Below are 144,179 nucleotides of genomic sequence, written 5' to 3' on the forward strand. Positions count from 1 at the left end.
AAGCCTAGCAGTAAAAGAAGCATTAAATATTAAAAATTAGTACAAAAATGACGTAGTTAATAGGGCATACTCAACACAAAAGCTAGAAAGAATCAACACAATATCAACTGGTCATAACTCGGATGAAAACTTCACAACATGAAGTCTACATGTCTACTATAGGACTAAAGAATATACCTAGATGAATCCAAGATAAGCCCAAATTCACCCGTAAAGGAAAGTGCAAGGTATAGACTCTTGGTAGTCAACCCACAAGACTATGTAACCAATAGCTCTATCATGCATAGTATTGACTAAATACTACTACATCCCCACTAACATAACCAGTGCTCAATAATGGGTGTAGAACTAGGTGCCAATATATGCTTCCACATACCACATGTCATGCACACCCACAAGCATACATCAATACAAAGATCTGCGTATTGAGTTCTATCATAACTCTAGAGATGAAGGGCAGAGTCAACCATAATGAATCCTAGCACTAAAAGAAGCATTATGTAGGAAAGATTAGTACAAAAATGAGGTAGTTGAGAGGGTATACACACAACAAAAGTTAGAAAGAACTAGCACACTATGAATGGTCATAACTCGAACAAAAACTACACAATGTGAAGTCTACATGTCTGCTAATACTGCTAAAGAATATACCTAGATGAACCCACAATAAGCTCGACTTCACCCTTAAAGAAAAGTGCAAGGTATAGACTCATGGTAGTCAACCCACAATACAATATAATTTTCAGCTCCAACATGCATAATATCTACTAAATACTATGACAAAATAAGTGCCCAATAGTGGATTGAGAACTAGGTACCAATATATGCTTCCACACATGACACCCCCCCCTTGGACCCCCAAAAGAATTATAATTGTCGAGTTGTTGTATAGGACAACCCTTTGGTAATAAATAGGCATTGCCCTTCTTGCTCTAATGATATGAGCCTTCTATGTGTCTTCGTGTGTGGTAGTATGTGTTTTAATAATCCAAAGATAACAACAAGTGCGGTTGGAGCTAGAATGTCCACATCATTCCTCGCTTGGTTGAAGGCAAAAATTGAGCTAAACAAAGACAAATTGGATATAAAATTAAACAATCATGTGCTTGCCTTATAGACTGCGATCTCTTTTGATCGTCGATGCTATTTACTATGAAGATAGGAATGGTATCCTTGATTCGTCTGATCTACGGGCCAAAACGAGCAATTGCTCTGAATGTTGATTATGCACTAGACTCAGGTGTCTTGGGCTTGTTACGAATAGTTGCTCTCAGCTTGCTATGTAGAACTATGATCCTCAACTCCTTGCACTTTTGAGCCATGTCTTGGGCAGCAAGCATGGCCACATATAGAGAAGACTCATCTCTGTCAGCTTTCACATTCATTCAACCGGTAAGATGAGCCAATGTCTTGGTCTTGATCTTGTTACGAATAGTTGCTCTCAGCTTGCTATGTAGAACTATTATCCTCAACTCCTTGCACTTTTGAGCTAGGCATCAAGCATGGCTGCATATAGAGAAGACTCGTCTTTGTCAGCTTTCACCTTCATTCAATTGGTAACACAAACTAGCATCTCCCTTCCCAAATAGATCAAAGCCATATGCACAAAGGTGTCATTGAATGAGGCAAATATATGCGTAACTCCAAAGACACACACATCGTTGTGGGTACCATGTCCACTATCAGTAACATTCTCCTCCTTCAACTCCGTAGTCTTCCATTCCCCTCCTTCATCTCCTAGATCTTTCGCTTGCCATACATGGTTGCATGAAGGAGCTCAAAAACGATAGCCTTCGGGAAACCTCTCTCTCTCTCTCTCTCTCTCTCTCTCTCTCTCTCTCTCTCTCTCTCTCTCTCTCTCTCTCTCTCTCTCTCTCTCTCTCTCTCTCTCTCTCTCTCTCTCTCTCATAGAGAAGATTTGAACTTGGAACCAACAACCTTTGGGGAAGCTCTGTGTGTGTGTGTGCATGCAGGCCTTCCGAAAGTGGGAAGGTATCATACTTGCATGTGATTCGTGTTGGCCACTCGTATTCCCACTCAAAAAGAAAGAGAAGAATAGGGTGTACCTGGGCAAGCACACAAGTAGCATAATAGTAGCCTTTCGTGCCCTAGGTTAGCGATGACCTAGGTAGAGGGACGAGCAACACAACCACAACGAGAGTGATGCAAGTTCCTCCCGACTCCTGAATCCTCATTGTGAGTCACCACTTAGTCGACTTTGCTATGCCCTTTGTTGTAGAAAATAGTCCACTCCCCTCTAATGCACAATCGTTTTCCTCATGCTCTCCCAAGGTTTCACACGATTTTTTCAGGTCCATGTGTAGAAGGGGAGAAGATCTACATGTTAATTCTTGGGATTCTTGCTTTGATCAATGGTGGTTTGATAGTTGTTTTTTAGGAACTAATTTGATCTAAAATCTTTTAAAGGGCCAAACCCTATCAAGCAATGTGTGGGTTCTCTCTCTCTCTCTCTCTCTCTCTCTCTCTCTCTCTCTCTCTCTCTCTCTCTCTCTCTCTCTCTCTCTCTCTCTCTCTCCCTCCCATGGCTAAGGTTCTTGATTCAAATGATACTTGATATTTTATAGCATTGTGGATGCTTTAGGATAATGAGATTAATTGTAATCATCTCATACCAAGCCAAATGTAGTCATCTGAACAACTATAGTATCTAAATAAAACTTCAAGCATTTTAAGAGCTCCTAGGTTTACACTTTGTAGTGAATCAAAAGTTCTCACCAACTTCTCCTCTCTCTCTCTCTCTCTCTCTCTCTCTCTCTCTCTCTCTCTCTCTCTCTCAAATGGTGGAAGGTGACATGCTATCTCCTTTAGCCTCGCAGCCAGAGTGGCCATTTACATGAAATCCACCTTGATATAGCTCAAAAAGAACTAAGGGCTTGGTGCCACGATAACGATCATCCATTAGAGTCTCAAAAAGAGACAGAGAGAGAGTCTATAGTGCTAAGGCTAGGCCAAAGGCATTATTCTACCCCTACAGCTACCTGTGGTGACCCTAGCAGCCCATTGCAACATTGACAATTCAAGCCCCTTCCCCCAAGTCTCCATTGCTTGGTTTTTCTCCTCCTCCTCCTCCTCCTCTCTCTCTCTCTCTCTCTCTCAGAGTGTGTGCACGTGCCCGCAAACCCTGAAAAATGGTTGCCTTTTTTAAAATGGTAGAGGAGGAGTTTAACTGTTGCTTTTGTTATGGCTATAGTTTTGTGCAGGCGGCTAGAGAGAGAGAGAGAGAGAGAGAGAGAGAGAGAGAGAGAGAGAGAGAGAGATTGTGGGGTGGTCATTGGTGGCTCAAAAGTAACTTTGCCTAATATCGCACCACCATTGTGGAAGACAAACGATGAGCTCTTATTATTTTGATAGCCTTTTTGCCGTCGTAGGCGGCCATTCCACCGAAAGCAAAAAGAGTCTCACTCGTGGTCACAAAAGGATATCACGTAGATCCATTTTGTGTTTTGTTGCAATTTGCGACTTGCGAGATTGTAAGTGCAAAGTGACCAATCAAATAGGTATATCATGAATTTTGGCTTTCTTAAGACAATAGCAAAAAACTTCCTCCTTGGTACATTGATTAGCCTTTTTTTTTCCCTTTTAGCTCACATTCACACACCCAAGTCCCTCATATTTCAATAATAAGCGTAGTAGTTAGAGCACATGGTTTGCTTTAGGGAGGTCGTGGGTTCAAAAGAGTGGGGTGGTGCATGATCTGCGATTACGTTTAGCCCCGAATTCACAAAGTTTCTTGAATACACGTGTCTCATAAGGCCCTCCTTGCAGCCTTTTACAAAATTGGATCAGGTTTACAAAGTAAAAAATTGTATTAGCCCACCCCCTACCTGTGGGCCTTTTATCTACGTTTTCTAATAAAGGTTTACCTAGGTCCCTCTTCTTCACCACCAGCTCGCACGCCCCGCCTACCTGGCGGGCCTGGCTCGCTCTTACCACCTCACTTTGTATGTGTTTGTGTGTGTGTGCATCTTTATACATCTCTCCATGACACACACACACACACACACGATCGACACTTTCTGTCTTTGGCCCCTTTAGACTACTCCTAGTACATTTAACCCCTTTTGCGCAGAGAGAGAGAGAGAGAGAGAGAGAGAGAGAGAGAGAGAGATTACATAAAAGCACATGAGAGAGATTACATAAATGCACGTGACTAAAGCACATTACATAAAAAAATAGTTTACATTATTGCATAGCACTCTTAGTCATGCTATTTCAACAGGACCAAGATATTGAGCTGGAGCTCTACAAACTTCTCTTAAATCTATTTTTTGAACCCAGCTCAAGTAAATCTTGTACTGATGAATCAACCCAAGCTCTTGCTTTAAGAGCATGAGCCTAATGTTGGGAAAGAAATAGGGATCAAGCAACTTGATGTAAATCGTGTCCAACTCTTCATCTACATATGACCCCGAAACAGTGTAGTTTTTCTCAATCACTTCCCATGCCCATTGCCATCCCCGTTCAATAGGTAACAAATTTTCTTCAAAGGCATCAACAATAAATTTTTTTACACTTGGGAAAATATTCACAATTTCGTGGGCCATTTAATTGGTTGCAAGAAAAGAAGACAACATTAGTACTCAAAGCTTAACATGAGAGAGAGAGAGAGAGAGAGAGAGAGAGAGATGATCAACATGGCCACTTAAACACTTAAAAAAGTATAAGCGCAATACGAACACTTCAATTAGTAATTGTTATGCCAAAAAGTGTCAAGAGGTTCATTAGGTCAAAGTCTTTATAACATTCCAATTTTTTTGTTTACAACGACTCATATTCTACTCTATAATTGGACGGTTGAGGATCGCTCCAATATACCCCATTGATAAACTTCACAATTAATTTCAAAATTTCAAACTCTTCATTCGAAATGTAAAATTTATGATTGTGATATATCTTTCGAAACTAAATATCACAACCACAAACATTAACATAATAAATATCAACCATATTTAGTTCTTGTAGGACTCTCATCAAAATTTCAAACTCTTCATTCGAAATGTAAAATTTATGATTGTGATATATCTTTCGAAACTAAATATCACAACCACAAACATTAACATAATAAAATTTATGATTGTGATATATCTTTCGAAACTAAATATCACAACCACAAACATTAACATAATAAATATCAACCATATTTAGTTCTTGTAGGACTCTCATCAATTTTATTTTGCTCAATATTTGTGACACTTTGCATAGTGAAATGCTTAACCGTCCACAATTTCCATACCACCCATCAGCATATGAATACACCCAATGATGCCACCAACACCATATACCATATCCTTGACAAATGTACTCTTCCTTAACTTTCAAATATATATTCCTTAACTTTCAAATATATATTCATCCTTATATGTATTGAAAGAATAGCCAATACATCATGACCCATGTTAACCTACATTAGCAATTCTCAAATCTCTCTCTCTCTCTCTCACACACACACATTAACCTGATAAAAACCCACTTCAATAAGCCAACAATAACTAAAAAATATATGCTACTTAACATGGATAGACAATGGATCAAAGTGTTCGATCATCTAGAGAAGTTGAGCCTACGACACACTCTACTTGGAACTCTCAAGATCCAAGGTCTGACATGTCAAACACTGCGACCGAGGCGTTGAGGTGATTCACCCAAAGAATAGATTCTAAGCATCCATTCATTCACTCAATAGGACCGCATGAAAAGTTGCAATTGAGAGGCCGTTGCATACCTAACTCGCGTATAGTGATTTGCATATCATCTATATCAAACTCTATGTGATAATAACCTACAATACTTCTAAAATAGCGTGCTTCATATAATGCCAAGACAGAATGTCTGCAATAATATTGAAGCTTGCAATGAAAATAACAACCAACCATTTATACATAAAAAGTAACAACACATTTAACGTCATATGGATTCAATTTCAAGCTATACGCACCGAAGGATCTCAAAATCCTCGATAATACGAACAATATCCTCGGCATGTGCAGGACCCCTCCACAATGGAGGATCTAGAAAAAATGTAACATGTGTAAACATACAAAATAAAGGCCACGAAGTTCTCATTCATGGTAAAAGTAAGTAACAAAGATAAGATTTTACAATTACATACCTCTAATATAAGTAGGTACATCATTGAGGGTGCACGAAACCATAATGTATCGTGCCATTCATTATCTGCTCTAACAGCACACATTTGGAAGTTTAAGAAAAACAAAGATGAAATAGAATAAAGAAGACTTTGACGATCATGCCGTAGAGAACCATGTCCTTTTTTTTATTTTAGTGAAGGATTAGAGAGAGAGAGAGAGAGAGAGAGAGAGAGAGAGAGAGAGGAATGAAAGCAATTCAAAAGACTTTGAAATTTCACAACTTCACAAAGAGACAATACAAAACAATTATTCAAAGTGTAGCCTTCGAGAGACCACATTAGGGATTCTATAAGTCCAAGGACCTATGTTATATACATTTTGCAAGATACGGGGTTGTGTTTCAACTTGAGTAAATATCCTCAATCGATATGGTGTAGTGCGGTCTCCAGCAACCCCCACCTGCTGTGCATTGACTGGCCTCTCGTCACTCACAAACCAAATATTAACTTGAATTTGACGATGCTCGTGGTCCGAAGAAAAGGCAACATGGTAGTATCCAAGAACTTCCATAGACATATCTCTACCTAAGTATAGCATTTCATAAACACCTACGATGATAAAACCTCGATGGAAGTGATCTCTGCAAAGGCATACATGAATTATATAGAGCAATAAAAGCTTAAAACTACCAAATATACCATATGTAAAAAATAAAAACTCTTATAATATAATATGAGTTGTATCAAAGATCACCAAAAACATAGCAGGAACTCTTCCCCTCCATTGCGGTGGATCTTCAACAGAGTAAGTCAATGTATAAGCCAATCTTCTCGAGAAAATAATAGGTCAAGTTAATAAACTAATTCAAAAACGAGATAAATACCTTAAATGAATTCTGTGATGTGACCGACTACATAGGAGGCACTGCGTCAAGGATCCATCTGTGGGGTGGGCAATACTTTGATATAAGAGATATGAATAAAATTTAACATCAAGTGTGTCTGACTTTAAGTGAGAGCCACAATGTCAATTTGAACTTATTGTTATGAGCTCGCTAGTTGTAATATTTCCTTGAATACAATGTTTGGAGTGTAGTAACACTCCGCTTGAGTGTTTTCAGTATTGACAACAATCCTCATAGAAGCTGCACTTCGTACACGTGACATTGCAACATACAACTGTCCATGAGAGAAGATCGATGATGCAAGATATAGACCAAGAATTCCAAGTGTTTACCCTTGTGCTTTGTTGATAGTCATCCCAAAAGCAAGCCTGATTGGAACCCGACGACGCTTCATTTGAAATGGAAGCCCCTGATGGTTTCCAATAATAAAGTCAATCCTTGGAAGAAAAACTCTCTCTCTAATATTCGATCCTGTAACTATCTCTGCCTCAATTACCTTATAATGAAATTGCTTGCATATCAATCTGGTTCTGTTGCATAATCCACGTCTTGGATCCAAATTTTGCAGCAACATGATAGGAGCATTTTCTTTCAATACTAAAGCATGAGGTGGAAAACCACCACCAAGAGTAAGGCTATTTAGATATTCAATTGTGTACAAATGTGTGTTTTCCTCTGACATACAAATTGAATCTGCACTCAGATACTCTTTGCAATCTCCATGCATTCTTTGCAATGCATAGTCATTAAATAAATCCACCTCTTTATTCCGCAAAGCAAGTATTGCTCGATCTCTGAAAAAAGTTGCAGAATCTTGCAAATGACACAAATCTCCACATATAAAGCTTAGAAGATCTGCCAAACTATTTCGTGGAAGCATCATTTGTGAAGGTATTTTGACTCTATCTAATTCTCCTCCATCATCCATAACCCCATTGCCAATATCAAGCACCCAACAGGAAAAATTTTGTTGAAGTGAATTTGAAATGCAATCAAGTATACGCATATTTCTGGTAAGCCTCAGTATCTTCGTATATTTCCATATGTGAGAATGACACAACGAAGCATTTACAATGTCTGTACGACTACCTTTTGGTACAACAGGTAGTATTTGTCAAAAGTCACCTCCAAGCAAAATGACTTTTCCACCAAACAAAGTATCTCGCTGCATAATATCTCTTAAAGTTCTGTCCACTGCTTCAAATGCATAGCGATGTGTCATGGGAGCTTCATCCCATATAAGTAAAGCTGCATTCTTTAGAAGTTCTGCAAGTTGACTAGTTACCTTTATATTGCAAGTTGCTTCAGAGTGAAGCTTCAAAGGTATCTTAAACCTAGAATGAGCAGTTCTTCCATTACTCAAAAGCAAAGCTGCAATACCCGAGGATGCACATGCAAGAGTAACTCTACAACTTCCTCGCACTCATGAAAGAAGTGCATTATATAAGTAAGTTTTTCATGAGCCACCAGGACCATCTAGGAAAAATACCTTCCCTGAATGTGTGTCAACAGCTTGTAGCACTTGGTGGTAAGCATCTCGCTATCCTCATTTAAGGAAGTCTCCATACAATCTGCTATACTACACTGTTCATCAACGTTGAACATTGTTTCTTCAGCCATAACACCGTTTTCACTTAAGGATACCATTGTTGAGTCTATTGCAAGCAACATATAATCGCAAAGCCTCTTGCCATGTTGTTGCCAAAAGCATTCTATATGAAGCAAAGCTTGATTTTTTGCCACATCAAATCGCATGCTTGCATCTGAAATACGTATCCTTAGGGCATAAACATAGTCCTCACAAAATTCAGTATGAAACCTGTCCCAAAGAGCAACCGGATGAAGTGGCTCACAAAAGACTAATATGATGGCAAACAGTTGTCTCAACTGCATTCCATTTTGAAAAAAAGATGCCTCTTGGAGGCAAAGTGACCATTCTTCATCATCTTGCAATAATACTCTAGCTATACATGCCTCCTTTGTATGTATCGTAAATGTGACCATCATACATCCGCAAGTCTTCAAAAGACTTACATCCCTTTCAAATATTGAGAAGCATTCATAGGTAATAAACCTCACCAACAGTAGGGACAATATTATACATTCTTCCAATAGAAAACCTTGTTGTCATGGAGACCATGCCTTTCAACTTTTATTCCATACCCAACCATTTGGAAAGTCAGTATATGTGAAGCTATTTGCTTCTGGATAGTTTTGATTTGCAACAAACCATTCTGTCGAGGTAGTTTTTTTATTTTGCTCATTATCCAGCAAACGTAATACATCATCACCATCTTGAAATGTAACCATATTTTACAATGGAAGGTGTACTTGCAATCATTGAATAGTTGGCCTTTCACTATGCATGTCGAAGCCAAATATTCTCCACATAGCCTCAGATGCAGAAACATAATGTGCATTGAGATAACTCTTGATCTCATTAGTAGTTCCTTCACAATCTTGAAGAACAATAGTGGCTCGATCATGTCCCTTGTAGACATACTTATAAAGAGACGGCAATGATAGTTGAGCAGATCTCCACATTAATATGGGCTTAGTATCTTAGTGATAAGAGAGGGCTATAAGGTACAACCCAACAATTATCTAAATTGTAATTTTTAGACGGAACAAACCTTCCATCATCTTGTCTCATATACACAGGATATCCACTTTTGTTTACATTTGTACACGTAGAAAATGTTCGTGAAAACTTGAATCTACACTTTCCATCAACAATACATGGAGAACTTGGGTTCAAAGGACCACATGCCCATGAACATTACAACGACTCAATACGTCAAATAATTATGGAAACACATTCTTGTCAGGGAGCTCTGCACAAACCAACTTGTCATAGTGTAATGTATCTATGGGTTTATATTCGGATGCAAGTATCAACAATATATGAGCATGAGGAAGACCTCTCTTCTGAAACTCAATCACTGAAACATGTCCAATCACCTCCCCAAATACGGCTTGCTTGATAAGTAAATGCATCATATCTTGGAATTTCCATAGTATCCCACTTTCAATCTCCAATGCAGAGCATAAAGTTTCAACCACATCCGAGACATTGGTTTGCATTGTCTCCATCCTATTGTTGCAGGAGGCTTTGATCTCTAGCAAGGTTTCAATAATTTGCTTCTTAGAATTCCACTCGACATTTTGAGCTGCTCTCTTTGCCGCATGCACATTTCGAATACGAAGTGATGAAAGTATCTCCCGTTCATTAGCAGATGCACTATTCCTCCCGACATTTTGAGCTGCTCTCTTTGCTGCACGCACATTGTGAATATTAGGAAGAGATAACAGTATCTCCTCTTCACCCGCTGATGCACTTCAAGCTATCCTAGAAGATATCAAGCCGTTGGTTGCAATAGCCAATGGAATGGCATAACTAATCTCCATTTTACTGTACTCAAAAAACTACAGTGGTTCCAAAGAGAAATATGACAACCAAAGAGAAGGTCTGAATGCTTGTAAAGTAAAAAATAACCGTCATAGAATATTCTATTTTAGAATTAAAAAATATACATCATCTCTATCTAGATGTGAAAAACAACAAAGGATTGCATGAGAAGTGGAAAACAAACCAAAATGCTCATGAATCACTTTTGTTCAGTAGATAAAAGTTTTGCTCAATACATGCTCAACCCCATCTACATTTGAAAATGGGAAAAGAGCGTTTAGCACTGGGACGCTTGAAAATAGGCTCCTTATGATTCTCTATCTTATCAAGTCCTACAATGCTCTTTAGCGCATTAATTTTGCTATAAACTTCAGATACAGAACAACGACCCAATTCAGAATCAAGGTAGAGGGCATTTGAGTATCCCATCTTTACACGAATTTGCAAAAGGCGTAGGTTGCGAAACCATTGTCTGGGATCATTCTGGATTCTGACAAACACCTGGTGAAAGGGTGTTCCGTCTCGAGTCATGGAAGTGCGGTCATAGGTTCTCCAAGCTTCTTCTATAGTAACACCCGGAAAGAAACCTTGAACAATGCTTTGGAAGAAGTCAACTTTGTTTTTCGGAGAGTAGTGAATCATTATATGATCCATTACTATCTCCATCGCTTCCAATCCATGACCAAAACATTCAGCGGATACCCTAGGTGCCATAAAGTTCCTAAGAAAAAAAAAAAAGACATTGTAAGTGTAGTTGCTCTAGGATTTCATCCACAAAACTTGACTTTACAATATGTCTCTTTAAATAAGTCTGTTTCTAGGTCTATTTCTCATCCCTCCCTCTCCCTCTCTCTCTCTCTCTCTCTCTTTCTCTCTCTCTCTCTCTCACTCTATATCTAAAATTTATAGGGTTCGGAAGCAGTACTGGATCTTTCAATCACACGTGTTATTCTCTCTATCCAGCCCTTTTTGAAATCTATAATGATTTCATGTGATCTTCTATCCATGAGGTCACCTTTTGGTGATCAAACTAAGGATTATTTTGAATTGTAATGCATATGTAATTGCATCGAGAGAGAAGCCCTCAGTTCGCATCATATGGAAAACAGATCAGTCCTTGCCTCTTTGGGACATCATCTCTTCCCACAATTATCAAACTTGGCATAATGTATAGAATAATCAGGTGTTTTATCTTATTATTAAGAATAAGATAATGATTATCCAAATCCCCTCTTGAATTTCATACATCAGGGCACTTATAATATCCTTGGGATCTTTTGAAACTATTCATATGAGAGTGACAAACTGGTTATGTTAATTGTCACTGGAATAGCATAGCTAGATTTGGAGTGCCTATCATTAGATAGATCTTTCAATACATCCATAGACACGACCCTAAAAACCTCTTCCTTATTAGAGTGAAGACAAAGATACCATCTTGGTTCAGTATTATGGCTCTCTTGGGATTGCCTTTTGAGTACCATGCCTTGATTTTCAAGACTATGCATGAATCTCTAAGGTCTATTGGAATTGCTCTAGGAATTTACATCAAGCCCGAGATCTTTGGAAACCCTCTCTATGACATTAAAATCTACATCTTTGGATGAAATTGTTACTCACATTTAACTCTCCCTATGTCTCTCCCTCCCTCTCTCTCTCTCTCTCTGTGTGTGTGTGTGTGTGTGTGTGTGTGTGTGTGTGTGCTTAGTTCACGCCTACCAGTTTAGGATGACGTCATAGTACTTTTATCTTATCATTTTGTCATTTCATTTTGTTACTCTAACGTTGTATCAGATTCAACACATTGTAACCCTCTGGTATCATAGGTCATTTTAGCCTTTTAAAGACATTAACATAACATTTCATTTCATTTTATTTCTCTCTCGGTCAAGCACAGGAGCTATGGAGATCCAGACGGCTATGTAGCTATGGGGCTACATAGCAGAGAGTACAACAGAGGATTTGAGCCATACTCTTCTCTGATATCTAGAGTGAAAATGAGGATGGATTCTAGTTGTAGTAGTAGTATTTTTGTTCTAGTCTTTTAGCACCCAGACATGGTATCAAATTCACAGTTTTGTAACAGTTTGGACTCATAGTTGATTTTGGCCTTTTGAAGACGTTAATATAACATCTCGTTTCATTCGACTGCTCTCTCTCTCTCTGTCTCTCTCTCTCTCTTCACATTTTTTGTAACAGTTTGGTCTCATAGGTTATTTTGGCCTTTTGACCTAATCTACCTAGGTTTAGGTCAAAACATTCACAATTTTGTAACAAATTGGTCTCATAGATCATTTTGGCCTTTTGAAGACATTAATATTACATTTCATTTCATTTTATTTCTCTCTCGGTCAAGCACAGGAGCTATGGAGATCCAGACGGCTATGTAGCTATGGGGCTACATAGTAGAGAGTACAACAAAGGTTTTGAGCCATACTCTCTTGGTATCTAGAGTGCAAATGAGGATGGATTCTAGTAGTAGTATTTGTTCTAGTCTTTTAGCACCCAGACATGGTATTAGATTCACAGTTTTGTAACAGTTTGGACTCATAGTTGATTTTGGCCTTTTGAAGACGTTAATATAACATTTCATTTCATTCGATTTCGTTCTCTCTCTCTCTCTCTCTCTCTCTTCACATTTTTTATAACAGTTTGGTCTCATAGGTTATTTTGGCCTTTTGACCTAATCTACCTAGGTTTAGGTCAAAACATTCACAATTTTGTAACAAATTGGTCCCATAGATCATTTTGGCCTTTTGAAGACATTAATATAACATTTCATTTCATTTTATTTCTCTCTTGGTCAAGCACATGCGCTATGGAGATCCAGACGGCTATGTCGCTATGGGGCTACATAGCAGAGAGTACAACAAAGGATTTGAGCCATACTCTCTCGATATCTAGAGTGCAAATGAGGATGGATTCTAGTAGTAGTAGTAGTATTTTTGTTCTAGTCTTTTAGCACCCAGACATGGTATCAGATTCACAGTTTTGTAACAATTTGGACTCATAGTTGATTTTGGCCTTTTGAAGACGTTAATATAAGATCTCATTTCATTCGACTTCGTTCTCTCTCTCTCTCTCTCTCTCTCTCTCTCTCTCTCTCTATCTTCACATTTTTTGTAACAGTTTGGTCTCATAGGTTATTTTGGCCTTTTGACCTAATTTACCTAAGTTTAGGTCAAAACATTCACAATTTTGAAACAAATTGGTCTCATAGATCATTTTGGCCTTTTGAAAACATTAGTTTCATTTCATTTCTTTCTCTCTATCTTCAGAATTATGTAACAGTTTGGTCTCATAGGACTTCTAGTCATGTCCACTATCAGTAACATTCTCCTCCTTCAACTCCGTAGTCTTTCATTCCCCTCCTTCATCTCCTAGATCTTTCGCTTGCCATACATGGTTGCATGAAGGAGCTCAAAAACGATAGCCTTTGGGAAACCTCTCTCTCTCTCTCTCTCCCCCCCCCCCCCCCCCCCCCCACCACACACCTGAGCCTACATGTAGCATTCTTGCATGGAGGAGCTTTGAACTTGGAAGCAACAACCTTTGGGAAAGCTCTCCCTCTCTCTCATAGAGAATATTTGAACTTGGAAGCAACAAACTTTGGGGAAGCTGTGTGTGCATGCAGGGATTTTGAAAGTGGGAAGGTATCATACTTGCATGTGATTCGTGTTGGCCACTCTTATTCCTACTCAAAAAGAAAGACAAGAATAGGGTGTACCTGGGCAAGCACACAAGTAGCATAATAGTAGCCTTTCGTGCCCCAAGCTAGTGATGACCTAGGTAGGGGGACGAGCAACACAACCACAACGAGAGTGATGCAGGTTCCTCCCGACTCCTGAATCCTCATTGTGAGTCACCACTTAGTCGACTTTGCTATGCCCTCTGTTGTAGAAAATAGTCCACTCCCCTCTAATGCACAATCGTTTTCCTCATGCTCTCCCAAGGTTTCACACGATTTTTCAGGTCCATGTGTAGAAGGGGAGAAGATCTACATCTTAAGTCTTGGGATTCTTGCTTTGATCAATGGTGGCTTGATAGTTGTTTTTTAGGAACTAATTTAATCTAAAATCTTTTAAAGGGCCAAACCCTATTAGGCAATGTGTGGGTTCTCTCTCTCTCTCTCTCTCTCTCTCTCTCTCTCTCTCTCTCTCTCTCTCTCTCTCCCCCCCCCCCCCCCCGGCTAAGCTTCTTAATTCAAATGATACTCGATATTTTATAGCATTGTGGATGCTTTAGGATAATGAGATTAACTTTAATCATGTCATACCAAGCCAAATGTAGTCATCTGAACAACTATAGTATCTAAATAAAACTTCAAGCATTTTAAGAGCTAGGTTTACACTTTGTAGCGAATCAATAGTTCTCACCAACTTCTCCTCTCTCTCTCTCTCTCTCTCTCTCTCTCTCTCTCTCTCTCTCTCAAATGGTGGAAGGTGACATGCTATCTCCTCTAGCCTCACAGCCAGAGTGGCCATTTACATGGAATCCACCTTGATATAGCTCAAAAAGAACTAAGGGCTTGGTGCCACGGTAATGATCATCCATTAGAGTCTCAGAAAGAGAGAGAGAGAGAGTCTATAGTGCTAAGGCTAGGCCAAAGGCATTATTCTACCCCTACAGCTACCTGTGGTGACCCTAGCAGCCCATTGTAACATTGACAATTCAAGCCCCTTCCCCCAAATCTCCATTGCTTGGTTTTTCTCCTCCTCCTCCTCCTCTCTCTATCTCTCTCTCTCTGCCCGCCTGCACATAACTATAGCCATAACAAAAGCAACATTTAAACTCCTCCTCTACCATTTTAAAAAGGCAACCATTTTTCAGGGTTTGCGCGCGCGTGCACACACTGAGAGAGAGAGAGAGAGAGAGAGAGAGAGAGAGAGAGAGAGAGAGAGAGAGAGAGAGGGGTGGTCATTGGTGGCCGAAAAGTAACTTTGCCTGATATCGCACCACCATTGTGGAAGACAAACGATGAGCTTTAATTATTTTGATAGCCTTTTTGCCGTCGTAGGCGGCCATTCCGTCGAACGAAGGCGGAAAGAGTCTCACTCGTGGTCACAAAAAGATATCACATAGATCCATTTTGTGTTTTGTTGCAATTTGCGACTTGCGAGATTGTAAGTGCAAAGTGACCAATCAACTAGGTATATCATGAATTTTGGCTTTCTTAAGACGTTAGCAAAAAATTCCTCCTTGGTACATTGATTAGCCTTTTTTTTTTTTTCCCCTTTTAGCCCACATTGACACACCCAAGTCCCTCATATTTCAATAATAAGCGTAGTGGTTAGAGCACATGGGTTGCACTGGGGAGGTTGTGGGTTCAAATCAAAAGAGTGGGGTGGCGCATGATTGCCATTACGTTTAGCCCCGAAGTCACAAAGTTTCCTGAAGACACGGCCCTCCTTGCCCTCCTTGCAGCCTTTAAATTTGTATTAGCCCGCTCCCTTCCTGCGGGTCTTCACCATACATCAAATTAAGGCTATGAAGCTACAAATTTCAAATTGGATCTCTCTCTCTCTCTCTCTCTTTCTCTGTGTTTGATTCCCGCCAATCTCGAGAATAGCAAGCCTCCCGCGACTTTGCTGAAGTTCTGCTACGATCAAGCCTTGCAGCAGTGGAACTAAACCCTAAGATACTCAGTGAAGTTCACAAACTCACAAGACTTCCCTCAGTGCTTCTTATTTTCACAACTCGAAACCCTAGTTTCAGCAGTGATCCATCCAACGAAAGTGGTTGGATTTAGTTGCTAGCAGGTTGCATTATCAGTTTATTGCTTCACTCGAATCGCTGTCGGCTGGTACCCACATTCATCACATATATGAGCAAGCCAGCGCAGGTTGCACCTTACAGAGTGCAACTATTCAAGGTGCAGCTATGGCTGATGATGTTATGTCACACATTTCCTCGAATTCCAATCAGTCAGATCCTACTCTTCCTCTGAAGCTTGCAAAGCTTGAGGCTCGGATGGCAGGGAAGCCCTCTTCTTCAGGACCCGGGCAAGTAGGTCGACAAGCAACACAGTCATTACCAGGAACCACGATGGCTTTAATGGAGCACTCGGTTACTGTTGCATCCTCTGATGAGGACGATGATGTGAGTTACTTCAATCTCAAGTACCTCTTGAGGGTTTCCTTTTCTATTTCAGAATAGAATAAACTGGTCTGATTGTATTACATGGTAGCAATTTAAGGATGTTAATTGCCACCACATGCTCTTGTATGCAAAAGGCAAATAGTCCCTTTTAAAGTGTGCGAACGTGTCAGTATTTGTGCTCCTCTGCATTATCGACCTTAGGCACAGCCTACATCAGAATGATTTATGTATTCAAGTAAACTCAGGTCATCTTGTGGCGTGGCATGGGAATTCAAGCAAAATTGAGAATCACTGTTGCATGGTATCTCTACAAATAGATTTCCCTTAGAGTAGATATGTTAATTAGGTTTTTATCACACCGCTTGCCCTGGACAACTGACGGGGAACTTAGCTTCATTTGTTTACAAAGAACCATTTGATCTGAGGATCCTCCAGAAGGGCCATCCTTTAACTGCATACTTGGACTCCTTTACTAATGTCTTCATTGTTGGCTCCATCTCTCTCTTTGTTGTTGGGTCTCCTTAATTGCAAGTAGAACAAGATGCAGGGTTTTGGGGGTTATGAAGCATCGTGAGAGTATGGGAGTGCATTATCTTTTGGCTTGCAGGTCAAAGAGGAATGCTATGAGAGGTGAATTTTATTAGCTCATGTTTGTTATTATTCTCATCATCTTGAGTTTTGCTTGCTTGATTATCTCCACCTCCTGCCATTCTTCAGTTGGGCACCCATGCAAATGTATTTGGCATTGTCTTCTTGGAGGTTCTCCTGTCCTAATAAATTCTTGTATTGTATTGTCATTTGTTTGCATATATACTGGAGTTGATACCTGAGTCTTCTTGCAGATGCCAACATTTTCTAGCGCCTCTGATTTAGCCTTTGCTTGAACAATTGGAATTCAAGTTACTGAGTTCTTGTTTTTGCATCCTTTAGCTCTTGCCAGACTTCTCTCTCTCTCTCTCTCTCTCTCTCTCTCTCTCTCTCTCTCTCTCTCTCTCTCTCTCTCTCTCTCTCTCTCTCTCTTGCCTCCTTTAGTGAGTTGGATGCCAATGATACGAGATTGGCCGGGTGTTCGAAGGATGAGGAGCATAGTGGGTACGTGGGAAATCTGACATACGCGGGACTGCACATGGACTGGCCATCTTGAATGGCCTTTAGAGATTTCCAACATCGAGTGGGTTTACTTGTTTTCCTCATAGACATGGGGCTAGTACAATGGATTATGTTTTGGCTTAACCCAGTTTTATACTCTATTCAGGACCTTTACAGTCGAGCATTAGCTCCAAAAACTCTCAGCGCGTTTTGCAAAAATCCGTGCAAGTGCCACGTTAGCACAACCAGCGTAAAATGCAGAATTCTGTAATGTCTGCCACATCAGCACAGCTAGTGTGACTTGCGGAAATTTGTTTCTACAGTTGTCACGTCATCAGCTCTCTACGCAAGAGATTGAGTGTGTGTGTGTGTGTGTGGTCCTTTATTTTAATGCCTTTAGGTCCTCTGGGTCCCATCGGACGGGCATAAGTTGGTGGGAACTCTTCTTTTAAAATAGGCCACTCGACGAGAGTTTGCAAGTTGGTAAAATTTCTTGTGCTGCTTCTACTTTTGCTGCTGCTTCTTAGGGTTTACGCCCCTCGGCCGGGAATTGTAGGTTGGCTCCGTTCTTCAGTGGCTTGCCACATCAGCTATTTGTGACAGACCCTTGATGGACCACCATGGCAGATTTGGTAGCACTGATGGATTGAGATGTATGGAGAGGCCTTTAGTCTCTATGATCTCTCGATGATTCGGGCTAAGGCCTCGGTGCCACATGAGATTTGTAAGGTGCAGCGGAATCAATGTTGTATTTTCTCAAGATTAGTGATCTTTATTGCTCAAGGTTCCTTTTTGTCACGTGACACATCCCAACCCTATGTGTCCGTGGACAAGCTACACCATAGCAGGGTTCCCGTCAGCCAAGTCAAGTCTAGATTAGCAGTGATCTGGCACTTTTGTGAGTCTATTCGTAGACCGTGCATGTCCAGTCACTTAGATTCGAAGTTCAAAGGGTTTCAGACAACATTTGAGGAATGGAGACCAAGAGCAGCTCACCTGTGTGCATGTCTCCCTCGACGTTAATGAAGGCAACATTCATGGTCAAGAACAAGAGGATAACACAGGTGGAAAAGGAGATGAAAGAGTGGAAAACAAAGATGGAAGGATGGTGGAAAGAAAAGGCCAACCTCATCCAAATGGTCTTCAACGAGGGCAAGCAATGGAAAAAGGAGAAAGAAGACTTTCAGGCTGAAGTCCAAGCGCTCTGGGAAGAAGTCTCAGCCTTGAAGGGAGAGATTGCGGAAACTAGAGCGGGGAGTGGACATGAAGAAGGAAAAATCCACACCTCGATGATAGAGAAACTCAAAGTCATCAAAGAACAAGTGTGGAAGATCAAAGAAGAAGAGAAGCAACATGAGGCGAAGACGTCATCGTGGGTAGATGTAATCATGAATGTCACGTGACATCCAACCCTATGTGTCCGTGGACAAGCGACAACATGACAAGGGTTCAATCAGTCCAATCAGTCTAGATTTAGAAGTGATCTGGCACTTTTGTGAGTCTATTCGTAGACCATGCATGTCTAGTCACTTAGCATAGATGCATATCCTCTGGTTGCACACAACATGATCATCAGTATTCCCTTCAGAATCCATCAGATTCAGTTAGGAGAATTTTTCAGTGCATTTAGCGTATTTTCCCTATTTTTGGTATTTTCACTTATTATTTTTAAGTGACTTTCCAACAAAAGTAGGTAGGGCAATTTTGCTAAGTTAATATATAAGCAAACCAAAGTTCACACTTTCTGGTAGAAGAGGCAGCAGGAGCTTCCCGCTCAAGAGGCAACTTCTCCGCAGTACCCCCCCTTATGACCCATCGCCATCCACCTCCCATGCCTGGCGTTTCCTCCCACAGTCCCTAGATCCAGCATCGCCAACAACCAACCTTGCTTGGCGTTTTTACCACATGCAGATCAGCCCCATCATAGCAAGCCACTTTAGCGTTTCTTATCAAGCACTAACGCTAGACCTTGCTGCCCATCCCAACGTTTTTTCCAGCAGATCATCAGCGATTTCAGCTCTCTAGACCAGTGTTTTTCAACAGGTGTTCCTCATCATTGGCAGCGTTTTCAGCAGGTGCAGATCTGCCCTAAAACGCAGCACAACAAGTACAAAGCATCAGCGTTCTCATATGCAGCATGAACCCCGAAGGAAGCGATCATTTTCAGCCATGAAACCCGCATGAAACAGCCATTTCCAGCCACCAAGAAGACCACCGAATTCAAAGATCACAGATTTCAGCCTTAGCCGTCGTCATTGTCGTCGTCATTGGCATAGACCAAGTTGCATAATCCATTGCATACGCATTGTACACCTTTGTGCAATCAAAGAATAGACCACTTTTGCCGACGAGAGTGGGGCCTTCGGAGGAGGGTTTTACAACCTCTCGGGTGTCGTATCTCTTCTCTCTCCTTCTCTCAGTCTCATTCACTTGCACGCACAATATCCACTCACTTTGTTCGTGATCATAGCACTCTCCATAAGACGGAAAGCTCTCTCTTTCCCTAAGAACTAAAAGGAACCTTGAGCAATAAAGATCACTAATCTTGAGGAAAACAACATTCATTCCGCTGCACCTAACATTGGTATCAGAGCTTTGGAAGTGTTCTACATTACTCAAGGGAAGAACCACAAGAATTTTTTTGCTTGTTGCGATCGCACGAACCCAAGTTTACTTGAGCATGGCGATTCCTAATCGTGTTTTGTTGAAGAGTGACAGGAATCCCAAGAAAGAAGGGCTTGTCCAACCTCCCCTTGTGTCTCTTTTCACTCATTGAGAGTGGACCGTGCACTTAGCGGCCGGCCAATCGATGTGAGGTGGGAAAAAGCAACCTTGGTGTGAGCGCAAGGCCGCCAAGGGGTGCGCCCGCGCAGAAAAGAGTAGAACTCGGGTGAAGAGAAGATCCTTCTCCAACGCGATTTGCAAGCGAAAGAAAACCTCAAGAACCCTAGATTCTCACGAATCAAGGACCTCAAGAACCTCAAGAACCCAAGTTCCTTGTGAACTTAAGAACCCAAGACCCCCCAAGAACCCAAGTTCCTCGTGAACTTAAGAACCCAAGACCCCCAAGAACCAACAAGAACCTACGACTTTAGAATGATCATCACTCGAAGCGGAATGGATACTTCGCTTGGAAGTGATGAGCATGAGAGAGGCAAAGAAGACTTTTCTCCACTAGGAGGTTTTTTTGACCCTTCCCCATCTATGACACCGATTGCACTAACTCCTATGGAGGCTTTCGACAAGAGGATGATGGACGAGAAGTTAGAACGCGAAGCACGAAAAGCAGAAAGAAAAGCCTACGAAGAAGACATGGCAGTCATTGAGCGTAAGTACCAAGAAAGAAGCGCAGCCATAGAAGCAAAATTTTATCGCGAAAACAAAGCACAAATGCAAGAGTTATTGCGACTCTTTTCGTAAGCTCAGGCACAGATGCAACAGAATCGGGAAAAGGAGACTCTCTCAGTCTCTTCTTCTCCAAAGCATGATACATAGGATTTGCATGATTGTGTGAAGCATGATGATAATTTGATTGAACATGATAAGCATGATGATTTGAATGACAAGCATGATGATTTGGATGACAAAGATAAGCATGATGAGTTGAATGATATTGATAAGCATGATGATTTGAATGATAAAGACAAGCATGATGATCAAGATGTGATTTCTCACAAGTATGATGATTTGCATAATCAAGATGTGATTGTTCACAAGGCTGATGTGTTAGTGGATGCTTTTCCTAGCGAACCTAACCTCGCAGATCCGATCAATCACGAAGATCCGATCTTGGCTTTCAAGTCGAGGTCTAAAGAACCCCCATAGGACGATTCGATCATTCAGGACGAATCGATCTTGGCTCTCGAGCCTTGGTCCAAAGAACCATCACAGGAAGTATTATGTGTTCGCATGATTGATATGCATGCATTGTTCCAATGTTTCCTTCGTGAAGGTTTCTTGTATTTTAGTCAGCATCGTTATGTGATCCCTTTTCCTAGGCATGACATATTGTATGTTGAGCACGTTTCTCTCATGGATGAGCACGAATGTATGCGGATTGTTCATGAAAAGTGACAAGTTTGTATGTCAGGAAGTCACATTCCATGTCTCTTCTTTGGCATGACACAGTTTCCGAAAGAGCACATGATAGTATGAGCATCAAGCATGGGCATTTCCATTGTGATTTGCCACAGTTGATTGATTTTGATCAAACAGAAAAGATTCGACCTCATTGTTTGCATGTGTTTGATGAACGGGTTGTCGCTCCGTCTCTATGTTCATCTACATTGCATGCACAATCTTTAGAGAAGACAAGATTTTTTTCCTTCACTTTACATGGAATGGGTATGTTCATGGTTTTGTGTTGGAGATGGTTTCAGGAATTTTCAGCCATGGAGATTCTTGAAGACGAAAGGAGCACGACTCTAGACGAAGTTGAAGCAAGAAAGGAGATTCAGAAGACTTTGTGTTACTTTCGGCGCGGCCCATAGAAGCAAGCGTTGCAGACCTTTATGAAGTTCAAGTACCGCTCGACCCACACATCAGAGTGGGCTGGCGAAGAGTCCCTTCCAGGATTCCGGATGATGTTGGCGATCTCCCTCGACGCCATACAGTTTGGTATCAGTACCTCACTTTGAAAAGGAGGGGATGTCACGTGACACATCCCAACCCTATGTGTCCGTGGACAAGCTACACCATAGCAGGGTTCCCGTCAGCCAAGTCAAGTCTAGATTAGCAGTGATTTGGCACTTTTGTGAGTCTATTCGTAGACCATGCATGTCCAGTCACTTAGCATAGATGCATATCCTCCGGTTGCACACAACATGATCATCGAAATTCCCATCAGAATCCATTCGCATCAGTTAGGGGAATTTTCCAGTGCATTTAGCCTATTTTCCTATTTATTGGGATTTTCACTTATTATTTTTAAGTGAACCAACAAAAGTAGGTAGGGCAATTTTGCTAAGTTAATATATAAGCAAACCAAAGTTCACACCTTCTGGCAGAAGAGGCAGCAGGAGCTTCCCGCTCAAGAGGCAACTTCTCAGCAGTACCCCCCCTTATGACCCATCGCCATCCACCTCCCATGCCTGGCGTTTCCTCCCACAGTCCCTAGATCCAGCATCGCCAACAACCAACCTTGCCTGGCGTTTTTACCACATGTAGATCAGCCCCATCATAGCAAGCCACTTCAACGTTTCTTATCAAGCACTAACGCTAGACCTTGCTGCCCATCCCAACGTTTTTTCCAACAGATCATCAGTGATTTCAGCCCTCTAGACTAGTGTTTTTCAGCAGGTGTTCCTCATCATTGGTAGCGTTTTCAGTAGGTGCAGATCTGCCCTAAAACGCAGCACAGCAGGTACAAAGCATCAGCGTTTTCATCTGCAGCATGAACCTCGAAGGAAGCGATCATTTTCAGCCATGAAACCCGCATGAAACAGCCATTTCCAGCCACCAAGAAGACCACCGAATTCAGCCTTAGAAGATCACAGATTTCAGCCTTAGCCGTCGTCATTGTCGTCGTCATTGGCATAGACCAAGTTGCATAATCCATTGCATACGCATTGTACACCTTTGTGCAATCAAAGAATAGACCACTCTCGTCGACGAGAGTGGGGCCTTCGGAGGAGGGTTTTACAACCTCTCGGGTGTTGTATCTCTTCTCTCTCCTTCTCTCAGTCTCATTCACTTGCACGCACAATATCCACTCACTTTGTTCGTGATCATAGCACTCTCCATAAGACGGAAAGCTCTCTCTTTCCCTAAGAACTAAAAGGAACCTTGAGCAATAAAGATCACTAATCTTGAGGAAAACAACATTCATTCCGCTGCACCTAACACTTTTAGTTCTTAGGGAAGGAGAGAGCCTTCCGTCTTATGGAGAGTGCTATGATCACGAACAAAGTGAGTGGATATTGTGCGTGCAAGTGAATGAGTCTGAGAGAAGGATAGAGAAGAGATACGACACCCGAGAGGTTGTAAAACCCTCCTCCGAAGGCCCCATTCTCGTCGGCGAGAGTAGTCTAACTTTGATTGCACAAAGGTGTACAATGTGTATGCAATGGACTGATGCAATGGGCCTATGCCGACGACGACGACGGTGATGACGACGACGACTCAATGGCTGAAATCTGAGATCTTCTAATCGCTGAATTTCGGGACTGTTTCGGTGGCTGAAAATGACTGTTTTGGCTGCGTTTTTATGGCTGAAAATGGGGGAACATCTGCAACCATCTTGGGATGTATCTATGTCATAGGCTGAAAATTGTGTGCATCTGCGGCGGTTAGGGGCTGAAACCAAAAACGCTGATGTGGCTGAGGTTTGCTGGCGTTTTTGCAAGAAAAACGCTGGCTGAAGGTGTAGCGTTTTTGCAATGAAGACGCTGGGCTGAATGGTATTCTGGGAAAAACGCCAGGCAATGCAACCTGATGGCGATGTTGAATGTTGTGGGGGAAACGCCAGGGATGGAGATGCTGGCAATGGGAATCTGCTGGGAATGCCCGCGAAGAACGCTGGGGATGTTGAGGGGGGGTTACTGCTGAGAAGTTGCCTGTTGAGCGGGAAGCTCCTGTTGCCTCTTCTGCTAGAAAGTGCTAACTTGGGTTTGCTTATATATTAACTTAGCAAAATTGCCCTACCTACTTTTGTTGGAAAGTCACTTAAAAATAATAAGTGAAAATAATCAAAAATAGGAAAATAGGCTAAATGCACTGGAGAATTCCCCTGACTGATGCTAATGGATTTTGATGGGAATTCTGATGATCATGCTGTGTGCAACCGGAGGATATGCATCTATGCTAAGTGACTGGGCATGCACGGTCTACGCACAAAAGTGCCATATCACTGTTAATCTAAACTGACTTGACTGACAGGAACCCTGCTATAGTGTAGCTTGTCCACGGACACATAGGGTTGGGATGTGTCACGTGACAAGATTATTTGAGTCGAGCTAGTTGCCCCCCCTCTCGTGGTCGAGGCACTCTCTAGATGAGTATCCTTCATGCATAGTTTATGGGACCTCCCCAAGGTCAGATATGCTCGACTAGCCCTCGAGTCATCCCGATAGCTAGTGCTACAGAGGGATACATCATGCTGGTATGGGGATGATATCATGGTTTCAGTCACATGGTTTCAGCATGGATAGACTACCTCTGTTCGAGTACTCCTTGGATGCACCCTCCCTATCTCTCACACGGATAGAGATCACTAGACTCATACGTCAAGATTTGATTCAGCTTGATACCGAGAGCACATGGATACAACCGACATAGGAGTTGGGCATGGAGATAGCTTTCTATAGAGAGCATCTTCTCCAACTAACAGAGGATTGGCCTATATGGACACTCATTTATCCTATGGGATACGATGTGCTATTGGTCAGATGTGCACATCATTGCATCAGCTAGAGATTGAGATTGGAAGCTTTAGGAGAGTACCAACAGAGGCTAGGATATGCCAGAATATGCCAGAGATTGAGTTACATCACATTTTCATTGTCCGGTATACCATGATACGAGGCGGCTTTCAGTGTCTATTCAAAGAGGGCTTTCGACCGTTCGCTAGAGTCATGAGATATCAAGATCAAAGATGCCTCGGGTTGTTTTTGCTAGAGCTGCGCACTGGCGCAGACACAGGGAGAGTCTCTTGAGGTGATCAGGCAGTGGGAGACATTCATAGGGGAGATCACTGACTTCTTTAGAGCAAAGAGTCGGTAGCCAGACGAGCATGCTTAACAGCAGAATGCAGCGTCCACCCTTACCAGAGGTATATTAGTTGGCAGAGCCATTGAGCTTGGGCGAGCTAGATGCCCATGTCTACGAGAGCGACCACGACATTGACAGAGGCTCCATCAAAGGATCATGACTATTCTAGCACGGCATGGGAGATGCCCAATACGACTATTTATAGAGGCAGACTTTGACGAAGCAGCGACCGATGCAATACTTTCTCGGACAACTGTCACAGGAAACAAGCACCACGTGCCAACGGAAAAGAACAAACTGAACAACTTTAAGCACTTTAAATAACAACTGAATTGAAAGAGAGAGACGACACACGGGACGAGGAGTGATGGAGTTCCATCCCGAGATAGCACTGGACGCAAAATGTGGCGCCTCTTTCGGTATTTCTTTTTATGGCTTGAACTAAGTACAATGCCCATACTCCATCCTCTGCACCTCCACCCAGAAGAGTGCTAGAGAATGATCCCTTGGCTCAAGTTTAAAGGTCCTTGGCCTATGAAAAGCAGTTTACATGAAAAGCATCAAACTCTAAAACATCTGGTCCAATAGGGACTATCTGTACAGTTTGCCACTTTAGCATGTCAACGAAAGTTATGGAGCTCCGAACATTTGCCACGCTAGCAAACCAGCGCAAATTGTGGCAGTCTGTACAGTTGTCACGCCATCATCTTTGAGTGTGTATCGGCTTTACTTCTATCGACTTGGGCCCGCATTGGATGGGGTCCCATAAGTTGGTAAAGACTTCTTTTGCTGCTTCTTAGGGTTCAGGCTCCTTGGCCAGGATCTGCAAGCCGGCTTTATTCTTCAATGGCTTGACATGTCAGCAGTTTGTGACAACAACGCCCGATGCCGAGCATCCTCGGGCATTGATGATGATGATGATGATGTTTTTAGTCTTTCACTTTACTTCATTTTATTTTTGTACTTTGACATTGGATTAGATCCACCAAGACTCTTATCAGTTTGGTCTCATAGGTCATTTTGGCCTTTTGCAGACGTTTAATATAACATTTCATTTCTCTTCAGAAATTAGGACGTGGACTGAAGTTTGATTGCCTCTCTCTGTTCGTGCATGCTGGACAGCAGTGAGCTGGGATGTGCAGATCTTTGAGGGTTCGCGCAGGCTGGGCTGCACGCGATTAGGGTTCGCGCAGGACAACAGGGCGACCCGTGGCCTGCATGCTGTGGGTGCGCGTTGCCGACTTAGGCTAGTACAAGCCTCGGCCCTCAACCTCGGGAGAAGAAGGCTCAGGTGGCTGCCCATTGCAATCCTAAACCGCCGAGGGATCGGGAGAAGAAGCGTCAACGTTGTGTACATTGTAGTGGATTGAAGCGTGGGGGCTCGTTTTGGAGAGCTTTAGGAGCCAAACCTTGGCATCATTGCAAGACACAAGTGGGATTGAAGTGGTGGTGCAATTTCTTTGTAAGATTGAATCCGAACAAAAGCGGATTCGAAGTTCAAAGGGTTTCAGACAGCATTTGAGGAATGGAGACCAAGAGCAGCTCACCTGTGTGCAAGTCTCCCTCGACATTAATGAAAGGCAACATTCATGGTCACGAACAAGAGGATAACATAGGTGGAAAAGGAGATGAAAGAGTGGAAAACAAAAATGGAAGGATGGTGGAAAGAAAAGGCCAACCTCATCCAAATGGTCTTCAACGAGGGCAAGCAATGGAAAAAGGAGAAAGAAGACTTTCAGGCTGAAGTCCAAGCGCTCTGGGAAGAAGTCTCAGCCTTGAAGGGAGAGCTTGCGGAAACTAGAGCGGGGAGTGGACATGAAGAAGGAAAAATCCACACCTCGATGATAGAGAAACTCAAAGTCATCAAAGAACAAGTGTGGAAGATCAAAGAAGAAGAGAAGCAACATGAGGCGAAGACGTCATCGTGGGTAGATGTAATCATGAATGTCACGTGACACATCCAACCCTATGTGTCCGTGGACAAGCTACAACATGACGGGTTCAATCAGTCCAATCAGTCTAGATTTAGAAGTGATCTGGCACTTTTGTGAGTCTATTCGTAGACCGTGCATGTCCAGTCACTTAGCATAGATGCATATCCTCTGGTTGCACACAACATGATCATCAGTATTCCCTTCAGAATCCATCAGATTCAGTTAGGAGAATTTTTCAGTGCATTTAGCCTATTTTCCCTATTTTTGGTATTTTCACTTATTATTTTTAAGTGACTTTCCAACAAAAGTAGGTAGGGCAATTTTGCTAAGTTTGTATATAAGCAAACTCAAGTTAGCACTAAATGGCAGAAGAGGCAGCAGGAGCACATGCTCAACAGGCACCTTCTCAGCAGAACCCCGCAAGAACCCCTTGGCGTTTTGATCTCCCCATCCTCGCCACACCCGCAACACCTTGGCGTTTTCCTCTCCCTGCATCATTGCCATATTCAGCACCCTGGCGTTTTCCTCCCATGATCGCCAGCCCCCAGATCATCATCAGATTCACTAACGCTAGCAGAAGGCACTTCAACGGTTTTGGATTTCAGGCCCAGATCAACCTAGCGTTTTTGCTAGCAACAGGAAGGCATCATCGATTTCATTTCTCAACCTTTACCGCAGTAGAACAACAACGTTTTCAGCCTATGGTACAGCAGTAGAAACAGCCCCATTGGTTGCAGAGGATCCCCCATTTTCAGCCATAAAAACGCAGCCAAAACAGTCATTTTCAGCCACCAAAACAGTCCCGAAATTCAGCAGATAGAAGAACACAGTTTTCAGCCCTAAAGTCGTCGTCGTCATCACTGTGGTCGTCATCGGCATAGTCCCGATTGCATCAGTCCATTGCATCGTCATTGTACCAGATTGTGCAATTATAAGTAGACCACTCTCGCCGACGAGAGTGGGGCCTTCGGAGGAGGGTTTTACAATGTCTCTGGTGTTGTATCTCTCTTCTCTCTCTATCTCTGAGTCTCATTCACTTGCACGCACAGTGTTCATTCACTTTGTTTGTGATCATAGCATTCTCTCATTAAGAACGGAAGACTCTACCTTCCATAAGAACAAAAGGAACCTTGAGCATAGTTCGGAGCACTCATCTTGAGCAAAGCGCAAACAATCATTCCGCTGCACCTAACATTGGTATCAGAGCTTTGGCAGTGTTCTGTATCACTCAAGGAAAGAACCACAAGAATCTTTTTGCTTGTTGAGGTCGCACGAACCCAAGTTCGCTTGGGCGTGCCGATTCCTAATCATGTTTTGTTGAAGAGTGAAAGGAATCCCAAGAAAGAAGGGCTTGTCCAACCTCCCCTTGTGTCTCTTTTCACTCATTGAGAGCGGACCGTGCACTTAGCGGCCGGCCAATCAACGTGAGGTGGGAAAAAGCAACCTTGGTGTGAGCGCAAGGCCGCCAAGGGGTGCGCCCGTAGAAAGGAGTAGAACTCGAGTGAAGAGAAGATCCTTCTCCAACGCGGTTTGCAAGCGAAAGAAAACCTCAAGAACCTCAAGAACCTTGAGACCCTCAAGAACCCAAGAACCAAGACCCACAAGAACCCAAGTTTCTCGTGAACTTAAGAACCCAAGACCACAAGAACCCACAAGAACCCACGACTTCAGAATGGTCATCACTCGAAGCGGAATGGATACTTCGCTTGGAGGTGATGAGCATGAGAGAGGCGAAGAAGAATTTTCCCCACCAGGAGGTTTTTCCGACCCTCCCCCTTCCCCATCTACATCAAGGATTGCACTAACTCCTATGGAGGCTTTCGACAAGAGAATGATGGATAAGAAGTTAGAAGACAAAGCAAGAGATGCCGAACGAGAAGCAAAAAGAAAAGCCTACGAAGAAGACATGGTAGCCATAGAGCGCTAGTACCAAGAAAGAATGGAAGCCATAGCGCGTGAGAGCGAGCAAGCACGCTTGGAAGCCAAAGCAAGAGAAGCAGAATTTGATCGAGAGAACAAAGCAAGACAAGCAGAATTGGATCGCGAGAACAAAGCCCTCAAAGAAAAGAGCGACCACCACAACAAAGAGTTTTGGCGACTCTATTCTCAAGTTCAGGCATAGATGCAAGAGATTTGTGGAAAGGAGATTGTCTCAGTCTCATGCACACATGATTTGCATGATTGTGTGAAGCATGATGATGATTTGATTGACAATGACTTGCATGATGTTTTGATTGACAATGAGAAACACAATGATTTGGATGACAAAGATAAGCATGATGATTTGAATGATATTGCTAAGCATGATGTTTTGGATGCCAATGATAAGCATGATCAAGATGTGATTTCTCACAAGCATGATGAGTTGCATGAAGATGATGTGATTGTTCACAAGGATGATGTGTTAGTGGATGCTTTTTCTAGCGAAGCTAACCTCGTTGTAGAATCGATCAATCACGAAGAACCGATCTTGGCTTTCCAGTCGAGATCCAAAGAACCCCCACAAGACGATTCGATCATTCAGGAAGAATCGATCTTGGCTCTCGGGCCTAGGTCCAAAGAACCCTCACAGGAAGTATTATGTGTTCGCATAATTGATACGCACGCATTGTTCGAGTGTTTCATTCGTGATCATTTCCTGTATTTTAGTCAGCGTCTTTATGTGATCCCTTTTACTAGGTATGACATATTGTACGTTGAGCGCGTTCCACTCATGGATGAGCACGAATATATGCGGATTTTTCATGAAAAGCTGAAAAGTATGCATTCAAGGAAGTCACATTTCATGTCTCTTCCTTGGCATGATACATTTGTAGAAAGAGCACATGAAAGTATGAGCACCAAGCATGGGCATTTCCGTTGTGAATTGCCACAGTTGATTGCTCTAGATCAAAAGAGAAAGATTTGATCTCATTGTTTGCGTGTGTGTGGTGAACTGTTTAGCACTCCGTCTCTTTGTTCATCTACATTGCATGCACAGTCTTTGAGGAAGACAAGATTTTTTCCACTCACTTTACATGGAATAGGTATGTTCATGTTTTTGTGTTGGAAATGGTTTCAGGAATTTTCAGCCATGGAGATTCTTGAAGAAGAAAGAAGCATGCCTAAAGACGAAGTTGAAGCATTGAAGGAGCCACATGAGACTTTGTGTCGCTTTCGGCACAGCCCAAAGAAGCAAGCTTTGCAGACCTTTATGAAGTTCAAGTACCGCACGACCCACACATTAGAGTGGGCCGGCGAAGAGTCCCTTCCAGGATTCCGGATGCTATTGGCGATCTCCCTCGATGCCATACAGTTCGGTACCAATACCTCACTTTGAAAAGGAGGGGATGTCACATGACACATCCAACCCTATGTGTCCGTGGACAAGCTACAGCATGATAAGGGTTGAGTCAGTCCAGTCAGTCTAGATTTAGAAGTGATCTGGCACTTTTGTGAGTCTATTCGTAGACCGTGCATGTCCAGTCACTTAGCATAGATGCATATCCTCTGGTTGCACACAACATGATCATCAGTATTCCCTTCAGAATCCATCAGCTTCAGTTAGGGGAATTTTCTAGCCTATTTTCCCTATTTTTGGTATTTTCACTTATTATTTTTAAGTGACTTTCCAACAAAAGTAGGTAGGGCAATTTTGCTAAGTTTGTATATAAGCAAACCCAAGTTAGCACTAAATGGTAGAAGAGGCAGCGGGAGCACATGCTCAACAGACACCTTCTCAGCAGAACCCCGCAAGAACCCCTTGGCATTTTGATCTCCCCATCCTCGCCACACCCGTAGCACCTTGGCGTTTTCCTCTCCCTGCATCATCGCCATATTCAACACCCTTGTGTTTTCCTCCCATGATCGCCAGCCCCCAGATCGTCGTCAGATTCACTAACGCTAGCAGAAGGCACTTCAGCGTTTTTGGATTTCAGGCCCAGATCAGCCTAGCGTTTTTGCTAGCAATAGGAAGGCATCAGCGATCTCATTTCTTAGCCTCTACCGCAGTAGAACAACAGCGTTTTCAGCCTATGGTACAGCAGTAGAAACAACCCCATTGGTTGCAGAGGATCCCCCATTCTCAGACGTAAAAACGCAACCAAAACAGTCATTTTCAGCCACCAAAACAGTCCCGAAATTTAGTAGATAGAAGAACACAGTTTTCAGCCCTAAAGTCGTTGTCGTCATCACCGTTGTCGTCACCGGCATGGTCCCGATTGCATCAGTCCATTGCATCGTCATTGTACTAGATTGTGCAATCATAAGTAGACCGCTCTCGTCGACGAGAGTGGGGCCTTCGAAGGAGGGTTTTACGTCTCTGGTGTCGTATCTCTCTTCTCTCTCTATCTCTCAGTCTCATTCACTTGCACGCACAGTGTTCATTCACTTTGTTTGTGATCATAGCATTCTCTCATTAAGAACGGAAGGCTCTACCTTCCATAAGAACAAAAGGAACCTTGAGCATAGTTCGGAGCACTCATCTTGAGCAAAGCGCAAACAATCATTCCGCTGCACCTAACAACGAAAACACAAAAGAAGGTGAATGAGGCCAAGAAATGGATAGAAGTCGCAAAGAAAGCGAAAGGAAAAGAACCAACAGCTATCCCCACTCCCACAATCATCAACATGACCCTAGAGGAAGAGCAAAGGAGGAAGACTAGAGCTTTATGTGTCCAAATGACCGGTCTAAGAGACTTTGATGATGTGGAGGGGGAAGCCAAAGAACTTCTAATTATGATGGGTAGTGAGGCCACTTACACAAAGGCATGGAGAATGGGGAAGAAGAGAGAAGGAAACGGGGAGACTTCCAAGGAGAGGGCATTGATCCTTCACTTCCTCTCCATGGAAGCAAAGAAGGATTTCTTGAAGAAGAGACCTATACTAAAGAAGACAAGGATATTCCTTGGGGAAGACCTCACACTCTCACAACTTGCTCATATGCAAGAAGTTATGCCTAAAATAAGGATAGCCCGAGAGAGAGGGAAATTGGCCTTCTATGGAGATGGACGAGTGGTTATTATGGTGGACCAACATATTCATTGAGGAGAGCAGCAGACACTAGACTAACTAGAGCACATGCAGCATTGGGTGGATTGGAGAGGATGTGCTCACAGATTCAGTTTCAGGAGCCTCGAACGAAGCTCTGGCTTTTTGACACTTTGGTGGCTTCCGCATTGCTCTATAGAGTTCAGATATGGGGGCCTTCATTGGACCATCACAGGAGGTCGGGTCGCAGTGATGGATGGGGAGACTGGAGAAGCCTCTAGTCTCTATGATCTTGCGGCTTATTAGAGCCAAGGCTTCAGTACCACATGACATTATTCGAGCAGAGCTAGCTGCCTTCCGACTAGTGGTTGAGGCGCTTACCAGACCAGTCTCCTTTATACGCCGCTTGTGGGCACTGGGACCTCCCCAAAGACAGATATGCCCGCCTAGCACTTGAGTCCTCTTGACAATCAGCTTTGTAGGGAGACACAGCATGCTGGTATGGGGAGATGACATCATGGTTTAGCATGGACAGATTGCCTCCCTTCCAGTACTCATTGGATGCACCCTCCTTGACTGTACATAGTCCGAGATCACCAGGCTACATTCTAATCTACATGCTAGTGCTGTTCGTTGCCTACCGAAGCGTATAACACCCGCAAAACACCTTGTACAAGCCATTTTTGCAAAGAGGGTTACGGTTGAGAAAGTCTAACTTGTGAACTCGTTTGGCCAGTTGTTTTGCAAATAGGCTCACAAAATTGCTGATACAGAATCCTCTAAGCTCTATAAACATTGTTTGGCTCTGCAGTAAACTTAGCATGTTTACGTGACGCACAGCAAGTCTGAACGTGACAATGAGAGAACCAATAAATATCTAATACTGGTAGTACCAACTACCTTTGCAGAGTCAGCTCGATATGGAATTAGAGAAAGTCTTACAGTCTAGGATTATGTGAGTGGGTGTACAACACAATTGTACACACAATTTTCTATGTATATATACAAAATTACTGCCAAGTCCTCATAAAGGAATAACACACTGTACAAGAGCACTAGATTACCTAGGGTTTAGTAAAGTTATTCCAAGCTCGCCTACTCGGTGGGGCATAGCATGGCAGAACAAGCCAGGGAAGTGATGTGTACCTCACTTAGAGGAATACAGCCATGAAAAAGTCCCACTTTTAAATTTGCTCCTGGAAATTACGTTAGCCAATCAGGGGGTGAAACTCTTTGGCTGGATTCAAATGGATACGTCCAGACCTGCAACCTTTCTGGACGCTTCCTGAAAGTTCCTTTCCTCCTGGCCTAATGAACCAAGAATCTTGTCTGACCTTTGCCTTGAATTAAGAGGCCAAAGCTACCATTGATTTTTTTTTTTTGTAAAGTAAAAAATGCATTAGTCTTTGGTGCATGGGTGGATGCCAACCATTGTATAACACACTTGTTTGCAACTAATATAATTATCATATGCAATGAGGGTTGTGCAGTGGTGACAATTGACTAATGGATCCATACATGCATGCACAAAGGTTTGACTGGAATTCACCAAGCTTTCCTAGAGTAACCTGAGCTGTGAAGTTGTCTACATGCACAAGAGCTAACTGTGCATATGACCTCTTCTCACAAAAAATGAGCTTGCTTTTTGGTTTTTCTGATCAATACACCCTTTTTCATAAATGGATTTTTGGGGCCATGGATATGGAAACAGGGACTGAACCTGGCCTTGTGGCTCATACTTACACATTCAAACCAACCAGCCTATTTTTGCTGATCAATACATAGTTTGACGTCCATCACAGATGAATCAGGGCCTAACAACCTCCTCACAGCAATTGAAGGTGCATCTGGATTCTGTCTGTTGTTTATACGATCTTAGCTCCTAACCTTCCTCTCCTGCAGACACTCCTGTTATGATCTGGTCCGAACTGCACTGTACGTTTTGCTGTATTTATGATGCCTCAGCAGGGTCTTGAATCCGTGGCCTTTTCTATGGGCTTGGGGGACAGATTTCTAATTCTTCAGACAAGCTGCTGGGGGATTGAGTGGCGCTACTCGCCACTTGATTGGTTTACCTCCCACTCGTGCCATCAACCACCTTGAGGGTCTTATCCTTGATGTGTAGATTTGTTTCTTTTACAGCCCGTTAAGAGTCAGGCTCTTTATTGTCCTTTGGGACCACATTATACAGTAAAGATAGCCCCATTTCAGTCCCAAAAAAAAGAAAAAACTTATATGCAGCTGCATTACAGTGCATTTTTTCTCAATTAAACGTCAGACTCGGCATCACAGTCTAGACACTCATCAGTAAACAGAATGAACAACAATTAAAGATCCAAGCAGATGGTGATAATAAGATACTATGAGATGCATATAACGCTCATTCTTCGTCCAAGCCCATCATCCCTTGCTGTTGTGTGCTAAGCTACTTTAGACCATGTGGCACATTAGTCTTAATCATCTGAAGAACACTCTTGGCCCTTCCATTTCAAGGTGTAATTTTGGGGAAGGCTGGAGTAACTCTCTGCATGTGCTAATGTACTTTGACCAGGCACACTTTTAGACTGAAACTTAGCTTTTTGGATACTTTCCTTTTTTTGCATTTAGGGTGGGGATGGATTTCTCATTCTGCGAAATCCTCTCAAAAGAAAGAACGATGCAGATGGAGAAAACATCATAAATAATCAGGTAATGATCTTTTTTGGTGCATCTTCTGTGCAACGATGGATTAAAAGCTCCCTTTTTGTAAGAATATATTGATTGGGTGATTTGTGATTTTAGGTCTATACAGATGGTATGAATATGTTTGAGGATGATTTAGGACAGCAGAAGAAGGAAAACAAGGATGAACAAAGGAAGAAAAGAGCGAATGCTCGGGGCAGAGGCAATGGAAGCAGAAACAAAAACACAAAGGCGACTGATCAGACTTCACCTCCTAAAAGGAGTTTTATTAATGGTCATGCAGATAGCTTACCTTTAAATGTAGGGTAACACTTTGCAATGAATTCCCAAAAAAGTGCCCTTGTAGTTGAAACCTCGCTTTTAGAGTAAATTCCTACTTAGAGCAACATAATATTTCAAATTTGCAACTTGATGGTATCGCTGTTTACTTTGTTTAGTAATCTGCTTTCTCTCCAACTCCAGGACCAGCAGCTAGAAACGCTAAAGGCTAGGTCTAGCTCTTTGGAAGATGAGCTTTCAAGAGTACGGCAAGAATTTTCAGAATGTCAACATAGTAATCAGCAACTGCAGAAGGTACTTTTTTGTCTTTTACTATTGTCAGTGGTTGCTATACCTATTTTACTTCTGGAATACTTTTGTTGACAAAAATTGCACAGCAATTTGGGGTTTTTGGATAGCATGCTGGTCTTCTTTGCAATAAAATGGTGCAAGGTTCTAACTCTCTTTCTTATAGGAGCTTAATGAGTTCAAGGAGCAAGAGCAAGTAAAACAGCAGAAGGTAATTGCATGTGGATACTTTTGAGGACTGAGACACTCTCTGGTTGCGTAGGGTTTTAATGGTTGCTTAAATTGCTATTAATGCAGCGAATGAAGGTGATGTCAGACCTGTTGATTACAGTAGCCAAGAGTGAACGCGAAGAAGCCAGAATCAGGATGCGACAAGATCTTATAAGGCTTGGCAATGTTAGTGTTGTAAGGTACCTACTCAAACTCATTTCCATTATGCTAACCAAAGTGACGAGATGGGGAAACATTGAGAGAGCTAGACTGCCCATGTATCTGAAGATACAGGAATGGGGTATGGGAGGCATGTCAATGGGATACACTAATAAGAGTACATAATCAGTGTTATGCAGCCATAACAAAGGAGCTTTTGGGTTGACAGGAACTCTCTTCTTCCTTGTGTTGTTATAGATCATAAGAATATATACGACAGAGAGATAGAGCTTGACGAGAGATTTTGGGTGAGTGTAATCTCCCTTGAGAGGGCCTAAAACTAACAAAAAGTTGCCAAAAAATTCCAATTTTTTTGGCAATGCACTTATTATTAGCCTTGGTTCACATGCATGTGTGACAGGTTTCAGGGTTAGGGTTTTTGCGTCTAGACAGGAGACGCAATTGATCAGCGATGACTGCGTATTTTTGGCCAGGCACAATCTCTCTCCCTAGAAGGGTGGTCCATGCCAATCTCTGAGTCATAGCAAGAATCTTCCTAAACGCGCACTGACTTTATGTCTCTAGATTGTTCCTTCTGTCTGTAGAGAATGGTGATTTTCTTTCTCCAGACTTGAATTTTACTGGTTTCTTTCTATAGAATAAATTTACTGGTCTCTCTCTAACATTGGGGGACTGTCGCTCTCTTGGCAGAAACTTCTCCTTTTAGAATATGCAGTTTTTCTCTCCCTAAATCTATGGCAGAATTTCTCTCTTTAAAACATAGCTGATTTTCTCTAATTGGAAAGCTGTTCTGTTCCTTTCGCTTGTTTTTCATTCTTGAAAGAACTTGCTTGCTTTTCTCCAAAGAGTACTTGCTTTTGCTTTTCCTCAACAAGCACTTGCTATTTTCCTTTTCCTAAAAAGCATGCTATCAAAGGGGAAACCTATAGAAGAATCTCTAGAGTAGGCACTTTGACACATCCACACACAGAATTTTCTTGGAGTGCGAGTTCGAAGGTTGACGGCTCAAGAGAGTCTACTTGGATTACGCGTCTGAAGGTTGAAGGCTCAAGAGAACTTGTAGATTCTTGCCGTTCGTTGTTCTCAAACTCAATCAATAAAGAAATACCCAATTAGGGGTTCTAACAAATGCGGTTCAGGACCATTGACTCTCTTGTGCAAGAGCATCCATGCTCCACCACCTTCTCGGTTACATCCCCAAACATTCAGAGGGGCGCTTGAACTCTACCCGGCCAAGTGTGAAGGTGGCCCTATGGAAATATGACCCTAGGCTAGTTATCTTTTGTGATCACCACACTTGGACTCTAGGCCATTAGCAACTCTACCTGCACACCCGTATCATTGTGGGCTTGGTGGTATGGGACACCAGCCCTTGTGGTAGGGGCTAGCCCGTTGGTTGCTGGCTCCTAGGCTCGGGGTTGACCCCGTATTGGCTGGCTGGTAGGTGAGCTTCATGTCCGCTCTCTATGCTCGTTATGCGTGAGTATGGCTTGTGTCATGTCATGTGTGCAAGATGGATCCGGCAAGGGGCTAACATTGGTATTAAAGCTTCTTCCTTCTCGTGTATACGATGTGTCAATGTGCAAAAATCCATTAGAGCTCATGAGGCTGTGGCTCTCTACACCCTTGCATAGGGCGGTAGGGGATGTTACTAGCAAGAGAGGAGGACAAAGGGGGGCACAGGCAAGCCAATGGTGGGAGTTCCATGGTAAGTCTTTTATTTCTCCTTGTCTAGCACATGGATTTTCGTGTGTGGATGTCGATGCTAGTGGTCTTGTCACATGGATGCTAGGTGGGTCTTTTGTGTTTCTCCCTCTCCATATTGATTTGTGCATGAGGATACCTTGAGGAGACGGCCACTCCAAGGACAATGTATTACCTCCGTGTTGACATCCGGTGAGAGGATTTTAACTTTTTGGCGTGTATTTTGTAGGTGGTATGAGAGAGACGAAAATGTTTCATAATCCGATGTGCTTGCAAAGTCTACTGCTCTCTGTTGTGCACGAAGCGCTGCCGCGGAATTGTTATCCTTCCTTGTGCTCACTGCAAATGTAGTCCTTGGGGTATTGGTGCACAACTCAAGGCTAGAAGCCTTTGGCATGTGCTCTATGTGCAGCAACATGTGCAATTGCAACATGCGCAGGCCAACGCCGGAATGTAGCTGGCTTCGCAGCACGTAGCACTTGGGCATCCAGTACTAAGCAGAGGTGGTATCGTTCGGTTCGACCAATAGCGGCAGAGTTCATGAGGCAGCTTATCAATTTTTTTTTTGTACATTTACTGTTAGACTTACACCACTGTGCTGCTTCACAGGTCTAGGGAATACATGTACGGCTAGTATGTCTCCGGGCAGGCCACCCATAGTCTAGGTTGTACCTTGTCCGGCCCGCCCGAGTTTGGGCCGACTGCCCACTTTTGTACGGGCGCCCACATATATTTCCATATATCATTTTTCTGTTGGGTCGTGGGGATTTTTATCAGGCTTTGCCCTACCTCCCCTTGGGCACCTATTTATGGGGCCAGGGGGTACCCACTTCCACACATATACTGATTGTACTGAGGGTCTTTGCTCATGATAGTCATGGGGGGTTGATCGCCCCCTCTTCATCATATCTCTGGCGTTTGTGGTCTACTCTCTCTCTCTCTCTCTCTCACTTTACTGGGGAGAGCTAGAGAGAGAGTCCCAGAGACAAATTACAGATTTCTTTTCACTAGATATGGGACAGCCAGAGGAGCAGCCATCACTGCAGAGCTCCGCCCACACTCATTCGACCACCACCGGCACTCTCAGCTACGGAGATCTAGATGGCCACGATTGAGGAGAGGGCTACACAGCATCGACGGAGACTACAAGAGAGGATTCGAGCCATACTCTCTCGACATCCAGAGTGAAGATGAGGATGGATTCTAGTAGTAGTAGTAGTATTTTTGTTCTAGTCTTTTGTACCCAGACATGGTATCAGATTCACAATTTTGTAACAGTTTGGTCTCATAGGTCATTTTGGCCTTTTGAAGACATTAATATAACATTTCATTTCATCTCTTTCTCTCTCTCTCTCTCTCTCTCTCTCTCTCTCTCTCTCTCTCTCACGCTTCCGCACACGCGCACTCTCACATGGTATCAGCAGCTTCGGCTTTCCATGGCCTGGTACTAGCAATTCTACATCTCTGCATCAGGTATCCCTCCCAAGACGAAGCAGATCTGCCAACGTTTTTTGCTTGTGGATCACATCAGCCAGCGATCATTCTACATGCCACCTCATGGGCTGCTTTTCATCACCGAAAAGGACCCTGGAGCAGCGTTTTTGCATCACCCTCATGGTGATCACCCTCTTGGCTGCCAGCGCCAGCCTCTACAGGCTTTTCCATCGCCAAAACCCCCTTCTTCCCATCTGCATTTTCAGGTAGGGTCTGCGTTTTTCAGCAGCCATGCACTTGCGTTTTTTGGAAAGTCCAGCAGCCTGCGTTTTTCACCCAGGCGAAGGGGGGATGCTGGGCCTTGCTCTACAGATCTTGCCTTTGCCCCACCGGCTTGGCATGTGATACCTTGCTAGGGCAAATCCTCTCCGTTTCCACCAGATTTCAGCCATATACCACTGCTGTTTTCTCTGTTTTCAGCCCTCCGACGGCTGTGCACACAAAGATAAATGTTAGGTGCAACGAAATGAATGTTTGCGCTTTGCTCAAGATGAGTGCTCCGAATTGTGCTCAAGGTTCCCTTTGTTCTTATGGAAGGTAGAGCCTTCCGTTCTTAATGAGAGAGTGCTATGATCACAACAAAGTGAATGGACACTGTGCGTGCAAGTGTATGAGACTGAGAGATAGAGAGAGAAGAGAGATACGACACCAGAGACGTAAAACCCTCCTTCGAAGGCCCCACTCTCGTAGGCGAGAGTGGTTTACTTATGATTGCACAAACTGGTACAAATGGAATGCATGGGACTGATGCAAGTCTAGGCTATGTCGACGATGACGACGGTGATGACGAAGTCGACCTAAGGGTTGAAATCTGCAATCTTTCTATTGTTATCCAAAAACGCGACTAGTCCAAAAACGCTGATTTGGGGGCTGTTTTTGGTGGGTCTTTGACGCTGAAAATCTGCAGGTTTAGGGCTGAAAATTGATGGTCTTTCCGGGGCTGAATCTGCTACTCTTCGAGGGCTGAATCTGCAACTACTTCATTGCTGAAAATTGTTGCATTCTTGTGGGTGGTATGTGCTGAAAACGCCAGTCATGGGCTCCCAAAAACGCTAGGTATGTTGATGACAAAAACGCCAGGTGCTGTGGGATGTTGCGGGAAGATCTGATGCAAAAACGCTATCTACTGGGACTTGTTGCAATGGTGCTGATGCAAAACGCCAGGCTGGTGTAGTTCCAAAAACGCTAGTGGAAGGGGTTTGATGGCGATGATCTTCTTGCTTGGAGGAGAAAACGCCACCAAGGGGTCTTGCTGAGAAGTTGCCTATTGAGCAATGGTTCTCCTGCTGCTTCTTCTGCCAATTAGTGCTAGTTTAGGTTTGCTTATATACAAACTTACTAAATTTGCCCTACCTACTTTCCAACAAAAGTCACTTAAAAATAATAAGTGAAAAATGTCAAAAATAGGTAAAATAGGCTAAATACATTGGAAAATTCCCCTGAAGGATTCTGATGGGAATGCTTATGATCATGCCGTGTGCAACCAGAGGATATGCATCTACACTAAGTGACTGGGCATGCACGGTCTACGAATAGAGTCACAAAAGTGCCAGATCACTTCTAATCTAGATTGACTGGATTGATTGAACCCTTGTCGTGTTGTGGCTTGTCCATGGACACATAGGGTTGGATGTGTCACGTGACATCCCCTTCTTTTCAAAGTAAGGTACTGATACCGAACTGTATGGCGTCGAGGGAGATCGCCAATAGCATTCGAAATCTTGGAAGGGACTCTTCGCCGGCCCACTCTGATGTGTGGGTCGTGTGGTACTTGAACTTCATAAAGGTCTGCAACGCTTGCTTCTTTGGGCCGCGCCAAAAGCGACAGAAAGTCTCTTGTGGCTCCTTCGATGCTTCAACTTCGTTGAGAGTCATGCTTCTTTCTTCTTCAAGAATCTCCATGGCTGAAAATTCCTGAAACCACTTCCAACACAAAAACATGAACATACCTATTCCATGTAAAGGGAGTGGTAAAAATCTTGTCTTCCTTAAAGATTGTGCATTCAATGTAGATGGACAAAGAGACGGAGTGTCGAACCGTTCACCACACACACGCAAACAATGAGATCGAATCTTTCTCGTATGATCTAGAGCAATCAACTGTGGCAATTCACAATGGAAATGCCCATGCTTGGTGCTCATACTTTCATGTGCTCTTTCTACAACTGTGTCATGCCAAGGAAGAGACATGGAATGTGACGTCCTTGAATGCATACTTTTCGGCTTTTCATGAACAATCCGCTTACATTCGTGCTCATTCATGAGTGAAACGTGCTCAACGTACAATATGTCATGTCTAATAAAAGGGATCACATAAAGACGCTGACTAAAATACAGGAAACGATTACGAATGAAACACTCAAACAAATGCGTGCGTATCAATCATGCGAACACATAATACTTCTTGTGAGGGTTCTTTGGACCTAGGCTCGAGAGCCAAGATCGATTCTTCTTGAGGGGGTTTTTTGGACCTAGGCTCGAGAGCCAAGAGCGATCCTTCGTGATTGATCGAATCTGCAACGAGGTTAGCTTCGCTAGAAAAAGCATCAACTAACACATCATCCTTGTGAACAATCACATCATCTTCATGCAACTTATCATGCTTGTGAGAAATCACATCTTGATCATGCTCATCATTATCATCCAAATCATCATGCAAATCATTGTCATTCAAAGCATCATGCTTATCATCATCAATCAAATCATCATGCCTCTCATAATCATGCAAATCTTGTGTGTCATGCTTTGGAGAAGAAGAGACTGAGAGAGTCTCCGTCTCCTGAATCTCTTGCATCTGTGCCGGCACTTGAGAAAAGAGTCGCAAGAACTGTTGCATGTGTCGGTCACGCTGTTCTTGTCTTGCCTTTCTTTCTGCTTCTCTTTCTGCTTTTGTCTTTTACGTGTCTGCGTTTCATTTTTGCCATTCTTTTTGCATTTCTTGCTTCGCGTTCTAAATTCTATGCCAGAAACATCATCTCCAACTCCTCCATAGGAGTTAGTGCAATCATTGTCGTAGATGGGGAAGGTTCCGAAAAACCTTTTGGTGGGGAAAATTCTTCTTCGCCTCTCTCATGCTCATCACCTCCAAGCGAAGTATCCATTTCGCTTTTAGTGATGACCATTCTGAAGTCGTGGGTTCTTGGGGGTTCTTGTGGTCTTGGGTTTTTAAGCTCACAAGGAACTTGGACTCTTGGGGTTCTTGAGGTTTTCTTTCGCTTGCAATCTGTGTTTGAGAAGGATCTTCTCTTCACCCGAGTTCTACTTCTTTCTGCGAGCGCACCCCTTGGTGGCCTTGCGCTTATACCAAGGTTGCTTTTTCCCACCTCACGTCGATTGGCCGGCCGCTAAGTGCACGGTCCACTCTCAATGAGTGAGAAGAGACACAAGGGGAGGCTGGACAAGTCCTTCTTTCCTGGGATTCCTGTCACTCTTCAAAAACACGATTAGGAATCGACACGCCCAAGTGAACTTGGGTTCGTGCGACCTCAACAAGCAAAAAAAAAATCTGTGGTTCTTTCCTTGAGTGATACAGAACACTGCCAAAGCTCTGATACCAATGTTAGGTGCAGCGGAATGAATGTTTGCACTTTGCTCAAGATGAGTGCTCCGAACTGTACTCAAGGTTCCCTTTGTTCTTATGGAAGGTAGAGCCTTCCGTTTTTAATGAGAGAGTGTTATGATCACAACAAAGTGAATGGACACTGTGTGTGCAAGTGTATGAGACTGAGAGATAGAGAGGGAAGAGAGATACGACACCAGAGACGTTGTAAAACCCTCTTCCGAGGGCCCCACTCTCGTCGGCGAGAGTGGTCTACTTATGATTGCACAAACTGGTACAAATGGAATGCATGGGACTGATGCAAGTCTAGGCTATGTCGACGGTGATGACGAAGTCGACCTAAGGGCTGAAATCTGCAATCTTTCTACTGCTATCCAAAAACGCTATGGGCTGAATCTGCGACTAGTCCGAAAACGTTGATTTGGGGGCTGTTTTTGGTGGGTCTTTGACGCTGAAAATCTGCAGGTTTAGGGATGAAAACAGGGGTTCTTAATGCTGAAAATTGATGGTCTTTCCGGGGCTGAATCTGCTACTCTTCGAGGGCTGCATCTGCAACTACTTCATTGCTGAAAATCGCTGCATTGCTGTGGGTGGTATATGTTGAAAACGCCAGTCATGGGCTCCCAAAAACGCTAGGTATGTTGATGACAAAAACGCAAGGTGCTGTGGGATGTTGCGGGGAGATGTGATGCAAAAACGCTATCTGCTGAGACTTGTTGGCGATGGTGCTGATGCAAAACGCCAGGCTGGTGTAGTTCCAAAAACGCTAGTGGAAGGGGTTTGATGGCGATGATCTTCTTGCTTGGAGGAGAAAACGCCACCAAGGGGTCTTGCCGAGAAGTTGCCTGTTGAGCAATGGTGCTCCTGTTGCCTCTTCTGCCAATTAGTGCTAGTCTAGGTTTGCTTATATACAAACTTATTCAATTTGCCCTATCTACTTTCCAACAAAAGTCACTTAAAAATAATAAGTGAAAAATGTCAAAAATAGGTAAAATAGGCTAAATGCACTTGAAAATTCCCTTGAAGGATTCTTATGGGAATGCTTATGATCATGTTGTGTGCAACCAGAGGATATGCATGTACACTAAGTGATTGGGCATGCACGGTCTATGAATAGACTCACAAAAGTGCCAGATCACTTCTAAGACTGACTGGACTCACTGAACCCTTGTCGTGCTGTAGCTTGTCCACAGACACATAGGGTTGGATGTGTCACGTGATAATAAACCCTCCCGTGTACCCTCTGCACCGCTCCGGACCATGCTTGGAGCGTACGAACATGCTAAAAATCGCTCGGCAGCAGCGTTTTCATCACCTCGCAGTTGCGTTTTTTGGGTGGACAGCAGCCACATGGCTTGTGTTTTTCACAGAGGATGAAGTTACCTCCTGCCAGGACACCATTCGGTGGTGGTCCATGCGGTCTCTCTGTGACTGCTGCCGTACAAGGTATCTTCGACGTCGGCTTGATCATCTATGGGCGTACGATCCTTGGAAGATCCATTCATTCTAGCCATCATTCGGCGGTTGCACACTCCAGAGTGGGTGGTGAGTTGTGGTTTGCAATGGACACACCTATGCACTCATTAGAGGAGTTCACACGAGATATGGCCATGCTCATGGCATATGGGATTCTGACATTCCAAGAGAGAACGCCACCATCTTGGGTGGACAGACACTTACCACTTGACCTCGACACGTCAGATCACTTGCTTACATAGGAGCATTTACATGGACTTAGAGAGAGGATCTTGGATCTCTTCTTGGACAGGTTCATTGCTTGGATCTACAGACTGGAGTGGGACTTCAATGCTTTGGACTCTCTTAGAGAGTTTACCTGTGAGATGCGGGAGATCAGGCATCATTTTGTACCTACATCCGGAGTCACTCGGAGCTTGGCTTGGATGGTAGTGCAGTTGCTATTCTACACTCCTGACCATTTGGATTGCTACCTTCAGAGTTGCTTACACTCACCCTTGGTAACCTTACAACAAACGTATCCTTTGACTTGGGCTGTAGGCCACTCCCAGCTCATTCACATTGAGAGCCACACCGAGATGCGGTTTGGTGGCGTTGTTAGCGCGGATTCTGTTTTGGTTGACACCGAAGGATTGGAGGTAGGAGATATAGGCAAGACGGCACATACAGATTGGTCTGGCCTTTCCTCTTCTTAGAGGATCTTCACAGCGCAGATTGCTCAGTCTGGCTTTCTGGCTTTCCTTCTTCATGGAGGATGATCACGGTGCAGACAGCTTGGTCTGATCAGACTTCTTCTCAGAGGCCCTTCACAACGCGGACTATAGAGTTTGGCTTTCTCCTCATCTTGGATTACCCTACCTACTGACATGACACCATCCGGTGGTGGTCCGTGCGGTCTATCGATGATTGCTGCAGCTTACGGTAGCTTCTACAATGCAGACTGTTGAGTCTGGCTTTCCTTGATTCGGAGGACGTTTATGGTGTAGATTGCTACATCTGGCCTTTTTGGAGTTTTACACAGCTTGGCCACCTGGCCACATTGGGTTGCGGGTTCATGCATTGACGGCTTTCGATCATTCTCATGACGGTTCTTGGGCTTCTCCATTTTCTCCAGACTATTTGACTACAAACACCACAAATCCTATTGGGCAGGACACTTGCAGGTCTATTGGCACTTCTTTCACGACAAGGAGTTGTTTTCACACTTAGTTCGGGACCTTCACGTAGTACCTTCTCATTGCATTAGCGGAGTACAGCAGTGCGCTACACTGCTCGTGACGGCATCTTTCCATGGAGATTTCTTGGCGGTCGGGACACCCCAGACTGCTGCTATAGTCGCAGAGTTCGTTGGAGTATTGTCCTTCAATGGACATCGTAGCAGACATCTTTAGCATCTGCCTCACATCTTCGGCTTTATGCGGTTTGTTAAGCATCGGGTGCTGAGAGGGGGTGTTAAACTTACACCACTCTGTTGCTTCAAACTTCTAGGGCATACATGTATGGCTAGTATGTCTTCGGGCAGGCCACCCATAGTCTAGGTTGTACTTGGTCCGACCGCCCGAGTTTGGGGCTGGCCGCCCACTTTTGTTCGGGCGCCCACATACATTTCCATATATCATTTTTTTCTTGGGCCGTGGGGATTTTTAGCAGGCTTTGCTCTACCTCCCCTTGGGCACCTATTTATGGGGCCAGGGGGGTACCCACTTCCACACATATACTGATTGTACCGAGGGTCTTTTGCTCATGGTAGTCATGGGGGGCTGATCGCCTCCTCTTCACCATACCTCTGGCGTTTGTAATACAAAATTTGCGAAGGGTCACATTTTTTAATAAAGTGTGAACACCTCATTTGAAAAAAAGACAGTCTCTTAAGGTTGGCTGGCGAGGGGTGTGAATCTTGCCAATTCACACATTTTGGAATACCAAAAATACACCCCGCTTTGGGCAATTTCTTGGGAAACCTCTGTTCCTACTTCATGTGGTTTCCCCTCAAGGTAGTTCGCTTCCCTAGCCCGTCTATTTACGCACGCCAATGTGCAAGGGTGTGACATTTTCATGTCACTGCAAGTCCTCTTGTGCGCAACGTATTCTCTCTCTCTCTCTCTCTCTCTCTCTCTCTCTCTCCCCTCTTGGTCGCCCACGTCTAGATGCATCCTCCCCGTCTCTCACACGGACAGAGATCACCAGACTCATACGCCAAGATCTGATTCAACTAGATACCAAGAGCACATGGATACAGCCGACACAAGAGTGGAGCACGAAGATGGCCTTCTACAGAGAGCATCTTCTCCAACTCACGGGGGACGGTTTTGTGACTAGGCCTGCATACATGGATACATACTTATCTTATGGGATACGATGCGCTATTGGGCAGATACACACATCCTCACATCAGCTCCAGATCGAGACTGGCCAATCTCGAGGGGTATCAGTAGGGGCTAGGATATGTCACCTATGTCGCTTAGAGCCAGAGACAGAGCTGCACTACACATGTCATTGCCCGACATACTATGAGATACGAGGCCGCTTCCATCGTCTGTTTAGAGAGGGTTTTGGACCATTTTCTAGAGTCACGAGATACAAGGATCAGAGATGTCTCGGATTGTTCCTACTAGAGCTACGCAGACTTAGGGAGAGATTGCTGAGGACATCAGGGGAGAGACAGTCTCAGAGATAGATCACAGATTTCTTTACACCAGCCAGGGAGAGCCAGAGGAGTAGTCATCACAGTAGATCTCAGAGCCCACCCACACTATAGGTACGTTGATTGATCGAGCCATTGAGCTAGGCAGATCCAGACGCCCATGACTTCGAGGGGTCTCCCACCATCGACAAAGGCTGTAGCAAAAGATCCAGATCACTCTAGCTCGACATGCAAGACGCCCAACCAGAGTTGTAAGGTGTAGCGGAAGTGAAAGTTGAACTTTGCTCAAGATGAGTGCTCCGAACTGTGCTCAAGGTTTCCTTTTACTTATGGAAGGGAGAGCCTTCCGTTCCTTTAGTGAGAGTGTGCAAATGATCACAAACAAAGTGGATAAACATTGTGAATGAAGGTGCTGAGACTGAGAGAGAGAGAGAGAGAGAGAAGAATACGACACCAGAATGTTGTCAAACCCTCCTCCGAAGGCCTTACTCTCTATGGCGAGAGCGGTCTACTATTGATTGCACAATTCTCTACAATGCAATGGACTTGCCCACGATGTCGACGTCGATGAGGACGACGACGAGACGGGCTGAAATCTAAAAACGCTAAGGGCTGAAATATACAAATCTTGTATCTGCTGAATTCTGACTCTAGGTTGATGACGACGATGCAACGACGACGCGCTGAATACGCAAATGCTGAAATCTGCGTTTACCGGGCTGAATCTGCAAACTTCGGTGGATCTGACTGTGCGGCGAGGGTGTGTTGCGAGAAGGTGAGATCTGCGAGGTTTGGGGGTTCTATAGCGGAATCACAAGGCTGAAAACTGAAAACGTTGGCTGAATGGACTGATCTAACGCCATGGATTTGCAAAACGCCGAGGCAGATCTGCAATGCAAAAAACACTGGCTGTTTTGATGCTTGATGCAAAAACACTATGCTGGATGTTGGACTCCGCTACCGCCGGGGCTGATCTGCAATGCAAAAACGCCAAGGTTGGTTTGATGAAAAACGCTAGTCTGTCTGTTGGTTGAAAACACTAGGTTTACCGCTGGGAAAGGGCTTGTTGAGAAGGTGCCTGTTGAACTCTTGTTCTTGCTGTCTCTTCTGCCAAAAATGCTAGCGCTAGGGTTTCTTATATACTTGTTGTTCTAAATTGCCCTACCCAGTTCCCAACAAAAGTCACTTAAAAATAATAAGTGAAAAATGGCAAAAATAGGGAAAATATGTTTTTTTTTGCATTGTAAAATGCTCCTGATGGAATCTGAAGGTAATGTTGATGATCATGTTGTGTGCAACCAGAGGATATGCATCTACTCTAAGTGCCTGGGCATGCACGCTCTGCGAATAGACTCACAAAGGTGCCAGAACACTTCCTAGGCTAGATTGATTGAACTGGACTGAACCCTTGTCATGAAGTAGCTTTGTCCACGTACACATAGGGTTAGATGTGCACGTGACAAGAGTATTGACCATGAAGGATGTTGATGAGACTCGACAGCGACCGATAAGAGATTTCATTTGAACCCACCACCCCCCCTCCCTCTATCTCGTTTCAGTTACGGATCAGCTTCAGATTCATTTCCTTAGTGTTTTAGTGTTTTCAGTCTTAGTTCTTTGTACTTTCCGTACTCAGACATGGTATCAGATTCACCAATTGTAACTTTTTGGTCTCATAGGTCATTTTGGCCTTTTGAAGACGTTAATATAACATTTCATTTCATTTCATCGGAGACGAGTGCCACCTTTCAGCGGCCTCTCTATACTGGATCTACCCATCTGGGATATCCTGGGATAGAGGACAAGGAGATAGAAGTTGATGGTCAGATTTGGATGGGATCAGTCATGTATTTGTACATACTACATATTCTCAGTTTTAGCTTAGTTTTAGCTTTGTAGACTCAAACATCACTATGATGTTGAGTAGATCTTTTTTCTGTTTCAGTAGACGAGAGATGTATTACCAGATGTATAGTTTCTTGTCTCATGGGCCATTTTGGCTCTTTCGAGACGTTAATATATCTTTCTTTCTTTCTTTCTTTCTCTCTCTCTCTCTCTCTCTCTCTCTCTCTCTCTCTCTCTCTCTCTCTCTCGTTATATACGCTTGTTTACTATTATTATCTCTACACCATGGCATCACACGTTGCTACTCCGCATGAGCATGGTGCTACTAGCATGAAGCAACCAATGGAGGATTAGTTCTTTCTTCTTGCCGACTTCACATACTTGGAGTCTCGAAGGCTCCTTTCTATCTTGCTTCACGCCCAGGTCTTGTTTTCGCCCGTGATCAAGAGTCCCTCATCTCTTTGAACTTCTCGTGGTCCCTTTTTTTTAGGACGTCACGGAGCTTAAAGTTACTTCCCTTGGCTCAAGATTGATGAAATGGACGCCCTACTCCAACTAGTGCATGGTGGACACTTAGCTGACGATTTGGACACATTTTTAATCTATCTATGGCCTTTTTTTGGCACCAATGGTATAATTGAATGTTGTTCACGTTGGAGATGGACCAGAAGATCTTGGACGCTTACTCACAGAATTTCCATGACCTCGACAAACGTTTTGGAGGATATGCAAGCTCTCTTGGAAATAATATATGTATTTGGATTGCAACCCATATACCCACTTGAGGTATCGCACATTCCCATGGAAATACAGATCCGACCATACTTTGGTTGTCATGAGGGGTGGCCGAATGATTGGGGATCCTCCTCACTGTGTCACCGCTTTGCCAACATCTTTAGGCAACTTCAACAATTGCAAGTTAGTCAACAAAACAATAGCGAACGAAGTTGTCAAACATATCGGCCACTTCCGTAACGCACAAGGATTGTCTAGAGCGAAAGACACATGTTTCTACAACAATGACTACTTCAATGAATCTCTTCAATACTCCAGGTACTTTGTCTTTTGATAGAGAGATTTTTAATGTTATTTTATGCATGTAAGTGCCCGAGTGGTTGTTTAAGTAATACCATGTTTAGCCCGCATGGCCAATTGTAATGGTGTTACTTGACAATGGCTCTTCTCATAAATTGATTCCTTCTCATGTGGTACATTTTAAGCTCTAGATGAGGCGTGTGCATTGCCTTTAGGTGGTCTGCTAGGTAGAGCATTACTTTGGGATCGATAGACTATAGGTTGGCCCATTGCTCGATCTCCGACATTAGCACTATTTTGAAGTCATATCAACTTTCCCATTATGGGCTGACCATTTTCTTTGTGAACATTTGATGGTGTGTCTCATGTGATTGAGGGATTCCTTTCTTGTGTGACCACTATATCTGGTATGTTTTCATTAGGGGGTTTCCACCTTTTTGTGGATCAACTCTTGCTCTTAAGCTGAAGCTTTTGCTTGGCAGCCATCTCGGTTCTTGGCAACCTTATGGGTTTGGTCTGACAAAGGACGACAAGATAGCTGGGCAGATCTTACAAGCCGCTATTTGTTGCTCTTGATGGATGACCTCTTGGATTGAATTTTAGGTGTGCAACATTTCAGCAAGATCGTTCTTCGGTCTGGATACCATCAAACACGGATATGCCCTCATGTTGTTCCGAAAAGCGGGTTTCATACATGGGTATGGACATTATCAATTTTTGTGAAAGGTTAGGGTGGATCAAGCAATTTAGCATTCATTGCTAATACATGTGATTAGAGAGGGATGAACTAGGAGATTAATTCAATGCAACAAATGTAGCTTGATTAATCAACACACACAAATCATTTACAAGCCTCTTGTATAGGCAGCACATGTGACCTTTACACATTTCCAAGGGACAGTTGACTCTTCTCCAAAAGGACACGATGCTAACTTGGTCTTTGATCTTTCACATGGCCTATAGGGCATCACATGGGACACATGGCTTATCACACGGTTTCATATGGGTTATGCTTACATGGCTGACACATTCAATACGGGAAGTTCTTATGGTGCAACAAACCCAGCACCTCAACAACCCTCCCCGTGTGGGTTTTGTTGCACAATAGGTTGATAATGATAAGTAGCTTTCACACAAACTGTCTCCTCTCAAAACACACAAAGAGTGAGGTACACAAATTGTCTCCCCCTCCTTACACAAAGATTGTAGACACACAATCCTCCCCTAGAACACAACTAGGTAGAAGGAACACAAAGTGTCACAAATTGTTGACGTGTCAAAGCCTTGAAGAATGGAGCCAACTTGCAGATCCTGGCTGAGGGGCCTAAACCCTAAGAAGAACAAGTAACAGAAGAAGAAGTCCTACCAACTTATGGGGACCCCGTCCGATGGGGCCCCAGTGACATAAAGGAAGTAAAAAAAAGCAAGACCCACACACGCACTCACGCAAAAAAGAAAATTGATGACGTGGTAGCTGTATGGATGCTCCGCGTTTTCCGCTGACTGTTGACATGGCAGTTGTACGAAATTCCGCAAAACGCGTTGGCAGCTTTTTGGCATTGCTTTTGGACCAAAAGCTTTTCAGTTTTGAAGGCTTTTCACTGTAATTGCTTTTCAGGCCAAGGGCCTTCAAATATGAGGTTAGGGCTTATTCTCTGGCATGCTTCCTGGAGAAGGTGCAGAGTCTGGAGTACCGGCTTGTATTGTGTTGATGCAATATAAAGAAATCCCGAAGGGAGCGCCAAGGTTTGGCGCCAATACTCTCTGGGGTGGAATTCCGCCACTCCGTGTCTCGTGTCGTCTCTCTCTCTCTCTCTCTCTCTCTCTCTCTCTCTCTCTCTCTCTCTCTCTCTCAAGTCAGTTGTTATTGAAGTGCTAAAAGTCTGTTTAGTCTGTTCTTTTCTATTGGCACGTGGTGCCCGTCTTGTGACACAAAACCTCCTCTACACACAAACTAGGGTTAAGAAGCACACTCCTCCCCTGCATATAGACATCCCAGGAGCGGGCTACTGTTATGTGCAACGGAAGTGATTGATGGTGAATGCTCAAGATGAGTGCTCGATGTGAACCCAATGTTCCTTTTACTTCATAAGACAATTCCTTTTACTTCATGAGAGGTGCACTATACTAGATAGAAGAGAGTTATACTGTGAGTGGAGGTTGTGTGTGTGTGTGTGTGTGTGAGAGAGAGAGAGAGAGAGAGAGAGAGAGAGAGAGAGAGAGAGAGAGAGAGAGAGAGAGAGAGAGAGAGAGAGAGATTGATTTATCGTCCACGTAGGTCATATATGACCCATGGGACCATCACAAAAGACATTACATCGACTTGTTGCTTCTGAGTGAAGCCATCGGATACATATCAGTTAAGGATTGAGGGTCCAATCATTGGGATAAGGGAAAAAAAAGGAAACAAGATCTAGGGAGGGTTGGACAGAGCCTTTTTGGGGGCTCGAAATTTTTGAATGATGGCTTTACCACCTCGATAGACTGCCCATTTACCTTGCTTGCGGGCTTCGTGCATCTTCTTGAGCTCGCTCTTTTTCATCTTCAATTGAGTTGTGGTCAGCTCCTCGTTGATCCAAATCTTTGTCTCTTTGAGGAGTCGGGCTTGTCGTAGTAATTGCATCTTATCCTCTCTATCTTTGAAAGTAAGAAGACAGTGTTCGGGTGGCACTTGCCTGTGTGTATCGTTGATCCAAGAAACCTTTTCAAGCTTGATGTTAATTGGTTGAAGGATGTCGTTGAGCTTGGTGATCGCTTCCTCGAGAGTGTCCTCGATTGTACACCATGGCGAGGGGAGCCCACCAATGCGAACCTTGAGGGCATTTTCTTCTTGAAGTCTTTGTTCGTGAAGCTTTGGTGTCACGCAGGTTTGGACTTTGGCAAAGGCGATCGATTGGGCTTGAGTAACCTTTGATTCGACTTCCTTTGCTTTGTCGGTGGCAAGCTCGACCATGGAGTCAAAGCGTGCCTCAAGCTTGCCAAGGCGAGCTTTGAGGTCACGGTTCTCCTCCATTACCTGGTCGAGGGTTGCTTGGAGTTGTGCAATCTGTGTGAGCTTGCTCGGGGTTGCAACGATTGTTACGAAGCTTGGTCGACTCCTCGCGGGCTTAGGAGTGTTCATTCTGGGAGAGGGTCGGCTACCGTGGGAACAAACCCTAGGTAGAGAGTTTGTTGGAATAGGCTTAGTGCTCTCAAAACAAAAGCCAGAGGCTCGGGCAACCGAGATTGTTTCTTGAAGCCAAGACCTTCGTGCAGCCGAGATTCGTGCAGGGCAAGAACTTTGTCGGGGCTGTGAAACTGTCGACTTGCAGCAAGCGAGGCCAGGGCGGGCTCGAGTTTGTCGGTGCAGGCGAGGCCAGGGCGGCAAGTGCAACTGGGGCAGGGCTGGGTTGTTAACGCCCCCCAACAGGGCAGCCCCTCGCCAGGGGGAGACTAGGCTTTATTAACATCTACGCGAGAGAGAGAGAGAGAGAGAGAGAGAGAGAGAGAGAGAGAGAGAGAGAGAGAGAGAGAGAGAGAGAGAGAGAGAGAGAGAGAGAGAGAGAGAGAGAGAGAGAGAGAGAGAGAGGGGAAAAGGGGAGGGCATGGATTCTCTCTCTCTCTCTCTCTCTCTCTCTCTCTGTGCGTCCGTTCATGGAAGCTTTGGCATGAAGGGGTGAGCAGCATGCAAGGTCGTGGAGCTTATTTGTGCATGGAATTGCATGCGCTTGCATGGCTCTTGCATGGAAGCCGAAGAAGAAATACCATGTGCTGCTGTCCCAAGTCGGGGAAGAAGCCGAAGCTTCTGGTCCGCGTGCAGTCCCTCTAAGCTTGGAAGGAGACCAATTTCAAGTTGCTCAAAAACGCGCCGGCTTGGGCTTGATAGAAGCGCCTAGGCGAGCTAGGGAATTCCCGTTGCTGCAGTGCATCCGGAATCTACTCATAGCACGAGCTCTCATCGAATTCTCCATCACGCAAGTTGCCGATTGTCTGCACAGGTCAATTACTGTTGTTTTCCACACATTGGCCAATTTCAAAACATTATTTGGCCATTTAAATTGTTTAAGGGCATGTGCCCACACCGGCCTATGCTCGTTCAAGACAAGCTACCAGGGAAAATCTCTCTTGGAGGGAGTTAATTTCGGCAAGTACAAGGCCTTGGCACAGCGCAGGTGGCAGGTCACTACAACAAGTCGGAGAAAAATTGCAGAAACAATAATGTCCATGAATTTGCATGCCTTGAAGAAGTTCGACATGTGATACCACGCTCTCATCGATTCAAGGACCGCGGAATGGGGTAACAAGGTTACGAGAAGGTCGTGGTTTTAAGGATTTTCCACGACCGCAAGCATGCAAGGGCATGCAAGACCGCCCTAACTGTGGCATGCCAAGATGATGATGTGGATAATATTCGTCTCTGACCTTCAAAGACAAGGTATGACTATTTGTTGCACTTTTCTTGTTTGATTCATTCTCTGTGTGCAGCTGTTAAATGTATGCTCAAGCACGGCTCACTTGGTCTTCAACCTGTTGTTTTGATCATTGAGCAAGGCTCATTAAGTGCATACACCACTGTGGTGTTGCGTACACCACTTCAGAGTTAACCCTTGTGACTTTTTATCATGCATGGCATGTATATACTTACAAGGGCAATGTCCGAAGCAAGGCTTTCATTTTTGTCCTGCTAGCATTTGGAGTATGCTAGGAGCATATTCATTTGGGAAATTTTTACAATTGTATGGTATGACCATTTCATGGCACATCAGGCAAAAGTGCTCGGCATGGCCGACCATTTATCACAGCCTGCAAAACAGATAGGAGTCTCTTTGTTTTCAGTACTCAAGTTACGCAGGTATGCATTTAAGTATTTTTCTACTTTTCAATAAAAGGTACCATTGGACAAGGTCCATTATCTGTGCATGGTCGACACTGTTGACTCTGTTCGCTATGACATCTGTCGTCAATAGCATTTATTGGCAATGAGGCCGGACATAATTATCTGAAGCATGGCTTCTCTTGAGTACCTTGATAGAGCACGCTCGTCAAAGGTTACATTTTGCTTCAAAGGCAAGGCCAGGGGCCCATTTTTCAGTATCTCAAGGAGATAGGCATGGCTAATTTCAATTGTAATCGTTCGACAAGGTCGATTCTTTCCGTCATGTTATCTGCATCTCACCAGCAACATCAGTTGGCTATCAGCAAGGCTTCAATTTATGTGACGTAGGGCTTCAATTTACGCATCTTGCATTGAGATTCCCCACGTTCGGCATATGCTATGAGCATACAAACTTGGGAAGGATTTGGCAATATGTTTGTAGGTTATTTCACTACGTGACAGAAGGGCGTATATGATACAAGGGACATATATGTACATTCGACAGCTCCCACCCGTGTAGCAGATATGGCTATGAGCCATTTTCACACGAGTTTTTGTTTCTTCCACGGAATCTCTGGCCAACTGGTTACAACAGCGACCAGGTTAGCCAATTTTATGTTCTTTTTATTTTTCCATGTTTACACCTTTGATTGGAAACTACTGTTTTTGTGCAAAGCAAAGTGCTTTGACGATTTTCATGAAGCAAGGCTTCTCCCTTGTGCCAAGGAACTGCCAATGACTTGTCATCAAGGGCCGTGGCACACAAGTTTGAAAAAACTGGCAAAATAAGGAATATCACCTCACAGAATTCCTATCAGTTTAGATTGTGCAAGGCATTTATGGTTTGGGCTCTCACGTTGAGGCCATCACTTTTGGCAAGGGCTTAAGATTATGTATGCACGGCATGCTAGCTAGGTGGAATCACTTCTACCACCTCAGGAAACACGCTTCCGCTATAACACCAGACCCTTTGTCAAGGACAAGATACGTTCTGGATTGTTTTTGGGTTGCTGTAAAAAACAACAACACTTAAAAGAACTTAAAACTTGGACTTAATTCAAAGGCAAAGTGCTATCATTAAGTCACACTGGTGTAGTCACAACCACATACATGGTAGGTGGGTTAGTCTGTGACTTGTTTGTGTTTTTCTGTTACCTCCCTCGATGAGAGAGTTGTAGCAGAAACCTGTTGCATGCTTATAGGATAAGCTGCACGTTAGGCCTAAGTGCACAAGAGCATGGCAATCAACTATACAGGTCATAGTCGTTTAAGGAACGTTCCTCAGCCCAGCATGCTCTTCTTCTCTCTCGCTCTCTCTTTAAGGGAATCATGAAAATCTTCTATGAAGCTTTTGATACGTGTTTTGCTCGTGAGTCAGTCTGAGCCAAGGTGCTCTAACTCTCAGCTAGCACGTGGCTAAGATGCTACTCAAATTAGTCTTCATCGGTTCGTCGAACACTAATTTGCACAAGGGCTATGAGCCACACAGGCTAAGAGCCATTGTCAGGCCAAGGGTAAGACCCAACTATTGGCATTCTTTGGGTGATTGTTTCAAGAGTGAACAGATCTACCCAGGGAAGTATACATCGACGATAAGGGACAAGCAAGGGTCTTGTCATTCAGGATGTTTACAATGTCATTTTTGCACTACATGTTTTCAGTGCGACACTCAACTTGAGTTTTTGATAAATCTTCAACTCACAGTAGCTGATCTCTATAAGAAAGTAAAGATGCAGTAATCAGTTGAGACAGCATGGCTGTGCACAAGAGCTAGGCAGTTCACTTGTGTGGATTTCTTGCTCTCTCTATAACACTATGGAGTGTCTATGGACATCTTGTTTGGGGTACGACTCGAAGGGTGCTTGCTAAATCACCCCATAAGCATTAAGGATCACAGTTTGATCTCTCACAATTAAACTTTCAAGGAAAGAATTCCGCAATCTACCACACGGTAGCGGACGAATTCAACTTTTCGAGTTGATTCCAATCATTATGTACATGGTTAACTATGTTGGTTACCGTTGCCTGTTAGTTGAGCAGTTTCTTTAGAGGGTCTTACCAAGGGGTTTGACTACGTAGATGTTAACCAAAGGGGTTGGATTGCGTAGGCAACACCCACGGTTTCCAGTGCAAGTCGTATAAATACGCTTGAATATTTCAAAGCCATGCCAAGGGCATGTTGGAACAGAGTATTTTGGACCGTAGCGTCCATTGTACCTTAAGCTGTTACGAACCTAGTTGTAGGGTTCGATTTGGCACATGTTGTCACATGGGATACAGCATGGTCTAGGAACTCAAGGAGTTCAGTTTAGCTCGTGTGGAGCATGATAATGAGGGTCCCTCTCACTCTTGTCGCTGAGTGTTTGCAGTTACCTCCACACACAAGTACCAGCTCGTACTTGATGGATGTCGCTTTTCTTGATATCCTTGTTTGAGACATATTCCACATGTGGAGAATATGAGTCTCTTGGACTGACACTGGCGCCAACTTTTTACCATGTGTCGCGACGAAGTCCCTAGGTGCGGGTGTATCCATTGGTTCGACCATTTTAAGCCCACAATATCAGGAGCAATTTCAGTGGCCAGAAATTGTCGGATACTAAGTACAAACTTGTTACGATTACAAGTGCTGTGAAACCACCTTCACGGAGGGTCGTTTCTACATATAGCTAAGTATGCTATGTACGTGAGAATGTCTCATGGTTGGTACCTAGGTGTGACTAGGTTGTCACATTCTGTTATGGTCAAACTTTTGTTGCAAAATATGCTATATTCATGAGAATGTCTCATGGTTGGTGCCTAGGTGTGATCGGGTTGTCACATTCTCTTATGGTCCAAATTTGTTGCAAGACTTTCACGTACGAACCGTGTAAAGTCTCGTCATGGAATTGCGGTTCGGATATGTTTGTGTTAAATGCATGCACACTAGGTGTTATGGGCCCTAGTGTTTAACACAAATTTATTCGGAGCGGCATGCAAATTCATGGACATTATTGTTTCTGTAATTTTTTGCACTGCCAGTGCAATCTCTCGTGCAGATTTAGTATGCGTTTACACCCTGCCGTACAAGGTGATGGCTGAGTATCGGTGTTCGTGATTGGTTGTTTGAAACTCCAATTTGCTTTCAACCTCGTATCAGAGCTCAGGGGGAGGGGAGAGCCATGGAGGAGGGGAAAAGACTCTCTCTCTCTCTCTCTCTTTGCGTCCGTTCATGGAAGCTTTGGCATGAAGGGGTGAGCAGCATGCAAGGTCGTGGAGCTTATTTGTGCATGGAATTGCATGTTCTTGCATGGCTCTTGCATGGAAGCCGAAGAAGAAACATCATGTGCTGCTGTCCCAAGTCGGGGAAGAAGCCGAAGCTTCTGGTCCGCGTGCAATCCCTCTAAGCTAGGAAGGAGACCAATTTCGAGCTGCTCAAAAACGCGCCGGCTTGGGCTTGATAGAAGCGCCTTGGCGAGCTAGGGAATTCCCGTTGCTGCAATGCATCCAGAATCTACTCATAGCACGAGCTCTCATCGAATTCTCCATCGCGCAAGTTGCCGATTGTCTGCACAGGTCAATTACTGTTGTTTTTCACACCTTGGCCAATTTCAAAACATTATTTGGCCATTTAAATTGTTTAAGGGCATGTGCCCACACCGGCCTATGCTCGTTCAAGACAAGCTACCAGGGAAAATATCTCTTGGAGGGAGTTAATCTCGGCAAGTACAAGGCCTTGGCACAGCGCAGGTGGCAGGTCACTACAGCAAGTCGGAGAAAAATTGCATAGATTTTCAACACAAACAAATAATCATGGCCATGGTTCTCAGAGCTTGAGCGAGATCTGCCCGCCATGATGGTGCCATAATCTCGACAAGCACGAGTGTGGTCGACGATGAATTGAAGAAGTTCGACATGTGATACCACGCTCTCACCGATTCAAGGACCGTGGAATGGGTTAGCAAGGCTACGAGAAGGTCGTGGTTTTAAGGACTTTCCACGACCGCGAGCATGCCCAGACCGCCCTAACTGTGGCATGCCAAGATGATGATGTGGATAATATTCGTCTCTGACCTTCAAAGACAAGGTATGACTATTTGTTACACTTTTCTTATTTAATTTATTCTCAGTATGCAGCTGTCAATTGTATGTTGGAGCACTGCTCACTTGGTCTTCAACCTGTTGTTCTGATCATTGAGCAAGGCTCCTTAAGTGCATACACCACTGTGGTGTTGAGTACACCACTCCAGAGTTAACCCTTGCAACTTTTTATCATGCATGGCATGTATATACTTACAAGGGCAATGTCCGAAGCAAGGATTTCATTTTTGTCCTGCTAGCATTTGGAGTATGCTAGGAGCATATTCATTGGGGAAATTTTTACAATTGTATGGTATGACCATTTCATGGGGGGTGCATAGGACGACTTCTAGTTACAGTACGGCAAGTGTAGGCAAGGCCTATAGTTTGTCATACAAATTTCTTTCTCGCCTATCTTTCATTGGCACATCAGGCAAAAGTGCTCGGCATGGCCGACCATTTATCATAGCCTGCAAAACAGATAGGAGTCTCTTTGCTTTCAGTAATCAAGTTACGCAGGTATGCATATAAGTATTTTTCTACTTTTCAATAAAAGGTACAATTGGACAAGGTCCATTATTTGTGCATGAGCAACACAATTGACTCTTTTTGCTATGACATCTGTCGTCAATAGCGTTTATTGGCCATGAGGCCAGACATAATTATCTGAAGCATGGCTTCTCCTGAGTACCTTGATAGCGCACGCTCATTGCAGGTTACATTTTCTTTCGAAGGCAAGGCCAAGGGCCAATTTTTCAGTATCTCAAGGAGATAGACATGGCCTATTACTGGCCTTGTTGAACGCAACAAGTTTTTCGGCATGGCCGACTCCTTGTCACTGTTTCTACAAACCGACATAGGATGCTTGCCACACAATACTGGTTACAGCAACAACTACCATGTTAGCCACGTTTAAGTTTTCTTGTTTTTTTTTCCATGTTTACACTTTACTTGGCAATTACTGTCATTGTGCAAAGCAAAGTGCTTTGGCAATTTTACATGAAGCATGGCTTCTCCCTTGTGCCAAGGAACTGCCCAATGACTTGCCATCAAGGGCATTGGCATGCGAGTTTGGGGAACTGCCAAAATAGGGAATGTCAGCTCACAGAATCCCTACCAGTTTATTCTGTGCAAGGCACTTATGGTTTTGGTTCTCACGCTTGAGACCGTTATAGTAGCCAAGGGCTTACGTTTTTGCATGCAAGGCATGCTCAGCAGGTGGCATGGATTCCACCACTTTATGCATTATGCTTCCACTATCACACTCGCAACTCTGTCAAGGGCAAACTAAGTGATGGATTGTTGAACCTGATGGTTGGTTGCTGTCAACACCCAACAGCACCAAAAGAAAACTTACTTCACGGGCAATGTGCCAATGCTAAGTCATTTTCATACAATCACGACCGTGCAAGGCAGATAGATCAAGATGTGGTTGTGTTTTTCTGTTACCTCTCTCAATGAGAGAGTCATCGCAGAAACTTGTTGCACGCTTATAGGATACGTTGCTCGTTAGGCATAAGATGCACACGAGCATGGCAATCAACTATACACGTCATAGTCGTTCAAGGAGAGTTTCGCAGCCCAGCATGCTCTTCTTCTCTCTCGTTCTCTCTCTTTAAGGGAATAATGAAAATCTTCTAAGAAGCTTTTGACACGTGTTTTGCTCGTGAGTCAGCCTGAGCCAAGGTGCTCTAACTCTCAGCTAGCACGTGGCTAAGATGCTACTCAAATTGGTCTTCATTGGTTCGTCCATTGAACACTAATTTGCACAAGGGCTATGAGCCACACAGGCTAAGAGCCATTGATAGGCCAAGGATAAGACCCAACTATTGGCATTCTTTGGGTGATTGTTTTCAAGAGTGAACAGATCTACCAGGGAAGTATACATCGACGTTAATGGACAAGCAAGGTTCTTGTCATTCAGGATGTTTACAGTGTCATTTCTGCACTACATGTTTTCAGTTCGACACTCAAGTTGAGTTTTTGATAAATCTTCAACTCACAGTAGCTGATCTCTATAAGAAAGTAAAGATGCAGTAATCAGTTGAGACAGCATGGCTGTGCACAAGAGCTAGGCAGTTCACTTGTGTGGATTTCTTGCTCTCTCTATAGCACTACGGAGTGTCTATGAACGGACGCAGAGAGAGAGAGAGAGAGAGAGAGAGAGAGAGAGAGAGAGAGAGAGAGAGAGAGAGAGAGAGAGAGAGAGAGAGAGAGAGAGAGAGAGAGAGAGAGGGATTGCCTTCTTCTTCGATCGAGAGAGAGAGAGAGAGTCTTTTCCCCTCCTCCATGGCTCTCCCCTCTCCCCGAGCTCTGATACCAGTGTAAGACCAGCGGGTAGACAGACATGCGAATAACCTCCCAACCATCCTATATATAGGTCCCTGGTCCTCTTCCATATATAGACCCCTTTACTGTATGTGTGTCCGGCACATTGCCCGGGCCGCGCCCGTCTAGTCCTACCCTAGGCATGACATTACTCCCCTCTTGGAGAAGCGTTTTCGTCCTCGAAAACACAAGTGGTGGTATCTGCATAAGAACACTAATGTTTTCCACCGTGGCATCCCTCATGGATCCAACGGTTCGTTGAATCGGAACCTGGTTCATTGGGAGGTTCAATGAAATTAAGAGTAACATCTTGATTTTCTACATTGTTGTCCTTGTGCAACCGTCTCCTCGGCTCATCTTTCCATGAAAGTACTATGTTGACATATTCATCAGCAGCAACCAAGTCCTTGACTTGCGGTGGTTTCTTGCCAATAGTCAACCTCATCCAAACTGATGATTAAGGTTGATAACTGGAGAATAACAGGCAGAGACTAGAACTAGCCGTAACATGCCTTTCATCATATGAAGCAAACTCCAAACCAGAAAGGTAACCGATCTAGTTGTTTTACTTCTTGCTAACGTATGCACTTAGCATATCCTTTAGCGTGCTTTACTAACGTATGCACTTTGCATATCCTTTAGTACTAAATAGAATGCTTGGAAGCTACCCATCCTACGCGGGATGAATAGCAACAGTAAGAGTGAGATGCTTTCCCCCAACCACTTACAGACAGTCGCCCACGACTGACGACAAACTATGACTCAATCATTGAGTATCCAGCCATATACTCGATATGGAATGGAGACAACCAACTAGGTTGAAAGCAGATTGGAGTTTCACGCAGCCAATCACAAACACCCATACTCAGCCATCACCTTGTATGGCAGGGTGTAAACTCATACTAAATCTGCAAGAGAGATTGCACTGGCAGTGCAAAAAATTGCAGAAACAATAATGTCCATGAATTTGCATGCCGCTCCGAATAAATTTGTGTTAAACACTAGGGCCCATAACACCTAGTGTGCATGCATTTAACACACACATATCCGAACCGCAATTCCATGACGAGACTTTCCACGGTACGTACGTGAAAGTTTTGCAACAAATTTGGACCATAATAGAATGGGACAACCCGATCGCACCTAGGTACCAACCATGAGACATTCTCATGAATATAGCATATTTTGCAACAAAAGTTGGACCATAACAGAATGTGACAACCCAGTCACACCTAGGTACCAACCATGAGACATTCTCATGTACATAGCCGACTTAGCTATATGTAGAAACGACCCTCCGTTAAGGTGGTGTCACAACACTTGTAATCGTAACAAGTTTGTTTTTAGTACTCGACAATTTCTGGCCACTGAAATTGCTCCTGATACTGTGTGCTTAAAATGGTCGAACCAATGGATGCGACCAGCACCTAGGGACTTCGTCGCGACTGGTAAAAAGGTGGCGCTATTACCTCTCCCTTTTCCTCCTCTCCCTCTTGCCCTTACTCCCCCCCCTCCACCTTCTGGTCCTCCCCCTCCCTCAGCTGCTCATACTTATGTCCCACGCAGTTTTCTCAGCTCTTGCCCTCTATCCTGGGGCACTCATCGGGCTGAAATGTGCGGTGACTCAGAAGGGCCATTGTTAGTGCAGCTCTACCTTATGCATCACAAGCCAGGTTGTGTTCCCTCTTTAATAGGCAGCCGCTCTCAACCTACCCATTCTTTTTTCCTTCCATTCCACGCAGCTTAGGAATGGTCCGAGGATCAAGTTCTACATTTTGTGCATGCACAAACTATGGCTCAGCTTCATTTATGGTTGTCTACTTCCGCTCCGGATGTATTGTCTCCACACTTCCCTTCATGTATTGGTGCTATGGAATGGAGTGATGTTTATTCTTGCTATTCATTGCCTATGGTCATTCATGTATCCTCAGATGTGGTGCTTCCTATGTCTATGCGCATTTGGGGTGTCAAAGCTGCAGCATCGGTAATGCAATGTAAACAAGCTGAGGTCCGCAGTTGGTGCAATGAGACACCATATTTTAGAGAGGGATTGCGGGTTGCTTTCCTACCGCTCGAAGCTCACCCCTTGGATGGCCCAACTGCCTCCAAGAAGATGCGCAGTTAGTCAGATGCTCTACCAATTCTTTCATGCAGACTATGGATTTACATGTAGTTTCTTGGAATGCTAATGGTTTACAGACTTCTCGGGTAAGAGGTTCCGGTAAGCTTTTACTTCGCAGAGATTTACACGCTCATGTAGTAGGCACTGTGGATATATTACTAGTACAAGAGCATAAGATTGCCACTCCCTTTGGTAATCTCATGCCCTCGGGCGCTCACACTTTTTGGGAGCCTGCTTTGGGCCTTCATGGACAGAGTTGCGGTGTATGCATCTCAGTGGGGCCACGTTACTTGGCCTCAGTTCAGCAGCATGGCACCCTTGTGGTTGGCAGAGCAGTCTATGTTTCTATTCGGATTCGGGACTCCATCATTGGTTTTATGTCAGTCTATGCACCCACTACTCCTCGGGAGAGGGCTACTTTTTGGTCCTCCTTGGCTGCTGTTCTACCTGCTGTAGACTCTTGGGTTGTTGGAGGCGACTTCAACGACGTCGAGAGCGACTCTGATTGGTGATCCATCACACCTCCAGTTCTATCATCCATTTCTCCCGATGAGCAGCCAGCTTGGGATCGATTTCTTCTAGCTATTCAAGGTGTTGACGCCTGACACATACCCTCTTTTGGTCACCACCCTGCTACACTTCATTACTCGTGGGGGTTTCAGAGGCAGCAGGGGAGATTATTAGAGCGACTTGATCGTTTTTACATTGGCCCTTGGGCAGCAGCTCTAGGTGGATTTACTACTATTTGGAGAGGGACCAGCCTCTCAGATCATTTACCCATCTCATTGTTTATCTCCTTCACTAGATCCTCTGCACAGAGAAGAGGCTGCCGCATTCGTGACAGTGTTCTCACCACTGAAGTTTTGCAGCAGCAGATTCGTGACTTATGGTCCACGGGTGCTTCTTATTGTGGTCCCCCTAGAGAGTTCCTTGCTCATTGCATTACTCAGTCTAGTATTTACTGCCGTGATCAGATTGCTATTATTCATCGTCAGTTGAGAGTATGTGAGTCTGATCTTCACATTCCTCTTGGTTCCACACAGCACTTGTTTGAGGAGTGGCCTCAGGATGCTTATCTCATTGCTAGACAGACAGAGCTCACAGAGGAGATTCGTTGCATATAGGAGGCTAGGTCTGAGTTCACTCATCATGCTTCAATATCTCATTGGATAGCTAAAGCTGATCGAATGAATAAAGCCTTCTTCGCTGCGCATAAAGAGCGCCCACCTAGCACCACCCTTCGGACTTTGTGCGATGCTCAAGGGGACACTACATATGCATCCTGATGTTATTCTTGATATGTTTGCAGATTATTTTGAGGCATTGTTCACTGCTGATGTATGCACTATTGAGGTTTTACTTACCCGTGAGCAGATCTGGCATCACACTCGACATTGTTGTACAGACACTATGGCAAAGATCTTTGTTGGCACCCTTCACACTTGCAGAGCTTCATGCTGCTATCGAGAGTCTAGATCCATCCTCCTGTCCAGGAGAGGATGCCCTCACTAGAGCTTTCTTTTTGACTTATTGGGATGTATTGCATATACCACTACTTCGCGGTTGTCAGGACATCTTTGCATTAGGATATATGCATCTCGATCTTTGTTCAGGTCTCATATCTCTTATTCCGAAAGGGGGTGACACCACTCAGTTCCGCCAGTGGAGACCTATTACCCTACTCCCTTCGGTCTATAAGATATTAGCGTTACTGATCAGTCATCGCTTGCGATCGTTCTTACCAGATGTTATTCATACTTCTCAGTCATGCTTTGTCATGGATCGATGCATACTGGATAATATCTTCACTTTTTATGAGGCAGCAGAGTGGGCCATATCATCTTCTGAACCTCTCGCTTTTTTCATCCTTGACTTCGAGAAAGCATACGATCGTGTTGAGTGGGACTTTCTCGAAGGATCATTAGTCAGGATGGGTTTCCCTGCGAGATGGATCTCCGGCATTTCCGCTCTCTTTAGGACATCCAGCAGTGCTATTACTATTGGTGGTCGTGTCAGTCGTAGTTTTGAGCTTTCTCGATCTGTCCGTCAGGGATGTCCTTTAGCAGCATATCTGTATCTGTTTGTAGGAGAGACTATGTCCAACTTTCTTCGTGCTCAGAGTCATGTATTTCGTGGCTTGACCATGCCAGTACCTTCAGCTTCAGACCTTCTCGATCAGGAGTTTGCTGATGACACTATGCTGATGTTGCGCTATTTGCTAGTAGCTCTTGATGCCATGCGGGAGGCCCTGGAGGTTTTTTGCATTGCCAGTGGTGCACGCATTAACTGGCATAAATCCTATGGGTTATTGGTTGGTAGTGATGACATACCTACTTGGGGGGTAGCTGATGGTTTCACATGGCTGCAGCCGGGTCAGACATGCAGATATCTGGGCTTTCAGGTTGGATTTGACGTTTCCTCACAGCAGCAGTTTGCACCCGTACTACAGTCTATTTGCAGGAAGCTATGTCATTGGTCTTCACGTCATCTGTCGTTGGCTGGCCGTGCATTGGTCGCCAACCAGGTCATTCTGGCTACAATATGGTATACGGCCTCTTGTTGGATGCTACATTCTGGTGTGATAGCTCAGCTCCGCCGACTAGTGCGGAACTTTTTATGGAGTGGCACAGATGGGACTACTGATACTCGTGCTCGAGTTCGCTAGTCCACGATTATTCGTCCTAGGTCAGAGGGAGGCCTTGGCATTATTGATCCAGAATTACAGAGCTGCACCCTTCTTACCAAGCTTATTGTTCGGGGTCTTTTTCCCGGCCAAGAACCTTGGAAGATGCTTCTTCAAGCTCTTTGCACAGCGACTCCACGCCTTGGCACTAGAGATGGTCGTACTTGGCATACAGGGTATCGTTTTCTCTTTACGGATACCCCCTTGTTCACCAGCACTCTCTCACCCTTCATCCGATCGCTCCTTCAGATTTGGGTTTTCATGCGACGGGCTATCACACGCTCACCTCCTTCATGTCGTGAGGAGATTGAGACCCAGCCTCTCATTTGGAATGATGCAGTTCTTGATTCTTCGGTTAATCCACCCCGTCAGCTTGGAGAGAGGACTCACATTGATTGGGCTGCTTGGGACACTGGCCCTGCTGCCTCTATGTGGTTGTTTCATGAGACACGTATGCTGGATGCAGATTTTGTGGCAGAACATTATGACATTGGTCGCAGGGTGATAGACAGATTGCTTGAGATTGATTCCGCCGTTCCTTCACAGTGGGACGCAGTCATGCGCGGCACGGTTCAGATGCCTCCACATAGTGGCTGGGAAGGTCTCTTTGCTCATAGCACTCTCTTATTAGTTCGTGTAGACACCATGCTGTTCACAGTTGATACTGACTACTCTCAGGGGATTCATGCTAGATTGATATATGATACCACCTCTCCGCACCTTGTCTACCCCGGCGCTCGATGGGAGGCCATACGAGTAGTTGTCTCCCGCGGGAAGTGTCGTTGTGTTGACCCCCGTTTCGCTTCCGCTGATGCCGCACTTTGGAGGCTTTGGGTGTGGGAGGGTCGTGCCCTATCTCAGCTTTATTGGGACCCAAGAGAGTGGCATTGGCCTCACTCTAACCCCACCGGTGCACCTGTATCATTCTTTGAGTACACTGTCAGAATTGGAAGATTAGCATTGATGAGACAGCACCCAGACCAGCCCACTCGTATGCGTTTCTGGTTACATTCAGGTCTCTCCCATGCCTATCTACAACAGTTTTGGTCAGCCATCTGGGATTTACATGCGGCTCGTCGTATTTCTTTTTTCATTTGGATGATTGCACATGCAAGACTTCCAGTTGTGACTTGGCTAGCTACTATGGGTCATTATCCGTTATGTACTCGCTGTCCTTTGCGACTACATGAGTCACCTACACACTGTCTTTGGTCATGCTCATCTTCTCATGTAGTGTGGCTAGCAGTTTGCTTTTACTTAGCAGAGCCGGTGTTCAGCATGGATTTCTCACTTGGGGATCTGTCTCATGGTTGATGCCGATGCCCGGACCGCATCTTTTCTACGAGGGCTTAGACACAGATCCAGCTCTTATGCTTACCTCGACTGGTTATCAGCGAGGGACTTTGGCTATGTTACCACAGATTGCTTGGCAGGGGGATCCTCAGACACGTGATGAAGTTTTTTCAGTCATCACTAGCATTACACTATGGAATGTTTGGAGAGCTCGTTGTCTTCACATTTCAGTGCGGCTCCACAGCTCCTTTAGGATCTCATTGCCATTTGGCTGGACATCATTCACACCTGATTTGGCAGTGGGATTCTTCTCAGGTACATCTTGAGCAGTCGAGGCTCGTCGATTTGCCTTCCTTCGGCGTTGGGCGCTCGTAACCCTCTTCTTCACACTTACAGGTGGCCAGATTACATGGCATTATGCCCCCCTCGGTGGTTTTCTCCTCCACTCATCACACAGACCACCATGAGATTGTTCTAGTTGAGTTGTCACTATAGTGGCTCTCACCCTTACACTCAGCTTGTACACCCCACGTGATAGGCTATTTTGGCATCCGCTGGGGATTTTATTGTACTCAGTAATATACAGCCCTGATTTTTCCAAAAAAAAAAAAAAAGAGAGAGAGAGAGAGAGAAGAGAGAGAGAGAGAGAGAGAGAGAGAGAGAGAGAGAGAGAGAGAGAGAGAGAGAGAGAGAGAGAGAGAGAGAGAGAGAGAGAGAGAGAGAGAGAGAGAGAGAGAGAGAGAGAGATGAAATGTTATATTAACGTCTTCAAAAGGCCAAAGTGACCTATGAGACCAAAAAGTTACAATGTGGTGGATTTGATACAAAGTCAGAGTAACAAAATGACAGAATGATAAAATGACAAAATAAAATACTATCGAATCCTAAACTGCTAGGTGTGAACTAAGCAGCTAAACAGCTAGCTGGGATAGCCAGATCACAGGAGATCTAGCATTAGTCGCTGGCGGATCTCATCAATCTCCTCCATGGTGAGTAGTCTGATTGGGCGTCGTGCATGTCGAGCCAAAGTGATCCGAATCCTCTAATGCAGCCTCCGTCGATGCTGTGTAGTCCTCTGCAGTCGTGGGCGTCTGGATCTCCCCAGCTCAGTCGCTCGGTCGATCAGTGTGCCTCTGGTGTAAGGCGACGAGCTCTGCTGTGGTAGTAACTCCTCCGGGTGTCCAGTGGCAGCTGTAAAGAAGTCTGTGATCTGTCTTTGAGACTGGCTAGCCTCTCCTCTCATCAGGCGCTCTTTGTGTTTGCGTAGCTCGAGCAAAAACAAACCCAGGCATCCTTGATCCTCGTACCGCATGACTCTAGAGAATGGTCCAAAGCCCTCTCTGAACAAGCAATGGAAGCGGCCTTGTATCTCGTAGTAGACAGGGCAGTGGCATGTGTAGTGCAACTCTGTCTTAGGCTCGATGTCACACAGCTGTATCTCCCAGTCTCGATCCGTAGCTGGTGTGAAGATGTGCGTATCTGGCCAATAGCACATCGTATCCCATGAGACAAGTGGGTGTCCATGTATCTGGGCCTCGTCAAAAAACCATCCTCCGTAAGCTGGAGGAGATGCTCTCTGTAGAAAGCCATCTTCATGCCCAGCTCTTGTGTTGGTTGTATCCATGTCCTCTTGGTGTCTAGCTGAGTCAAGTCCTGGCGAATGAGCCTGGTGATCTTGGACTTTGTAAGAGTCAGAGAGGGCGCATCCAGAGAGTACTGGAAGGGAGGCAACCTGTCTATGCTGAACCCATGCGCCTGAAACCATGATGTCATCTTCCCATACCAGCATGTTGTATCTCCCTGCATGGCTAACTGTCGAGAGGACTCAAGTGCAAGGCGTGCATATCTGTCTCTGGGAAGTTCCCACATGTGGTGTATGAAGGAGACAGATCTGGTGAGCGCCTCAACCACTAGTGGTGGGGCAGCTAGCTTTGCTCGTACAATAGCACGTGGTACTGAAGCCTTGTGTCTAATGAGCCGCGAGATCATAGACACCAGAGGCTTCTCCATGTCCCCCCATCCATCACTGCGGCCTGTCCTCCCGTGATGATCCAGTGAAGGTCCCCAAATCTCAGCTCCATAAAGCAATGCAGAAGCCACCAAAGTGTCAAAGAGCCAGAGCTTCGTCCGAGGCTCCTGAAACTGAACCTGTGAACACATCCTTTCCAATCTACCCAATGCTACATGGGCTCTGGTCAATCTAGTCTCTGTTGCCCTTCTCAATGAAAATGCTGGCCCACTAAATACCACTCCAAGGTAAGTGTAAGCATCTGTATACTCCACCTTCTCTTGGCTGTATGTGAATGCGGGCGCTGACCTCCCGATCCATTGTGGGGTGGTATTAAATACCATGACCTTGGTTTTACCAAGGTTGACGGACATACCACTTTCCTGGGCAAACCTATGCAAAGCATCCAAGTGACGTTGCATCCCCTCCGGAGAGTCGGAGATCAACACAATATCATCAGCATATAACAATAGTGGAATCCATATCCCTGCCAGGTGTGCACCTCTATCACCAACTCTCTCAATGTAGTCAGAAACCTCAGCCACATACATACCAAATAGAGTAGGAGAGAGCGGGCAGCCTTGCTTCACCCCAATAGTGGAGTAAATTGGTGTGGATAGACCCTGTGGGGTGCGTACATGCCCCACTACTGACCTGTATAATGCCATGACCCTCCAAATGAGCTCTATGGGTACTCCCATCTCTTGTAATCTGTGCTGAATCTAGCTCTGGGCACTGTGTCAAATGCTTTGCGGAAATCCACAAAGCTACAATAGATCCGTCTCTGGGCACTATGTCAAATGCTTTGCGGGAATCCACAAAGCTACAATAGATCCGTCTCCCACGCGATCTACCCTCCTCAATGATGGCTCAGAGAGAGAGAGAGAGAGAGAGAGAGAGAGAGAGAGAGAGAGAGAGAGAGAGAGAGAGAGAGAGAGAGAGAGAGAAGACTTGACACCAGTCTTCCTATGCTTTTATTTTATAATCCGATCCCTGTCGAGGGAAATGACGTCATTCGCCCCAAGCGAAGCCAAATGAGCTACAAGAGCAACTCAAGTGCCTTGCCCTTGCAGGGGGGTCAACCTCTCCAAAAAGGGGTTGGGAGGTGCAAAGGGAGACACCACCAACCTCAGCGGATGCCACTTGTGAGCCGACGCCCTTCCAAGCGGATATGTCATTTCCCAGGGGAAAACCGTCGGGTTACAAGGGCAGTTTAGCGTAGTGAACGATAAGTTACCTGAAGGAGGAAACTCCGAAGGGAAGACCAAAGCAAGTCCTGCAGTACCCGGGCCTCTGTACAGAGGTACTTGGTCGTTGTAACGCCCATAACTAGTGAGCGAGATGGGTCTCTCAAGGGAACTGCCCTAAGAGTGTAGATAATCGTGGCCTCTTGGGGAAGCAAAGCCTCACGTAGTCCAGATGAAACTTGTGACAAAAGCGTCTGCCTTAGGAGCGTGGGTGCATGGTCTTGGTCGTTCTTCTTGTGCACTTCTTTGGTGTATGAGGGGAACCGCCGGGAGTGACCAACCCGACTCCTAAAACAAAACAAAACAAAACACTGACACCAGATGGTGTCCCAAACTCCCCTCCAAGGACCCCCCTCTCTATCGCTAGAGAGGTATTTGCTTTAGATTGCACAAATGTTGATACAATGGTCCTAGATGCTGCCTTGCGGTAGATGCTCGGGACTGCGAGGCTAAGGGCTTAATTCTGAAAACGCTATTGGTTCAGGGGGCTGAATTCTTCAACTTGACGGCGATAATGGGCTGAAACTGCTATGGCTGAAAACGCTAAGTTCTGGAATTGAAAATGCTTGCTGGCTCTTCTGCTGTCCCGGCGATGGGTTGGAGTGCTGAAAAACCTTGAGTTCTGAGGTGCTGGAAATGCTGAACTGTGGGCTGAAAACTCTGAGGATAGGTGCTCAAAATACTGACCTTGTGCTGCGGGTACTGCTGGTACTTGAGGGTACTCTTCTGGCCTTAAGAGGTGATCTCCCGAGGTCACCTATATACACAATTCACGCTGGGTTGAGCAGTGCTATTTGAACCCCCCACGACCTTGAGAAAAAGAGGCTTTATGTCACTTTCTAAAAGTTGATGACCCACTAATAAGAGGTGCGTTGCTTGCAGTTTTACCTAGGCTTGGTACTAATGGGAACACTCCTCAATGCCTACACCTAGTAGACACGGGTTGTGCTCTAGTGCAATTAGAGGGTATGCCAATAAACTAAAGTGCCGGGACATGCACCTCCTCCGTATAGGCTCACAAGGATGCGAGAACACTTCCTATGTTGTCCTAAACCCTAGAGATAGGAGTTATAGCTTGTCCACATGCACATGGGGTTGGATGTGCATGTGACAGCTACCTTATATGCTAATGAGCATCAACTACATCGAGACCTCCAAGAAGGGATGTGGGTGTATGAAACCGGCCCGTAGGGCGGTAGACGTTAGCTTTCACCCGATTCTTCAACACTTGACTTTACGAGACAAAGCAATGACTTGAAAGGAACCTGTAACTAAGACTGAATTACACTTCAAGACAAATAGCACGGCTAGGAAGCTAGAATGCTTCCAAGCAGACAGCGACACATGTAGGCCCCAAAGGTTGGCGCCCCTTTCGGTATTTCTTTATTCTTTAACAGACGGAATAAAACGTGTGATACCCTACAAGCTGCCCCGCACAATCTGGGCTGAATTCCATCTGTTCCGGCCCGATTTCGGCAGCATAACTGTACTAGGACCCTTCACGGTCAATATCCCCACGCATTAGATGACTTCCCCACGCATACGGACACTTTGCAAAACCTGGCGAGAATCTGCAGCAAGCTGAATTCTCTGTTTTCTGTCCCGAAAATGCACCAAATCACCTGTACAGCGGTCCCCTCGCGTCCTCGAACCTCTTGGGGGTATTAGGGACCGTTTAGGGCCGAAACCCTAAACCTGCAAAAATACACAGCAAGCTGTAATTCCCTGTTTCGGGCTCCGTTTCGCGTGCCGGTCGCATTCGTAGCAAGTCCTCGAGCTCCCGCACCTACAGGGCTACTTGCCCTATGAATCGGACGAGATTTCTCACGTGAAACCTCTCCAAATTCACATGTACCTGCGGGGGATTAGCCACTAGCTAATTCAGTACCTGTGCAAGAGGCTCTTGCCTCGACAATTGGCATGAACCCACACAACTGTACATTGGTCAAATGAGAAGCCCACTAGTGGGGCATAACATAATTGCTCGTAGGGGAGAGAGAGGGCAGTGCGTAACGTGCAGGGCATCACTCCTGGCACCGTACTGTACATAAGAGGGAAAGGAAGCACTCCATAGCTCTTATCCTGTTGCAATCCGCCTGTGGTTGAAAATGGCGCCCGTTATGCTGATAAACAACTCGCCCAACTGTCCCAAAGTGGCAAAATTGCTCACGAGCTGACACCTCGCCCAGTTTCCGACTTTGGCCAACTTGGCTAAAAATATCTCAACTGGTGCGTCAGTTGACTTGGCAGCAGAGCAACAAAATATTCCCCTTGTCATTCCAGAGCTAATGACGCAAACACATTTCACGGCCCAAAATAGCAGTTCCCTAAATTTTAGGAGATGCTTCCACGGCACTCACACTGGTCGTCTGACCATCAATCACCACTGGAACCACATCGGAAAATGCAATGTCGGCCAGCTATGAGGTGATCTACATTCGTAGCCCCACCGTGGCTAACCTTAGTCCATTTGCTCAACTTCAGTGCTCACTGGCCGTCCGGCCTAGACTCTCACTGTCCGCCTCACACCATGCAACTCGAGCATTGGCATTTCCAGAGGGATGCTTTAAAACAAGTCAAATAAAATTCCCCCAAAAAGAAATCAACAAGTAAAGTTGCCACAGACTCGTGACATACCCCCTTCTTGGAATCATGAACGTCCTCGTTTGCATGAATATCAATCCATTAGTGTGTACAACACTTCATGGACACCGTATCACGGCTGTCAACCTTTTTGTGTGTACACACCTGGTTAACATGGTACAAAGACATACATGCTCATAGTTAACACTCTTGTGTATTCAACACTTAACTCATGTATGGTCTACCTGAGAGACTGTTTCATTGACATAGTGGATATGGACAAAGTTTTATTCCTCAAGGGCAATTGCCAAGCAGGGTACACTTCTATTGCACTAAATCCATAGATACATGAGAAGTGCTAGCTCCTGGATCACACCCTCTAGCGTAGGTCTCTTTCCTTTTGACCTTTGCTCTTCTTGAGTTGGAGAATACGTAGGTGGTAAACCAAAGGCTTCAAGGTAGAGCTGCAATACATTTGGTGACACTAACAGTTCACTCTCTTCCATCCACTTTGCATCCATAGGTGGATAGTTCTTGAACTTCACGAAATATTGTCTCGTAACCTTGCCTTTGACTTTTCTTTCCTTGTGTGCCATGATTTGTTCTGGGACCAAAAATTTCATTAAGCTCTTCAACTTCTGGTTGCTCTTCAACTGGCATATCCTCTGGCACATCACCAATAAATGGTCTGAGAAGACTCACGTGAAAAGCATTGCGAATCTTCCAGTTCTCAGGCAATTTCATCCTATAACTGACGTCACTGATCTTCTTTGTTACTTGAAAAGGCCCATAATAACGCATACTAAGTTTTGTAAAGAGACTTTCTTTACCTTTCGCTTCTTTAAGGGCGCCTTTTCAAACCGCAACAGTACCCAGTCACCAAGTGAAAACAACAATTCACGACGGTGGAGATTAGCAGCTTTCTTTTGCTTTGCCTGTGTCCTTTCAAGGGCATGCTTTATCTTCTGGTACATTTTATCCATATTCTGTACATATTGAGCTGCCTGAAAGATCTTTTCCTTGGTATGCAAAATGGGAGGAACTTTTACATGACCTTCGACAATTTCAAAAGGTGCTTTGCCTATTGAAGAATGCACTGTATTATTGTACGCATACTCAACCAACGGCAAATACTGCTCCCACTTCGCCTTGTGCTCTGACACATAGCACTTAAGCAGATCCAAGACAGTAGAATTTGCCTCTTCTGATTGCCCATTTGTCTGTGGATGAAACGACGATGAGAACTTAAGCGTAGTGCCAATATTCTCAAATATGCCTCTCCAGAATAGACTTGTCATCCGTGGGTCACGGTCACTGACAATCGACTGTGGCATACCATGGTACTTAAAGATATTGTACATAAAGAGATGGCACCGATGTGCCATCTGGTCTGGTTTTATCTTCTTCTGTAGATATTAAGATTGTACGCATAAATAGTACGAACGTACTCAATAGCATACTGTGCTTGTATGTTGCTTGCATAGTTAAGCAGAAGACAGAGTTTGCCTCTCTGAATGCCCTTGTCTTGGATGAAACGACGATGAGAACTTAAGCGTGTGCCAATATTCTCAAATATGCCTCTCCAGAATAGACTTGTCATCCGTGGGTCACGGTCACTGACAATCGACTGTGGCATACCATGGTACTTAAAGATATTGTACATAAAGAGATGGCACCGATGTGCCATCTGGTCTGGTTTTATCTTCTTCGTAACACGAATGAAATGAGCTTGCTTGCTGAATCTACAAATAATGGTCCAGATTCCATCATTCCTTGTCTGTGTTCTTGGAAGATCAAAGATAAAATCCATAGCTATGCTTTCCCATGGCTTATCTGGAATCGGCAATGGCTGTAACAGCCCTGGTGCCTTTTGCCTGTCAAACTTGACCTTTTGGCAAATCACGCATGCTCGCACAAAGGCATCCACATCTCTCCTCAAGGTAGGCCAATAAAAGAATGTCTCAACCGCTTTCACTGTAGCATCTATACCACGATGCCCTGCATACGGTGGGACATGATTCTCTACCATGACTTTATGTCGTAATGGCCGAGTGACACAGAGTCTGCCATGCATCGTCATAAAACCATCTTTGAGGAGGTAGTGCTCATGACGTTGTCCTTCCTGTAACTGTTCGAAGATCCTTGCAAAATCTTCATCACTTGCATACTGTTCCTTCATGTCATCAAGCTCATGATGATAAGGAATTGACACAGATGAAATTTGTGGCTTTCTTGATAATGCATCAACCACAACATTCTTCTTGCCTTCCACATGCACAATCTGGAAATGAAACATGGAAAGAATGTTTACCCATCGCATATGCTTTTCCGATAGCTTTGACTGTGTCAAAAAGTATCGCAAGGTCTGATGATCCATTTGGACAACAAAATCAGCACCTAGCAGATAGTGTTTCCAACTTAAGAGCGCATGAATCACAGCGAGTAACTCTTTTTCATAGACCTGCATGGTCGTCTCTGGCCCTTGCAAGATTCTGCTCTCATAGGCTACTGCCCTGCCATCTTGCATTAGCACTGCACCAATGCTACTGCCACAAGCGTCACATTGAACCACAAATGACTTCCTGAGATCTAGCAAAACAATGACTGGATCTGAAGTCATCTTTTCCTTTAAGAGATTAAAAGCTGAAATCTCTTTCTGGGTCCATCTGAAAGTGACCTCTTTCTTTTGCAAAGCATGTAAAGGTGAAGCAATCTCTGCAAAGTTGCGAATGAATCTTCTGTAGTAAGAACATAGCCCTAAGAAGCTACGGACATCGTGCACAGTGCTTAAAGCTGGCCATGTCTTGATTGCTTCTACCTTCGCAGGATCCATTCGGACACCATCCTTTGACACAATGTGTCTGAGGAAGTGGATCTCTTCCAAGAAGAACTCGCTTTTCTTGCCATTGATGAGCAATCTGTTCGTGCGCAACTCTTCGAACACAATGGTCAAGTGATGCCTATGCTCCTCTTCATTCTTCGAGTAGACTATCATGTCATCAAAGAATGTGCCAACAAAGTTCCGATATGGACGGGAGATCCTATCCATCATCCTATTGAACGTAGCAGGAGCATTCGTAAGACCAAATGGCATCACTAAGAACTCGTAGAGACCAAATGTCGTTCTAAACGCAGTCTTGTGCACATCCTGAAGCCTAATTCGAATCTGATGGTACCCACTTTTAAGGTCGATCTTGCTGAAAATCGCCGCACCCTCTAGGCGGTCAAGAATATCATCAATCCTTGGAATAGGAAACTTATTCTTGATGGTATTCTTATTTAACGCACGGTAGTCAATACACATGCGCCACGAGCCATCCTTCTTCTGTACTAAGAGCATTGGAGAGCAATAAGGTGACAAGCTAGGCTGAATCAGCCCTTTCTCTAAGAGCTCCTCCACTTGGCTCATAATCTCTTTCCGCTGCGCCTCACTAACCCTATACGGTGGCCTATTTGGTGGGCTACAACCTGGCACCAAATCAATCGCATGATCCTCGGGCCTCTCCGGCAGTAGTTGAGACGGTAATGAATCAGAAAAACAGCCATTAAACTTTTGCAAAAATGCTAGCCTGTCTTTATCTAACACAGATAAATTTGACTGGCAACTATCTGAAACATCACGTGCAAAAACCAAGTACGCAGAAAGATGATTCTTTATTACAGAAGTAATAGCAGAAGCATATACAATAGGGACTGACTCTCCTTTTAGCTTTACATCCAAGATGTGAGTTTTGCCCCTATGCTGTACAGTGATCTTTTTGTTGTAGGCATCCAAGACTCCAGGCATTCGGAACATCCACGGGATCCCCAACAAGACATCACATCCTTCCAGCGGCATGATGTAGAACTCTTCTGTGTCCACATACTACTGAATATGCAGACGCAGCTTTCCAATGATGGAAGTAACGCACTCTGAATGGCTAGGACATGCCAATCCTGCCTCTGCGGTATACCCCATCTCTTTAGCTTTGATGCCCATCTTCATAGCTAATTTTGGCGTGATAAAGTTTGCTTTGGCACCTGGATCAAAAAAGATAAGTGCCATTTGGTCTCTAACTTTACCCCACGCTGTGCATAACTCACTGGCATCTGTACTAGGCCTGTCGCCCAACATGTCCGGCACTAAAGTTGCCGAGGACATAGGCTTCTTTCCTTTCTTGTCCTCTTTGTCATCTGAGTCAGCTGGCCTTTTCTTTTGTGGACAGTTAGCTGCAAAATGACCAGTCTGCTCGCATATAAAGCACTTGTTTTCAGCCATCAAGACCTTCTTTTCCTCAGGTGTCTTACGCTTAAAAGGCTTCCTTTTTTGCTTCCTTGCCTAGGCTCCAGAAGTCTCGGCTGAATCCTTGTCTTTGGTAGCATTTTTTGACCCTTGTGACGCTTCAGGAGCCGTTTTCGCAAAGGGCTTCTTCGTTGAATTTTTCTTTTGTTGCCCTCCTTTCTCGTTGCTCGGAAACCCATTGTCTTCTCCTTTCAACAAGGCAAGACCAGTGTTCGCAACTTCCATAAGCTGAGCGAGGGTAGCCACTCTATTCTTGGTACAGTAATCGCGAAGCCCTTTAGGCAACCCACAACAATACTTCTCTATATGCTCTGTCAATGGCACAAATCTGTAGGTCACTGAGAGTAACGCTTTACAAAACCTCCTATTGTACTCCAGCAAGCTCTTGCATGTAGCCGAAGTAAGCTGGTGCCAATCTGTCATGACGTCGGCTTCAAATTCATTTGTCAACCAAGGAGATGCAAACATTTGCTTGAAGTAAACCCAAGTGGCGGGTGCCTGTCCTTCCATTAACAATGTCGTCCACCATGTGAGCGCATTGTCCTTTAAGAAAGTGGCAGCTTTTCTTACTTTAGAAGCCTCTGTAAAATTCCCTCCTGCATAAGCTGTATCAAATTGCTGTAGGAAAGTGAGAGCCTTTGCTTTATTCTCGAAGCCACTAAAGGTGCTGAATTTCATAGTTGCACCATCTTCTTTGTATGGTTTTGGATTTTCTATTGGCCCCAAATTGTCATAGGGAAGCGTTTGCAGCATGGGCACTGTAGTAGGGACCATCTGTGCCCCTTGGTCATTGAGATTCTGCATCAAAGGTGCCATATTTGGCTGCTGTCCAGAAAAACCAGCCATGCCAAAATTGACCTGTGGCACCCCAAACTGGCACTTATTGCTCTGAAAGCCTTGCTGCATGCTAATGTTACCATACATGGGGTTTGGCGTCATGCCATGCATACCCCCAAACACTGTTCCCGGCATGTCCTGCTGGTTTCCAGGCGCATAACCAGCCATACTTTGGAACACTGATCCACCCTTGAAATACCTAGGATGTACCGTGGGTGGTGGAAAAACCTGATCCATTGCCTGGAGACTGGTTTCCTGTCCATTCAGTGTAACATTTTGACCCTGAAATGTGGCGGGCTGAACTGGCAAAATGAAACCGGCCTGTTCAATCCAAAAAGGGCGGTAGACTTTACTTTAAACCTTGATTTAGCTTTCACCCATTATTAGTCGTCTATTTTACCTGTACTTTCAGAACACAACAAAGGGGAGAGGGATACAGGCTGCTAGATTGCACCTGTATGAGTAGACCGACACCAGATTGGCCCCTAACTTAGGCGCCCCTTTCGGTATTTCTTTATTGTTCAAAAGAGGGAATAAACGTTGTGGTTCCCTACAAGCTGCCCCGCACAAACTCGGCTGAATTTCCACTGTTCCAGCCCGATTTCGGCAGCATAACTGTACTAGAACCCTTCACGGTCAGTATTCCCACGCATTAAATGACTTTCCCGACGCATACGGGCACTTTGCAAAACCTGGCGAGAATCTGCAGCACGCTGAATTCTCTGTTTTCAGCCCTGAAAATGCGCCAGATCACCTGTACAGCGGTCCCCTTGTGTCCCCGAACCTCCTGGGGATATTAGGGTCCGTTTAGGGCCAAAACCCTAAACCTGCAAAAATACACAGCAAGCTGTAATTTACTGTTTCGGGCTCCGTTTCGCGTGCCGGTCGCATCCGTAGCAAGTCCTCGAGCTCCCGCACCTGTAGGGCTACTTGCCCTTTGAATCGGACGAGATTTCTGGCGTGAAACCTCTCCGAATTCACCTGTACCTGCGGGGGGATTAGCCGCTAGCTAATCCAGTACCTGTGCAAGAGGCTCTTGCCTCGGCAATCGCGCATGAACCCACACAACTGTACATTGGTCAAATGAAGAGCCCACTAGAGGGGCATAACATATTGCCAAAGGGAAGAGAGAGGGCAGTGCGTAGCGTGCAGGGCATCACTCCTGGCACCGCACTGTGCATAAGAGGGAAAGCAAGCACTCCATAGCTCTTAACCTGTGACAAAAGCTGCAAATGAGCCTCTCCCAGCTTAAAATTCAGCGCCAACTCTCTCTTGCATTAGAAACTGCACCAGAATGTGCCACTTGGCACATTTACAAGCATTTTCCCGTTTCGGGGTTGCCGTCTAAAAATATCCCAACCGGTTGCCCAGTTGACTTCACGGTAGAGTAAGAAAATGTTCCCCTTGTCATTCCGGAGGTAATGACGCCAACACATTTTCAGGTCCCAAAATAGCAGTTCCCTAAATTTTAGGAGATGCTGCCATTGTATCTTTCTAGGTCATCCGACCCTCTTTGTACACTGTGGCCACATCCAGAATTGAAATGTAGCCTCTGTAGCAAAGGATTCCACTTTGGCTAGTCAATGACCCCACTTGGCTAACCATAGTCCTTGTCCAACCTTAGTGCTCTCTTGCCCTCAGGCTTGGACTCCCTCTGGACAGTTCCACACTAGCTATGCAATGCAGGGCAGTTAGATTTCCCGAGGGGTGTTTCCAAAAAGTGAAAGTAAATAGATAATAAGAAAGAAATCAACAAAAAGGATAGATAGTAGTCACACGCTGGTGACATACCCTCCTCTTGAAATCTCAAACGTCCTCGTTTGCATCTATGTCGTACATGCTTACTGTCAACATTGATGTATTCAACACCTGTCGAGACATATACGACACATACATGCTCATTGTCAACCCTGGTGTATTCAACACCTCGTCGACTCATGTATTGCCTGCGTGTGAACCCTATCCCAATGACATAGTGGTAGCTGCGCACTCTGTCATTGCTTTGAGTCACTAACTTTCCAATGGCAAAATGGTAGCTGCACATTTTGCCACTGTCTTATAGTACACGTTGGATCCCGTAACACTTTCGAGCATACCCAAACCGACAGTTTAAGAATGCAGTTACACATGTACTCTTCAATAGAAGCAATCATTGTATCCTTGACAAATTGACGAGAAATACTCACTTCTATAGCACTAACCAAACTTTTGGACATTCCATAAGAGCAATTGCCAAACTGACAATCTGTACAGCTCTAACATTCATGTAACAGGTATTTGATTTGAGCTCACTTTAAATACCATGTACATCATTTGTTTCAGAAGCCATTGTCACACTGACAATCCATGTAGCTTTGAAACTCAAGGGGTCAAGGTAGGTTGCAAACCGAAGGCTTCAAGGTAAAGTGATAACACAGTTGGTGACTCTGCAAGTTCACCTTCTTCCATCCACTTAGCATCCATTGGTGGATAGTTTCTGAACTTTACCAAGTAACGCCTAGCAACCTTGCCTTTCACTTTCCTTTCTTTGTGTGCCAAAATCTGTTCCGGGACCAAGATCTCGTCAAGTTCCTCGACTTCCGGTTGATCTTCAGCTGGCATATCTTCTGGCACATCACCCACATAGGGTCTGAGAAGACTCACATGAAACGCATTGTGAATCTTCCAACTGTCAGGCAATTTCAACCTATATGCAACATCACTGATTATGTCGCACACTTGAAAAGGCCCATAGTAACGCATGCTGAGCTTTGGAAACAGTCTTTCCTTGCCCTTCATCTTCTTTAACCTTGCCTTTTCAAAGCGTAAAAGCACCCAATCACCAAGTGAATATACCACTTCACGACGGTGACGATCAGCTGCTTTCTTTTGCTTTGCCTGAGTCCTTTCTAAGGCCACTTTGACCTTCTTGTACATTTCATCCATGTCCTGAACATACTTATCTGCTTCAAATATCTTGTCCTTTGTATGCAGTATGGGAGGAACTTTCTTGCCACCTTCAACTATCTCAAAAGGTGCCTTGCTAGTTGATGAATGCACTGAATTTTTGTATGCATACTCCACCAATCGCAAATACTGCTCCCACTTTCCCTTATGCTCTGACACATAGCACTTCAGCAGATCTAGGACAGTAGAATTTGCCTCTTCTGACTGCCCATTTGTTTGAGGATGAAATGACGAAGAGAATTTGAGCGTGGTGCCCATATTCTCAAACAAGCCTCTCCAGAACAAACTTGTCATGCGTGGATCACGGTCGCTAACAATCGACTGTGGCATTCCATGATACTTGAAAATATTGCTCATAAACAAGCGTGCCATCTGATCTGGCTTTATCTTCTTCCTGACAGGAATAAAATGAGCCTGTTTGCTGAATCTGCAAATAATGGTCCAAATACCATCGTTTCCTGTCTGCGTTCTCGGAAGATCAAAGATAAAATCCATAGCAATACTTTCCCATGGTTTATCTGGAATAGGTAGTGGTTGCAATAATCCTGGTGCCTTTTGCCTGTCAAACTTGACCTTTTGGCATATTAGGCATTCTCGCACAAAGGCATCCACATCCCTTCTCAATGTAGGCCAATAGAAGAATGTCTCTACCGCTTTAACTGTAGCATCGTTACCACGATGCCCTGCATACGGTGGGACATGACTCTCTTCCATAACTTTGCGTCGCAATGGCTTTGTGACACACAATCTGCCATGCATCATCATGAACCCGTCTTTAAGAAGATAGTGTTCATGACGTTGTCCATCCATTAGTTGCTCGAAGACCCTTGCAAAATCTTCATCATTTGCATAATGTTCTCTCATATCATCAAGTTCATGATTCTACACCAACTGAGTGAAGACATTCACAGTAGCAACTAATTGTGTCCTGAACGCATCCTCTTCAAAGTGCCCAGTCAAGAACCCTTGAACCTGTTCTCGCTGTGCATTCACACGAACAAAAGGCGTAGACAGTGGCGGTCGTGAACTCTCGCCAACTTCATGCTATAAAGGAATAGCCTGTTTCCCCTGGGAAGAGGAACCCTCTTCTCTAGCATTGTCTGTCCTGTTATCCATAGTGTAATTCCAAGTTCCTGTGCTTTTTGTCTTCGCCGCAAACCAACCAAGGCTCACTTCTTAAGGAAAAAGTGATCTTGTCCCGGCGACGGAACCATGAAACCGGCCCTTAGGGCGGTAGACGTTAGCTTTCACCCGATTCTTCAACACTTGACTTTATGACACAAAGCAATGACTTGAAAGGAACCTGTAACTAAGACTGAATTACATTTCAAGACAAATAGCACGGCCAGGAAGCTAGAATGCTTCCAAGCAGACAACGACACCTGTAGGCCCCAAAGGTTGGCGCCCCTTTCGGTATTTCTTTATTCTTTAACAGACGGAATAAAACGTGTGATACCCTACAAGCTGCCCCGCACAATCTGGGCTGAATTCCATCTGTTCCTGCCCGATTTCGGCAGCATAACTGTACTAGGACCCTTCACGGTCAATATCCCCACGCATTAGATGACTTCCCCACGCATACGGACACTTTGCAAAACCTGGCGAGAATCTGCAGCAAGCTGAATTCTCTGTTTTCTGTCCCGAAAATACACCAAATCACTTGTACAGCGGTCCCTCACGTCCCCGAACCTCCTGGGGGTATTAGGGACCGTTTAGGGCCGAAACCCTAAACCTGCAAAAATACACAGCAGGCTGTAATTCCCTGTTTCGGGCTCCATTTCACGTGCCGGTCGGATTCGTAGCAAGTCCTCGAGCTCTCGCATCTGTAGGGCTACTTGCCCTATGAATCGGAGGAGATTTCTTACGTGAAACCTCTCCAAATTCACCTGTACTTGCGGGGGATTAGCCACTAGCTAATCCAGTACCTGTGCAAGAGGCTCTTGCCTCGACAATCGCGCATGAACCTACAGAACTGTACATTGGTCAAATGAGAAGCCCACTAGTGGGGCATAACATAACTGCTCGTAGGGGAGAGAGAGGGCAGTGCGTAGCGTGCAGGGCATCACTCCTAGCACCACACCGTACATAAGAGGGAAAGGAAGCACTCCATAGCTCTTATCCTGTTGCAATCCGCCTGTGGCTGAAAATGACGCCCCTTTTGTTGATAAACAACTCGCCCAGCTCTCCCAAAGTGGCAGAATTGCTCACGAGCTGACACCTCGCCCAGTTTCCGACTTTGGCCAACTTGGCTAAAAATATCTCAACTGGTGCGTCAGTTGACTTGGCAGCAGAGCAATAAAATGTTCCCCTTGTCATTCCAGAGCTAATGACGCAAACACATTTCACGCCCCAAAATAGCAGTTCCCTAAATTTTAGGAGATGCTTCCACAGCACTCACATTGTTCGTCTGACCATCAATCACCACTGGAACCACATCGGAAAATGCAATGTCGGCCAGCTATGAGGTGATTTACACTCGTAGCCCCACCGTGACTAACCTTAGTCCATTTGCTCAACTTCAGTGCTCACTGGCCGTCCGGCCTAGACTCTCACTGTCCGCCTCACACCATGCAACTCGGGCATTGGCATTTCCAAAGGGGTGCTTTAAAAGAAGTCAAATAAAATTCCCCCAAAAAGAAATCAACAAGTAAAGTTGCCACAGACTCGTGACAGTGTACCTAAAGGTACGAAAGGATTTGCAGATGATCCGTACCAGTCAATGCCCAAAATTACATTCGGGGTAATTGTCAAGAAGATTAGTGTTGTATCCTACCAATTGGATCTTGCCTCCAGAATTACCGTTCACCTTGTGTTCCACGTAAGCCACTTGAAGGCGCTGTTGGGGCAGGATGAACACGTCCTACCTTTGGAGGAAATCTTGAGTTTGGAAGATACCACTCTTTATATTCCACTCGAATCCAAATTGATTCTTGATCAAAGGGTCAAAAAGTCTCGCAAGACTTCCTACCATCGTGAGTATTTGATCAAGTGGAAGCATTGTTCGGAGTCATTGATTGGTTTTTTAACCGAGGATATTACTGAGAACAACTATTAAAAATAAGGGGAGAAGTGTTATATCCATAAACATCAAGATGGGCTGCGGAGCTTTGTCTGGCCAATAGTGCACTGTGAACATGGTCCTATGGTTAGGGCGGTTAAGGAGTCCTATAAGTAGGACCCTAGGTTCATTTGGAGCTATCTTGTGTGATCATGACACTTGAACTCTCATATCGGTGTGGACTTGTTGGTATGGGACTCTAGCTCTTGTGGTAGGCGTAAGGATTAGGGAGGATTAGTGCGTGTAGCATTCATAGAGATACACACACAATGTAGACTCTAAAATAGTCTGGATTATGCATTAGAAAAGAGAGATTACAAGCCTCTTATATAGGCATCATAGAGGTTTCTATCATGGGTTATGCATTAGAAAAGAGAGATTACAAGCCTCTTATATAGGCATCATAGAGTGTGACATCATGGGTACATCATGGGGTAAAACCTCACCACATACATCGTCATCATAGATGGAAAGTATTCACATGCTAACACATGGTCAATCACATGACTCGTGCCACATTGGCATCCTAGTAGACTAGAATTATAATCGTCCATGGTCTCTATCGCAAGCATTTTCAAGTTGCCCCATTTTGCCAAGATCCGGACTTCAAAGAGAGAAGTCATGTAAGTGCATGCAAATATTGTCTTGAAAGCTTGCTAGATCCTTGGAGCATGCGGTTGCGTCGCGATTGAACTCCACCACTACATGGCATTATTCTCAAGAAATCCCGATGCTTGAGAAATCTTGGATTCTTTTGTATAGTTCCCCAAAGCATAGATGTTGTCAAAGTGCTGTAGGAACTGCAATGCTTTCTTCCGATCTTTCATCTCGGAATGTGAAAGATTTGACTGTCGTGTTTCCATCCTTAAACTCTTTCAGTTGGTTAGGCGCGTATCAGGGGTACGGATAATAAGGGTATCCATATGGGCTCCAATCATTGTAGCCTGGTGGCGGTGGTGGTGGGGACAACAACAGTCGCAAAGGCGGCTGCACTGGATCAGGGTCAGATGGCTGCACCATATTCTTGAAGACTCCCCCAATCAGAATAGACGACTGGGAAGGTTGCCGGTTGGAAGCTGTCGTACTTTCTGGTGTCGGAGGAGGTACCACCTGGGGCATCAGAGGGGGTAACATGTAATTCAGCAACTGTTGCAAACTTTGCAGCATTGGAAGATTTTGCTGAGGATGTCGCGAAAGAATGTTGCGAAGCTTGTCGAGGAGAAACTACTCTGCCGAATCTATGAGCGCCATGTGGTCTTGGGTTCTTTATGGCTTATGCCTCGTAAAACAGAGCGATGAAGAGAGGAGCGTACCCGATGCGCGATGGATTAGGTGGGAGTGGCTAATACGTCCGAGGTTGGGACACGAAGATTCTTTAGTAAAATTTTGTCTAAACTTTGGAAGTGCCAACTTGCTCTGTCCGCTCTTTGGTAGGACCGGTATGCTTTCAGAAAAGCACACGCCTGAAGCTCTAATACCATTGTAACGGAATGGGCACCACGTGCCAACAGAAAAGAACAGACTCAACAACTTTAAGCACTTAAAATAACAACTGATGTCACAAGACTGGCACCACGTGCCAATAGAAAAGAACAGACCGAACAACTTTAATAACAACTGAACTGAGAGAGAGAGACGACACGCGACACGAAGTGGCGGAATTCCACCCCAGAGAGTATTGCCCCCAAACCTTGGCACCCCTTTCGGTATTTCTTTATATTGCATCAACACAGTACAAGCCAGTACTCCAGACTCTGCACCTTCTCCAGGAAGCATGCCAGAGAACGAGCCCTAGCCTCATATTTAAAGGCCCTTGGCCTAAAAAGCAGTTTACAGTAAAAAGCCTTCAAACTTAAAAGCATATGGTCCAAAAGCAAAGCCAAAAAGTTGCCAGCGTAAATCACGGAAATTCGTACAGCCTGCCACATCATCATGTGAGCGCAATTTTTGGAATTCTGCCACTTCATCAGTTTGTGTGTGTGTGTGTGTGTGCATGTCCTGCTTTATTTTAATCCTTTGTCACTTGGGGCCCCATTGAACGGGGTCCCCATTAGTTGGTAGGACTTCTTCTTCTGCTACTTGTTCTTCTTAGGGTTTAGGCCCCTCGGCAGACATCTGCAAGTTGGCTCCCTTCTTCAAGGCTTTGACACGTCAGCAGTTTGTTACAATTGAACTGAAAGAGATGCACGACACACGAGACGGGGAGTGGTGGAGTTCCACCCCAAGAGAGCATTGGCCCCAAACCTTGGCGCCCCTTCGGGTATTTGTTTATATTGCTTGAACTTAGTACAATGCCGATACTCTATCCTTTGCACCTTCACCCGGAACAATGCTAGAGTATGAGCCCTCTGCACATATTTAAAGGTCCTTCGCCCTTTAAAAGGAGTTACATGAAAAGCATCAAACTCTAAAAGCATCTGGCCCAAAAGCTGTCAGCAGGATTTGCGGAAATCTGTACAACTTGTCACCACGAAATCTGGGACTATTCGTACAGTCTGCCACGTCATCATGCCAACGCAAAATTTGGGTCTTCCGTATAGTTGACACGTCATCATGTTTTTACGTAATTCTTTGTGTGTGTATGAGAGAGAGAGAGAGAGAGAGAGAGAGAGAGAGAGAGAGAGAGAGAGAGAGAGAGAGAGAGAGAGAGAGAGAGAGAGAGAGAGAGAGAGAGGGTCTTGCTTTGTTTTTATGTCTTTAGGTCACTTGGGCCCCATTGGACGCGGTCCTATAAGTTAGTGGGGACTCCTCTTTAAAAATAGGCCACTCGGCAAGACTTTGCAAGTTTGTAAAACTTCTTTTGCCTAATTCTGCTTCTATTGTTGCCTCTAGGGTTTAGGCTCCTTGATTGGGATTTGCATGTTGGCTCCGTTCTTTAGTGGCTTGACACGTCAGCAGTTTGTGACAAGGCCCATAGTAGCACATGCTGAGCTTGGGAAACGACTTTTTTTTGCCCTTCATCCTCATTAATCTTGCCTTTTCAAATCGCAAAAGAACCCAATCACTAGGTGAAAACAAGAGTTCACATCGGCGATGATCAACATCCCTTTTCTGCTTTGCCTATGTCTTCTCCAATGCAAGCTTAATTTTCTTATACATTTTATCCATAATTTCTACATATCGATCTGCTTCAAAAATCTTATCTTTTGTGTGCAAAATGACAGTAACCTTTTTGCCACCCTCAACAATCTCAACGGGTGCCTTGCCTGTTGACGACTGCTTTGTATGATTGTATGGGGCACTCTTCCAGGTGAAGGTGCAGATAAGCAACGCCGCCATTGTACTTAGTTCAAGCAATATAAAGAAATACCGAAAGGGGCGCAAGGGTTTGGGGCCAGTGCTTTCTTTGGGTGGAACTCGGCCACTCCACGTCTCGTGTGTCGTGCATCTCTTTCAGTTCAGTTGTTTGAAGTGCTAAAATTCTGTTCAGTTTGTTCTTTTCGATTGGCACGTGGTGTCCTCCCGAGAGAGAGAGAGAGAGAGAGAGAGAGAGAGAGAGAGAGAGAGAGAGAGAGAGAGAGAGAGAGAGAGAGAGAGAGAGAGAGAGAGAGAGAGAGAGAGAGAGGAGTATTTTAACATCATAGGAACCTATCCCAAAAGACCTTAAAGATCTATCCGACGAGGAGAGTTGAACTCAAGACTTGTTATTCAAGAGGGAAATGGCATAACCAATCTACCACACTTGGGTGATAGAAAGTTTATACCATTTTCCTCTTTTTATTAGTACACACACCCACACCCACACACATACACACCCGAGAAGAGTATTTTAACGTCGTAGGAAACTATCCCAAGAGACCTTAAAGATCTCTCCGATGAGGAGAGTTGAACTCAAGACCTGTTATTCAAGAGGGAAATGGCATAACTAATCTACCACACTTGGGTGATAGAAAGGTTATACCATATTCCTCTTTTTATTAGCGCGCGCACACACACACACACCCCCGCCCACCCACCCACCCACCCACCCACCCGAGAAGAAGAGTATTTTAACGTCATAGGAAACTATCCCGAGAGACCTTAAAGATCTTTCTGACGAGGAGAATTGAACCCAAGACCTGTTATTCAAGAGGGAAATGGCATAACCAATCTACCACACTTGGGTGATACAAGGGTTATACCATTTTCCTCTTTTATTAGCGCCCCCCCCCCCCCCCCCCCCCCCTCCCTCCATCTCGAGAAGAAGAGTATTTTAACGTCGTAGGAAACTATCCCGAGAGACCTTAAAGATCTCTCCGACGAGGAGAGTTGAACTCAAGACCTGTTATTTAAAGAGAGCGTTGTGCGTAGGTGAGAGTTACACCCCATTTTAAGAGCTTGAACCATGTAGTTATAATGAGCTTATTATAAAATCTAAAGCCAAGTTAGAGAAGAAACTTCTACACTCTAATTATATATATCAAGGACTCTTATCACTAATCAAGTACTTTTAACAAGCTTTATTAGAGAATGGAGACATGATAATCACTTGCTTATTCAAGTCCACAATGAAGGTAGTGGCCCAATGGATCACAATGAACATATCCCACAATTGTGAGATGATTAGACAAAGGATAAGCGTGTGGATAAGGTAAGAGAAAGGTTTAATTAGAGAGATAATACTATTTACTAAGAGGAGATAATCCCCTTCAAGCTCTGATACCAATTGCAAGGATTAGGGAGGATTATTGAGTGTAGCATTGATGGTGTGTGCGTGTGCGTGTGCGAGTGCAATCAAAATAAGTAGAGATACACAATGTAGACTTCAAAATAACTATTGATTATGCATTAGAAAAGAGAGATTGCAACCTCTTATATAGGCATTGTAGAGGGTGAATCAACATTCAAGGTGGAAAATATCCACATGCCATCACATGGTCAATCACATGATTCATGCCACATGGGCATCCTAGTATACTTGAGAAGGTACACAAGGACAAAGCCCACAAAACCCAATAGTAGGGGCTACAAAGTTACACGGAACGGGAACGGGGGCCTCCAAAACGTTTCCGGAACGAGGGCCCAGAAAAGCAGAACGGGAACGAGGGTCGGAACGGTAAGCTTAAAATATGCTTAAATTAGGTTGGATTTAATCTATATGTTAGTAGAGAGCCATACACACCCATTAGTCCGAGTAGAATCCTATTTAGGTATGTTTTGCAATGATTCTTCAGTCTTTAGGCTTACACGCGATCGTGCTACGTGCTGACGCAATAAGCGGTTGCAAACTCACTATACACAACATATGAAGAACATTAACTTAAAGTTGAATAGAGTCCAGAATCCACACAAAAGCTTGGAGCAAAAAGATGATAGATTATGAAGATGGCTTACAAGGCCAACCAAGGTGCTACAAAAACTTACAAGACATGTAGAGGCTAGAGTTCTAAATAACAACTGTAAGAGTCACTAGGTGACATGTCAAAACTCAATCATTGATGTGGTGGTGCAATACAAAAAGGGGGCAAAGCTGGCGGCCGCAAAGGAAACAAATGTCAATAACCAAGGAGCAATGAGTCATGACTCATGCCTGATGTTCACCTCTAGGTAGGAGCATCCCACCTCCCAATCTATAGTGGTGTCCTGGATGTCATGAATATCATCCCAATCCTCCTGCGTAAGCTCATCCTCATGCGTACATCCTCTTGCCTCTTCAAGCACCTTTGCCTCTGCCTCCATCTCCCACTGTAGAAAAGGGTCTGTGACTTTGGATGATGACTTGCAAAGCATTCTTAAGTTTACTCTGACAAAAACAAGGTCATTTGCTTTCTCCGCTCTAAGTCGGTTCCTCTTTCTAGATGCAATGTGGCTATATACACTCCACAATTGCTCCAAGCAAGAGGAGCTAACCGCTTGGCTGAGAATGTGGATGGCAAATCATTGAAGATCGGGACCATTTGAACCGTTTTCTTGCCACCACAAGAAAGAGGAAATCTCGGTGCGATGAATTTGGGCACCGACTGTCCCAAATGATCCTCGCATATCCTTGTAAAATGCAAGCTGATCCTTTACTTTGTGTTGCATGTCACGATCGGGGTGAAGCTTCTTCAAGATGGTGTTCCAGTATGTATTCACCTTTGAATCATGCTCATGTCCTGCACCCTGGAACTCTAGATCCAACACAAAAGCTGCACCATGAAGAGGTGAACTATAGGCGTTCCACCTGCTATTGCAAAAGTCTTTGATTTCTTCGAGCCTATCTGGATCCTTCTCAAGATCTTCAAGAGCCTCCACCATGCGATCCATTGCTTCATAGACCTTGCCAATGCAAGGTTGCATACCATCCATCGCTCTAAGCAAGTGGATCATTGGTTTCACCATCTTGTCAAGAGTCTTGAGAGGCTCCCAGAACTCGAGATCCTCTACCTTCCCTGTACAAATGATCCCTGTGACTATACTTGCATGGGAAGTCTCAACAAACTCTATGCTGATGAAGAGCTACTGCACTGCACTTTGACACTCTACAAAGCGGCTCAACATAAGATAGTTGTAAGCAAAGCGGGTCTCACAATACTTTAGAAGCACTTTGCCCCCCAATCGCTTCAAGAACTTGGCTCAAAGCACGTTGTGGTTGTTGATGAAAGAAACCACTTTGGACGTAGATGCAATGAGAGGCTCTATCGTTTGCCGAAATCCTTTAGGAGGTTGTTAAGGCAATGTGCCATGCAAAAGGACACCATGATGTGAGGATAAATGCCTTCCAAAATAGCTCGGGTTGCCTTGTTTGATGCCTCCCCATCAGTTACTAACCCTATCACAAGCTCCGTCCCAATGGTCTCTATGGCAGGAGGCCCACTCTCCTGCAAGGACATTTGTTGATTTTCCTGTTTCCGTGACGTCATGGGAGTAGGCAAAATACATCTCCCCTTTGGAATAGGCAACAATGCCATGAATGCACCTCCTCCTAGTGTCACTCCATCCATCCGCAATGAGGGTCACACCATACTTCGTCCATCGTCTCTTCATGTTGAGGGTTGCCATCTCCGCAACGGCCTTCTCTCTATCGAGTGCGGAGGGCCTCGAAAGAGGGTGGCACATAACGTGCCCCATACTCTCCAATCCTCGTGCACATAGCTTTGAAGTACTTCGACCTACACGGGAAGTCTTACCGAGCCTATATGAAGGGGATGTGATCATGATAGAAAAAGCGCGCAACACTTGTATCCACATCCTCCTTCTTTTTTGATCCCAAGTGGCATGTAGGGTGCATTGGCGAGGTTTGGGAGTGAAGACCGGAGTAGTATTAGGCATTGAAAATGCCGATCGAAATGATGTCGCCGCCCCCGTCTCCGTCATTGCCGCATTAGTATCACCACCAACCGATGAAGAAGGTGTGGAAGAGGGAAAAACCAAGTCGTTGGGGTTGATTGCGGGACGCTTTGGCTTGGCCGCTTCTTTCTCTACTTTGTCGGCTTTGATGGTGGATCCCTTGGCTTCAAATACCTTCAACAATTGCTCGTTGACCTCCTTGCATATTGCTACTTGTTGTCCCTCTAGCTTAAGGAGGTGATTGCGGACTTTGTTTGTGCCTGATTGCCGTTCAAAGCCTTATAGTTTGCATAAAATGCACATGCATCACCGGCCTTTCCCAACACTCGGGAATGCACTTCGTCCCACCATGAAGCTTCATCCTTCTTCTTCTTCGCACCCAAGGGCACACTTGATGCGGAAGCTTGCGCCATGAGACTAGAGAGAGAGAGAGAGAGAGAGAGAGAGAGAGAGAGAGAGAGAGAGAGAGAGAGAGAGAGAGAGAGAGAGAGAGAGAGAGAGAGAGAGAGAGAGAGAGGTTGTGGCATGGAGCTTGGAAGTGAGCCTTGAGCAAAAGAGGGAGAATTTCCAAATGGAGCTTGAACTTCGAAGCTTGAGCCTTGAGGCCCAAGGGAGAAGGAGAGACTGGAGAGAGCCTTGAGGCTTGAGGGAGAGGCTAGAGCATGTGAGAGGTTGAAACTTGAGAACTTCGGGGAGGGATGATCTTTCAAGGAGGCATAGTGGAATTATATAGAAGAGCTCTCCCCGCCCCCCTCCCCCAAGAGGCAAATGTTCACAAGCGTTGCCCCTAAACGGCCAGGTTATAAAAAAGAAAACGTTAGGCTTTTTTTCAATTTTGAATCTGCCATTCCGTCTGCTCGGCCGTTCCGTGCTACGTTCCAGTTAGACATTGGGACGGAATGCCGTTTCGTTTGGGAAGACGTTCCGGGAACGTGGGGGGGACCGTTTTACCCGTTCCCTGTTACTCTGAAAGGCTAGCTTGTTGGTCGCAAGCTTGAGGGTGAGCCCGTATTGGCTCTATGGCTAGGAGGTGAGCTTGTTGTCCGCTCTCTACGCTTGTTATGCGTGAGTATGGCTTGTGTCATGTCATGTGTGCAAGATGGATCCTGCAAGGGACTAACATTCTCCATCTTCCTTCACTTTTTTGTTCAATTAAGTTTGTTCAATTCTCTCGATGTCACGTGACACATCCAACCCTATGTGTTCGTGGACGAGCTACAACATGATCAGGGTTCAGTTTAGTCAAGTCAGTCTAGAATAGGAAGTGATCTGGCACTTTTGTGAGTCTGTTCGCAGACTGTGCATGTCCAGACACTTAGATTAGATGCATATCCTCTGGTTGCACACAACATGATCATCAGATTTCAGTTAGAACCCATCAGGAGCATTGTTACAGTGCATAGACCTATTTCCCCTATTTTTGACATTTTAACTTATTATATTTAAGTGACTTTTGTTGGGAACTAGGTAGGGCAATTTTGACAAGCAAGTATATAAGCAAACCTAGCGCTAGCACTTTCTGGCAGAAGAGGCCAGCAGGAGCACCTTGCTCGACATGCAACTTCTCAGCAAGACCCCCCCAGCAAGGCCTAGCGTTTTTGCAACACAACATCAACACTAGCGTTTTTGCACCATAGACCAGCCCTGGTGTTTTTGCACAGCAGATCAGTCTCGGCGACCACAAGACACAGCAAAGCAGCCCTAGCGCTAGCAGATTTCCTGCAGAAGACAGTTTTCAGCCCTAGCGTTTTTGGTTTGTAGATCAGCCCCGGTGTTGTGCAATTCCATCGTGATAGAATCAGCAGTAATACCAGCGTTTTCAGTTTTCAGCAGTATGACATCGTAGTAGAAGTCCCGAACCTCGCAGATCTCACCTTCCCGTAGCAAATCCTCGCCGCATGGTCATATCCAGCATAGTTTGCAGTTTCAGCCCGGAAAACGCAGATTTCAGCATCTGTGTTTTCAGCGCGTCATCGTCGCATCGTCGCCATCAACATCATCACCGACATAGAGTGAGAATTCAGCAGATAAAGATTTGCAGATTTCAGCCCTTAGCATTTTCAGATTTCAGCCCATCTCGTCATCGTCGACATCGTCGCCAAGTCTAAGCATTTTAGAGATTTGTACAATCATAAGTAGACCGCTCTCGCCATAGATAGTGGGGCCTTCGAAAGAGGGTTTGACAACTTGTTGGTGTCGTATTCTTCTCTCTCTATCTCTCAGTCTCAGCACTTTCATTCACAGTGTTCACCACTTTGTTTGTGTCCATTGCACTCTCTCACTAAAGGAACGGAAGGCTCTCCCTTCCGTAAGTAAAAGGAACCCTTGAGCACATTTTAGAGCAGTCATCTTGAGCAAAGTTCAACATTGACTTCCGTTGCACCTTACAATGGTATCAAAGCTTTGACAGTGTTCTGTATCACTCAAGGAAAGAATCACAATTTTTTTTTTTTGCTTGTTAAGGTCGCACGTAACCCAAGTCCTCTTGGGCGTATCGATTTCTAATCGTGTTTTTCAAGAGTGACAGGAAACCCAAGAAAGAAGGGCCCGTCCAGGCTCCCCTTGTGCCTCTTTTCACTCAATGAGAGCGGACCGTGCACTTAACGGCCGGCCAATCGATGTGAGGTGGGAAAAAGCAACCTTGGTATGAGCGTAAGGCCGCCAAGGTGTGCGCCCGCGGAAAAGAGCAGAACTCGGTTGAAGAGAAGATCCTTCTCTAACACAGATTGCAAGCTAAAAAAGAACACCTCAAGAACCTCAAGAACTCAAGAACCAAGATCGACAAGAACCCAAGTTCCTCGTGAACTTAAGAACCTTAGACTTCAGTGGATTGTCATCACTCGAAGCGGAATGGATATTTCTCTTGGAGGTGATGAGCATGAGAGAGGCGAAGAAGAATTTTCCCCACTAGGAGGTTTTTTCGACTCCCCCCCCCCCCCCCCCCCCCTCTTCACCATCTACCCCAAGGATTACACTAACTCCTATAGAGGCTTTCGACAAGATGATGATGGACAGGAAGTTAGAACGCGAAGCAAGAAAAGCAAAAAGAATGGCCGACTTTGAGCGTGAGCGCGAGCAAGCACGCTTGGAGGCCGCATAAAGAAAAGTAGAAATAGAGCGTGAACACGAAGAAAGAATGGCAATCATAGAGCGTGAGCACGAGCAAGCACGCTTGGAAGCCAAAGTACGAGAAGCAAAGTTGGATCATGAGAACAAAGAAAGAGAAGGAGAATTTGATCGCGAGAACAAAGAAAGAGAAGCAGAATTTGATCGCGAGAACAAAGAAAGACTAAGTAGCATTTGATCGCGAGAACAAAGTAAGACAAGCAATGAACGACCAACACATGAAAGAGATGTTGCGATTCTTTTCTCAAATGTAGGCACAGATACAAGAAATTCGGGAAAAGGAGACTCTCTCAGTCTCTTTTTCTCCAAAGCATGACATGTTACCATATACATCTGGTAGTGATGTGTGTGAACACACTAGGACCGCTGGGACATTTTTTCCCTCTTTAGGAGGTTTTTTTTCCCAAGCATTGTATATACGCCCATCACTCTAGGGCTATCTTACTTTCCATTGCACACTAAGTAACACACTCTCTATTGTGTGCCTTGAGCTTCCTTCGTCTTCTCCAAGCTGTGTGCATTTCTCCGCAACCCTAATTCCAATAATTGGTATCAGAGCACGTTGCGTCCTCTCGGGCTTAGTCGCCAGCTGCTCCAGCACACGCCTGCTCACTTTCTCCGATTTCAGTGAGCTTTGGCAAGCGTTCGCAAGTCGACAAATATTTCGGGAGAGGTCGTAGAGCTCGGTCTGCTCAGATTTTTGATTTGGGCTCATTTCGGCCTCCGTTTTCACTACAGGCAGTACTGCATAGGCTATTTCGTCATTTTGTGCAAAATTTCTGTCAGTGCCGTTTTCTGCATAACAAGTGCCTTACAGTCTTCTACGGTTTGTGCTATATAGCACGTGTTGTTCCCGCTCCATTTCTCCTATTTTCGAGCAGTTTTCACATCAGGTGCAACATTTACCATGGTTGACAACAACAACACAGATGTGTTCAAGATGTTTGCTGCCAAGGACAGGTTGGATGGGGACAATTACCCTATGTGGACTTATATGATGCAACACGTTCTTGTATCAAAGGGCGTCTGGAATATTGTGCAAGGCATTGATGTACGTTCTGGTTTTGAGGATGTAGACAATGTTGAGGATGTTGCAGGTCTTGCTGCAAGGATTGCTGCTGTTAGAGTTGTTTTGCCTACGGCAGAACAAGCTCGTTCGGATGTTAAGGATGCGTAGGCTCATGCATTGATTGCGTTGTCTGTGAAGCGCAGCATTGTTCCTCACATCCGTTTAGTAAAATCTGCAAAACAGGCTTGGGATATTCTAGCAGGTCTTTATACAAGCTGCAATGAGGCTAAAATTGCTTTGCTGCGTAAAGAGCTAGAGTCGAAGATTATGCATGAGGAAGATGATATGGACACTTTCCTTGCTAGTGTCAAGGATATCAATGAGCAGCTTATTTCTGCAGGTGAAGTCATTTCAGATAGTTCCCTTGTGCAGATTCTTCTTGATGCCTTACGAGATTCTTACTAGACTTTTGCTAGTACTTGGAGACTTATGACCCAAGGAAATCCAGAAGTTGTCAAATTTGATGCATTATGCACATTGCTGTTGCAAGAGTCACTTTCCAGAAAAAACAGGACTAGACAGCGTGCAGTTGAACAAGCTTTTATTTCTTCTCAAAGAAAGGGTGGTAACAACAATGCAACCACTTCTTATGGTTCTGTTGCGAGTGGCAAAACTTCTGTTCCTAATGCTTCTGCTGGCAACAATTCGTCAGGCAATTCTGGTGACAAGGGCAAAAAGAAGATGCGTTGCCATTATTGTAAAGCTAATGATCACTTGATCAAATCGTGTTCTAAGTTGAAGGCCAAAGAGGCTAAGCAGAAAGAGGGTGGTTCCACTGCAAATGTTGGTTCCACTACGAATGCAGCCATTGTTGAGTCTTCTGTGAAAGGAGATTGTGTTGCTGATGTTGATGCACAATGGGCTTTTAGCGTAGAGTGCACCTACAATCCTGCTGTCCATATGCATGCTTGTCAGTTGCTGCAGATTCACATGTGTGGTATTTCGATAGTGGTGCTACAAAGCACATTACCTCACATTGTGAATTGTTTACCTCTCTCGAGTCTGTCCCTCATGGGAATTCAGTCACTTGTGCCAACAATGCCTCTTATCCTGTTCAGGGAGTTGGAAAGATTGTGCTTACTGCTGCAAATGGTAGTTCCTTCACACTTGTTGATGCACTTTATGTACCTGGGATCAAGAAGAATCTCTTGTCTCTATCCGCACTCGCTAGACTTGGACTTGTAGTCAAATTTGTGGATGACAGATGTACAGTTCATGATCTCAGTTTTGGTGATGAAATTGTTGTCTATTTCCTTCTGTGCCGTGGGTTCTATAAGCTCACTTTTGTATGATAAGTGTGGACAAAATTTTGCAAATGCTGTTGCAGATTCAACGGCTATTTCAGATGCAAAACTTTGGCATGCACGTTTTGGTCATCTGAACTTTGCCAAATTGCTACGTTTGCAGAAATCTGATATGGTTGCTTCTTTCCCGTCTCTTGAAGCACCTGTCAAACATGTTTTTGAAGATTGTATTTTGGGTAAGATGCAGCGTTCTAAGTTTCCAAAGGATGGTTCAATTCGGGCCACATGCAGGTTGCAGCTTGTGCATAGTGATGTTTGTGGGTCCATGCAAACTCCGTCCTTGGGCAATTACCTTTACTTCGTGATTTCATTGATGATTACTCCAGGCATGCATGGGTATTTTCGCTTACAGCGAAGTCCTAAGTTTTTATGTGCTTCAAACAATTTTTGGCTATGACTGAAAATGTCTCGAAATGTACTATGGGTACCCTCCGTTGCGATCGAGGGGGGGAGTATATGTCTCATGAATTTAATGCATTTCTAGCTAGTCGTGGGATAAAACACCAATGTACAGTGCCTTATACACCTCAGCAAAATGGTGTTGCTGAGAGGAAAAACAAGTCACTGACGGAAATGGCACGATATATGGTCAAAAGTCAAGCTTTGCCGCATTCTTTTTGGCTTGAGGCCATCATGTGTGCCACTTATGTACTTAATAGGTGTCCTACGAAAGCTTTGCAGTCTATTACTCCATATGAAGCATGGCATGATAGAAAGCCTTCTATTGAGCACATGCGTGTTTTTGGTTGTTTTGCATACGCTTTGGTGCCACAAACACGGCGCAGAAAATTGAATGATAAGGTTGTCGAATGTATTTTTGTTGGTTATAGTGCTGAAAGCAAAGGTTACAGGTTGTATCATCCGCAAACAAAGCGTATTTTGGTTTCACGGGATGTAGTGTTTGTGGAAGATTCTGTTCAACCCTTGCTTTTATGTACTAGAGACAATAGTGTAAGCTCATAGGACATTTATGACACTTTGTTGCCTCTTTTCAATGGTGGAAATACGAATGTAATTTCCAATGAGGCAAATGTACAGCCTATGGGGGTTTCTGAAAATGTTACAGATCAGCCTATTACTGATGCAGATGTACATGATGTACTTGATGAGGAAAGGGCTAGAAATGAGCAGGCTAGAGGTATGCCAAAATGGCTGGTGCACACTTTGCGTGACAGTAAATTGGATGCACCTTTGTCTAGTCGTACTCGTTCAAGCTCTCGCCATGCATCTTATGCATCAGATTGTTATGCTTTGGTTGTGTCTAGCTTACATGATGTTGAGGAGCCTCTGTCTTTTGATGAAGCACAGAATTCAGAAAATTGGATGGCTTCCATGTAATCAGAATATGATGCACTTATAGAAAATGACTCATGGACTTTATGTGATTTGCCTCCTGGCAAAAAGGCCATTGGTACGAAGTGGGTTTACAAGTTGAAACGCAAGCCAGATGGTGAGATCAATCGCCATAAGGCTCGACTTGTTGCAAAGGGTTATGCACAGCAAAAAGGCATAGATTATGAAGAGACTTTTGCTCCCACTTGTCGTATGACTACTGTGTGTGCATTGGCAGCTCATTTTGGTTGGGATGTACATCAATCAGACATTGTTACTGGTTTCTTGAACGGTGACATATTTGAGGAAGTTTATGTAACGCAGCCTCGCAGTTTTATCATAAAAGGACAAGAGGACAAAGTGTGCAGATGTAAGAAGGCTTTGTATGGGTTGAAGCTTGGTATGAGAAAGCTGACACTCATTTGGTCAAACAAGGCTTTCGTAACAGTCCAACAGAAAGCATATTGTATGTAAAGCGTGAGGGTGATGTACTTCTCATTGTGGTTCTTTATGTTGATGATTTGCTGATCATTGGACCAAATGAGAGACATATTGCTGAATTTAAGGCTGATTTGAATGCTACTTTCAAGATGAAAGATTTGGGGCTGTTGCATCATTACTTGGGTATATAGTTTAAGCAGTGTGATGGTGGTATTGCCTTGTCAGAAAAGTTACATAGAGACATTGCTATGTAAGTGTGGACTTGAGGATTGCAAACCTATTGCCACTGTGACAAGGTGGGCACCACGTGCCAATAGAAAACAACAGACTGAACAGACTTTTAGCACTTCAATAACAACTGTTCAATAACAATTGAACTGAGAGAGAGAGAGAGACGACACGCGACACGGAGTGGCGGAATTCCACCCCAGAGAGTATTAGCCCCAAACCTTGGCGCTCCTTTCGGCATTTCTTTATATTACTGCTGATTCGCAAAGTACAACAACCGGGGAGCACCTGCTGTGCAATCTGCGCGCTAAAAAGTGCTAGAGAGGGCTCCCAAGGCTCATATTTAAAGGCCCAAAGCCTAAAAGCATCAAATATGAAAAGCTGACCCCAAAAAATCACTTTCCTAAAATTTCTGGATTTCTCTAAAAATCCATCGCGAATTCCAGAACGTCCGTACAAGTGCCACATCATCATATTTTGATGTGCAAAGTCTTTTTAGCGTGTTCTGCTTTATTTTTAATGCCTTTATGTCACTTGGGGCCCCATCGCACGGGGTCCCCATAAGTTGGTAGGACTTCCTTCTTCTGTTACTTGTTCTTCTTAGGGTTTCTAGAATTAGGGTTTGCAGGTTTTAGGGTTAGGGTTTCCAGAATTAGGGTTTCAGTAGTTAGGGTTTTTTGTAGAAATTAGGGTTAGGGTTTTTGCTCTCGGGCAGCCACGTCATTTGTAAGTTGGCTCCATTCTTTATGCTTTGATACGTCAGCAATTTGTTACATCTCCCCTTCTTGGAAGAGAGTAATCGTCCTCGATTACAACATATCTGCAAAACAACTCAAGTTAGCTCAAAAATTTCCGAGAGACATTCTGAGGGACAATCAGTTTGCTCTTTTTATTAAGGAGTTACCTTCTCCTTTGTGCTCTTTTGATCAAGGAGTTAGCTTCTCCTTTCGGCTGTTTTGAGCAAGGAGTTGGCTTCTACTTTCGTCCAGATTGGAACTCTTGATATTCCGGCGTAGTAAAATTAGCGATCACACCTAGACTGTACTGATCTTCCACGGGTGTCCTGATGCACTAAAATTACATACCCAGGCAATCTCATCCAATTAGGAATATTCAGTAGTTGGCACATCACAATGCAACACAAATGCTCACATATGCATGTTACAAGACATAGAAACATAAAGCTACCGATGAACACTCCTCCCGCATAACCTAACAAGGTCCAGGCCGGGAGATATTCAACGACTCCCTCATCACTCCTCTCGCATAACCTAAAAAGGTTCGGGCCGAGAGATATAGAGGCCTTTTACAACGAAACGCCCCCCAGAACGCAGCCTGCGTCGTTTGGAGGTGCTGAGAGTAACCACTGCTTAGACTTCTTAATACTCGTCTCGCATAACCATCCAGGTCCGGGCCGGGAGTCACAACAACAATTATTTTACAAGCATATAACCAAACGCTCCCTAGGCATCGGCCTGCGTCGTTCGGAGGTTTTCAAACATACAATGCAACGCTTCCCAGGCATCGGCCTGCGTCGTTCGGAGGTTTTCAAGCATACAATGAAACGCTCCCCAGGCATCGGCCTGCGTCGTTCTGAGGTTCAAACAATACCAAAACATTTTCACTTCTCCACCCGGGAGTAAAATCACCAATCATTGAAACCGGTATTAAAACCAGAGTCAAAGAGTTCAAATCGGCACGAAGACAAGTTCAAAACAGATACCATCCATTTCAAACAGATTCCAAACAAGATCACCAAACAAGATCAAACAAAACTCAAAAGCAATCTCAACATTAGCCGCGAGCTCGAAAAGTTGACTTGCTTTCCATCCTGGAACCCGCACAAAAAATTAGGGTTAGGTTAATTCCATAAGGTCGTAGCCGAGCACAGCATGGTCCATTAGCTCTTGGACAGATAGTGTTTCTTTGGTGGCGATGGTACTCCCAAGATAGCAATCGCACTGGACCTCCAAGGTCATCTGCTCATGAAGAGACATCTACTAAGAGATGTCGAAAAATTTCAAGTTATAATCTGCTAGGGTTTTCATGGCAAGCATTTCAAGATACCCCACTCTGCCAGAAGTTGCACTCCGTACGAAGATGTCAGAAGCCATATAACTTCGGACAAAATTTTTCTTGAAAGCTTGCCAAGTACTTTGAGTATACTGCTTGGTAGCTATCAACATCTGCATGGCATTGCCACTGAGAAAAACAGTGACCCGAAACAAATCTTGGATCCTTCTTTTGCAAGTGATCTTAATGGCTTATGCCCTGTAAGACATGAGCGGTGAAAACGGCAACGCGCCCGATGCGCGATGAAGTAAGGTTGGGAGTGGCTAACAAGATCCCTCAAATAAAATTCCAATAGCTCTGTCTGCTCTTTTGTAGGACCGGTATGCTTTCAAAAAAGCACACGCCTGATGCTCCGGTACCACCGTCACAAGGCGAGCACCACGTGCCAATAGAAAAGAACAAACTAAACAGACTTTTAGCACTTCAATAACAACTGTTCAATAACAATTGAACTGAGAGAGAGAGAGACGACAAGCGACACGGAGTGGCAGAATTCCACCCCAGAGAGTATTGGCCCCAAACCTTGGCGCCCCTTTCGGTATTTCTTTATATTACTGCTGATTCGCAAAGTACAACAACCGGGGAGCACCTGCTCTGCGATCTGCGCGCTAAAAAGTGCCAGAGAGGGCCCCCAAGGCTCATATTCAAAGGCCCAAAGCCTAAAAGCATCAAATATGAAAAGCTGACCCCAAAAAATCACTTTCCTAAAATTTCGGGATTTCTCTAAAAATCCGTCGCGAATTCTAGAACGTCCGTACAAGTGTCACATCATCATATTTTGATGTGCAAAGTCTTTTGAGCGTGTTCTGCTTTATTTTTAATGCCTTTATGTCACTTGGGGCCCCATCGGACGGGGTCCCCATAAGTTGGTAGGACTTCTTCTTCTGTTACTTGTTCTTCTTAGGGTTTCTAGAATTAGGGTTTGCAGGTTTTAGGGTTAGGGTTTCCAGAATTAGGGTTTCAGCAGTTTGGGTTTCTGGCAGAAATTAGGGTTAGGGTTTTTGCTCTCGGGCAGCCATGTCATCTGTAAGTTGGCTCCATTCTTTAGGCTTTGACACGTCAGCAATTTGTTACATCCACTCCCATGGAAATAGGTTTGAAGTTGAGTCTACATGATGCTGGTGATCCTGCTAATGTCACTCTTTACCAAACTGTTGTTGGCTGCCTCATTTATGTATGCAACACGAGGCCAGATATTCAGTTTGCAATCTCACAGGTCAGCAGATTTATGCTTAGCCCAGGGTCTAAGCATTGGCAGGCTGTCAAGAGGATTTTCCGCTACCTTAGTGGCACTTTACACCTTGGCTTGTTTTATCCCAAGGGGGGATCATTGCCGCCAGACTTACATGCTTTTTCGGACTCAGATTGGGTTGGTTGTTTTGACACGCGAGTGTCCACAAGTGGTTTTTGTTTCATGCCTGGCAGTTCATGTGTATCATGGTTGAGCAAGAAGCAACCTACTGTGGCCACTTCGAGTTGTGAGGCTGAGTACAGGGCAGTCTTAACAGCTACGGTTGAGTGTGTATGGCTCAAACGCCTTATGGCTGATTTGGGTGTTGGACAGGACACTGCCAACACTATCTGCACTGACAGTCAGAGCGCATTGGCAATTGCGAGGAACCCAGTTTTTCATGCTCGCACAAAGCACATTGAGGTGCATTACCACTATGTCAAGGAGAGGCTCTCAGCAGGAGAGATCAGCTTGGCTTATGTGCCAACACAGGACAACCGTGCAGATCTTTTCACAAAGGCATTGTCTCGTGAGAAGCTCAAAGCTTTCCGCAAAGCTTTGGGCTTGCTCCCCTTTGTGGATTGATCATGTCCTTAGGGCATGGCACTTCCCTTTACTCATGTGCCAGCTCTCGTTCACCACATCACTCCAGGGGGGATTTGCTACCATACACATGTGGTAGTGATGTGTGTGAACACACTGGGACTGCCGGGGCATTTTTTCCCTCTTAGGAGGTTTTTTCCCCTGAGCATTGTATATACGCCCATCACTCTAGGGCTATCTTACTTTCCATTGCACACTAAGTAACACACTCCTATTGTGTGCCTTGAGCTTCCTTCGTCTTCTCCAAGCTGTGTGCGTTTCTCTGCAACCCTAATTCCAACATGACACACAGGATTTGCATGATGATAAGCATGCTAAATTGCATGATAATGATGAGCATGATGATTTGGATGATAAGGACAAGCATGATGATTTGCATGATGATCAAGATGTGATTTTGCACAAGCATGATGATTTGCATGATTATCAAGATGTGATTTCGCACAAGCATGATGATTTGCATGAAGATGATGTGATTGTTCACAAGGATGATGTGTTAGTTGATACTTTCTCTAGTGAAGCTAACCTCGTTGCAGATTCGATGAATCACGAAGAACCGATCTTGGCTCTCGAGTTGAGGTCCACAGAACCCCACAAGAAGGTTTGATCAAACACGAAGAACCGATCTTGGCTCTCGAGCCTAGGTCCAAAGAATCCTCAGAGGAAGTACTATGTGTTCGTATGGTTAGTCAACACACATTGTTCGAGTGTTTCATTCGTGATCGTTTCGTGTATTTTAGTTAGCGTCTTTATGTGATCCCTTTTCTTAGGCATGCCATGTTGTACGTTGAGCACGATTCACTCATGAATGAGCACGGAGCACAAGAAAGATTGAGCATCAAGCATCGGCATTTCCATTGTGAATTGCCACGGCTGATTGATTTGGATCAGAAAGAAAAGATTCGATCTCATTGTTTGCATGTGTTTGATGAACGGTTTGGCACTCCGTCTCTATGTTCATCAACATTGCATGCACAGTCTTTAGAGAAGACGAGATTTTTTCCAGTCACTTTACATGGAATGGGTATGTTCATGTTTTTGTGTTGGAAGTGGTTTCATGAATTTTCAGCCTCGGAGATTCTTGAAGAAGGTAGACGCATGACTATAGAAAAAGTTGAAGCATTGAAGGAGACTCAGAAGACTTTGTGTCGCTTTCGGCGCGGCCCAAAGAAGCAAGCATTGCAGGCCTTTATGAAGTTCAAGTATTGCATGACACACGCATCAGAGTGGGTTGGCGAAGAGTCCTTTCCAGGATTCTGGCAGTTGTTGGCGATCTCCCTCCACGCCATACAGTTCTGTACCAGTACCTCACTTTGAAAAAGAGGGGATGTCACGTGACACATCCAACCCTGTGTGTCCGTGGACAAGCTACAGTATGATTAGAGTTCAGTTCAATCAAGTCAGTCTAGAATAGGAAGTGATCTGGCACTTTTGTGAGTCTGTTCGCAAACCATGCATGTCCAGACACTTAGATTAGGTGCATATCCTCTGGCTGCACACAGCATGATCATCAGATTTCAGTTAGAACCCATCAGGAGCATTTTTACATTGCATAGACCTATTTTCCCTATTTTTGACATTTTTCACTTATTATATTTAAGTGACTTTTGTTGGGAACTAGGTAGGGCAATTTTGACAAGCAAGTATTTAAGCAAACCTAGCGCTAGCACTTTCTGGTAGAAGAGGCAGCAGGAACACCTTGCTCAACAGGCAACTTCTTAGCAAGACCCCCCTAGCAAGGCCTAGCGTTTTTGCAACACAGCATCAACACTGGCGTTTTTGCACCATAGACCAGCTTGCGTTTTTTCCCAGCAGATCAACCTCAGCGACCACAAGACACAGCACAGCAGCCCTAGCGTTAGCAGATTTCCGGTAGCTGACAGTTTTCAGCCCTAGCGTTTTTGGTTTGCAGATCAGCCTCGACGTTGTGCAATTCCGTCGCGACAGAATCAGCAGTAAGACCAGCGTTTTCAGTTTTCAGCAGTAAGACATCGCAGTAGAAGTCCTGAACCTCGCAGATCTCACCTTCCCGCAGTAAATCCTCGCTGCACGGTCAGAGCCATCGTAGTTTGCAGTTTCAGCCCGGAAAACGCAGATTTCAGCATCTTCGTTTTCAGCACATCGTCGTCGCATCGTCGCCATCGACATAAGAGTCAGAATTCAGCAGATAAAGATTTGTAGATTTCAGCCCTTAGCATTTTCAAATTTCAGCCCGTCTCGTCGTCGTCGACATCGTTGCCAAGTCCAAGCATTGTAGAGATTTGTACAATCATAAGTAGACCGCTCTCGCCATAGAGAGTGGGGCCTTCGGAGGAGGGTTTGACAACTTGTTGGTGTTGTATTCTTCTCTCTCTATCTCTCAGTCTCAGCACCTTCATTCACAATGTTCACCACTTTTGTTTTGTCCATTGCACTCTCTCACTAAAGGAACGGAACGCTCTCCCTTCCGTAAGTAAAAGGAACCCTTGAGCACAGTTCGGAGTACTCATCTTGAGCAAAGTTCAACATTCACTTCCGCTGCACCTTACACTCGAAGTATTAAAGTTGATTCAAGTCTTGCAAAGTTGGTAGTTCACTATCTTTCCATTCCGTGCAGTTTTTATAGTGCTGGAGACACAAAAATCATCATCTTAGAGTCATTTGGAAGCGTTTTGATCTCAAAAATATCCCAGAATGAATGATTTTAAGAGTAAAACAAGGGTTCCTAGAGCTTTTGAAATGTACTCTTCCATTCTCCCCTTTGATAGGGAATTCCGAGCAATAAAAGTGTCGTTTTGAGGTCATTTTTCATGGCATTTTCTTTGGGGAAAACTATGTTGAAACCCCTAAAGCAATTTCAAGAAGTTTATGAATGTTTCAAAGCTTCTCCAGCTTTGGCATTTTTATTCGTGTTGCTTCTGTGGCCAGTCAAGAGTAAATACATACATTTTCTCTCTCTGGTCTCTCAAGGGATTAGTCATGGCCCTAAGAGTGTAGATAATTCTGGATTCTTGTAGTCCAAGGGAAAGTAGTGACAAAAGCGTCTGCCTTCGGTTTCTGGGTGCATAGTCCTGGTCGTTCTTCTTGTATACTTTTTTGGTGTATGAGGGGAGCGGCCGGGCGTGCCCTACCTGACTCCGAAAACAAAACAAAAAATCAAACATGCTTGTGAATGGTTTGAAACACTAGCTTCACTAGAGTCCGGCCTCGCCATTCTCATTACCTTGCAACTCTGATTTAGGCATTATGGAGTCCTTTCTCTCTCTAGCTCGTTGAGAGCAAATTATGGCTTAAGCCTCGTTTCTCTTCTAACTTCCATAATCTTTTTTAGTAGATATAAGCTTGATTTTAACTGTTTCTATCACCAAGATTGATATATATATATATATATATAAGCTTGATTTTAACTTTTTCTATCACCAAGATTGTATTTTGGTACGAGACTTGATCAATTTATTTATTGAAAGTATTTTCTTATCTTCTAAAAAAGATTATGGAAGTTAGAAGAGAAACGAGGCTTAAGCCATAATTTGCTCTCAACGAGCTAGAGAGAGAAAGGACTCCATAAGGCCTAAATCAGAGTTGCAAGGTAATGAGAATGGCGAGGCCGGACTCTTATATATATATATATATATATATATATATATATATATATATATATATGAGAGAGAGAGAGAGAGAGAGAGAGAGAGAGAGAGAGAGAGAGAGAGAGAGAGAGAAATGAAATGAAATGAAATGTTATATTAACGTCTTCAAAAGGCCATAATGACCTATGAGACCCGAAAGTTACAAAGTGGTGGATCTGATACAAAGTCAGAGTAACAAAATAATCTAACAACAGTACAAAACAAAGATATATACTATGGGGTCCTAAGTTGATCGATGCGAACCAAGCAAAAGACCAAGCAAAAAAATGGGCGGCTTGTTGGGATAGGTGAATCACAAGAGAGCTAGCATCGGTCGTTGGCGAATCTCATCAATTCCTCCATGGTTAGTAGTCTGACCGGGCGTCGTGCATGTCTGGCCAGCGTGCTCCGAATTTTTGTCGTAGCCTCCGTCGATGCTGTGTAGTTCTTCGCAGTCGCGGGCGCCTGGATCTCCCCAGTTCAATTGCTCGGTCAATCAGTGTGCCTCTGGTATGAGACGAGGGGGAGCTCTGCTGTGGGAGTGGCTCCTGCGGCTGGCCCGTGTCTGCTCTGAAGAAGTCTGTGATCCGTCTTTGAGACTGGCTAGCCTCGCCATCAGGCTATCTCTGTGTCTGCGCAGCTCGAGCAAGAACAAACCCAGACATCTCTGATCGTCGTATCCCATGACTCTTGAGAGTGGTCCAAAACCTTCTCTGAACAAGCAATGGAAGCGGCCTCGTATCTCGTAGTAGACGGGGCAGCGACATGTATAGTGTAGCTCTGTCTTAGGTTCCATGTTACACAAGGGGCATGTCATGTCCTCTGCTGGTACTCCGCTGTATCTCCCCGTCTCAATCCGCAACTGGTGAGAAGATGTGCATAACTGGCCAATAGCACATCGTATCCCATGAGACAAGTGGGTATCCATGTATCTGGGTCTCGCCACAAAACCATCTTTTGTAAGCTGGAGAAGGTGGTCTTTGTAAAAAGCCATCTTCGTGCCCAATTCCTGTGCTGGTTGTATCCATGTCCTTCTGGTGTCTAGTTGGGTCAGGTCTTGGCGTATGAGCTTGGTGATCTCTGACTGTGTAAGGGTGAGAGATGGTGCATCCAATGAGTAATGGAATGGTGGCAGCCGGTCTATGCTGAACCCATGTGCCTGAAACCATGATGTCATCTCCCCATACCAGCATGTTGTATCTCCTTGTATGGCTAACTGTCGAGAGGCTTCAAGTGCTATGCGAGCATATCTGTCTCGAGGAAGTGCCCATGTGCGGTTTATGAAGGAGACTGATCTGGTGAGCGCCTCCACCACAAGTGGGGGGGGGCCGCTAGCTCTGCTCGGATAATGGCCCGTGGTATTGATGCCTTGGCTCTAACGAGCCGCGAGATCATAGAGACGAGAGGTTTCTCCATGTTCCCCCATCCGTCTGAGCGACCCGGCCTCCCGTGGTGATCCAGTGAAGGTCCCCATATCTCGGTTCCATAGAGCAATGCTGAAGCCACCAAGGTGTCAAAGAGCCAGAGCTTCGTCCGGGGCTCCTGAAATTGAACCTGCGAACACATCCTCTCCAATCTACCCAATGTTGCGTGGGCTCTAGCAAGTCTGGTTTCTGCTGCTCTTCTGAGTGAGAATGTAGGTCCGCTAAAAACCACTCCAAGGTAAGTGTAAGCGTCTGTGTACTCCACAGTCTCCTGGCCGTATGTGAGTGTGGGTGCTGACCTCCTGATCCACTGTGGGGTGGTATGAAACACCATAACCTTGGTTTTACCCAGGCTGACAGACAAACCACTTTCGTGGGCAAACGTATGCATAGCATCCAATTGACGTTGCATTCCCTCCGGGGATTCGGAGATCAACACTATGTCATCAACATATAACAAAAGTGGAATCCATGTCCCTGCCAACTGAGCACCTTTATCCCCGTCGTCGTCAATGTAGTCAGAAATCTCATCCACATACATACCGGAAAGAGTGGGAGAGAGCGGGCAGCCCTGCTTCACCCGAATAGTGGAGTGAACCGGTGTAGAAAGTCCCTCCGAGGTGCGTACATGCCCTACTACTGATCTGTACAATGCCATGATCCCCCAAATGAGTTCTGTGGGTACTCCCATTTCCTGTAATCTGCGCATCAGTCTAGCTCTGAGAGAGAGAGAATCATATAGAAAGTTCTCTCGAGGAAAAATTATTGCATGACTGGGGAGAACTCTTGCTTTGGCTAGAGTTTATTGACAAGAGGTAATAGAGTCAAGTAAGAGCTACCTTTTGAGGTGTGGGGTGGCCACTGTTGAGAGAAAGGCAGTGATCAGTTGTTTCTTTGACCTAGCAATTGATACCCTAACTTTCATATCCTTCACATGATGCAGAGGCTTCAAAGGGCTGTTTAAAACCTGCAAGACTTCAAGCTAGTAATTGTTGAGGGGAGGTATCTCCAGGGTGCAAAATTTCTGGTTATATGGGAGGAGGATCCTGTAATAGGGCTGTCAAGGTTGGGATGAGATCACATGCAATCAAAGGCCTTAAAATGGGAGTTCCCCATCAAAACACGAAATAGTGATGGTTGATGCACAATCACAACACGTTGAAACAAAACGATGTATTGAAATCTCTTGTGAAAGCCTCATGCGATCATGTGTCATAGGGTCTTGAAGGTGCCCTCAACCTTCTTTATTTGACACCATGAAGGAGAGAAGTGAGGAGCTCACACATATAGGGGCAAACGCACAGGGGGCACATATATATATATATATATATATATATATATAGAGAGAGAGAGAGGGAGGTGCATAACTTTGGAGCAATATCTGTAGCTAACTCTAAATCAATAACTCAAGGTTCTTTAATGAGATCTAAGTGATCTTCTGATACCTAACTTATCTAATACAAATTGAGGGGCCAAACTCACTTACATAGGACTCTGGGCCAAAACCAAAATTGAAATATCTGGTGATACTTAAACGTGGGGGCTCAACTAATAAAATGGCCAAAGTACAATCAGGCTACAAATAGTCATATAACCATGAGAGGCAGCCTTTATGTTGATAAAACAATGTGCATCAGGCTTTGATGGTGCAACCATCATATCTAACCTTGTGCAGAAAATTAGATTCTTTTTTGCTGTGCTAAATGTGCATTGTTGTCCTCTTCAGTATACATGGCTTTGCTGAAAGTAAGGTGTTCCTGTGTTGTACTAAATTTCCTCTTATAGCGTGCAGTTCTTTGTTTTTAGAGTAGCTCTTTTTTGTGCTTGAAAAAAAAACATCACTTGGCTTGGTAAAAGACTTTTGGAAGTAATTTTTCATTGTAGGGCAGGAACTGTTATTTCAGAGGGCTGGGAGGATGGTCAGGCCTTCAAGGATATACAAGCGCACTTGGTGAGAAATATTATGGCCTTTGTGCATTACATGTGTTAATTGATGAAGCAATGTAAGTGTTATGTCGCTGTTGTATATTTTCTTTTGTCACTCCTTAACTCATAAGAAGTCAGCATTGTGGAGCTAAAGCTGTTTGAAGACTCATTTGTTTGGTATTGCAAAGAGTTTGCTTTGGTCAATTCATGTTTAGACAAACTAAGATAATGCTCCTTAAGGCTTTTCTGTGACCTTTTGTTTATGTACAAGATGGTTCAAAGGGATAAATTTTCCTGCCTTTATGCAATGGCCTTTGCATCTGGACCCAGTGGGCACCCTATCCTTCTTTGAGTTTCTGGTGAGTATCAGCAGTTGTATCCTTATTGGCCACGATCCAATTCCTCACCAGAAATGTCAGTACTGCAAGTTCGCGTCTGGCTATCGCCGCATGCAACACGATGGCGGCTCTGACACCGGGTCAGAGTGCACAATGTATTCATGGAAATGGAGGAGAGAGAGTGCAGCTGAGAGGAAGAGGCAAAAAGACCATGGAACCAAAAATTGCATATCACCAAGACCGTGCATGAAAGATGGAAGCAATGGTGAGAGTAAGGGTGTAAAGAAGGGGGAAAGTCTGCAGCTGCTTGGATGAGATGCAGATAAAAAAGGAAAACGACCATGTGAGGTCTGCATGTATATATGTGAGAAGATCCTTGGCAGCCATATGATAAAAAAAAAACCTCCACGATTTGCAAGCATGCCCTAAAATGGCAAAAAATGACAATGTGAACGATGAGAAGTGGAGTGAGGCAGTGAACTGAATGGAGGTGCCTAATGCAGCACCAGCGAGCTCGTTACTCACAACCCAAGGCCCTACATGCTATGAAAAAGAGCAAAAACGCAGCAGTGGAGGCATTTTTCAAATGTGAATCTGGAATGTCATGTATTTGAGGGTTTTATATGGAGGCCTTAAGAGAAATGCTGCTTACAATCATTCAACTTAGCTCATCAAATACCTTCTATGTACTGTCTAGCGTGAGAACATGGTTTATGACAGTTCTTTCCGTTTCCATACAGTAGACACATACGGGTATGCAAGTATGATTGGAGTATGTTTCAACCCTAGAACTTGAAACAGATGTGACCTTTATAAATTTGAAAAAACAAGAATGATTATTCATAGTAAGCACTCCACCATTGAAAATGCAACTTTTCATGTCTTAATTTAGTCTTGAAACTATGAAGAATTCCAATCAACATCAATGCTTACATAAAACTCATCAACTTGAATCTTTCTTACAAATTTCGAATGAGTGTGATGTCATTTTTCATATGGGTAGGAAAACAATGGTTCAGCTAACATAGGAGTATGGCTCCATCGATGGTTTATGATTTGTTGTGTTTGGAATCCGCTAGTGGTCATTGGCATCACAATCTTGGTAATAATCTGAAATTCTCCTTGCAGAGATCTCTATTGGAGCAAAGAGAGGCCTTAGAAAAACATAGAAAACTTATCAGAAAGGGAGGAAAAACGGGTAAGTCTGTTTGTATTTGCACTGATAGAAGCTTATTAGCCTTCATGAATGCAGTGTCAAATAAAATTTCATAAGGTACTTGCCCGAAAAGTTATTTTACAGATAAGGTTGATGGAAATGAAAGCGACCTTACAGTGGTAGATGAAGACTCTCTGGCTCAGGAAGAGATTTGCAAGTGTCGGCTTCTTAGCATAAAACGTGTAAGTATTGGTATGTGTAGTTCAGGTTGATGGTTGATTGTGGTGAATGGTTGTCTCATTATAGAAAGGCTTATCAGGAGGAGGAAGCTCTCTTAAGAGACCGAGATCGTCTTGAACTAGATAGGGCACGCCATTTGCGTGAAATGAGGCGGATAAGAGATGAGGATGGTTCGCGGTTCAATAGCTTTCCCATCCTTAACAAACGTTATTCTCTTTTAAATCTTCTTGGAAAGGGTGGTTTTAGTGAAGTCTACAAGGTATGCTTTTATTGTCACTGCATTCAGTAGAAGCTGGTTTGCCGGTATCTCTTTGGAGGGTTTCAAATCTTAACTAATACATCTCAAAACTATGAAAATCAGGCTTTTGACTTAGTGGATAACAGATATGTGGCTTGCAAACTTCATAGCCTAAATGGCCAGTGGACTGAGGAGAAGAAGCAAAGCTATACAAGGCATGCCATTCGTGAATATAATATTCACAAAAGCCTCATTCATCCTCACATTGTGCAACTTTGGGACATCTTTGAAATTGATCACAATACCTTTTGCACTGTTTTGGAGTATTGTAGTGGTATGTTTTTGCTTTTTTTTTTTTCTTCAGAACAAAAAAACAATAAAAAGCAGCTCTTGATTTACTAGCCTGAGATTAAGTTCAGCAACCTTGCGATATCTTGAGTGTTTAGGATAGTTCAGAACCAAGAACAATATTACGAAGGGCTGCTGTAGTAAATGCTGACATAGTAAACTAGGGCAGCATGCAAATTACACACCAAAGGTTGTTTGGAATCTTTAATCTCGAGTTTGGACATCATACAGTGATGCATTTGAGCAGTTATTCAAGCTATATAGGTGTCAAGCTTTTCAGAGCTCATTATTTCTCGAAAAGAGGGAAGGGGTAGAAGAATCGCTTCATTGTTGAAACAGGATTTTGTTATAGTGACTAAGTTGAAATTGTGTGATCTGCCCAAACTTGAACTCAAAGCTTATTCTTGAGGTATTAAAAGAGCCCAGGTGGAGGTGTGCTGGTTGTTTGCAAGCCCGCTTTATGATTAAGTGTGGCAGCTAATTTATTTTGCGGTGAAGGGATGATTAGAGGTTGTTTTTTCTTGTAGTTGAATACGGTGTCTGTGCTTTGACAGGTAAAGATCTTGATGCTGTTCTGAAAGCAACCCCCATTTTACCTGAGAGAGAAGCACGCTGTATTCTGGTTCAATTGTTTTCTGGTCTTGTTTATATGAACAGCCGCCCACAGAGAATCATCCATTACGACTTGAAGCCTGGAAACGTTCTCTTTGACAGTCTTGGGGTGGCAAAAATGACCGATTTTGGACTGAGTAAAGTTGTGGAGGAGGAGGTGGGTTCTCAAGGAATGGAACTCACCTCTCAGGGGGCAGGAACATACTGGTAAAGATTTTGCCTCCTCTTGCTCACTCTCTGTTATTTTTTTTCAGGTTTTCTACTGTAAGGTATGTATATGCACATTTTCTTCTGGGAACCCTTTCTAACAATAAGAATAGTCAATCTTAACGGTTGTACCGGTTCCAAGATTTGAGCAAAAAGTACTGTGCGCTTGGTGGGAAAAAGGGTGGTTTGGGGGCGGGGAGGGAGGGAGTGGTGTTAGTCATAATCTGAGAGTTGTCATCCAAAAATCTGCATGTATGTTCTTCTCCCTGTACTCTGTTGAAAATATTTCATGTTTCTATTGAGAAAATAGTACAAAATACCTTCACAGGAGTAGAGGTTAGCTATGTTGGAAAACTTCATGTTCTTTATTTAAACGATCCGTTTTTGGTTTTGGTGCAATGATACTTGCACAATATTGAAATTGTTGTTGTAAATATCATCAGAAGATGGCTGTAAGTTGCAGATCTGATTTTTGCCTTAATTTTTTGTGGTATGCAGGTATCTACCTCCAGAGTGTTTTGAGCTGAACAAAACTCCTTTGATTTCTTCGAAGGTGATTACTGCATAAATCAACATCTTACTATAACCTAAAAGTGCAGCAGACTAGAAAGTTCAGGACCGAATGCTCTCTAAACATTTCTTACTGGACCTTCTAAGCCTGCTGCAAAGGAAGTCCCATGCACTTGTGAAAGCTCAGAGAATAGTTGGTCCATCAGAAACCTTAGATGAATGGCACATGTTCTTTGCTATTTCTTCTTTAGTTTTTCTTCTCTACAAATGTGTCAGCTTGTTACAGGCCCTGTTCCCATACGAGTGCTTACAAGCTTGATTTTTTTTTTTTTTTCAATAAATGTTCAGGTGGACGTTTGGTCAGCTGGAGTCCTCTTTTATCAAATGCTATATGGAAAGCGTCCTTTTGGGCATGGGCAGACCCAAGAAAGAATTTTGAGAGAGGATACAATTATGAAGGCACACAAGGTGGAGTTCCCATCAAAGCCTTCCATTTCCAATGAAGCTAAGGTGTGTTTCTTCCAAGGCTTTTCTTTTTGACCTGTCGAATGTTTAGATACGAGCATCACCAAGTTAATGCCTTTCCTTCAGGAGTTCATTCGGAAATGCCTGACATACAACCAAAGTGATCGACCAGATGTATTGACAGCTGCACATGATCCTTACCTTTCATTTATCAAGGCAAAGCAATGACCCATCTGTAATCTAAGGTGCTCCTAATGTCCCAAAAGGGCTTCTGTATGTAAATGGAATTTCCTTGTCTTCGGGCCCCCATCCGATTCCTCCCCTTAAATTCCATGGCCGGTTGAACATTGAGGGATTTGGGCATGTTATTGTGAGGTCATTTCTTTTCTCAAGATCACAGGGTGCATAAAATTATATTTCCTCTCCCTCGCCTTTCGAAATGATCAAAGCAATTACATGCTCAATTGAAGTTGCCTCAAGTTGTGCACATTCTGCTTCTTCTGATTTTGAAAGGGCAGCTGTCATTCAGATGCACTTAACGTGCGAAATTCTGTGGATATTACTATGCATTGCCTATTGGTCCCAGAGCCAACAAGACGAGATGTTCAAGATGTTGTCAGCCTATTGTGCCATGACTATCCCCACCACGGAGTTGTCATATCAACCTATAGAGCTGATCGGTGCTACTTAGTACTTGCTGAAATGGTTTTGATAAAAAAAGTTCAAAAAATATTGAGTTGTAGAAAGGCCCTTGGTATGTAAATCTGCTTCATTCCTCAATACAATATTCCTTTTTGAAAGTTTTGAAGGAAATAAATTATTTAAAAGTCACTTGCATTTCAAAGAAGAGATAATTAGACTACAAAGCTTAAAATAACTCCAGTATGGACTCAGCATATACTCCCTGAAGTCTGGCTTGGAAAGTATGGATCCTTTGTTTTAATATCAATTTCTAAAACATGTTTGATAGAAAACTTATAATGAGTTGAGCAGTGAGTCATGCAGCAAATGCTTGAAGCCAAGGACCTAGAGAATATTCTGCTCTATATTGTGATGTTTGTGGTAACCCTTTGCTCAAATAGATAACCACTGATGTGTTTCTCACTCTAAGTCAACTGCTAGTCCAAGGACTTAACAAGGCATGGTCTTGTTCAGAGACAATTTTGCTGGTATGCATAAGGACTATCTTTACTCTTTGGTTGAATGTAGCATTCTGTAGGAACAATAAAGCTGCAAGTCATACATGCAGACTTCCTGTCTCTTACTATTCCAGAAGCTCATCAGCAATTTACTAATGTTTATTCTCCCATCATGTTGTGTTTAGCAAACACTTTGTGGTCAAGGGCTTTAGCACCCTAATCTACATTTTCTCTCTCTCTCTCTCTCTCTCTCTCTCTCTCTCTCTCTCTCTCTCTCTGCTGCTGCGCGCTGCGGCTGCTTCCGCTGCCCCTGCGCACCCGCACCCCCTGCCCTGCGCTCCCGCTCCCTCATTCGCCTCGCACCTGTTGCCCCTGCGCACCCGCACCCCCTGCCCTGCCCTCCGGCTCCCTCACTCCCTCTCTATCTCTCGTTGCCCGCCCCGCTCCCCTTCTATTGCGTTGCCCCCCCCCCCCCCCCCCCCCCCCCCCCCCCCCCCGCGCTCCCTCTGTCTATCGCGCCCCCCCTCCTCTGTCTATCGCGCTCGCCCCCCTTTTTTAATTTTTCAACCTAGCCCCCCCCCCCCCCCCCCCCCCGCCCCCCTCCCCCCTCTTCCCTTCCCTTCCCTTTTCAACCTATCTATCGCCCCCCCCTCTATCTATCGCGCCTCCCCTTTTTCAATTTTTAATTTTTCAACCTACTAACTTAACTCTATCGTGTTAACTTTTCTCTATCGTGCTGCTTTTAACTCTATCGTTCTTTAACTTTTCTCTCTCTCTCTCTCTCTCTCTCTCTCTCTCTCTCTCTCTCTCTCTCTCTCCCCCTACCCCGCGCGTTGTGCCCCCCCCCCCCCCCCCCCCCCCCCCCCCCCCCCCCCCCCCCCCCCGCCCCCCCCCCCCCCTCTCTCTGTGTAACTTTCGGACCTTATAGGTCATTATGGCCTTTTGAAGACTTTAAGATAACATTTCATTTCATTTAATTTATACCATACTTCCCCCCCCCCCCCTTCTCCTTCACTTTTGTTTTCGAGACACACACACACACACACACACACACACACACACACACACACACACACACACACACACACAGTTGAGCAGATTGAGGGCACCTGGCCACACCGCCTCGCGCTCCACCACTCGTCGCGATCGCCGCCAGTGTGGGTGCACATGTACATCCAATGACTACCAGCCGCCGCGTTTGTTGCTAGGGTGGGGCACACGTACACCTAACTCTCTTGCAAAAGGCGATCAAGCATTAGGAAGATGAACGATAAAGCCTACCCCCTAGAGGATGCCATTCAAAAATGCAAAGAGGAGATGACGGAGATCATGACCAAGATGAACCGCAACCTCTGGGGCACAATAAACATACTCGAAGGACGCGTATGACCCAAAAGAGCAAGATAAGCACCTTGGAAGACCGAGTGACGACCCAAGAGGAAGAGATCGCGTCACTCAAGAAGGAACTCGCCGAAGCACGATCAATAAACACACTGGAAGAGGGCGAACTGCAACCCTCAGTAATCGAAGAAATCAACACGATAAAGGAGAAAGTACGGGCCATCAAAGAAGGAGAAGAGCAGCATAAAGAAATGACGACTTCTTGGGTGGATGTTCTTACCAAAACTCAATAGAAGGCGGACGAAGCTGAGAAATGAATCAAGGTGGCCAAGAAAGGAAAAGGCAAGGAGATAACGTCCACGCCCACGCCCACGCCCACGCCCACACCCAACAACATCATTAATCAGACACTAGAGGAGGAGCAGAGGAGAAGGATGCGCGCTTTACATGTGAGAATTTGCGGTCTTAAAGACAAAGGCAATGTGGACGAAGAAGTAAAAGAACTCACAGCCCTGATGGGGATTCATGAGTCGACGCACACAAGGGCATGGAGAGTGCGCAACATAAACAAAAATGGAAGCAGTGGAGAAACCTCAAAAGAAAGAGCACTCATCCTCCGTTTTCCCTCCATGGAAGCAAAGAAGTCATTCTTGAAGAAAAGACCAACTCTTAAAGAGACTGGCATCTTTCTCGGGGATGATCTCACCCTCTCACAGATCGCTCATATGCAGGAAGTAATGCCGGGGATTAGAGTGGCAAGGGAAAAAGGCAACATCGCTTTTTATCGAGACGGAAAAGTGGTAATACTAGAACGATGCTCCACATGACGGTGCGAGACTTATGGGACCACACTCAAAGTAGTTGCCTGGAACTGTGATGGATCTATGCGTCTTGATGTGGGGGCCTTTGAGGATAGCTTTACTAGAAGAGACATCATCTTTTACTTTGAGACACACCAGGCCCCAGGGCAATCCATGCCTCACATCAGTGGATACAGGTGGGAGACAGCCTATAGACAGGAGACACGCTCAGAGCACAGAGGGCGGGGCTCAGGGGGAGTGGCAGTGTTATTTAGAGAGGATCTGTAGCCACTGATACATATAGCCCACAGGGACGAGCAAGCTAGGTACATGTGGGTGAGACTAAAAGCAGACATGCAGATACCTCTATCTAGCTATTTGCTACTTTCCCCCGAGTACATCAGTTTATGCATCACCCAGAGGACAGTCCCCTTTCTCTATTTTGGATGATGACATATGGGAGTTCTCTAGGGACGGTGACATTATCATCCTAGGGGACTTCAATGCTAGGACTGCCCATCACCAGACAGTGTTTTATGATACTTCAGAGGAGATGCTAAGAGAGCTAGATGTTGGAGAGACGGGCCTTTCCAGACTATCACACGATGTGGAATATACTGAGTATGGGCGACACCTGATTGACATGGGTACTGCACATGGATTGGCCATCTTGGACGGCCTACAGAGATTTCTTGTTTCGGGACGTTTTACATGCTTCCCACATAAACATGGAGCTAGCACAGTAGCCTATGTCATGGCACAGCCGAATCTCATCTCTAGTATCCAGGATCTCACAATTGAGCCCAGACTGATCGGGGTGGCAGTGGATCATGCTCTGGTGTCGATGACCATCTCCTTTCAGTTCAGTGTAGCACACAGGCTACGAGTATCAGTCCCTACTCGCTACACATTCACACGGGAGACGGATTCTGTATACATGGACGGAATATACAGACGCCTATGCACTGAGGACCCGGGGCGACCTCTGGAAGAGCTAACTACTATATTGACACAGACATTACATGAGGCAGCCGCAGAAGCATACCCACACACCCAGCCTGAGCAGAGCCGCCGATCAGGGAGCATGCCTCAGAACAGTTGGTACGATGAGGAGTGTCGCCAGACTTCAGAGGGAGGTGTTGTTGGGGGACGTCACTCACAGACAGTCACAAATTGACTTCCGACGCCTCGTGTGGCGGAAGAAGAGGGATTTTTTGGCTCGACTTGAGCAGGATCTATATCAGCTATTGTTGAGTCAGGACTCGCGTGAGGCGTGGCGGCTCTTTCATGAGCAGTCCCCCCCTCCCTTGCTATTTCCTCCACAGAGATCTGGGGGCAGTACGCATCATCTTTGTACACAGTACCCGGGCAGTCGGCCCTCCCCAACCCCCCCGATCCATGCCCACACGCATGTGTCTTTTTCACCATTGAGATGGTGAAGAAAGCCATTGACAGGATGAAGACTGGGAGAGCATATGATCATGATGGCCTAGTCGCTGAGCATTTCATGCATGCCAAAGACCTACTAGAAGAGCTTCTAGCAGTTATGTTTAACCGGGCCATGTGTGAGGGCCTACCAGACTCTTGGAGCCTATCTACGATCGTACCTATCTTCAAATCAAGAGACCCCATGGAGCCTGGGAATTACCGCACTATTATGATTGGGCACACACTGGCACGGTTGTATGCATCCATTCTGCAGCAACAGCTGAGTAGATGGGCAGAGAGGGAAGGGATACGTGCAACTGGGCAGGCAGGATTCAGGAGAGGCTTCTCTACTCTTGACCATATCCTAACACTCACGGCCATCATCGAAGAAGGCAGATCTCATGGGAGACGGATCTATTGTAGCTTTGTGGACTTTCGCACAGCTTTCGACACGGTACCCAGAGCTAGACTGATTCGCAGACTACAGGAAATGGGAGTACCCACAGAACTCATTTGGGGGATCATGGCATTGTACAGATCAGTAGTAGGGCATGTACGCACCCCGGAGGGACTTTCTACACCGGTTTACTCCACTATTGGGGTGAAGCAGGGCTGCCCGCTCTCTCCTACTCTTTTCGGTATGTATGTGGATGAGGTCTCAGACTACATTGACAACGATGGGGATAAAGGTGCTCAATTGGTAGGGACATGGATTCCACTTTTGTTATATGTTGATGACATAGTGTTGATCTCCGAATCCCCAAAAGGAATGCAAAGTCAATTGGATGCTTTGCATACGTTTTCCCACGAAAGTGGTTTGTTTGTCAACCCGGGTAAAACCAAGGTTATGGTGTTTAATACCACCCCACAGTGGATCAGGAGGTCAGCACCTACATTCACATACGTCCAGGAGACTGTGGAGTACACAGACGCTTACACTTACCTTGGAGTGGTTTTTAGCGGACCTGCATTCTCACTCAGAAGAGCAGCAGAGACCAGACTTACTAGAGCCCACGCAGAATTGGGTAGATTGGAGAGGATGTGTTCGCAGGTTCAATTTCAGGAGCCTCGGACGAAGCTCTGGCTCTTTGACACCTTGGTGGCTTCAGCATTGCTCTATGGAACCGAGATATGGGGACCTTCACTGGATCACCACAGGAGGCTGGGTCGCTCAGACGGATGGGGGAACATGGAGAAGCCTCTCGTCTCTATGATCTCGCGGCTCATAGAGCCAAGGCGTTAGTACCACGGGCCATTATCCGAGCAGAGCTAGCGCCCCCCCCACTTGTGGTGGAGGCGCTCACCAGATCAGTCTCCTTCATAAACCGCACATGGGCACTTCCTGGAGACAGATATGCTCGCATAGCACTTGAATCCTCTCGACAGCTAGCCATACAAGGAGATACAACATGCTGGTATGGGGAGATGACATCATGGTTTTAGGCACATGGGTTCAGCATAGACAGGCTGCCACCTTTCCAGTACTCATTGGATGCACCATCTCTCACTCTTACACAATTAGAGATCACCAAGCTCATCCGCCAAGACCTGACCCAGCTAGACACCAAGAGGACATGGATACAACCAACACAGGAATTGGGCACGAAGATGGCTTTCTACAGAGACCACCTCCTCCAACTTACGGAAGATGGTTTTGTGGCGAGACCCTAATACATGGATACCCACTTGTCTCATGGGATACGATGTGCTATTGGCCAGTTACGCACATCTTCTCACTAGTTGCGGATTGAGACTGGGAGATACAGCGGAGTACCACCTGAGACAGAGCTACACTATACATGCCGCTGCCCCGTCTACTACGAGATACGAGGCCGCTTCCATTGCTTGTTCAGAGAGGGTTTTGGACCACTCTCAAGAGTCATGGGATACGAAGATCAGAGATGCCTGGGTTTGTTCTTGCTCGAGCTGCACAGAGACAGAGATAGCTTGATGCATGGCGAGGCTAGCCAGTCTCAAAGACGGATCACAGACTTCTTCAGAGCAGACACGGGACAGCTGCAAGAGCCACTCCCACATCATAACTCCCCCTCGTCTCACACCAGAGGCACATTGATTGACTGAACAATTGAACACGGGAAATCCAGGCGCCCGCGACTGCGAAGAACTACACAGCATCGACGAAGGCCATGACAGAAAATTCGGAGCACGCTGGCCAGGCATACAAGACGCCCGGTCAGACTACTAACCATGGAGGAAATTGATGAGATTCGCCAACGACCGATGCTAGATCTCTTGTGATTCAGCTATCCCAACAAGCCGCCCATTATTCTGCTTAGTTTTTTGCGTGGCTCACATCGGCCAACTTAGGACCCCATAGTATATATCTTTGTTTTGTACTGTTGTTAAGTTATTTTGTTACTCTGACTTTGTATCAGATCCACCACTTTGTAACTTTCAGGTCTCATAGGTCATTGTGGCCTTTTGAAGACGTTTATATAACATTTCATTTCATTTCATTTCATTTCTCTCTCTCTCTCTCTCTCTCTCTCTCTCTCACACACACACACACACACACACACACACACACACACACACACACACACACACACACACACACACACACACACACACACACACACACACACACACACACACACACACACACACACACACACAGGCCTCGTGGGATTGCTCATACAAAATTAAAAGTTCCAGATGCATGGTTTAAGCATGGGTAGATTGCCTCCCTTCCAGTACTCTTTGGAGGCCCCCTCTCTCATTGTGACACGGACCAAGATTACTAGACTTATTCACCAGGACTTGATTCAGACGGACACCAGAAGCCCCCCCTCCCCGGTTGCCCAGCCAATCCCACCTTCCTGGTTGGCCCAAAGCCTCCCGCACCCATTGCCACGAGCGCCAGTGGAAAATATTTACTGGAAAATAACAAGAAATTAATTATCAGAGAAATTTCAAAAAAATTAAGACTTCAAAAATCTGATGAAATTGTCAAAATTAGAGCTCTGCAAGAAATTCAGGTTTTCTAAAAATTTCAGATTGTAGAAATTTTGGGGGGGGAGGGAAGAGTTCAAATTTATTTAAGAAGTGCACACAGATTGTTTTTTGCCGTCCGAACTTTTCGTGCCCTCGTTTTTGGCGGCTATCAAGCATGAAGAGGTAGAATGACAAGATTGACCCTTTAGAGGGTGTCATTCAAAAGTGCAAAGAAGAAATGATCGAAACCATTAACAAGATCAACTGCAACCACTTAGCACAATAAAGATGCTTGAAAAATGCGTGTTGGTCCAAGAAAGCAAGATAACTACACTAGAAGATTATGTGACGACCCAAGATGAAGAGATTGCATCACTCAAAAAGGATCTCGTCGAGGTACGATCACGAAACACACTTGAAGAGGGAGAACTGTAACCCTCAGTAATAGAAGAACTCAACACGATTAAAGAGCAAGTGTTGACCATCAAAGAGAGAGAAGAGCAACACAAAGAAATGATGACTTCGGTCGAGAAATGGATCGAGGTTGCCAAGAAAGAAAAAGGCAAGGAAACAACGTCTACACCCAACATTATTAACATGACATTAGAAGAGGAGCAAAGAAGAAGTGCGTACGTTTTACATGTGAGAATTTGCGGCCTTAAAGACAAAAATAATGTGGATGAAGAGGTAAAAGAACTCATGGCTTTGATGGGGTTAATGAGTCAATGCATACAATAGCTTGGAGAGTGGGCAATAAAAAGAAAAATGGAAGCAATGAGGAAACCTCGAAAGAAAGGGCACTCATCATTCGATGGAAGTGAAGGACTTTTTGAAGAAGAGACCAACTCTTAAGAAGACGAACATCTTTTTCGTGGATGACCTTACCCTCTCGCAGATCGCTCATATGCAATAGGTAATGCCGGGGATTAGAGCAGCAAGGAAAAAAGGTAAGATTGCCTTTTATTGAGATGGAAGAGTGGTGATGTTGGAGCGACGCTCCTCATGACAATGCGAGACCTATGTGACCACACTCCAAGTTGCTACCTTGAATTGTAATAGATCTATGCGCCTTGATGTGGGTACTTTTGAGAATAGTTTTACTAGGAGAGACATCGTCTTCTACTTTGAGACACATTAGGCCCTTTGGCAGTCTATACCTCACATTAGTGGATACAGATAGGAGACAGCCAGCAGGCAGGAGACACGATTGGAGTGCATAGGGTGGGGCTAAGGGGGAGTGGCATTGTTATTTAGGGAGGAGTTGCAACCGTTGATACATATGGCCTGCAAGGATGAGTAGGCTAGGTACATAAGCGTGAGATTGAGAGCAGAGACAAGAAGGTATCTTTAAATTGCTATTCGCTACTTTCCCCTGAGTATGTCAGTATATGCACCACCTAGAGGACAATCACGCTTTTATATTTTGGATGATGACATATGGTTGTTCTCTAGAGATGGTGACATTATCATCGTAGGGGACTTCAATGCTAGGACGACTACACATCACCAGATAGTGTTTTATGATACTTTAGAAGAGATGCTGACAGAGCTGGATGTTGCAGAGACGGGCCTGTCTAGACTATCAAAGGATGTGGAACATACTGAGTATGGACGACACTTGATAGACATGGGGACTGCACATGGACTGGCGATCTTCAATGGCCTACAAAGATTTCCCGTTGTGGGAGGTTTTACATGCTTTCCACATGGACATGGAGCCATCACATAATTATGTCTAGTATCTAGCATCTCACGATTGGACCAAGACCTATTGGTGTGGCAGTGGATCATGCCCTTGCGTCGATGACCATCTCTTTCGAGTTTAGTGTAGCACATAGGCAACGGATAGCAACCCCTACTTGCTACACCTTTACGTGGGAGACGTACTGTGTATACGTAGATGGGATCTACAGACTCCTGTGCACTGAGGAGCCAGGGTGACCTCTGGAGGAGCTTACTAATATACTGACACAGACATTACATGATGCAGCAACAGAGGCATATCTACACACCCAGCCTGAGCAGAGGATGACCATCTGGGAGCATACCCAGAATAGATAGTATGATGAGGAATTTCGTGAGACAAGAGACAGACTTTAGAGGGAGGTGCTTTTGGGGGACATCACTCACAGATAGTCATAGATTGACTAGGCATCGGAAGAAGAGGGCCTTTTTGGCTCGACTAGAGTAGGATCTATACAAGCTATTCTTGAGTCAAGACTCACGTGAGGCATGGCGACTCTTTCATGAGCACTTGCCCCCGGCCATTACCTCTAGAGAGGCCTAGGGCTAGTACGCATCATCTTTGTACACAATTTCTTTCCTCAACGGACATCGTCCCTTCCCGACCCCCTCGATCCATGCCCACGCACACGTGATTTTTTCACGAGTAAGATGGTGAAGAAGGCCATTGATAGGGAGTCGATGTTTGGAGGGAGATTTTAAAGGAAGCTTTGGAGGGATCTTTTTCCAAATGTTTACTCAACCAACCAATAATAAAAAAAAAGCTCGCTTCACTTCAAAATCAATTTTTGGAGTGAGCTTTTCAGAGCGAGTTTTTTTTTTAATCTCTCTCTCTCTCTCTCTCTCTCTCTCTCTCTCTCTCTCTCTCTCTCTCTCTCTCTCTTTGTCCCTCCTCCCCCCCCCCCCCCCCCCCCGCCCCCCCTCCCTCTCTTTGGGTTCCATGCCTGCAATGGCCTTTGTGGGCCTTTTGATCTCTAGGCTTTGTTTGCGTTTGGATCTTTGTGCCTTTTTTTAGGCATTGAATTTTGTCTCCTTGGAGACTAGGCCTGAAGGAGGCCCATGCCTAATTGGCATCGAAGGGTATAGAATTGTGATTGTGCTTTGGAAAGTACTTGGTGAGCATGCCAAGCATAAAGAAGTACCAAGGTGATGTTTTCAATGCCTTGGCATAATGAATATAGAGAATCCGAAGGATTTGTAATAAGTAACAGGAGTGTGTGGCTAGTATATCTATGGAGCAAGCATTAGAATGCTCTACATGAGTTAGATTTTTAAGGAGTTTTGTTGTGGCAGTGTATAAGAATATTTCTATATCATTGGTACCAGGAAATGGTCTATAACTAGATAGGTATTTGTCTAGCAAATGATAAATTGTGTATATAATTGGATCAAGTTGGGGCATGGGAGGGCCATTGTCAATTAGTGTGGTTAGTTTTCTCTTAGGGTTGCGTAGACTACAAGTTAAAGATGAAGGTAAAGTAGAAAGCATGACATCTCTCTTTAGGAACGCGAGGGCAATATTGTAGCAAGGGCAATGGTGGTAAAAAGAGGTCAGATTACGAGAGGAAGGGTTAGCGATGCTGATGAGGTCAGTAGGTGTAGATATGGGGCAGTGGGAGTGGACGTTCCAAGTGTGATTGTTGTGAATAGGTAGAGATAACATGAGGGCCCTAGGCTTCTAGGAAAGCGACTGCGATGATACCATGTGAAAATATAGAGAGAATCACTTACAGAGGCCATGTATCCGCCATGGCCGTCATACATAGAGACGCACTCGTGTAGTTGAAACGATGTTATTATTTATTCACATGTAAATACAACTATTTATAACCATTATAGTGTCTGTTCGTGTGTCGCATATGTGTTCACATGAAGATGACCATTAACTTATACACCCTCGCTTGCGGACAGCAAGCGAGTTTGCTTTAATGATTGTAGGGGTCGATGATGGCATGGCGAACAAGCTTGCGAGGATAGCGCTGCGGCTGAGGACAGCCAAGAGCAGTAGGAGACAAGCTAGGATGCTTTGTCATCGCAGTTTCAATTGACTGCAGCAATAGAGCCAATGGCGATGACGTGTACTGCACCTGGAGCAGCTCTGTGGGCATTTGGCGAGGGAAAACGACTCTTGGCGAGGGCGAGAGCATCGGGTCTAGAGCCTTCACCCACCAAACCAACATCCACTACGCATACTGCAACTCCGCCTACAACCAGCGCAGCTCTCCCTTTGTCCTCTTCCAAGCCCATGAAAGCTGGTTTTTCCTCCCCTTCCATCGCTTCATTAGGGGAATTTTGAGATCACTTTTGTGCTCTGTAAGAATATGTAGAGAGAGAATATATACTTTATTTGAAAAATAGTGAAATGTTTGTAAAAAGGTGAGTTTGCGTCCTTTTTACCTCCGCCGAAACATGTCATTGTCAAATCTTTCTAGTATCTTTAGTATTCTAAAAAATACTCCCTCCAAAACTAACGAAAACGTCAGTTCTGGCCCAAAATTCAAAATTTCAAAAGCTGAAACAAAACTTTTCTGTGTCGTCTTCTTCCTCGTATCTGCAGAGCTTTTCCCTATAGTACTATCTCTGACAAATACTGTTAACAGACTTCCATGGAGAAGAGAAGCTTATACCATCTACACATTGAGCTTAATGAAGAATATTGTCCAGTGCGCAAGAGAAACATATGTGCAGAGGCGTCCTCGTCCATATTTGAAGCAATGCGGCAAGATAAAAAAAAACACATTGATCTCTGGACTGATGGAAGATTGTATCCAGTGGACCCAATGACAAAGAGCACTCCCCCATTCTCAAATTGTTCATCTTTGATAAAATTTGTGGGTGATGGTCAAAGAGGGTTGCTGGGCTATACATAGAGTCTTGCGGCAGAGAGAGATATTCTTAAGTTAGAAGATCATTTGACCAAACAAATGATAAATACTCTTAAACAACAACTTGAGGAATGTAAAGAGAGCAACGAAAAGCTACAAACTCAGCTCAAACAAGCTAGAAGAAAGAATACAATGTTAGGAAACAGACAAAGAGAAAAGAAGTTAAAGAACATTGAAGCCTTGAGACGTGGTGGAGGAGGTTGCAGCAGGAGAATCAGAGCAGCAAGGTATATATGCTTATTTTATATTGTTAAGTTGCTACTATTCTTTGTTAATATGCTTAGGTTACTTTTCTTTGTTAAGTTGTATTATGATTCTGCTCCACATTATTATGCTTATGTTAGGTTGTTAATCTTTTTGTTAGGTTGTTATTATGCTATTTTTCTTTATTAAATGATTAATATTCAGTTAACTTTAATTTAGTTGATCACTGTTTGTTATTTTGTTGGTGTCATTTGGACAAGATCAATAATCAGTTAATTTTTTACCTTTTGATTTAGGACTTTGCTACAACCAAACTCTGCATCAAACATGGAAATGGCAGCTAGACATTATTGTGATGTTTTACCTCCCAAGGTTGCCAAAAAGATTTTCACAGAGAAGAAGTTTAAAAAGGCAAAGGAGCAGTGCATTGAGGGATTTTTGCAGAGCTCTTGCTTGGACAAGGAGGATGTGCAATATACTATGGATAAGGTAGGCATTAGCAGAGATGGTTATAGCAAGCTGTTCAGAAATATGAAGTCAAGGTTAAAGCAATGTAAAGTCAAGTCCTCTTTGCTTCCAAAGCCATCCATCGTGCAGCATGCAAGGAAAAAGATCAATGAGAGGATAATGGAGATGTTGGGTGAGCCTCACCACATTCATGGTACCTATCATGGTAAAAAGAGGGATCTTCAATTTGACGAGTTCAATAATATTTTCCTTGACTTGAAGACACTTCATAAGGAAATGATCAGATTCTATGAGCTAGAGCATACAGAAGCAAATGGTGTTGTCAGTTTTGTGATAAAGCTTGATGAATGCGAGATTGTCAAGAACAGAAAAATTGAGAGGATTTCCATAACTTTAATGAACAGAGCATTGAAACCGAAGGATACCAAGTACTTCAACGTGCAATCGGAGAAGAATGTGTGGTGGCTAGGTGCTTTTGAAGTAGAGAGTGAAGACTTTGATGTTCTGGATTGAGTTTTCCATCAAACAACAATACCCGAAGTCATTAATGCACAAGAATTAGGGGAAGAGCTTGAAGTAGAAGGGTTTGGAAGTTACAGGGTGGAATGGCACATGGGAGGACACCTTAAAACCCTTAAATGTATGTACAATGTCTTCAAAGGAGCTATGGCAAAGAGCCCTTGTCTGTATTGTATGGCATCAACAAAAGAATGTAATCCTGAAAATTGGAACAAAGCACCCAACAGGCATACTCAAGATCCAAACTTCAAAGCAATTTTAAATATTCCACTTGCTAATGTCCACATATGCACTCTGCATGCTCTTTGCAGAATTGTGGAGAAAATTGTACATCTGTATGTGGGGTTTGCCTGGAAGTTACAGCCAAAAGCAACTAGAGATGCTGCAATCAAATGTATTGAAAGGGTTTTATCAGAAATTGGCCTTCACAGTGGTAAGGTTAAGATTGAAACAGACCTGAAGAGGTCTTTAAATGGAAACAATGTGCCTAGAAAGGTATCTGTTGGTGGTGTGAAGGCCAGAGCTTTCCTAGGGTTTCATGGCACACTAGGGAAGGTAAATGCCAAGAAGGGTTCATCCAAAGTGAAGTATAACCAGTGGAAAGCTCTCCACAATGCCATCAAAGATCATGGTCTTGAAGGTACATCAAGAAATAAAAAAGCAGAGGTATGGGAATCACTAGACAAAGTATTTTCCTACTGTGATAAGACATCCTGGGGAAAAAATGATCTGCCAAATTTCAAGAAAGAGCTCAATAACTTCAGAAGTGCAATGAAAGATGCTTGGGATCAAGAATTCACACATTACATGGTAAGTTTTTTATTTATTTTCTTACCTTTTTGATATGTACATACTTTTAGTTTGGCAGCATATGATTAATCTCATACTTACTAATTATTGACACACTTTTACTTTGCCAACATATAATTTACAATCACACTCCCTGGTTTGTAAAGAGATGGGGCTCCCTGTCCATATGGTCTACACAAGGCATGGAGAAATCCCATTATCAAGCAAGAACCAAGTTTTTCAAGCATACAAGACATGGGGGAGGTGCAGTGAAGGCAAACAGTTTGCTTGAGGTTTTCCAATGGTTCTATAGACAAATATGGCATAGAACCAGATCAAAAATGACAAAGAAAGCACTAGTGAACTCAGATTTAGCAAATGCCTTACACAGGAACAAGCAGAAAAGACAAAATTCATATAATAGTTCATCTGCAAATGAAAAATTCTTACAATGGCTAGCTACAAGAGAGAGACAAGGTAGAAAGTGGGCCAAAGTACAGGTTTGAGCAAAGTCAGTCTTTTGATGAAGGTACATCAACTTCACCCCTAAACTTCAGAAACTTCTGCTTATTGTAGCCTATCATTTGTCTCTTGAGGTCCCCAGAGTGGGCAAGCACATAGGATGCCATTGTTGCAAAATAACCAGCTCTAGAACCAGTAAGGCCAGGGAAGAATCCAAAAATTCTGATGGCTTCCTCCTTTTCCACCAATATTAACTTCTCTAACCCTGGAGGAAGCTGATATGAACCAACAACCTTTGCAAGTGCTTTAATTGCAAGCATTGGCAGCAATGGTTCTCTTGTAAACTTGTTATGGAATATAATGACAGTCTCTTTGTTGAGCTTCCCAATAAAGTTCCCAAGCTCTGGTTCCTTCCTAAATTTAAGGGTCTGGAACCCTTCCCCCTGCCAAGGAATTTGTTTGTGTCCAGTATTTCAATCTGCAAAAATATGTCTTGGTTAATTGTTGAGCACATTAATAAGACAAAGCAAAATGGTCATAAACATACCTTAGGAGACTCATCCTCCTCAAACAAGGCAGGTTCCCATATGTCAATGGATCTAGTTGGCCTTACTTCATAATCTCTGGTCTTTTCCTCTCCCATATGCTCTATTTTAAGCCTTTTCTGGATCTCATTGAACTCCTCTTCAGAAGGTACACCCTGTTGCTCATATCTCAGAACAATGTCCTGCACATGCTTTCCAACACTTGAGCTGTCAATAAAATTTTCTGCCTCTGTGTCCAAGACTGCTAAGGGGCAAGGTGAGTAATCAATAAATCCTATGTCATTAGATCCCCACTCAGCCAAAACTGCCAAAGCATAATCTTCCCTTAGATAAAAAAGATGCTGAATGTCATTCAGCAAAACATATTCCTTTTTGTTAACTTTGTACGTGGGAAATGTTGTTGTGCAATGCAAAGGATCAACATCTTCATCCTCAATGTCAACATTCTCCACTTTAGTGATGTTTTGTGCTTTATATTTTGCAATGTCCAGCATCTCAGGGCTTTGTAGTCTCTCTTCCTCTTCATGGAACTCCATCTCTATCTCCTCTTCCTCCTGGTGCAATGTCCAGCATCTCAGGGCTTTGTAGTCTCTCTTCCTCTTCATGGAACTCCATCTCTATCTCCTCTTCCTCCTGGTCCTCCTCAGCCTGAGAAATCTGCTTTGGAATCTCTTTGCCCTCTGGTGTTGGGAGTACACTGAAGAAAATGATAAGTCCAAGGTCATACTCTACCAACTGGCAATGCATATTACCATGAAATTTGCAAGGCTTTATGATCTTTTGCCAGTCTGGATGAAGGCTTGACCACTTCTTTGCAATACCTGTCCTTGACAAGCTACCTGCTTTGCATATATCAACAAAATGAACAAGATTGTCAAGCCTGTGGTCTCTGGTCAATGTTGTATATATCTTTTTCCAGTCACTAATTTGTGTGGAGAAGCCATCCACAAGTGCTTGAAGATCAAAGGCAGCATTAAAAATCTCTTTGACACTTTGAAATCTTGTAAGTTCATTAACTTTGTAAAGAAAAGACATCAGCCTGTCATCAGCGGTCTCTTGTATATCCTCTGTATCCATTATGACAATCCACAAACGTTCAGCTGAGAAAGAGAAAAGAGAAGTCCATCAAGACATTAAGAAATATACATGACATAGTGTGTAAATTTCTTCTATGACTAAAATATATAAATAAACCACCCTTCCTATGATGGAAAAAACTAATAATGGTTTATAAACAAGTATCCAAGTTGTAAATCTAAGCAAGCAAGAAAGAATTACATCAAATTGTGTCACATGCTACGTTTGTCACTTGCTACGCGAGCTGTGAGGGTTAAGAGAAAGTCGACACTCACTAAATACGCGCACGGCGTGACACTTGGTACGCGATTTCCAATTGCTGGGAAGAGGTTTACAGCTCCCAAAATCGCGCACGGGGTGTCGCGGGGTGCCGCTTGGAGGGTTGGAGGCTTTATTTCGAAGCCTTGCGAAGCACAATAAGCGGAAAAACCGGTTGGGTAGGTTGTTTTTATGGCCAAAAACGCCGCCTCGGGGGGTGTGCAAAGCGGTTTCCGCCTCAAAGTGTGTGCCCAACGGCTAGTACTGCGCCCAGGGACTTGCGCATAGCGCCCTATATAAACCCACGAATCTCCTCAAAACCCAAATCAAACGCATTTTGAAGGAGGTTTTACCCGGTTCTTGCGCTTCCACAACTCGATCCTTCCAGCGCTTTGACCGTCACCCCGTGCGCGATCTTCGTGAGTGTGAGGACATTGGGCCCTTTGTCATTTCGCGTACGGGGTGTCACCGCAATGTGTGCCACTATGTCCACAAGAGGGAGTTTACCATGTGTACCGCAATGTGTGCCACTATATCCACATGCAATGTGTGCCACTATGTCCACAAGGAGGAGTTTACCATGTGTACCGCAATGTGTGCCACTATGTCCACATGCAATGTGTGCCACTATGTCCATAAGGAGGAGTTTACCATGTCACATGCAATGTGTGCCTCTGTCTACCGCTTGTCACTCCGTGCGCGAGCCTCTTGGACGGTGAAAACTTTCAGTGCTACTGTTATCGCGCACGGGGTGACAAGCGGTAGACAGAGGCTTTTCTATTGTGCTTTGTGAAAGTAATAGTAAAAATTATATATACATCTTTTACTTTTTTTACTATTGTTTGTTGTTTATTGTGCAGCAATCATTCCTATCCCTTTTGAAGATGGCAAGGACCAAGAAGACTGCAAGGAAGGTTGATAAGCCTCTATCCAAAGATGAAGAAGAAGTTCCTCAGCCTAGCAAAGCTTCAGCTGGTACTTTACCAAACCAACCATCCACTTCCAAAGCTCCTGGCAAACCAACCTCTGCTGGCACAAAGAAGAGCACATCTCAGAGGAAGGATTCTTCTCTACCTGACCCTAGACCAAGCGAAAGGAAAACTACACATCAGAGGAAAGCTTCCAAGCCTCTGCAGCTTAAGCCTCTCCTTACAAAGAGAAAGTTCAAGCAAGGGGTCAAATGTCTAAGAGAGATAAGGAAGGCCATAAAGGCCATCAATCTTGCAATTCCCAAACTGCCCTTCCAGAGACTATGCAGACAAGTTGCAGAGGAGTACAAGATTGACATGAGGTGGACTAGAACTGCATTGGCATGTATCCAGGAGGCTTCTGAGGACTTTATGATTGAGCTTTTCCAAGATGCCTATATCTGTGCAGCTCATGCCCATAGGGTTACTTTGATGGACAAAGACATGATCACTCTCAGGCGGCTGAGATACAGGTTTTCAAAAATGTTGGAGCCTGTCCCTATGCATGATATTAAGGCATTCAATATTCTCAACATTCCTCCATGGAGGAAGCCCAAGGAGCCTGAAGTAAGAGTTGTTGATATTACTGAAGAAGAGGAAAAGGAAAGGAAAAAGAGAGCCAAGGAAGACAAGGAAATTGCAGAGAGAAAGGAGCTTGACCTGTTGGAACCTCAGCTAGTGCCCCTCTTGAGGAGTTTCAATCCTACTGGTTTTGTTGTCACTCTATTCAGTGAGGAGGATCCTAGGGAGGATTACAATTCACTTGGCTCTGAGACCTTGGAAATTCTCAAGGACTGGACCAAGGAGATCAATTCTCCACTCCTTATCACATGCCTCAGGTTGTTTTTGTTTTCCTCTGTATTTTTTTTATAGCAAGAACTCTTTATATAACAATATCTTGTACCAGGTTAATGATGCATACATATGAGCTAGACCTTCAACAAAAGGTGGAATTTTTAGACCCTTCTATCTCCCACTTTCTCAGGACAGAGACAAACATTAGAGAGCTCACAAAGTGGTTGACTCATGTGGACTTGGAAATCTGTGAAATTTTCTTGATTCCTTATCATGAGCGGTAAGTTTCCTACCTACACCTTGTGAAGAGAATTTACTAATTCATGTTAGAAGGGTAACTGAGGCTTGTTTTTATAGCTCACATTGGAGTTTAATTGCAATTGATATTGTGAAAAGAAAATTCTACTTTGTCAATTCTCTTGCTGGAGTACATGGTCAAGAAAAATTGTAAGTATAGCAGCAGACACAGTTTGTAAACCACAAGCACATACTTTTAGTAAAGCAGAACCTCATTTATAAAGAATTTTGGACAGTGCTGCTACAAGATTTATAGAGACACTGGAGAATTGTCCACCCATGCCAAAGATGCTGAATGAAATCCAATTTTCAGTTGTGAAGGTTGGAATTCTTTATGCTTTGTTCACTTCAATGGATTATCCTCAAAGATTTTTTCCCATAAATACATGTAATGAATTGCAGGTTCCATTCCAGCCTGAAAGCCATTCATGTGGATGGAGGGTAGTGACAAATGCCAAGCTCCTCTTGGACTTCATATACTGCAATGACAATCAGGATATAGAAGTATAGCATATTTCATATTTGCCAGCTGTATTTTTTCTCATTTTATTGTTCCTAAAACTTGCTTTCTATTGCCTTGTATAGATCAATAGAGAGTGCTATAGTGAGAACCATGTATGGTTGACAAGAGCAAGGATTATCAAGTATATGATTGAAGAAAATGGACAACTGCAAGAGGTATTTAAAGATGATGATGTTGAAGAGAAGGGGAAAGCAAAGCTAGAAAAGGCAAAGGGGAAAGCAAAGCTAGAAGAGGAAAAGGGAAGTGAAGAGGAAGAAGAGAGTAGTGAGCAGGAAAAGGCAAGTGAAGAGATGGATGATAAGAGAAAGAGGAAGCAACCTTCAAGCCCTCCTACCAAAGAGCCCTTTTCAAAAAGAAAATCTCCCAGGACAAAAGAGCCCACTGCCAAAGAGCCCACAAGAAAATCTCCTGCAAAAGCACCAACCCCATTAAGGAAGTCCCCTAGGGACAGGAAAACTCCTGGCAGAAAACTATTCTAGCTTATTGTAGCCCACTTGTATCAAGCTTCCCAGTTCTCTATTGTATCCAATTGTCTATTCTATAGCCCACTTGTAACCAATTGTCTATTCTATAGCCCACTTGTATGGACCCTTGTATGTAATTGCAAATATTTGAAATTGAATACATTTTGATCACCTTGTTTTAAGACTCTGTTACAAAATCAAATCATTGGATGTTTGGAAAAGTTGCATTTCAATAACAAAATAAAGATCCTTTTAGATCATGTGATACAAAATAAGATCCTTGCAGGTCATGTGATACAAAACAAGATCCTTGCAGGGCATGTGTTACAAAATTGCCTTGAAGGATGTTTAAGGCACCAAATGTACAATGCCATCCAAGATGTCCTTGCACTGTAGCCTCTTTTCATTCCTTTTTGATACCTACAAAAACAGTCCAAGTTAAATAAAGAACCAATAAGAGAACAAGAGACTTTTAGGCATAACAGTTACCTTTCCACCATTTATTTGAAAGTAGAATGTTGTGGGCAGTTCAATTTCATCATTTTGTAGGTCCAATCTCAATTGCTGTAAGCTACACATGCCTCTTATCTTTACAATTGACAGATGCTCATTGTTTACCCATATATCAATGTCTTCTATTGGGCTGTCAATGAAGTCCTCCATGTCTTGATCAAGTGGAGTTAGCTGACCACCAACATAGTGCCATCTTCTGTAATAAAATGACATAATGAAGTTTTGTGTCCCTATCATGTATTTGCAAGAAATTGAGCCAGCTTGCACATTACAAGTGATTCCATTCACTATTTTGGTGTTCCAACCCTCATCCACAAATTCAAGTACATTTGCTGAGTCTAAAGTCTTCACTGAAAACATTGTTCTAGATTTTCTGACTTCAGCATTAGAGAAGAAGTCTACAAAAACTGTAATGGGCATGAATATAGAAATTCTACTCTGTTTGCTTGCTATGTTTGCTTTCAAACACTTTTGAATCTCACAAAATAGTTTGCACCTGTAGCCCTCACTTGTATTTGAGCTAGGGAGTGACCATTCTCCACTTTTGAAATCAAGCAAGTCTAGCTTGGTTGTGGCTCCAAGTTCTCCAGTCCTTCTAGGTGGAACATAATAATGGTCAAAGAAGAATATTCCATTCTCTGCCAGTGAACCCTTAGTCCTTCCCTTGTATATGTCTTCACCAATTGATCCATGACACACATCCAGAATATTTATAACACATTCTACTGGCTACCATTCCATAATGTTTGAAGGATACAAATCTGTACAACAAATAACCTTATACAACATGCATTACAAATAAGGATTTAAGTTAAGAGACTTACAGTTTGGTCTATGTAATGGCAAAGCAGAACTCTCTGAGTCAATATGCAGATCTTTATGCATGTACACATGCTGCATCAACACCTCTTTGATTGATTTTTTGTTGTCGCCAAAGCTGAAATCTTTAACAATACCCTTCCATCCCACCAAGAAAGAGTTTTTGGTGGAAGACTTTATTCTCTTGTTCTGTTGCATCAGTACCCACGTTCCTTTGTGTATAGCTATTGGAATCCATTGTCCATTTTGATCAGTCGTGTTGTAAGTGACAATGGCTTCAATGGAAGTTCTTGGTCGTTTTGATCGTGATGAAGATTCCATGGTGAAAAAAGAAATGAGCAGAGAAGCCTAGTTTGAATTCAAGAGAAGAATAAGCAGAATGTGCAAAAAACGGTTCAAAACTGGAAAAGATCATGAGATAGAATCCAAACGTTGTTTTATGATGGCGACGTGCAAAATGAAAACAATATAATATGAGAAGTACGTCTTTCTAAAAGCGACAGCTATTGAATGCCTTTGCACTTTTACTTGTTTACATTGCTATTTACCAGCTCAAAGTTACGGTAAAGATAGAATATTTGCTTTTTTTGTGAGTTTTCAAAAATAGAGGTTCCGTAACGGAAGCTCTTCAACCATTGGTTTAGACCACTCTCTCTCTACACGCTAAAAGGCACAAAAATGACCTCAAAATTCCCCTAATGGTACCTCTATTTCCACGAGCGCATCCTAGCCAAGCTCCTCGATACCTTTGCGCTCCCCTTCTAGAACTACGACTGCAACGCAATCAGCATCCAACAACGCCCTCTTCTCTCGTATGAGAGAGAAGAGAGAGAGAAGGGGGGGGGGGGGGAGGGGCAGTGTTTGGGAAAAATGCGTCTTAGGTGCCGTTTTCAATTTCAAAAATCCTAGTAGAGGTCAAGGGGAAAGGAGAAATTTTGCCCACAAAAATTCCTCCACCCGTGTTGCTTCCATACCTATTGTCTCCTTGCCTACACCCTTAACATCACTATGTCTTCTTGTTGACTCTATTCTCATATACATAATCTTCCACCCTCCAAATATAGGAGCAAAAAACATAGCATGAGCCATCAATGGTTTTCTTGAAATGACTTTTGATTACCAAGACCTCAAGGCTAATCCGAAGATGCTTTTTTTAGTTTTATCCACGGCCAAGATCAAGAAATCAAAGGTGGTCTGCTTGTGACATTGGAATAGGGCTCTAAGTTGGGATGTGCAAGCTTGCATGAGTAGGGCGATATTTGGTGATCTATGGGTGGATAGATGGGGGACGGGGGCAGGGGATGATCAATGCACTGCCTAAAATATATATAGATGCTCAAGCTACAATGGTTTTTCTAAGAAGACCAAACCACACAATGACTGTATGGGAGGATGTTGAGGATACTCGATTTTTCTTTTGTAAGGATGTAGAAAACTCTCTCCCCCTCTCCCTCTCTCTCTCTCTCTCTCTCTCTCTCTCTCACTTTTTTTGATATATTAATCTCTTTCATTCCAACTTTTCATGTGTGGAAACACAGATCGAGATGGTCTTTTTGGCTTCTTGCATGAATATTAGGTCCCTACAATACAAGGAGAAGGAAGGATCTCATGCAGCCATGCACCTTGGTATTAGTTAAATATTGCACCCATGATCAATTCGACATAAAGCAAGAGCTTGATGATGAGCCTCATTTTTGGTTTCATTCATGAGATTGGGCGACCCCACTAAGGCAGCTAGGGTACAAGAGAGGAAGGAGAAAATGTATCGGTTAGAGATCAAAATCGACTTGCAGATTGCAAAAGAAGGCAGCTCCGGTCCATTCAATGATGGAAAAGCTCAAGATGTGCAACTATGGACAAGCTCAATACGATATACCTCAGTCATTGTGGTATCACTCAGGGGCCGGTGACACAAGTGAACAGAGCGCACACACAAAAAGAGAGAGAGAGAGAGAGAGAGAGAGAGAGAGAGAGAGAGAGAGAGAGAGAGAGAGAGAGAGAGAGAGAGAGAGAGAGAGAGAGAGAGAGAGAGAGAGAGCGATCGATAAATAGATAGATAGATAGATAGAGAGAGAAATGAAATGAATGAAATGTTATATTAACGTCTTCAAAAGGCCAGAATGACCTATGAGACCAAACTGATACAAAAGTGGTGAATCTGTTACAATGTCTGGGTACCTTAGTACTAAAGTACTAAGGGTGAAAGTGTGAAAATAAATGTGAAAAACTAAATACAAAGTATTAAATAAACTTCTTAGGAGCATTCTGTGTGTCTGGCTAGAATGCTTCTAATCCTTTGTTGTAGTCTCCTCCGGTGAAGTGTGCTTCTGCATCTTGGTCGTGGTCGTCTCGATTTCCTAAGCTCAATCGCTCTGTCAATTAGGGTGCCTTTGGTATGAATGTGGGTACTCCTTTGTGCTGGCTGCTGGCCTCTTGCTTCTCCTTCCACTCCTGCTTCTCTCGATCCGAAGAAATCTGTGATCTGCCTTTGAGGCTGTAGTGCTCTTTGTCTTCTCATTAGATTATCCCTGTGCCGATGTAGTTCCAGTAGGTACAAGCCTAAGCATCTTTGATCTTGGTATTGCATGATTCTATCTAGAGGTCCAAAGCCTTCTTTAAATAGGCAATGGAAACGCCCACGTATCTCATAGTATACTGTGCAGTGGCATATGTAGTGTAATTCTGTGTTCGGCTCCATTCCGCATAACTTGCAAATTCTGCTCTCAGGTGGGATTCCCCTAAATCTGCCAAATTCAATTTCCAACTGGTGTGAGGATGTACGAATCTGACCAATAGCACATCTCAAACCATGAGATAGGTGGGTATCCATTCAGCTCGAGCGAATCACAAATCCATCTTTAGATAGCTGTAGGAAGTTTTCTTTGTAGTCGGCCATCTTCGTGCCCAATTCTTGTGTAGGGTCTACCCATGTCCTCTTAGTATCCAACTGTATAAGATCCTGTCGGATAATTTTATTAATCTCCGTTTGTGTAATTGCCAGTGATGGAGCATCAAGAGAGTATTGGAAGGGGGGTAATCTTTCCATACTGAACCCGTGTCTCTGAAACCACGAGGACAGTTTCACATACCAGCATGATGTATCCCCTTTCATTGCTAATTGTCGAGAGGATTTGAGGGCCAGTCTAGTATATCGGCAATTATTTGTATCCCACAAACCATGTATAAAGGACACTGATCTGGTAAGAGCTTCAATTTCTATCGGAGGGGCAACTAGTTCCGCTCGGGTAATCCCGTGTGGTACGGAGGCCTTGGCTCTAATCATTTGGGAAATCATAGATACCAAAGGTCTCTCCATTGACTTCCAATTATCTTGATCCACAGATGGTCCCCAAATCTGGACCCCATAAAGCATAGCCGAAGCCACCACAGTATCAAAGAGCCAAAGTTTTGTTCGTGGTTCCTGAAACTGCACTTGTGAACACATCCTCTCCAACCCTCCCAAGGCTGCAGAGGCTCTGGATAATCTAGCATCCGCTGCTTTCTAAAGAGTAAACTTCGGTCCTGCAAATACCACACCAAGGTATGTGTATGCATCTGTGTACTCTACTGTATCCTGGCCATATACAAATGTAGGTGCCGATCTCCTAACCCACTGCGGTGTGGTGTTAATCATCATAACTTTGGTTTTACCCAAGTTTACCGACACTCCACTATCCTCCGCGAATTTATGTAATGCATCTAGCTCCTCTGCATTCCATCTGGTGATTTTGCTATCAATATAATATCATCTGCATACAACAACAAAGGGATCCATGACCCTTCAAGCTGAGCACCTCTGTCACCCTCTCTATTAATGTAATCTGATACCTCATCTATGTACATAACAAATAAAGTAGGGGACAATGGGCATCCCTGCTTTACTCCAACGGTGGAATGAACAATGTCGGAATCCCCTTCTGGAGTACGTACATAACTAGTTACTGACCCGTATAAGGCCATGATCCCCCAAATAGTCTCTTTGGGGACCCCTAACTCTTGCAGCCTGCGCATCAATCTGGCCCTTGTTACTGTATCAAAAGCTTTTCGAAAATCCACAAAGCAACAATATATCCTTCTCCCGTTTGCTCTTCCTTCCTCAATAATGGCTCTGAGCGTAAGAATATGATCTAAAGTGGAATAACCCCTTCTGAATCCAGCTTGTCCTGTTGCCCTTATGCCCTCATTCTCTGCCCATCTACTCAATTTTTGTTCAAGAATGGATGCATACAGTCGGGTCAATGTGTGACCTACCATAATGGTACAGTAGTTCCCGGGTATCATAGGATCCCCTGACTTGAAAATAGGTACGATAGTAGATAATTTCCAAGATTCAGGTAATCCTTCACATGATTAAACACACGAGCAAGGACTTCTGAAAGTAGATCCCTGGCATGGATCAGATGTTCTGCTACTAAACCATCATGATCATATGCTCTTCTTGTCTTCATCTTATCAATGGCTTTTTTCACCATTTCTGTAGAGAGAGAGAGAGAGAGAGAGAGAGAGAGAGAGAGAGAGAGAGAGAGAGAGAGAGAGAGAGAGAGAGAGAGAGAGAGAGAGAGAGGGATTTTAAGAAAAAAGCTCTCTTTGAAAAGCTCGCTCTAAAAATTGATTTTGGAGCGAAGCGAGCTTTTTTTATTGAATTGGTTAGTTGAGCAAAATCTGGAAAAAGCTCCCTCCGTTCCCATCTCCATTGACACCGCATGTGGGAACTTCCCAGAGACAGATATGCCCACCTAGCACTTGAGTCCTCTTGACAATTAGCCATGCAAGGAGATACATTATGCTGGTATGGGGAGATGACATCATGGTTTCAGGCACATGGGTTCATCATAGATAGATTGCCCCCCTTTTAGTACTCATTGGATGCACCCTCTCTGACTCTTACCTTGTTCGAGATCACCAGGCTCATCCGTCAGGACCTGACTCAGCTAGACACCAAGAGGACATGGGTACGGCCAGCACAGGGGCTGGGCACGAAGATGGATTTCTACATAGAGCATCTTCTCTAGCTTACGGAGGACGGCTTTGTGACGAGACCCAGTTACATGGACACCCACTTGTCTCATGGGATACGATGTGCTATTGCCTTGGTATGCACATCTTCACACCAGCTTCGGGTCAACACTGGGAGATACAACGGAGTACCAGTAGAGCCCAGGACATGCGCCCTATGTCACATGGAGCCTGAGACAGAGTTGCACTACACATGCGGCTGCTCACTCTACTATGAGATACGAGGCCGCTTCCACTGCTTTTTCAGAGAGGGCTTTGGACCATTCTCTAGAGTCAAGGGATACAAGGACTAGAGATGCCCATGTTTGTTTTTGCTCGAGCAGCGTAGACACAGAGAGAGATTGATGAGAGGAGAGGCTAGCCACAGTCTGAGATAAGGATCAAAGACTTCTTTAGAGCAGACATTGGACAATCGGAGGAGCTACTACCATAGCAAATCCCACATTCCCCTCGCACCAGAGGCACGTTGATCAACCGAGCGACCAAGATGGGGAGATCCAGACGCCCACGACTGCGGAGGATTACAGAGCATCGATGGAGGCTGCATCAAAGGATTCATATCAATTTGGCCCAACACGCATGACGCCCGGTCAGACTACTGACCATGGAGTAGATTGATGAGATTCGCCAGTGACCGATGCTGGATCTGCTACGATTTATCTCTTTTTGAGGATATACCCACATTGTGTTGTATTATCCCCCCATCCGCTTCACCTCCCACTCCTGTCCTACACAATCCCAACTAGTTGCTTAGTTCACTTATAATAGCTGATTCCATAGTACTTTTATTTTGTTACTCAGACTTTGTATCAGATCCACCACATTTTAACTTTATGGTCTCATAGATCAGTTTGAGCTTTTAAAGACGTTAATATAAGATTTCATTTCATTTCAGTTCATCTCTCTCTCTCTCTCTCTCTCTCTCTCTCTCTCTCTCTCTGAGGCCTTGTTGGATTGCTCCTACAACATTAAAAGTTCTTCACCCATCATGTTGTGTTAGATGGAACCTCTCTCTCTCTCTCTCTCTCTCTCTCTCTCTCTCTATATATATATATATATATATATATATATATATATATATATATATATATATATATATATATATATATATATATATATATATATATATATATATATATATATATATATATATATATATATATATATATATATATATATATATATATATATGTATATATATATGTGTGTGTGTGTGTGTGTGTGTGTGTGCGTGCTCATACACTGAGATTGTACTACCCACTGTTTCATCGTCACACACTTTACAGTGCTACATTGATCTTAGATACTTAAATTCATGACAATAGGTATTTAGTTTTTATTTTATCTCATTTCATTTTATTTTGTGCTGTGACATTGTATTAGATTCATAAGGATTGTACCTATTTGGTCTCATAAGTTCCCACCCCCCCCCCCCCCCCCCCCCCCCCCCCCCTCTCTCTCTCTCTCTCACTCACACACACACACACACACACACACACACACACACACACACACACACACACACACACACATACATATGCTAATGTAAAGCTTCATGCTTAGAGCTTCCTACGCTGTTTGAATACAAAACGAGTTTTGTGTAGGTTGCAGATCTTTCTTAGAAGATATGCATGAGATTCTTTAACTTGCTAAATGCAATGCTTTGAAGGCTCAAGATAGAGTGCGAACTAGATCCACATAGAAAGAATCTACTTTATGAGACAAGAGATCAAGTTCACCTCAAAATGAGTTTAACACAAGATCTTTACTTGGACATTCAAGTGTCTTGAGACACTAAATGTATCATGTTTGTTCGGTAGCATAACATGGCTTGAGGGAGATGAATGAGAACATAGGTGATCCTTTTTTATCCCCTCCTCTGTGATAACATGGGATCCCAATGGTGAAAAAAACAAAGGGAAATGTTTATCAATGTGGTCTACAAAGGTGCCAACATGATCCACAATTGTAACTCATTCCTATGACTCTCTTTTGGAAGAGCACTGCCACTTCCCCCAAACCTCTTAAGGTGCCTTGCCTCATGGCTATTTTCCTGTAAGAAAACTTCGATTGACACCCCTCAACCCAAGGAAATCCTCTTTTGGGATTGATGTGTCTGTCAATAACAATATGTCTCTCTCCTCCATCACATGGTCCAGTACTTCAAGTTGGGTCCATAATTAACCATTGCAGTTCCACATGTATGCATGTGCGTGCACACGTGTGTGTGTGTGTGTGTGTGTGTGTGAGAGAGAGAGAGAGAGAGAGAGAGAGAGAGAGAGAGAGAGAGAGAGAGAGAGAGAGAGAGCTACGTGGGAGGAGGTAAAACAAAGCAGAGAGATCCTTTTTCATAATTGATAACAAATAATGAATGCTAATGAGGGTAGGTAGTAATGGGCATCTAGGCCTTTAACCCAACAACCTCCCACTTAAAAAGTTCATGTGCCTCCAAGCAAGGTATAGTCATATATATAAGATGTGTAGAGTTTGTATCTCTACCCATCCCAATCCTATAACCACTAAAAATGTGCAAACTCTTTGCATAGAGTAGATGTTTTGTAAGAAGATTTGCAAGGTTATCACTTGACAAACCTGATGCACTTGTCCTCAAGCACCTTGATGAATTTATATCGTGTGCTTTGTCTATGCATTAAATATTGGATGCCATGCTAGTTTGATAACACTTTAGTTAATCACAATGCAAAATTACACTAATGCACAAATTGTCAAGCAGATGAGTCATCCATATAGCTTAGAATCCATGTAGCTAACTGTGCATGTGTCTCGGGCTCCAACATTTAAGTGGAGCTAATTCTTGTCATAGATGATAGGAGGCTTAGCTCCTAAACTTTATAATGGTTATAGTTGCATCCTTTGGATAAGAAAGTCTTAATTATGCTCTTTTGCACACTTAGAGGTTGCTACCATTGAGATTTACTTTGTTAAAGATTTCTCTATCTAATATGAATGCTACCCTAATGAAGGACTAGACAATCCCAACCTCGTAAACAAGCAGAGAATTTGGCAGTGATAATATGTTAGCCACGGAGTGCTGTAGAAATACATTTAAATCAAATAGTAGGACAAAGCCTTATTTCTTTAGTGGCACACTCAATAGAAATAAATCCTATGTTGTGTGCCCTTGAGCTTGTTCATCTTCTTCTCCATCTTGGTGTGGATTCTTGCAACCTATTTCAAACCAAAACCTCACCAAAACTTTCCAAGCTTAGAGCTTCTTATCAAGCAAAGCCTCTATGCAAAGAGCAAGAGTGTTGCCATATGCTGACAAATGAAGTCTCATATGGTCTCCATACGATGTAGTGACATTGCATTAGTGCAATTAGTGTAACCATGAAACAATGCGATATTTTTGCAAATCTATCACGAAACGATGATTAAAGATCTATCAAGACCCTTAAATGGAAAGAATATAAATAACCCTACATCCACATAGGTGATACTTGAGCTCTTGAGCAAAGTGAAACAACACAAACTTAAAAATGTTGCATTGCACTTAGATTGAAAGAGATTGATACACTCCAAATTGATAGCACTTATTGAAAAATAAAATATTGCATAATAACATGAAATAAAATGTTGTCAAAGCGCTTAAAGTGAACAAGATAACTTCACACAATGACAAGATATGTCATTGCATTTGATACAAAATGGTTTTTTTACTTGAGCATCTAAATGAAACAAAGGGCTACATCCCTCTCCAATGATGGACATATGCAACACTCTAGGTGGGCATCAAGTTTATGAAGGTCTACAATGACTCTACATCCAAAAAAGCAAGGGGTAGTCAACGGGGGCTAGCTCAGTTGGTAGAGTCATAGCCTATGTGCCTAAGGTCTTGGGTTCAATCCCACTTTGGCGACCTGAAGACATGTTCTAAGTCCTTAGGGAATGTTCCGATATGCGGGTGGGTGCGTGTGATGGGATGCCTCTCTGTCATGTGGCTAGTTATAACCAGATTTTACATCCATGTGTAAGGAAATCCTTAAGCCTCATGCATGTAATGACACCTAGAAGCCCATGTGTTAGCATGTGTGTCAAGAAGCTACCTCTCCCTCTATGCCTACATAAGAGGCTTTCTGTACATGAATTTCTATCTAGTAATATTTAGCTGTGAGGCCGTTGTACATAGGATGGGGGTGTGTGTTTCAAAGTTCTTGTACTCTCTCTCTCTCTCTCTCTCTCTCTCTATAAAAAAAAGCAAGGGTCTTTTTAAAAAAATAGTTTTTTTGGTGGGGGACAAGATAGATACATCACCTGCCAAAATCCATAGCGCCTCATGAAATTGTTAACTCCCATATCAATCTACAAAACTCATGAGACTATTGCCAGGTGAGCACGTGGAATATAAACAAGGTACAGTGTCTACATGGTGTGTCTGTGGCTCATAGTCACTTCCTCGACTCTTAATGTTGCTGCATGGTGGCTCTCAACTCTTGACGATATTGCATGATCGGTTTGATGATCATTACTTTTTTTTTTCATGTGAAATATTCTAAGTAGTTATAGATT

General features: G+C 44.1%; 1 protein-coding gene and 1 pseudogene across 2 annotated transcripts; one reads left to right on the plus strand and one right to left on the minus strand.

Moving 5' to 3' along the window:
• Nucleotides 1-15,794: 15,794 nt before the first annotated feature.
• TSL (Protein kinase superfamily protein) lies at nt 15,795-114,441 on the plus strand. Of its 2 annotated transcripts, none has more exons than XM_086527383.1 (15): nt 15,795-16,522; nt 34,828-34,908; nt 35,002-35,202; nt 35,365-35,475; nt 35,636-35,680; nt 35,767-35,879; nt 109,486-109,552; nt 110,994-111,063; nt 111,139-111,263; nt 111,341-111,520; nt 111,623-111,833; nt 112,402-112,666; nt 113,165-113,219; nt 113,525-113,686; nt 113,768-114,441. In XM_086527383.1, exons 1-15 carry the CDS (start codon nt 16,304-16,306, stop codon nt 113,867-113,869), a joined length of 2,007 nt encoding a protein of 668 aa, XP_086383509.1. In that variant the 5' UTR covers nt 15,795-16,303; the 3' UTR covers nt 113,870-114,441. The 2 variants fall into 2 exon arrangements, with proteins under 2 accessions (XP_086383509.1, XP_086383510.1); XM_086527384.1 differs by having other exon boundaries at nt 15,797-16,522; nt 111,166-111,263.
• LOC147444869 (uncharacterized) lies at nt 52,074-52,737 on the minus strand (annotated as a pseudogene).
• Nucleotides 114,442-144,179: the final 29,738 nt, after the last annotated feature.

Source organism: Adiantum capillus-veneris, chromosome 13 (assembly GCF_014529385.1).
Source record: "Adiantum capillus-veneris isolate H3 chromosome 13, ASM1452938v2, whole genome shotgun sequence".
Taxonomy (NCBI): Eukaryota; Viridiplantae; Streptophyta; class Polypodiopsida; order Polypodiales; family Pteridaceae; genus Adiantum; species Adiantum capillus-veneris.

Coding starts and splice junctions, on each gene's coding strand:
- TSL (XM_086527383.1), top strand. CDS start 16,304: ATGGCTGATGATGTTATGTCACACATTTCCTCGAATTCCAATCAGTCA. Junction 35,203..35,364: donor CAGATAGCTTACCTTTAAAT/GTAGGGTAACAC, acceptor CTCCAACTCCAG/GACCAGCAGCTAGAAACGCT. Junction 112,667..113,164: donor CAGGGGGCAGGAACATACTG/GTAAAGATTTTG, acceptor TGTGGTATGCAG/GTATCTACCTCCAGAGTGTT.